We start from the raw sequence: 144,179 nt of genomic DNA, 5'->3' as shown, positions 1-144,179 counted from the left end.
AGAGGTGGAAAAAACCGGAGCCTCACTAAGGGCACACCGACAACCCCAACTCACCACAGACACAGATTTCCAATCCAAAACTGGATTATGAATTTGCAACCAGGGAAACCCCAGAACAATGGTATCATGCAAATTATGCAACACCAAAAATCTACAATTTTCTTGATGGTCTGGGGCGACCCGCATTACCACCTGGGTCCAAAACTGAGGTTTATTTTTCGCCAAAGGAGTAGCATCAATCCCCCTCAACGGGATAGGCATCCGCAGAGGTGTCATCGGAAATCCACAACGTTTAGCAAAATCCAAGTCCATTAGGTTCAGGGCTGCTCCCGAATCCACAAAAGCCTTGGCGTAAAATGTGGACAGGGAGCACATCAGAGTAATTGCCAGAAGAAACTTAGGTTGAACACCACCCACTGAAAATGTTTGTGCAAAACGTTTCTCTCGTTTAGGACAGACAGAAATAATATGCAAGGCTTCTCCACAAAAAACACAGCTTATTACGCCTTCTGAACTCCTGACGTTGCTCCCTGGACAAAACTCTATCACATTGCATAGGTTCAGACACTTGTTCAACAGGTGGCAACACCTCTTGTGCAGTCCTGCGTTCACGTAAATGCCGATCAACCTGAATGGCTAATGACATAGAATCGTCAAGACCAGAGGGAACAGGAAATCCCATCATAGTATCTTTTACAGCTTCTGACAAACCCTTCCAAAAGAGAGCTGCCAAGGCATCATCATTCCAGGTAGTAAGGACCGCCCACTTTCGGAATTTTTGACAGTACAATTCTGCAGAATCTCGACCCTGGCTCCATGCCAACAGGGTCTTTTCAGCCTGATCAATAGCATTAGGTTCGTCATACAACGACCCCAAGGCTTGAAAAAATGCGTTCACATTAGTCAGAATAGGATCATCTGGTTTCAAAGAAAACGCCCAATCCTGGGGATCGCCACGCAGCAAGGAGATGACAATTTTAACCTGCTGCGCAGAGCTCCCTGATGAGTTAGGCTTCAAGGCAAAAAATAATTTACAATTATTTTTGAAATTCAAAAATTTAGACAGATCCCCAAAAAACACATCAGGAGTAGGGATCTTTGGTTCAGCAGCATGTGAATGAGCAAGGTAGGCAGAAATTCCCCGCACTTCCGCAGCGAGCTGCTCCACACGATCAGACAATTGCTTTATCTCCATTGAGAGAAAAAAAAATTCCCCCTACGGCCTCAGAGATATAGAGGAAAGAATATACACACATTTTTTTTTACAATTCTTTCCTGCTATTGAGTACCCTAGGATCTGCGGTATGGCTGGTGATTCTGTTATGAATGAGTCACCGTAGGAGGCAAAAACAGAAATACTAGCTAAGTCCAGAAAACCAGAGAAGTTGGCAGCTATCGGATTGTAGACCCCTGAACCTATCAACAACTAGCAGTAGCCGTGGGGGGTTCCTATGGTGCCCTAGACCCCTCAATCACAGCTGGAGAACTAAATAGCCTAAAGACAGAAAGGGAAATCTAAACTGCCCCAGAGCAGACCCCAAAGCAATAGGCAGCCCCCAACATATAATGACGGTGAAGCAAGATGAAAAAAACACTCACACAGATAGAAAGATAGGCTGAGGAAATGATGGGGCCCAAGCTAACTAAATAGGAAAGGACAGAAAAGCTGAAGAGGGAGTTCATCAGACCTCAATGGTGAAGGGAAAATGAACTCACAACAACCCTCCCTCAATAAGGGGCCTCTGGACCATCAAGACCGCTCCTCATCAGGGAACCACCTACAGCGGGGACGCCCCGATCCAGAGTTCACACCTGCAACTCCCTGCACTTTAGGTTTATGACAAACGAGCACCACTGGTATTGGCAATGTATGTTCTGGAGGCAACACACATTCGTTTGTCAAAATAGGGTGTGCTTTTTCTGGAACTGACAACAGAGGCGTTCCCCTGTGTCACCACACTCACACCCCCGCAATTCACCAAGGGAAACACCACCCTCCAACCCCTCCTACTATGAGGTCTGCGCCTCTCAGGATTGGCTAATGGTGAGGGTTGAGCCTTGCCCCTACTCTACCGCAGCACCTCTGCTGCCCCCACTGGAGAGGCAGGGGATGGTTGTAGAGAGACGGCAGAGACAGTAGCCCCTAGGCAGCAGCCCTCACATGACTGCTCCCAGCTGACTACTTCCCTAGTCCGCCAATCTAAAACCAGGTTGTGTTTTTTAGACCAAGGGGGGCCCACAACGATAGGTGCTGGATTTCCCTCCAAGACGTAGTATGACTGGGACTCGTCATGATGTTCACTATACAGCACAATGTCTTCTACGACTTGGTTTAACCCCCCTGCCTCAGTGGGACAGAGTCAATGGCCTGGATGCTTATGGGTCTCTACGGCGTCTCACACCTCAGACCATGAGTCTGGACAAACTGAGCATCCACCAGGCTGACTTCAGCTCCACTGTTCACAAGCACCGGTAAACCCTCAGGTACCTCGCCAACCATCACCGCTGCTGACATAGTACCTTCTGAGGGCGCGGAGGAAATATACACTCCCAGGTCGTCTTCCTCCACATGACCAGGGGGACATGGCTTCTCTGATATAACCGAAGTTTCGGCGTGAGTGCCAAGGACTAAATCATTAGTCTGCTCACTACAGGGATGTACCCCTTCACCTTCGGGGGGGAACACCAGGCAGCACCATTGGGACACCAACTCCACCCACCTGCCTGGGTACGTCCGCCTGTATAAGCAAGTCCTGCTCCCCAGCAGGGACGCCATGGCACATCATGGCCAAAGTCATTTATGGACCCTATAGTTGAGGCAGAGGGTAGGCCTCATACCCATAATTCCGCTGCAGGTGCTGCTGAACCGCATCATTCAGCTCCTCACCAGTCTCAGTGAGGGCCAGCAACAACTGCTCTCTGGTCTGAACTTGGCCCATGGCTCACCAGAGAAAAATGTAGGGTTGGTGATAATGTAATGGTCAACGTGTGACTGGACACACCGCCTCCAGTAGGGCGATAAATGACACACTCGACCCTGGATACACCGCCTCCAGTAGGGCGAATTTAAATAATAAGACATGCAGCCGGATACACCGCCTCCAGCAGACGAATTTCAGAAATACACGTGAAACTGGATACACCGCCTCCAGCAGGGTGAATTTAAATAATAAGGGGAAACACCAGGGAAGCAATTACAATGGTGGGCCCTGCGATAGGGAACGGTGACGTGGAGACCTCCTACACTCCCCTGAGTCAGTGTCTACACTCCTACCGATCCCTAGGCCGGTTCCGCACCGGGCGCCACTCAGGATACCTTAAAACCCTAACTCGCCCTGCACCTACCCCTTTCTAGTGAAATGGCCGGTGCAGAGACTAATCCCACCACTGCACTGAACACACATAAAGGAAAAGCACAAACAGGGAAACACCACTTAGCTTTACTCTGTTGCTCTTGCGCCCAGCAACAGAGTCCACCACCAGAATGCAGATTTCCTCCTGAATAGCTGCCACCAAGCTCTGTCAGAGCTGCAAAGAAATCCCCCCTGACTCCTTCCACAACAGGGCTCTGACTGAGCTGCCAGGACCTCTCTCTAGATCCTTCCTCCACCAAGGATGGTTGAAATGAACACTATCACCAACACCAGTGAGAGCACATGACACACCTTTATAGTTAAGCCAGAGGAATCACACCTGTTAGTGATTCCCGTGTAATAACACTAATCACCACCGGGGGCAAACTCGACAAAAGACACCACTGTGTAATAATCCTAATGGCCACCGGGGCAAAACCAAACTTAAGCACACAGCTTTAGGAAAAAAAAAGGTTACATGTGCTTTTAAGTGTCATCATCCAACCTGGTTCATGACAACACCATTTTTTACCACCATTTCAAATTATACTAATTACCACAGTTTTCAGAACATAATATTTATATTGGCACAAACACATTAGTATTTGGTCCCCTTTTCCCCAAACAATTTTTTTTCATTGTTTTAATGAACAATTTTATTAAGATTAATAAGGGATAATTTTGTGCTCATTCATTATTTTCTTTCACTATTAATATTTTAATATAGTGGAGACAGATATATATATATAGTATATATACAGTATCACTCTTAATACAGTATATAGCTCATTATTTAACTTATATTATACTGTTTCATGTCACTGCACCTTATTCCCTTTCCTTTTTATTTGTACATGATTTCTTTCAAAAAATAAATATTAATACATATATACACTGATCAAAAAAATAAAGGGAACACAAACAGCCTGTTATTTGATTTTCTACTTTTATTTTGAATATCATTCCAAATCCAGACCTCCATGGGATATTAATTTTGATTTACATTGATCATTTTTATGTTTTATTGTTCTCAACGCATTCCACTATGTAATGAATAGAAATTTGCAACTGGAATAGTGTTCCCTTCATTTTTTGAGCAGTGTATATATATATATATATATATATATATATATTCTAAGGTAGCACTTGTTATTCAGGTAGGGGATACTCGCTAGGCAACCAAATAACCAGGTCCGGCACGGGTTTCTCATATAACTCCAACAGTCCATGCGGTTTATTAAGCATCATAAACCATGAGCAGCAACAGAAAGTTCATATCAACAGCATAGCATCCATGACAGAGCTCCACTCTGTTAACCCTGTAGTCACACAGATTATGCAATGTCCAATACGCAAGCTCCCTAGCCTCACCCCGTGGCTGGTTACCTCATGGTTGCTTCACCACACTGCTGACATCCATTCCCTCCCCTGGGAACTCTCAGGCACTTGCAGCTATTAAAGACAGTGTCCACACATGCTGTTAGGAAGGCAGCCACATCTTCCTCATTCGGTCTCACGTCAGCCCAGAGGAGACCTTTCATGCGGACCAACCGGGTCCAAGCATTCACTCATGTGACCTACCCTGGCCACCTTATATGGTCCGTAGCCACGCCCACTGGATCACATGGCTATGACCTCATCACAGGTCCTTCAATCATTCACACACATAAACGTTACTGTTGTGAATTGATTTTCTGGTTTACCTCTGGTTTCTGGTGAGGGTGGTGGAGCTGGCTGTGTTGACAGAGGAGTCGTGAGTTCTCCATCCGGGCTCCCTCTTGTGGTGATAGTAGGTAATGAAGCTGATCTAAATAGCAGAGACCTGCCATCTGAGGAGGAGGACTGTGAGTGAACATCAGGAGTCTCTGACTGGATTTAAGTCAGCCGACTCCCTAATTTTGTGCTGGTGATTTTTCCTGCCGTGAGGTTCTGGTTTCCAGTTCTGTTCCTGCCTTCTCAAGCTAAGTGTGCTCTGCTCTTTTTTAACAAGAGATTTGGTCTGGTTTACTCAGTTTTTGTGGTCAGCCAGCCCCTGCTGGGGCTGTGCTGAATTTCCATTCTTATGTCTCTGTTTATGCCAGTTTGCTTTTTGTCCCTGATCAGATTGGTCTCTTTTTGCTGTCTTCAGAATATACCAGAGTGCTGATATAGGGAATTGAAGTCTAGCGACTTCAGGGTTTTTGTTATCAGAAAGTGTTGGACATTTTTTGCCAGGGTTTTGTGCGTGATTGCAGACAACATCTTTCCTTTCCTGTCCTTTCTAGTTAGTGTGGGCCCCATCGTTTGCTCAGCCTATTTTTCTATCTGTGTTTGTGTTTTTATCTTGTCTCACCGACAATACATGTTTGGGGGCTGTCTATTGCTTTGGGGTCTGCTCTGGGGCAGTTTAGATTTCCCCTTTTCTTGCTTTAGGCTTATTTAGTTCTCCGGCTGTGACGAGGCATCTAGGATCATCATAGACACGCTCCACGGCTACTGCTAGTTGTGTGGCTAGGATCAGGGGTCTGCAATCCGCTTAGTTACCAACCTCTCTGGTTTTCTGTGGCTTAGCTTGTTTTTGTTTTTTCTCTTCGGTGACTCATTCATAACAGAATCACCAGCCATACCGCAGATTCTAGGGTACTCAAAAGCAGGGAAAAAAAATTGTAAAAAAAAAAAAAGTGTCAGAATTTTTTTTTATATGTATTTTTTCTTCTTTTTCTCTGGGGCCGTAGAAGGATTTTTTCCTCAATGGAGATTAAGCAATTGTCTGATCGTGTGGAGCAGCTCACTGCTGAAGTGCGGGGAATTTCCGCTCAATCACATGCTGTTGAGCCAAAAATCCCTACTCCTGATGTGTTTTCTGAGGATCGGTCTAAAGTTTTGAATTTTAAGAATAATTGTAAATTATTTCTTGCCTTGAAGCCTAACCCATTAAGGAGCTCTGCGCAGCAGGTTAAAATTGTCATCTCCTTGCTGTGCGGCGATCCCCAGGATTGGGCGTTTTCTTTGACACCTGAAAATCCTATTCTGACTAATGTGGATGCATTTTATCAAGCCTTGGGGTTGTTGTATGATGAACCTAATGCTATTGATCAAGCTGAGAAAGCCCTATTGGCATTGAACCAGGGTCAGGATTCTGCAGAGTTATACTATCAAAAATTCCGAAAGTGGGCGGTCCTTACTACATGGAATGATGGTGCCTTGGCAGCTCTCTTTCACAAGGGTTTATCAGAAACCATAAAAGATATTATGGTGGGATTTCCTGTTCCCTCTGGTCTTGACGATTCTATGTCATTAGCCATTCAAGTTGATCAGCATTTACGTGAATGTAAAACAACAGGAGAGGTGTTGCCACCTTTTGAACAAATGTCTGAACCTATGCAGTGTGATAGAATTTTGTCTAGGGTGCAACGTCAGGAGTATAGAAGGCGTAATAAGCTGTGTTTTTTCTGTGGAGATGCCTCTCATATTATTTCTGTCTGCCCTAAATGAGAGAAACGTTTTGCACACACATTTGCTGTGGGTGGCATACAACCTAAGTTTCTTTTGGCAATTACTCTGATCTGCTCCTTATCCACATTTTCCGCCAAGGCTTTTGTGGATTCAGGAGCGGCTTTGAATCTGATGGATTTCGATTTTGCTAAACATTGTGGTTTTCCTATGATACCTCTGCGGACGCCTATTCCTTTGAGGGGTATTGATGCTACTCCTTTGGCGGAGAATAAACCTCAGTTTTGGACCCAGGTGATAATGCGGGTCTCCCCAGACCACCAAGAAAATTGTAGATTTTTGGTACTGCATAATTTGCATGATACTATTGTTCTGGGTTTTCCCTGGTTGCAAATCCATAATCCAGTTTTGGATTGGAAATCTGTGTCTGTGGTGAGTTGGGGCTGTCGGTGTGCTCTTGGTGACACTCCTGTTTTCTCTACCTCTCCCCAGTCTCATGATGTTCCTGACTATTTGGCTGATTTTTATGATGCATTTAGTAAGAGTAAGTCTGCGTCCCTGCCTCCTCATAGAAGTTATGACTGTGCAATTGAGTTGAGGCCTGGGTGTAAATTTCCCAAGGGTCGGCTTTTCAACTTATCTGTACCTGAACACGAGGCTATACGATCTTATATTAAGGAGTCATTGGAGAAGGGTCATATTAGACCATCCTCTTCAACTTAGGTGCTGTTTTTTTTTCGTGGCTAAGAAAGATGGTTCATTATGGCCTTGTATTGACTATCGTTCCCTTAACAAGATTACGGTTAAATATCAGTATCCGTTACCCCTGATTTCTGATTTATTCTCCAGAGTTAAGAGTGCCTGCTGGTTTACTAAGCTTGACCTCAGGGGGCGTATAATCTTATTCGCACCAAGCATGGGGATGAATGGAAGACGGCGTTTAATACTCCGGAGGGACATTTTGAGTACCTGGTGATGCCTTTTGGGCTCACTAATGCCCCTTCTGTCTCCCAATCCTTCATGCATGATATTTTCCGGGACTTTGTGGATAAGTTTTTGATCATCAATTTGGATGATATTCTGATTTTTTCCAGTGATTGGGATTCTCATGTGGAACATGTTCGGACTGTGTTCCGGATTTTGAGGGAGAATTCCCTGTATGTTAAGGGATCAAAATGCCTTTTTGGTATAAAGAGGATTTCAGTTTTGGGATTTATATAGTCTCTGTCAACTATTGAAATGGACCCGGGCCAAGGTACAGGCCATTTATGCTTGGGTTCAGCCCACTTCTTTGAAGGCTCTCCAGACGTTTTTGGGTTTTGCTAATTTTTATCGTAAATTTATAGCTAATTTTTCTGGTATTGCCAAACCACTGACTGATCTGACCAAGAAGGGCACTGATGTGCTGAATTGATCTCCAGAGGCTGTTCTGGCATTTCAGGAGCTGAAGCGGAGGTTCACTTCTGCTCTGGTTTTACGGCAACCTGATGTCTCACTTCCATTTCAGGTAGAGGTAGATGCTTCGGAGATTGTTGCAGGAGCTTTTTTGTCCCAAAAATATCCTGTGACTTCTAAAACGAATCCCTGTGCCTTCTTTTCCCGAAAGTTCTCCCCATCTGAATGCAACTATGATGTGGGGAATCGGGAATTGTTGGCCATGAAGTGGGCATTCGAGGAGTGGAGACATTGGTTGGAGGGAGCTAGACATCAAGTTGTGGTCCTCACTGACCACAAGAATTTGATTTACCTTGAGTCAGCCAAACGCTTGAATCCTAGACAGGCTAGGTGGGCCTTGTTTTTCACGCGTTTTGATTTTGTGGTCTCCTTTCTTCCGGGCACTAAGAATGTTAAGGCAGACGCCCTTTCTAGGAGTTTCTTTGCTGATTTTCCTATTGTGACCAAACCTACTACCATCCCAAGTGAGGGGGTGGTTCTTTCTGCCATCTCGCCCAATTTGAGACATGCCCTGGAAGAATTTCAGGAGGACAAACCTGAGCGTTGTCCTATGGGAAAATTGTATGCTCCTGACCACTGGAGGAAGAGAGTGATGTCTGAAGTTCATTGCTCCGCGTTGGCTGGTCATCCTGCCATATTTTTGGTACCAGAGATTTGGTGAGTCGGTCTTTTTGGTGGCCCACCTTATCTCGTGATGTCAGGAATTTTGTGCAGTCTTGTGGGACTTGTTCCCAGTCTAAACCCTGTTCTCGTTCTAGTGGGTTGTTTTTGCCCTTGCCGGTGCCCAAGAGGCCATGGACCCATATCTCAATGGATTTTATTTCTGATCTTCCTGTCTCTCAGAGAATGACTGTTATCTGGGTGATTTGTGATAGATTTTCTAAGATGGTCCATCTTGTACCACACCCAAAGCTGCCATCTTCCTCAGAGTTGGTGCCCTTGTTTTTACAACAGGTGGTTCGGTTGCATGGGATTCCTGAGAACATTGTGTCGGACAGAGGAGTCCAGTTTGTCTCCAGATTTTGGAAAGCTTTTTGTTCCAAGCTGGGAATTCAGTTATCCTTCTCCTCTGCGTTTCACCCACAGACCAATGGGTAGACTGAGAGAACAAACCAGACTTTGGAGTCCCATTTGAAATGTTTTATATCTGCTGATCAGGATGATTGGGTCTCATTTTTGCCCTTGGCCGAATTCGCCCTAAATAATAGAGCTAGTTCTGCCACATTGATGTCTCCCTTTTTCTGTAACTTTGGGCTTCATCCTCGATTTTCTTCAGGGCAAGTGGAATCTTCAGCCTGCCCAGGTGTTGACACTGTGGTAGAGAGAATGCAGCAGATTTGGGACCAAGTGGTGGATAAGTTGTCCCTCTCTCAAGAAAAGGCCCAACGGTTTTCCAACCGGCATAGGACCTTTGGTCCCCGGTTTAAAGTGGGTGATATGGTTTGGTTGTCATCAAAAAATATCTATGAAGGTTGCGTCTCCAAAGTTCAAGCCAAGATTTATTGGACCTTATAGGATTTTGGAGATTCATAACCCGGTTTCTTTTCGATTGGCTCTTCCAGTTACGTTTAAGATCCATAACGTGTTTCATAAGTCTCTGTTGAAGAGGTTTGCTGAGCCAGTGGTTCCTATGGCAGCACCTCCTGACCCTGTGTTGGTTGAAGGTAATGTGGAATATGAGGTAGACAAAATACTAGATTCTCGTCTGGCTAGATGGAGACTCCAGTATTTGGTCAAGTGGAAGGGTTATGGACAGGAGGACAATTCTTGGGTCTCTGCCTCTGACATTCATGCCGATAGATTGGTTCGTGCTTTTCACCGGGTCCATCCTGATCAGCCTGGTGGCATGGATGAGGGTTCGGTGACCCCTCCTCAAGGGGGAGTACTGTTGTGAACTCATTTTCTGGTTTACCTCTGGCTTCTGGTGAGGGTGGTGGAGCTGGCTGTGTTGACAGAGGAGTCGTGAGTTCTCCATCCGGTCTCCCTCTAGTGGTGACAGTAGGTAATGAAGCTGATCTAAATGGCAGCGACCTGCCACCTGAGGAGGAGGACTGTGAGTGAACATCAGGAGTCTCTGACTGGATTTAAGTCAGCCGACTCCCTAATTTTGTGCTGGTGATTTTTCCTGCCGTGAGGTTCTGGTTTCCAGTTCTGTTCCTGCCTTCTCAAGCTAAGTGTGCTCTGCTCTTTTTTAACAAGAGATTTGGTCTGGTTTACTCAGTTTTTGTGGTCAGCCAGCCCCTGCTGGGGCTGTGCTGAATTTCCATTCTTATGTCTCTGTTTATGCCAGTTTGCTTTTTGTCCCTGATCAGATTGGTCTCTTTTTGCTGTCTTCAGAATATACCAGAGTGCTGATATAGGGAATTGAAGTCTAGCGACTTCAGGGTTTTTGTTATCAGAAAGTGTTGGACATTTTTTGGCAGGGTTTTGTGCGTGATTGCAGACAGCATCTTTCCTTTCCTGTCCTTTCTAGTTAGTGTGGTCCCCATCGTTTGCTCAGCCGATTTTTCTATCTGTGTTTGTGTTTTTATCTTGTCTCACCGACAATACATGTTTGGGGGCTGTCTATTGCTTTGGGGTCTGCTCTGGGGCAGTTTAGATTTCCCCTTTTCTTGCTTTAGGCTTATTTAGTTCTCCGACTGTGACGAGGCATCTAGGATAATCGTAGGCACGCTCCACGGCTACTGGTAGTTGTGTGGATAGGATCAGGGGTCTGCAATCCGCTTAGTTACCAACCTCTCTGGTTTTCTGTGGCTAAGGCTACTTTCACACATCAGGTTTTCGGCGTCAGGCGCGATCCGGCGTCGTGCCGGAACGCCGGATCCGGCAAATGTTTAGTAAAACCGTTTAGTAAAATCCGTTTTTCGACGGATTACGCCGGATCCGGTTTTTAAAATTGACCCTTGTGGCCTTCCGAACGGGATTGGCTACTGGAAAACTATATATAGCATGTTCCTACAGCCCTTCTTTGACAGGTTGTAGAGGAGAAAGTGCAGGTTGGAGAGAAGAGCAAGTTACTGGCGAAGATGGATGTTGTCATTGGAAATATTTTGAAGAATTTGGCGGATTTTACAGCGGAGGCAAATCGTTTGAGGGTGATTGTTCTGGAGAAGGAGAGAGCGAGACAGCAGCGCATCAGGCATCGTAGACGACGTTTGTGGATCCACCCCATCACAGCCAAGAGAATGACGCGTGGGGTCTATTCTACACTATGCATGGACCTTCGACGAAACCCGGATACATTTTTTGGATATGTTAGGATGAAAATGGAGAATTTTGATTACTTGGTGGAGCGCATTGCACACCTCATAAGAAAAGCGGACACCTATTGCCGCTTCTCTGTTTCACCCGCAGAGCGTCTGATGGTGACTTTAAGGTAAGCCACATTTATTGGATATGATCGCATCAGAGCACACTTTCACTGCAATCTTGTTGGTGGTAATTTGTATCTCCAAGTGTTAGGTCAGTTTTGGTATGTAATGCTGTGATTTAAAACTAATTTATTGTTTTTTAATTCCCCACAGATTTCTTGCAACTGGAGAATCCCTTTCGTCACTGCATTTCCAGTACAGACTCGGGATTTCCACCATATCTGGAATTGTGAAGTACACATGCCGTGCACTGTGGGACTCCTTAGCTGAAGAGTTTTTACCAGAGCCCACAACAGAGAGGTGGATTGAAATTGCTGACAAGTTTCAACAGATATGTCAGTTTCCAAACTGCTTGGGCGCTGTGGACGGGAAACATATCCGCATTGTAAAGCCAGCTGGATCGGGATCGGAATATTTCAATTACAAGAAATATTTTTCAATTGTCCTCATGGCCATCGCTGACGCGGGATACAAATTTATTGCGGTTGATATTGGGGCCTATGGCCGCTCCAATGACTCTCAAGTTTTCAAACTGTCTGCCATGGGGCGTAAACTGTATGGAAACACCTTCCAGTTCCCACCACCTAGACCGCTGCCGCAAACATCTGGTCCACCTATGCCATTTGTCTGTGTAGGGGATGAAGCCTTCCAGCTGTCAGAACACCTTTTGAAACCGTACTCTAGCAGAGGATTGACAAGACCAAAACGCATTTTTAATTACCGCCTCACAAGAGCAAGAAGAATGGTTGAATGTACCTTTGGTATTCTGACAGCCAAATGGCGGGTCCTATTGACTGCGATCAACCTCAAGACAGAAACTGTGGACGAGGTGATCAAAGCGTGCGTGGTACTCCACAATTTTGTTATCTGCAAGGAACCCATTTCCATTGAGGACATCTCTGAAGAAACCACCTTGCAAGATTACCATGACATTACCACTAGAAGTTCTGTGACGGTTTCAGTAATGAGGGACAATTTTGCACTATACTTTATGTCACCTTAAGGCAGAGTACACTGGCAGGATGACAGAGTGTGAAAGATTTGTGCCCTAACCAAACTTGTGTACCTTCTGTACCAACAGTATATACCTTTGCCAACCAAAGTTGGCTATCTTGTCATGGTCTCTATTTTTAGCTTTAGGCCACAGGTGTGTACCTGGTTGTGTTTTATGCAAAGTATTTCACCTTTTAACAAAAGTTGTGTACATTGTTAGGAAATCACCAACAATAAACACAACTTTTTAGGTGAAATACTTTGCTTCAAACACAACCAGGAACACAACTGTGGCAAAAAGCTAAAATTTACCCACAGTTATATACCTAGTTTTGAATACCATTTCACCTTTTAAATACCCTGTATTTAACCTTTTTCGCCGCAGAAAGAAATGACAGACAACCAGTGTAAAATAATTTAACTTTTATTGAAAAATGTTTTTTTTAGTAAACTTTTTTAAAATTTTAATAAACTTGTTTAATAAAACTTTGAAACTATAAAACTGAAACCATAAAACTGGTCATTTTTATTTAAATACACACATTATAATTCTGTGTAGTGTGTGGTGGAAATACTGCTGTAGGGGCTGCGGGACACTTCGACAATGGGAGTGTGGAGAGAGGACTGGGATCGTGGTGGGGAAGGAACAGTTAGAGGTGAAGGTGTGGAAAAAACTACAGAATGGGTGGACATGTGGGAAGCAGAAGAGGTGGTGGGTGGTGGAGTGGAGGGTTGGGCAGGGACTGTAGGAGCAGATGATGTTGATGGCAAGTTGTATGGGGAAGGAGTTTGGTACGGGGCAGGTTGCTGGAAGTGGGGAGATGTCTGGTACGGGGCAGGTTGCTGGAAGTGGGGAGATGTCTGGTACGGGGCAGGTTGCTGGAAGTGGGGAGATGTCTGGTACTGGGGAGGTTGCTGGTACTGGGGAGTTTGCAGGTACTGTGGAGGTTGCTGGTACTGGTGAGGTTGCTGGTGCTGGGGAGGTTGCTGGTGCTGGGGAGGTTGCTGGTGTTGGGGAGGTGGATGGTGCTGGGGAGGTGGATGGTGCTGGGGAGGTGGATGGTGCTGGGGAGGTGGATGGTATGTAATAGGAGGGGGAGGATGGAAAGTGGCTGGAGGTGGATGGTATGTAATAGGAGGGGGAGGATGGAAAGTGGCTGGAGGGGGTGTAGATGTAATAGGAGGGGGAGGATGGAAAGTGGCTGGAGGGGGTGTAGATGTAATAGGAGGGGGAGGATGGAAAGTGGCTGGAGGGGGTGTAGATGTAATAGGAGGGGGAGGATGGAAAGTGGCTGGAGGGGGTGCAGGTGGAGGAACTACTGTGGTGGGAGGAGGAGGAGGTTGGGAGGTAACTTGCTGGAGAGCAGCGTGGCATGAATGCATTACATGCATCTGCTGGGCAGGAGAGAGCGTTTCCATGCGCTCCACAACAGACCTGAAAAAGTTGTGGTTTGGCGAAGATCTTGCTTCTGAATGCATGGTTTGCAGAAGTGTCTTCACCTCCAGAATGCTGGAGTTGATCTGCTGATAGCCTGCGGAGATTTGCTCTGACAAGACTTTTAGACAGTTCTGGAAAGATGCATTCAGATGCAAGAACTCTGGCGCATAAGTCTTTTCCTGACCCCTCTGCCGCTGCCGCCCAGTACCCGCAGGTGTACTAGAGGTGGCAGGGGCAGAAGGGTGGGGTAAAGGGAAAGCGATCTCCTCACCAGCAGCTTCATGTAATGTAGGCGGCCACGATGCTCCTGTGCTGGTGGATGGGACAGATGGGTCGAATGTGTTGGAAGGCTGGGAAGGTGCAGATGTACCGGGGCGGTCGAAGTGTCCCTCGGTGCCGGTCTCCTCAGGGATCGCCTCAGAAGGGTCCAATCGTGCCGGCTCCCGAGTGCTGCTCACCGTGCTGTGGAATAAAGAGAAAAAAAAACAATTAAAATACTGACATGGTATGGCCCTGGCTGAAAAAAAAATTTACATCTAACATTTTTTTTCACATGTGGTGTGTAATATTTACCTTCTGGTGACCATTGTTTCCCGGAGGAACGACAGGGCTTCTGCGTACTTGTACTTGCTCCTGCGTCCTCCAGATCCACTCGGGGCCCGCATCTCTTTATTGAACTCCTTCTTGAAACTATCTCTCACAGACCGCCACCGATTCACAATTCTGTTCCCTGAAACGAGAAAGGAGTGGTTAGTATACAACATCAGTGTTTCCCAAACTCCAGTCCTCATGGTCCCCAGGGGTCATGTTTTCAGGATTTCCATAGTAAATAGAAATCCTGAACACATGATCCGTGGGGACCACGAGGACTGGAGTTCGGGAAACACTGGTTTAAATCAAGCAACCGGTACTGTATATACTTACGCTCTGTAATCTGGGCCCGAACATCGAGGTCCTCCCAGCGGCCCACAAGGAGCGAACAGATTTCCTCCCAGAGTCGTCGGGTAACGATCAGGTCAGCGTGGCGGCGGTCAGCCATATTCCAGAGCGGCTCCCTTTCTCTGACGAGATCGATGAGGCGGTCCACATCAATCCCTCCATCCTCACCGTCAGAGTCGGGAGCACGCTGTGAAGGCTGTTAAAGAAAAAGACAAAAATAACATAATTAGCCTCCACAAAAGAAATGAAATAAAAAGTGCAAAAAAACAAAGCAAAAATATTTATACTTACACGCTGGTGACCGCCGCGTTGCTGTCGCCGACGACCCTGGGAGGCACTGAGAGGACCTCTTGGCCAAGCACCAGATTGGGAAGACTAGAGAAGAAAACAAAAAAAGTTATGTCTTTGGATGTAGGCATTTGTTTGCTGTGTGTGGTCTGAAGAACATTGTTTTCTATGTGTTGTGTGTAGTGTGATGTTGTGTTTCTGGGTTGGATGCAAAAAACTTACCAATTGTGAGCCCACTCCAGGTGTCTGTCCACCCCTTCCTTCTTCTTCTGGGAGCTCCTCTTCATCTTGTGATTCCTGTTTTGAAATAAAAGGCAATGAATAGACATATATTACAGAGAAGATGGATTTTGGAAATAAAAACTTACCGTCAAACGCTGACGATGCGAGGGAGGGCTCCCAGAAGATGATGTGCTGTCTTCCTGGTGGCCACACTCCATGCCTGTGGATGGTGTTCCAGCTGCTGCCATTGCTGCTGCTGCTGCTGCTGCATCTATTGGGCGGCTGTTGAATAAAGAGAAACAAAGGGCCAATGAATATCTTGATATTCAATAGCCCTAGTTTGGAGGAATGGGTGATTTGATAATTACCGTCTCTCATCTGCTGCTGGACTCCCCTCCCGTTGTTCAGCATGCTGCTCCAATTGGGGTGGTGCTGATGGTGCTGCTGCAGATGTCTCCTGCCTTCTCCTGCGCCTGGTTGCTGTCTTGGGTGGCATGTTGGGTGTGGCTGTGGGTCCCACTGTCTTGCTTTTATATATGTCTTGTGGGCAGAGCTACTGAGCATGCTCAGACCAAAAAACCGGATCCGGCGCATTGCGGCGCTCATAGGCTTTCATTGTGTGAAAAAGCCGGACGCGCCGGATCCGGCGTGTCCGGCTTTTTCGCCGGAGACAAAAAACGTTACAGTAGACGTTTTTTCCAGACGCCGGATCGCGACATATTGCGACACATTGCCGGATCCGGCGAAAACCAGATGAAACGCATGGCCATCCGGCGCGATCCGGCGCAAATGCAAGTCAATGGGGGGGAAACCGGATCCGGCATTGCATTTCGCCGGATCCGGTTTCTGTCAAAAGCGCTGGATCACGCCTGACGGCGAAAACCTGATGTGTGAAAGAGGCCTTAGCTTGTTTTTGTTTTCCTCCTCGGTGACTCATTCATAACATGTTACTATGGCATTCTAGATACCGGCCCCTAGGTGGGTTTGTAGGTAGCTGGTCACGCTCGTCTCACCAGCTACCTGGAAAGCGCTTCCTGACACAGTGTAACAAAAGCTCAGCAGTACCTCTGCTGATCAACACACATATTCAAGCTTCCATTCCAAGGCCACCTACCTTGGGATACATAACGATCATTCAGCATCCTGCCACTCATCCTCTCTCCTGGGACACCCACACAGCACCCCCTAGTGGACACAGTGGTCACTACACCACTATAATATATATATATATATATATATATATATATATATATATATATATATATATATCCACACTGTATATATACAGTATATATAACTTTCATATAAAGTTCAATAAACTTATATTGTATAGTTTTATGTCACTGCACTTTATTCCCTTTCCTTTTATTTGTATATAACTTCTTTCAAAACACTAAATATTCATACACATTAATTTATACCTATTCACTTATGTAAGTTTACGTGTATTTCTACTTCCCTTAACAATATTGTGATACACATTGTCAGGGTTATTAATTTGTCAGGACTTTCTTGATCCCACAAATCCCTGATATCACAGGCCGGGAAGGTCACGAATACCACCTGCTGTGATCTTTGAAGTGAATAGCTCTCTGCTGCCCCCTATCGTCCAGACAATTACACGATTGGCCAATGATCAACGGAGAAGGCCGCAGCCTGTTCGCACCACTAGGCCGGCTATCAGAAAATTAACGGTGAAAGTATGGAGTATACACCTCCGAATTCCAACACATGGAATATGTGTATGTAAGAAGGACCGAACCGGGGGTACCTCTCTTGCGCCGGGTCCAAAACTGTTGGGGCTGTCACCCAACAGTTCTGGGGAAAGCTTAGAAACCTGGACCGCCCTTTGCACTTGACATCAGGGGGCATGGCCAAGATAAAAAAGCCTGAGCGCGCAAAAGACCTGGGAGATTTGGCGGGAACACGCAGCGCGCAGCAGGGGAAGTTTCGTGCTCTGTCCTCTGAGCACTGTGACAGTAAAGGCCTGCGCTATAGAGTCCCTGGGACCACGTACAAAGACTGTGACCAGAGACGTGCTGTGTGCCCGTTGGCCCCACGATTGAAAGTGCCAAATGCTCAGGGCCAGTAAATACCGAACGCGTGCCGCTTACAAAGGACTCGTGAACTGTGCCCTTTCTCACCCTCATACATCTGTCGAGCCACGTTAAGCTCCGACAGTGTTGGAGACTGTGCTCCACACCGCATGACGAATCCTGGACCCAGGACCCAGCACAAGACATCAAAGACTCACCGTCACCGCCTGCAACCGGATCATCAACACCTCCAGGACGACACAGGACTCATCGCGCGCTAAATGCGATGGCGCCATCGTTTGAACCTAGGACTCTGCAGTCAGGGAGCTGTCGGACTGATAAGTTATCTCTTAATAAACAGTAGCTTTACTTATTACAATTGTTACCTCACCCTGCACACCCTTTGTGCTCACATCATCTACTATACCCCTGTCTCTCCCTTCTCCTCCCAGCATGGAGTATCCCTGTTTAAGTAAAATTAACGTTAACCCTTGTTCTGCCTCTTGTCCGTTACTGCATCCAACAACCTGCTCACATGTACACGCCACGGTACGGTGACCGCTAACTCTCCGATGATCCCAGACTACTCGCCGACCCCACCACTATTCTGTCTCAGTCAATTAGACACCGTTTACGGTAGCTTATGCCTTCAAGGCGTAGTTTACAGAACAGAAGGAACAGAACTATTAAATCCAAAAGGAGGCAGTGTTTATGAAAAATATACAAGAGATTTTACAAGGGGAACAAAGCAATACAGAAAAACAGTTACATAAAATAAAAGGGATTAACAGGAGAACTTACTATACCCATCGCAGATACAATTCAGTTTAGCCAAAGCACAGCGCTTCGATTTTGCCGTCAATAAACAGGGTTCCTGCATACATGACATGTATTTCTCTGCCCTAACCCAGATCATAATTGAGCTTGATCATTTATCAGACCCCGATTACCACCCACACACATCCATTGTGATGACCACACAAGGGCCCGGTTGTGGGCTGGTCCCAGCCCTTCATGATTGTATGAAATCCCAACTTATGCAATAACTCCTCATAGTGTGATCACAGAAATTTGAGACCGATGTCATCTTTTGTATCGGGATTTTATCTATACTTAGAGACCAAACATGCCCTAGCTGCTGGCGGTTATATGGCTCCTATGGATTTGGTGCCTTTCAGTTGGGGTTATAATTATGAGAAAATATATGTATCTTTGCCTAGTTATCCCGGTGCTGAAAATGTATGTCTCATTAATATTGTATGGATAGCAATTCCAATATTCTCTATTTTCTCTCAGAGACATACTGTATGCACTCTCATTGTAACTGCAGTGACCATAGCTATTTGTAAAGGGTGTCAGATGTTTTTTGATCCGCTCAAAATCTAATGAGGCTTTTCCTGTCTCTGTCTTTGGGGACAATACACATCCTCTTCAGTCACTTGGGCATAAAGAGGAATCCATGCATTTTAATTAAGCTGCTTCACATCTCTGTGCATTGTCATTTTACATAAACGCAGGTGTAGTGCTAGCTCCTGTCTCCTCAGGACAAATGGTAAATGAAATAAAAAGGGAGGGGGGTTATGAGGGACCTCAAAGATTTTTTAAAATATTTTCTATGACACATAGTGTTGGCTTTCATAATACAGTGGGGAAAAAAAGTATTTAGTCAGTCAGCAATAGTGCAAGTTCCACCACTTAAAAAGATGAGAGGCGTCTGTAATTTACATCATAGGTAGACCTCAACTATGGGAGACAAACTGAGAAAAAAAAAATCCAGAAAATCACATTGTCTGTTTTTTTTTCATTTGATTTGCATATTATGGTGGAAAATAAGTATTTGGTCAGAAACAAGATTTCATCTCAATACTTTGTGATATATCCTTTGTTGGCAATGACAGAGGTCAAACGTTTTCTGTAAGTCTTCACAAGGTTGCCACACACTGTTGTTGGTATGTTGGCCCATTCCTCCATGCAGATCTCCTCTAGAGCAGTGATGTTTTTGGCTTTTCGCTTGGCAACACGGACTTTCAACTCCCTCCAAAGGTTTTCTATAGGGTTGAGATCTGGAGACTGGCTAGGCCACTCCAGGACCTTGAAATGCTTCTTACGAAGCCACTCCTTCGTTGCCCTGGCGGTGTGCTTTGGATCATTGTCATGTTGAAAGACCCAGCCACGTTTCATCTGCAATGCCCTTGCTGATGGAAGGAGGTTTGCATTCAAAATCTCACGATACATGGCCCCATTCATTCTTTCATGTACCCGGATCAGTCGTCCTGGCCCCTTTGCAGAGAAACAGCCCCAAAGCATGATGTTTCCACCACCATGCTTTACAGTAGGTATGGTGTTTGATGGATGCAACTCAGTATTCTTTTTCCTCCAAACACGACAAGTTGTGTTTCTACCAAACAGTTCCAGTTTGGTTTCATCAGACCATAGGACATTCTCCCAAAACTCCTCTGGATCATCCAAATGCTCTCTAGCAAACTTCAGACGGGCCCGGACATGTACAGGCTTAAGCAGTGGGACACGTCTGGCACTGCAGGATCTGAGTCCATGGTGGCGTAGTGTGTTACTTATGGTAGGCCTTGTTACATTGGTCCCAGCTCTCTGCAGTTCATTCACTAGGTCCCCCCGCGTGGTTCTGGGATTTTTGTTCACCGTTCTTGTGATCATTCTGACCCCACGGGGTGGGATTTTGCGTGGAGCACCAGATCGAGGGAGATTATCAGTGGTCTTGTATGTCTTCCATTTTCTAATTATTGCTCCCACAGTTGATTTCTTCACTCCAAGCTGGTTGGCTATTGCAGATTCAGTCTTCCCAGCCTGGTGCAGGGCTACAATTTTGTTTCTGGTGTCCTTTGACAGCTCTTTGGTCTTCACCATAGTGGAGTTTGGAGTCAGACTGTTTGAGGGTGTGCACAGGTGTCTTTTTATACTGATAACAAGTTTAAACAGGTGCCATTACTACAGGTAATGAGTGGAGGAAAGAGGAGACTCTTAAAGAAGAAGTTACAGGTCTGTGAGAGCCAGAAATCTTGTTTGCTTGTTTCTGACCAAATACTTATTTTCCACCATAATATGCAAATCAAATGAAAAAAAACAGACAATGTGATTTTCTGGATTTTTTTTTCTCAGTTTGTCTCCCATAGTTGAGGTCTACCTATGATGTAAATTACAGACGCCTCTCATCTTTTTAAGTGGTGGAACTTGCACTATTGCTGACTGACTAAATACTTTTTTTCCCCACTGTATATTTCCCCTTAAACATAGAAATACCGCACTTACCAATTTTTTTCCTTTGAGTCAAATGCACTGAGTCACTTTAACATTAATGCATGGTGGTGCGCATGCGTGGGCTGTCGGCGCATAGAGATTTCTAAGTCTCTGATCGTTTTGTGGTAGTCACATCTTTCCACTCCATTCGGGGAAAGGAGGGTTCTAGTCATTGCACACATGACCAGAGCTTGGAAGTCTCATTTTCAATATACGCTGAATTCAGCTTGCGCATGCACCGCTACACCTAGTAACTAATGACATCATTGACTCAGCGAATTTTCATTGGGATAGCTAGGTATTTAAACCCTCAGGCACCTTTGCCTAAGACACGCCCCCCAAAGAAGCAGGGTCAAACGTGCTCCTTGAGCCCAGAGGCAGAAGGTCCAGTACTCCTTTAGACATGGGCTTATCTATAGGTAGCGTGGTGTAGTGACCTCTGTGTCCGCTAGGGGGCGCTGTGTGGGTGTCCCAGGAGGAGCATACAGGTATATCCATTATCATAAAGGGAGTAGGATGATAAATGACCATTATGTATCTCAAGGTGGGTGGCCTTGGGATGGAGACTGGAGTGTTAATCAGCAGAGGTACTGCTAACGTTTCTGTTACAATGTGTCAGGAAAGCCTTCAGGTGGCTGGTGAGTCGGGTGGGACCAGCCACCTAGAAATCCACCCAGGGGCGTGTGTCTAAAAACGCCCATAATAATCTGTATGTGTGTAAACGGATGTGAATCTGATATAGGACCTGCCATGAGGTCATAGCCATGTGATCCGGTGGGCGTGGACCATATAAGGTGACCACGGTACGTCACATGAGGGAATGCCTGGATCTGGTTCGTCCATATGGAAGGCCTCGGCACGCTCACTGAAGTGCATGTGTGAAGGCTGTGTATAATGGCTGCATGTGTCTGACAGTTCCCAGGAGGGAATGAACGTCTGGAGTATGAAGCAAATAAGAGGTAACCCGGACACGGGGAGATTAACTGAGAGACTGTATAGCCTGATGGCTGGATAAAGCACAGCCTGTGTGACCACAGGGCTGTGGGAGCGGAGCTCCACTGTGAAGATTCATTGTTGTCTGCTGTAAAGACTGTTTTGTTTTCCTCATGCTGCTATGGCTTATGCTGCCTAATAAACCGTATGGACTTTGTTTATGTTGAAAAGCCTGTGCCGGACCTGGTTTTCTGCAGCGAAGCGAGTATCCCCAATCTGAATAACAAGCGCTACCTTACAGTAGATTAACTATTTGTCATCACATCTTTCTTTTGAGCATTTTTGCCAGAGACTTGTTTTTGCTGCAAATATACATAGGCATAAAATGTTATAAAATAATTCACATACTGTATATTAAGATGCCAAAATTATGTTGCCTTCAAGAGTTAAGTTTTTAAACATAAACTCAAATATTTTGATAATTTGTATGAATATCTTTAGTATGTTTTATAAAAGGACGAGCACTTTGTATCTTTGAGATATATCGCCATCTGGTGGCAAATTATAATGACATCTGTGGCTATGGAATGATTGTCTTATAGATATACAAATATTTGTTTATCTGTTGATAATAGTACAATTATCACATACCTTGCTGCTATTTATATATTGCTCAAAAATATAAAGGGAACACTATTCCATTTGCAACAGGCTGTTTGTGCTCCCTTTATTTCTTGGAGCAGTATATTATTTTTTTTTCCATATAGCGCTAACATATTCCGCAGCACTTTACAATTTGCACACATCAACACTGTCCTCGAAAGGGTTTGCAATCTAAATTCCCTATCAGTATGTCTTTGGAATGTGGGAGGAAACCCACGCAAACACGGGGAGAACATATAGACTCCTTGCAGATGTTGTCTTTGGTGGGATTCAAACCCAGGACTCCAGCACTGCAAGGCTGCAGGGCTATCCACTGAGCCACCATGCTATGTGAGTCTTCTTGCCTTCTAATTCCAGTACCTATTCCCGATTTGTGGTAAATTAACTTTTTTAACATATGTAAAATAATCATTATGTTTTAACTAATTTTTCACTGTCACTTCTAATTTTTGCTTCTGGATATTAATTTTGAGACATCCAAGGCAAATATCTGTGATCAAAAAGAAATATGGGTCAAAGCGAATATTTGGGCTTCCTTGGAGATTTGTGTGCTCAGATAACTTTGCCTATGGTTTCAGACAATATTAAAAAAGAAAAACTGAAATATCACATGGTCATATGTATTCAGACCCTCTGCTCAGTATTGAGTAGAAGCATCCTTTTGAGCTAGTACAACCATGAGTCTTCTTGGGAATGATGCAACAAGTTTTTCACACCTGGATTTGGGGATCCTCTGCCATTCTTCCTTGCAGATCCTCTCCAGTTCCGTCCGGTTGGATGGTGAACGTTGATGGACAGCCATTTTCAGGTCTCTCCAGAGGTGCTCAATTGGGTTTAGGTCAGGGCTCTGGCTGGGCCAGTCAAGAATGGTCACAGAGTTGTTCTGAAGCCACTCCTTTTAGCTGTGTGCTTAGGGTTATTGCCTTGTTGGAAGGTGAACCTTCGGCCAAGTCTGAGGTCCAGAGCACTCTGGAAGAGGTTTTCATCCAGGATATCTCTGTACTTGGCCACATTCAGGTTTCCTTCAATGGCAACCAGTCATCCTGTCCCTGCAACTTAAAAACACCCCCATAGCATGATGCTGCCACCATGTTTCACTGTTGGGATTGTATTGGGAAGGTGATGAGCAGTGCCTAGTTTTCTCGGCACATACCGCTTAGAATTATCACCAAAATGGTCTATCTTCATCTCATCAGACCAGAGAATTTTATTTCTCATAGTCTGGGAGTCTTTCATGTGTGTTTTAACAAACTCTATGCGGGCTTTCATATGTCTTGCACTGAGGAGAGGCTTCCGTCGGGCCACTCTGCTGTAAAGGCCCACCTGGTGGAGGGTTGCAGTGATAGTTGACTTTGTGGAACTTTCTCCCATCTCCCTACTGCATTTCTGGATCTCAGCCACAGTGATCTTGGGGTTCTTCTTTACCTCACTCATCAAAGCTCTTCTCCCTCGATTGCTCAGATTGGCTGGACGGCCAGGTCTAGGAAGACTTCTGGTTGTCCCAAATTTCTTCAATTTTAGGATTATGGAGGCCACTGTGCTCTTAGGAACCCTGAGTACTGCAGAAATTCTTTTGTAACTTTGACCAGATCTGTGCCTTACCACAATTCTGCCTCTGAGCTCTTTGGCCAGTTCCTTTGACCTCATGATTCTCATTTGGTCTGACATGCACTGTGAGCTATGAGGTTTTATATAGACAGGTGTGTGCCTTTCCAAATCAACTACTATCAGTTTCATTAAGCACAGCTGGACTCCAATGAAGTAGAACCATCTCAAAGAGGATCACAAGGAAATGGACAGCATGTGACTTAAATATGAGTGTCAGAGTGTACATTAATGAGAAAAAATGATCTTTTTTGAATTTATCAAATGGCTGCTATAAAACAAAGTGTAAAAAATTTAAAGGAGTCTGAATACTTTCCATACCCACTTTATATGGGGGTGCAGGCTATATTTGGAAGTACATATGAGGTGCAGGCTATATGTGGGGGGTACATATGGGAGTGCAGGCTATATGTGAGTGTACATATTGCGTGCAGGCTATATTTGGGGGTACATATGGAGTGCAAGCTATATGTGAGGGTACATATGGGGTGCAGGCTATATGTGAGGGTGCATATGGCAGTGGAGGCTATATGTGGGGGTACATATGGGGTGCAGGCTATATGTGAGGGTACATATGGGAGCACAGCCTATATGTGTGGATCCAGGTTATATGTGAGGGTACATATGGGGACGCAGGCTATATGTGAGGGTAAATATGGGGTGCAGGCTATATGTGAGGGTGCATATGGCAGTGGAGGCTATATGTGGGGGTACATATGGGGGTGCAGGCTATATGTGATGGTACATATGGGAGTCAAGTAGAAAAAATTCCAACTTCAAGCAACAATCCATAAAAATATGAAAATCCTTTAATAAAGACACTTTAAAATTCCAAAAATTCTACACGACATTGCAGGGGACAGGGAACAACATGGCAATGTGTTCCGAATGCAAATAGCGTTCTTCCTCAAGGCTTTAAGGGGGTGTAGGCAATATTTAAGGGTACACATGGGAGTGCAGGCTATATGAAAGGGTACATAAGGGGGTGCAGGCTATATGTGGGGGTACAAATGGGAGGGTGCAGGCCATATGTGAAGGTACATACACTACCGTTCAAAAGTTTGGAATCACCCAGACAATTTTGTGTTACCATGAAAACTCATACTTTTATTAACCAAATGAGTTGCCAAATGAATTTAAAATCTAGCTCAGACATTGACAAGGTTCGAAAAAAAAGATTTTTATTTGAAATAATAATTTTCTCCTTCGTCAAAGAATGCTCCCTTTGCAGCAATTACAGCATTGCAGACCTTTGGCATTCTAGCAGTTAATCTGCTGAGGTAACCTGGAGAAATTTCACCTCATGTTTCCAGAAGCCCCTCCCAAAAGTTGGTTTGGCTTGATGGGCACTTTTTGCGTACCATACAGTCAAGCTGCTCCCACAACAGCTCAATGGGGTTGAGATCTGGTGACTGCGCTGGCCACTCCATTACAGATAAAATACCCGCTGCCTGCTTCTTCCCTAAATAGGTCTTGCATAATTTGGAGGTGCACTTTGGGTCATTGTCCTGTTGTAGGATGAAATTGGCTCCAATCAAGCGCTGTCCATAGGGTATGGCATGGTGTTGCAAAATGGAGTGATAGCCTTCCTTATTCAAAATCCCTTTTACCTTGTACAAATCTCCCACTTTACCAGCACCAAAGCAACCCCAGACCATCACATTACCTCCACCATGCTTGACAGATGGCGAGGCATTCTTCCATCATCTTTTCTGTTGTTTTGCATCTCACAAATGTTCTTCTGTGTGATCCAAACACCTCAAACTTGGATTCGTCTGTCCATAACACTTTTTTCCAATCTTCCATATAATCTTTTCCCTTTATTAGCCAGTCTCAGATATGGCTTTTTCTTTTCCGTTCTGCCCTGAAGGCCAACATCCCGGAGTCGCCACTGGCGTTTTGCGTGTACTATTTAATGAAGCTGCCAGTTGATGACCTGTGAGGTGTCAATTTTTCAAACTGCAGACTCTAATATTCTTGTCTTGTTGCTCAGTTGTGCAGCGGGGCCTCCCACTTCTCTTTCTACTCTGGTTAGAGCCTGTTTATGCTCTCCTCTGAAGGGAGTAGTACACACCGTTGTAGGATATCTTCAGTTTCTTGGCAATTTCTCGCATGGAATATCCTTCATTTCTAAGAACAAGAATAGACTGTCGAGTTTCACATGAAAGTTCCTTTTTTCTGGCCATTTGGAGAGTTTAATGGAGCCAACAAATGTAATGCTTCAGATTCTCAACTACCTCAAAGGAAGGTCAGGTTTATAGCTTCTCTAATCAGCCAAACTGTTTTCAGCTGTGCTAACATACTTGCACAAGGGTTTTCAAGGGTATTCTAACCATCCATTAGCCATCTTACACAGTTAGCAAACACAAAGTACCATAAGAACACTGGAGTAATGGTTGTTGGAAATGGGCCTCTATACACCTATGAAGGTATTGCATTACAAACCAGACATTTGCAACTAGAATAGTCATTTACCACATTAAAAATGTATAGTGTGTATTTCTGAATCATTTAATGTTAGCTTCATTGGAAAAAACTGTGCTTCTCTTTCAAAAATAAGGAAATTTCTAAGTGACCTTAAACTTTTGAATGGTAGTGTATGTTGGTGCAGGCTGTATGTGTTGCTTTGCAATGCTGGAGCCCTGGGTTCAAATCCCACCAAGTACAATATCTGCAAGGAAGGAGTTTGTATGTTCTCCCCGTGTTTGCTTGGGTTTCCTCCGGGTTCTCCGGTTTCCTGCCACATTCCAAAGACATAGTGATAGTGAATTTAGATTGTGAGCCTCTTTAGGGATAGCGATGATAATGTCTGCAAATCACTGCAGAAAATTATGGTGCTGTAAAAGCAACGCATAATAAATAAATAAAATATATCTGGGGTGCAAGATATTTGTGGGGGTGCACACGGAGTTGAACACTGTATGTGGAGTTTGCAAGAGGGTGCTGGAAGTATGTGGGGAGTGCAAGCTGTATGTGCGTGGTATATGGGATGTTGCCTGTATGTAGGGGACATGGGATTGCAGACTGTGTAGAGCATGGAACTGAAACTCGGCTGGGTATATGGGCTGCACATAGAAAAAATAGGGGCCCACATTCTTTGTAGGATATAGCTACATTTTTAGTGACACCATTTTTTTCTTTACAACTTTTCATCATCTTTTGAAGAATTTTGTGGTGTTTACCGTATTTTATTTTTGTAATGGCATTCATCGTATGGGTTATGGTACAGTTTTATAGCTTGGGTCGTTACGGATGTGGCTATATCTATAGCACAAGTTGCCCTTTTTTCATTTAGTTTAGGTATATATAAAATCCAATCTGCAAATGTGCCAGCGGCCATTTTCCTTGATCCCACCGCCAGGTAATCAATGGAGTCTGCTCCCGTCTCAGACATTTTTTTGAAGCCAGGGCCAGCAGCCTCGCATCGTTGGGACACCCCCTCCTCCCAGTCCAGTGCCTGCAGCATCACTCCACTCCTGCTATCGCAGCAGCGACCCTGCCTCCTGTGACCCCACTCCACCACCGCCGCCCCCCCCCCGCAAATTTAAATGTAAATTCGGACCACCATTTTATTTAAATTTTTTCCTATTTTCCTCCCCAAAATTTGGGGGGGCATCTTATAGTCTTGTGCGTCTTATAGTCCATAAAAGTACTGGATAAGAATCACACCGTCAAGTTTATGGGTGCAAGAAAAAAATCTGATCCCACACGGAATATCTAAGTGGCTTCGAATTTTTATGGATACATTTCTATCAAACCTAGGAAACTGTAAGTGATCATTTACATGTTTTAAAGTAGTTGTATAAAAACAGTTCACACACGGACATAAAAAACAGATGCATGGATGGCACATGGATTAAAATCCAATGAAAATTAGAATAAAATTGTCCGAGTTTTCTGGATGAAACTCAGGTGATTCTCATACACTCGTCTGCAGGCGCCCTTTACTGTCAGCCGAACCTGGTTATACCAGTGAGTTTAACTGACATTACTCTGGTGTCACAAAACATTAAGAAAATCGTGAATAAACTTCTTTCTTTATTCACCAAAAGTGCTCAGGAGAGGGTAAAACAGCATCAGCGTTGGAAGTTACATGATTTGCAACATTGACGCGTTTCAGAGTCTGCCTATGGGGGGAATTATACTATATATAGTCTGCCTATGAGGAGTGCATTATACTATATAGAATCTGCCTATGGGGGTGGTGTTATACTATAGAGTCTGCCTATGACTAGTGAATTATACTATATAGAGTCTGCCTATGGAGGGTGCCTTATTGTAATGCTGCAACAGTGTAGTGTAGCGCAACCTTCACCAGGGGGTGCTGGGGAGGGAACAGAGGTTGCACTCACAGCATAGCACCACGAGAGAGTGGTCAGACGAGCCGGGTCAGTAACGGTCAGGAAACGCAGTACCAGATGAAAAAGCAATACACGTGGTCTGATACAAGCCAGAGAAGTCAGAGCCAGTCGGGAGTAGAGATATCAGAGAGGTGAGACAGTCAAACAGGTCAGAGGACAAGCTGGGTCAAATACCAAGAGGTCAAAGTACGGGGATCAAACACTGTTGTGAACTCTCTGGATCTAACTTCTGGGTTGGGGCTCCCTCTGGTGGTTACAGTGGGTAGTGGAGCTGATCGTATTGACAGAAGTCTATCACCTGAAGACGGTGATTGGGAGTCAGGGGTTACTGACTGGGAGGATTTAAGTGAGCAAGCTTCCTTCAGTTGCCGCTGGTGATTTGTTTGTCTTCCTGTGCATTGTGAAGTCTGCTGTTTCCCCTTCTTGGTCTTGCGTCATTCAGATAAGTTATTTGTTTGCTGAATCTTTTGCATTTTATATAGTTTTTGCCTTTCTCTGCTTTCTGCTTTGCTGTGTGGGTTCAGCATTATTCCCTGCTGGGATTTGTGCTGGACCCCGCACATAAGTCACAGCTTATGTCATTCTGTTCAGTCCCCTGTTATGTTAGTATCTTTTGCTTTTGCTTCTAGTTCACACCAGAATGCTGATCTAGTGGGGGAGAGGTCGTGTGGCCTCAGTGTTTTTGTATATCAGACGCGTTGGATTTTTTAGGGTTTTTGTGTGATTGCAGACAGTATCTTTTCTGTCCTGTCCTATCTAGACAGTTTGGGCCCCATTATTTGCTCACTCTATTTTCTGCCTGCGTTTGTGCCTCATCTTGTCTCACCAACAATATATGTTTGGGGGCTATCTATTCCTTTGGGGTTCTACTCTGGGGCAGTTTAACTTTCCTCTTTCTTGTTTTATGCTTAGTTAACTCTTTGGCTGTGCCGAGGCGTCTAGGGCATCGTAGGCACTTCCCACGGCTAATGCTAGTTGTGTTGTTAGGCTTAGGGGTCTGCAATCCGCTAAGTTGCCAACCTTTCTGGTTTCCTGGTTGCTTAGCTAATTCCCCTGTAATCCTCCTCGGTCACCGAATCATAACAGAATCACCAGCCCAAAACTGTAGACTCTAGGGTACTCTAAAGAAGGAAAAAATTGTAAAAAAAAAAAAAAAAGAAAGGTGTCAGAATTTTTTATATATTTTTTCTCTGGGGACCGTGGGAGGATTTTTGCTTTAAAAAACTAAGCAATTGTCCGATCGTGTTGAGTAGCTCGCTGCTGAATTTCAGGGAATTTCTGCCTATCTCGCTCAATCGTCTGCTATAGAACCAAAAATTGCTATTCCTTATGTATTTTCTGGGGATCGATCTAAATTTTTGAACTTTAAGAATAATTGTAAACTGTTTTTTGCCTTGAAACCTAACTCCTCGGGTAGCTCGGTGCAGCAGGTTAAAATTGTCATCTCCCTGTTGCGCGGCGATCCCCAGGACTGAGCTTTTTCTCTGACACCTGGGAATCCTATTTTGGCTGATGTGGATGCATTTTTCCAATTTTTTCAAGCTTTGGGGTTGTTGTATGATGATGAACCTAATGTTATTGATTAAGCTGAGAAAAACTTATTGGCATTGAACCAAGGTCAGGATGCGGCAGAGTTATATTGTCAAAATTTCCGAAAGTGGGCAGTCCTTACTAAATGGAATGATGATGCCTTAGCAGCTCTCTTTCGGAATGGTTTGGCAGAAACCGTAAAAGATGTTATGGTGGGATTTCCGGTCCCCTCTGGTCTTAATGACTCTTTCACTAGTCATTCAAATTGATCGATGTTTACGTGAACGTAAAATTTTGCGAGAGGCGGTGCTGCCTTTTGAACAAGCTTCTGAGCCCATGCAAAGTGATAGGGTTTTGTCTAGGGCGCAACGTCAAGAGTTTAAAAGGCGTAATAAGTTATGCTTCTTTTGTGGGGACACCTCTCATACTATTTCTGTTTGCCCTAAATGGGAAAAACGTTTTGCCCACTCATTTGCTATGGGCAGCGTACAGCCTAAATTCCTTTTGGCAGTTTCCTTGATCTGCTCCTTGTGTTCATTTTCTACTAAACTTTTGTTGATTCAGGAGCACCTCTGAATCTGGTGGATTTTGACTTTGCCAAACGTTGTGGGTTTCCCATGATACCCCTGTGGACCCCAATTCCTTTGAGGGGTATTGATGCTACCCCCTTGGCGGAGAATAAACCCCAGTTTTGGACCCAGGTGATAATGCGGGTCGCCCTGGACCACCAAGAGAATTGTACATTTTTGGTGTTGCATAATTTGCATTATATTATTGTGCTGGGTTTTCCTTGGTTGCAGACCCATAATCCTGTTTTGGATTAGAAATCTGTGTCTGTGGTGAGTTGGGGTTGTCAATGTGTTCTTAGTGACACTCCTGTTTTCTCCACCTCTCCCCAGTCTCATGATGCTCCGGAGTATTTTGGCTGATTTTTCTGATGTATTTAGTGAGAGTAAGTCCGCGTCTTTGCCTCCTCATAGGCGTTATGATTGCGCGATTGACTTAGTGCCCGGTTGTAAATTTCCCAAGGGTCAGCTTTTCAACTTCTGTACCTGAACATGATGCTATACGATCTTATATCAAGGAGTCATTGGAGAAGGGTCATATCAGACCATCCTCTTCACCTTTAGGTGCTGTTTTTTTTTGTGGCCAAGAAATATGGTTCATTAAGGCCATGTATTGATTATCGTTCTCTTAATAAAATCACGTTAAATATCAGTATCTGTTACCCCTGATTTCTGATTTATTTTCCAGAGTTAAAAGTGCTTGTTGGTTTACCAAACTTGACCTCAGGGGGCGGATAATCTTATTTGCATCAAGCACGGTGATGAATGGAAGACAGCGTTTAATACTCCTGAGGGACATTTTGAGTACCTAGTGATGCCTTTTGGGCTCACTAATGCCCCTTCTGTCTTCCAATCTTTCATGAACGATATTTTCCGGGACTTTGTGAATGAGTTTTTGGTTGTTTATTTGGACGATATTTTGATTTTTTTCCAGTGATTGGGATTCTCATGTGGAACATGTTCGGATTGTGTTCCGGATTGTGAGAGAGAACGCTCTGTATGTTAAGGTATCGAAATGTCTCCTTGGCGTACAAAAGATTTCGTTTTTGGGATTCATTTTGTCCCCGTCTGCTATTGAAGTGGACCCGGCCGAGGTCCATGCCATTTATGATTGGGTTCAGCCCACTTCCTTGAAGGCCCTCCAGAAGTTTTTGGGTTTTGCTAATTTCTACCGTAAATTCATAAGTAATTTTTCTGGTATTGTAAAACCAGACGGATTTGACCAAAAAGGGCGCTGATGTGGTGAATTGGTCTCCAGAGGCAGTCTCGGCGTTCCAGGAGCTTAAGCAGAGATTCACTGCTGCTCCGGTCTTACGGCAACCTGATGTTTCACTCCCATTTCAGGTGGAGATAGATGCTCTGAGATGGGTGCAGGAGCCGTTTTGTCTCAAAGAGATCCGGTAACCTCTAAAATGAATCCTTGTGCCTTCTTTTCTCGAAAATTTTCCCCATCTGAACGTAACTATGATGTGGGGAATCGGGAATTGTTGGCCATGAAGTGGGCTTTTGAAGAGTGGAGACATGGGTTGGAGGGAGCCAGACATCAAGTTGTGGTCCTTACCGACCACAAGAACCTGATCTATCTCAAATCAGCCAAGCGATTGAACCCTAGACAGGTTAGGTGGGCCTTGTTTTTCATGCGTTTTAATTTTGTGGTCTCCTTTCTTCCGGGCACTAAGAATGTTAAGGCGGACGCCTTCTCTAGGAGTTTCTTTGCTGATTCTCTTGATGTGACCAAACCTACTACCATTCTAAATGAGGGTGTGGTTCTTTCCGCCATTTCACCCGATTTGAGACTTGCCATGGAGGAATTTCAGGAGGACCAACCTGAACGATGCCCTATGGGGAAATTGTATGTCCCTGACCAGTGGAGGAGAAGAGTAATGTCTAAAATTCACTGCTCCGCGTTAGCTGGTCATCCTGGTACTTTTGGTACCAGAGACTTGGTGAGTCTGTCTTTTTGGTGGCCTGCTTTATCTCGTGATGTCAGGAATTTTGTGCTGTCCTGTGAGACTTGTTCTTGGTCCAAACCCTGTTCTCGTTCTAGTGGTTTGTTAATGCCCTTGCCGGTGCCCAGGAGGCCATGGACTCATATTTTAATGGATTTTATTTCTGATCTCCCTGTTTCTCAGAGAATGACGGTTATCTGGGTGATCTGTGAGATTTTCTAAGATGGTCCATCTCGTACCACTCCCAAAGTTGCCATCTTCTTCTGAGTTGGTGCCCTTGTTTTTACAACAGGTGGTTTGTTTGCATGGTATTCCTGAGAAAATTGTGTTGGACAGAGGAGTTCAGTTTGTTTCCAGATTTTGGAGAGCTTTTTGTTCTAAACTGGAAATTTAGATGTCCTTCTCCTCTGCATTTCATCCTCAGACCAATGGGCAAACTGAGAGAACAAACCAGACTTTGCAAATCTATTTGAGATGTTTCATATCTGCTGATCAATATGACAGCGTCTCATTTTTGCCCTTGGCCGAATTTGCTCTAAATAATAGGGCTAGTTCTGCCACTTTGATGTCTCCTTTTTTTTTTCAACTTTGGGTTTCATCCTCGTCTTTCTTCAGGGCAGGTGGAGGCTTCGGCCTGCCCAGGTGTGGATTCTGTGGTAGAAAGAATGCAGCAGATTTGGGATCAAGTAGAGGATAAGTTGTCTCATTCTCAGGAGGAGGCCCAACGATTTGCCAACCGGCATAGGACCACTGGTCCCCGGTTGAAAATGGGTGACATGGTTTGATTGTCCTCAAAATATATTTCTATGAAAGTTGCGTCTCCAAAATTCAAGCCAAGGTTCACTAGACCTTATAAGATTTTGGAAGTCCTTAATCCTGTATCTTACCATTTGGCTCTTCCAGGAACGTTTAAGATTCACAACGTTTTTCATAAATCTTTGTTGAAAAGGTTTGTGGAGCCAGTGGTTCCCATGGCTGTGCCCCCTGATCCTGTATTGGTTGAGGGTAATCTGGAGTATGAGATAGAGAAGATATTGGATTTTTGTATGGCTAGACGGAGACTCCAGTACTTGGTCAAGTGGAAAGGTTATGGCCAGGAGGATAATTCTTGGGTTTCTGCTTCTGACATTCATGATGAGAGATTGGTTCATGCTTTTCACCGGGCCCATCCTGATCGGCCTGGTGGTCGTGGATGAGGGTTCAGTGACCCCTCCTCAAGGGGGGGTACTGTTGTGAACTCTCTGGATCTGACTTCTGAGTCAGGGCTCCCTCAGGTGGTTACAGCGGGTAGTGGAGCTGATCGTATTGACAGAAGTCTATCAGCTGAAGACGATTATTGAAAGTCTGACTGGGAGGATTTAATTGAGCAAGCTTCCTTCAGTTGCTGCTGGTGATTTGTTTGTCTTCCTGTGCATTGTGAAGTCTGCTTTTTCCCCTTCTTGGTCTTGCATCATTCAGATAAGTTATTTGTTTGCTGAATCTTTTGCATTTGATATAGTTTTTGCCTTTCTCTGCTTTCTGCTTTGCTGTGTGGGTTCAGCATTAGTCCCTGCTGGGATTTGTGCTGGACCCTACTCATATGTCACAGTTTATGTCATTCTTTTCAGTCCCCTGTTATGTTAGTATCTTTTGCTTTGCTTCCAGTTCACACCAGAATGCTGATCTAGTGGGGGAGAGGTCGTGTGGCCTCAGTGTTTTTGTATATCAGACGTGTTGGATTTTTTAGGGTTTTTGCGTGATTGAAGACAGTATCTTTTCTGTCCTGTCCTAGCTAGACAGTTTGGGCCCCATCATTTGCTCACTCTATTTTCTGCCTGCGTTTGTGCCTCATCTTGTCTCACCGACAATATATGTTTGGGGGCTATGGGGCTATCTATTCCTTTGGAGTTCTACTCTGGGTCCATTTAGCTTTCCCCTTTCTTGCTTTAGGCTTAGTTCACTCTTTGGCTGTGCCGAGGTATCTAGGGCATCGTAGGCACATCCCACGGCTAATGCTAGTTGTGTTGTTAGGTTTAGGGGTCTGCAATCCGCTAAGTTGCCAACCTTTCTGGTTTCCTGGTTGCTTAGCTAATTCCCCGGTAATCCTCCTCGGTGACCGAATCATAACAAAACACTAAGACAAGCGGGGTAGCAGGAGTGGGAAGGCATGGGAACTAAGAAACAGGCAGAGAACAAATCAGTGTTATGGGGTCAGCTGCTCAAGCCTGGGGCAGGAACAATCACTGACGCTGCCTGCAAGCCACAGCGGACTGAAATAGCCAAACAGATCCCAAAATGAGGCAGAGAGATTTAACCCCCGTATGACCAGACCGGGGAGAGAATAGCAAGAAACAAACCCCAGCCTGGATCATGACAGTACCCCTCTCTCAATGGGGACAGGTTTCCCTGGATAGTGAGCGTGAAAGGCCCGGACCAACCAATCCGCATGGACCAAACGCGCCAGCACCCACGACCGATCCTCAGGACTGTAACCCTTCCAATGGACCAAATATTGAAGTGAATGGCGGAGCATATGAGAATCCACAACCCGTTCCACCTCATACTTGGTCTGGCCATCTACCACAACAGGCGCCGGGTGCAAGGGAGACTCACCTGAGGAAGACACCAATGGCTTCAGAAGAGCCTTATGGAACACATTGGGGATCCATAACGACAAAGGCATGCGCAAGCAAAAGGCAACAGTATTAACCACCTCTAAAATTTAATAAGGACCAATAAACTTGGGACCCAACTTAGCAGAAGGAATCCCCAACCTTATATTCTTGGTGGATAACCATACCTTATCCCCCACCTGGAATGCCGGCCCCACCGATTGCATACTTGCCTTGAGCCTCCCCAATGTTCCTCTGGACCTCCCTCCAGACCTCCCCCAACCGCTGAATTGCTAAATCAACCCCTGAACACCCTGAATCCAGCCAGGAAAACTCACCAAAGTGAGGGTGAAAACTATGGTTGCAAAAGAACGAGGAAGTACCAGTGGATTGATTGACACGATTATTAAAAGCGAATTCTGCCATGGGTAACGGAAAGCACCAATCATCCTGTCTTTAAATGTGTGACTATTAAAAATCTATATAAATACCGAGTAATGATGTAATAAATGTTATTCTAGTCTGATATTAAGGCTATGTGCACACAGTGCGGATCCTCCCGCGGATTTTTCATTGCAGATTTTACTAAATCCGCAGGTCAAATGACCTGCATTTTTCCTCCTTTTTTTCACGGTTTTAATGCGGTTTTTGTGCGGTTTTCCAGTGCGGTTTTCCACTTGCGGATTTGTAGAATGGAGCAGGAGGAAAACTGCAGCAAAACCGCACAAAAGAAGTCACATGCTGCTTTTTTTTTCCGCACAAAAAACGCGCGAAATAAAACGCAGCATGTGCACAGCAGTTTTTTTTTTCCAAAGGCTATAATGGTACTGTACATCACCTGCAGTTCTGCTGCAGATCCTCCGCTGCAGATCCGCAGCAGAATCTGCACCGTGTGCACAGGGCCTAAGAGTGTCAGTGTATTTCTCGCTCTTTGTACATGTACTTGGCTTTTACTATTTAATTTGGAGCAGACACAATGTCTCAGAACATGGCGACGATGGTGCACTTAAAAGATTGACTTCACCATGATGCACTGAGCACCTGCGCTTTCTTTGAACAGCTATTCTGTGCTGACAGAGTCCCTTTAAGAAGTGGTTGTCAGTTGTTACATAAAGTTGACACCATGCAAGAATGTTGGGTTCAGTGCAAGTGTGAGGGAGGGCCAGGGTCGTAGTTGTGGCTGAGCAGGGCCGTCTCCAGGTTTTTCAGGTTTTTGAGGGCCACGGGCGAAAGAGTCTCAGTAGGCCCCCTCTTTAACACATACCACGATTCATGCCATGTGGCATCCGTGGTGCCGGCCAAAAACGGACTTGTCTCCGTGTGGATCACACGGACACGCATGTGATCCACACGGGCACACGCGTGTGGCAAAACACATTCATTCGAAGGAGGCTATTGATTAGTAGGGTACGTATGAAAGAAAGATGAGAAAGAAAGAACAAAGAGGGAGAGAACAGAAAGAGAGAAAGAACAGAGAGAGACAGGAAGATTAGAGAGAGAAAGGGGAAAGAAAGAACAGAGAAAGAGGGGAAAGAAAGAAAGAAAAAGGAAAGAAAGAAAAGAGAAAGAAAGAGGGACAAAAGAACAGAGAGGGAGAGAAAGAAAGAGGGGAAAGAAATAAAAAAAGAACAGAGAATGAAAGAACAGAGAGCGTGGACAGAAAAAAAGAACAGAGAGAGAAAAAAAGAAAGAGGGGAAGGAACAGAGAGAGAAAGAGGGGAAAGAAAGAAAGAACAGAGAGAGAGGAAAGAAAGAACAGAGATAGACAAAGAACAGAGACAAAGAAAGAAAGGGGAAATAAACAGAACAGAGTGAGAGAAAGAAAAAAAGATTAGAGAGAAAGAACAGCGAGAGAAAGAAACAGAGAGAGAAAGAAATATTCTATAAAGATACCATAGCAGCACGGCTCCCATTGTAGTGCCCACCTGAGCCTCCCGATGTAGGACATGTCATGATCCGCTCTCATGGCCGGCATCTCCAATTTCAAGGCAATCCCGATTTTCGCGCTGTCGGAGAAGGACACGGTGATGGATCTGAAGCATTCCCTGAAGTGCCTCCATGGTTCCGTCAAAATCTCCTCCTGAATTTACCTCATTTCCGGTCAGCTTCCAGCACGTCACTTCCGGTAGAACGTCACATGCGAGTTTTAAAGTGCTCCTTGGGGCTCCGCCGTGTCCGCAGGAAAAGTTCGCTCCCGGCTGGGGTAGTTTCTCTCTCAAAATCAGGACTGTCCCGCTGGATCCGGGATGGTTGGGAGGTATGAATGCTCCCCACCATACACCTCGCACACGCACGGCTCCGCACACCTCATACACACACGGTTCTGGTTTGTATGCCTCGTACACACACGGCTCCGCTCCGTACACCTTGTACACACAGGGCTCTGCTCTGTACACACACGGCTCTACTCCATACACATGCCGCTTCACTCCGTAAACACATGGCTCAGCTCCGTACACTTTGTACACACAGGGCTCCATTCTGTACACCTCGTACACACACGGCTCCACTCCGTGCACCTCGTACACATCCGGCTCCGCTCCATACACCTCGTACAAGCTCCGCTCCGTACACCTCGTACACACGCGGCTACGCTCCGGTACACCTTGTACTCACATGGCTCCGCTCCATACACCTCGTACACACATGGCTCCGGGCTTCGCACCGTACACCTCGTACACACGCAGCTCCATTCCGCACACCTCATACACACATGGCTCCGCTCTGTACAACTCATACACACACACGGCTACTCTCCTCACACCTCGTACACACACAGCTACGCTCTGGTACGCCTCGTACACATGTGGCTCTGCTCACCTCGTACACACACAGCTCTTCTCCATACACACAGCTCTGCTCCGTACACACACAGCTCTAATACATCCCCCTTGTAAACCCCTCCTGACCCCACACATACACTTCCCTCATCCAGCACCATGACGACCACCAGCACAGCAGAGTCCTGCAGACACCGAGGCTTCTGATCATGTGACCCCTGACTCCTCCCCTCCTGTGACCTCATCACAGGTACTGTGCCAGAAGAGAACAGCCCAGCGATGACTCATTGCTGGCTGCGGTGGGTCTCTGGGAGGGCGAGGATGGGGTTGGTGCATGGGGTGCGTGACGGCGGGTATCCCAGACAGCGTGAGTGGGCCCCCCGTCTCGCCAGGGCCCTGGCACTTGCCCGGGTGCTGAAGCCGACCCCGTGGCTGAGAGTATATGCTTTAGTACGCCCTGGTCTCCTGTCACATGGAAACACTGTCCCTTCTGCAGCATACCTTCTGCTTCACCTTCGGCACCGTCAGGGTCCCATCGGGGTCTCTGAATTTCTGCTGTGATCATTGTTGTGCATAAAGAGACAGTCCAGTTCAAACTCAAAACATAAAAATTTACTTTCTTCATTTCGCAGCACATCCTTGTCAGTTACATTAACAGCAATGGGTTCCATACAGTCCACATACTCCACTTTCACTGCATCTCTTCCTACGGCCTCTAGTACAATACGAGGTTGTACCGCCTCCGGCGGTAATGCAGCGTGTTCCCTGTGCAAACTCACTGCACTTGGGGGTTTCCTCAGCCGTTTTGCCCTGGATCTGAGGGCATCAGTCCACGCAATAAATTGACACATTATGGAGCCGCCTGCATCCCTGTACTGATCTGGCCTCCATTGTAATCTCTCTTCCTTCACTGTAGTATCCACTGCTGTTAGCCTGTATTTCTGCCCAACTGAGTCCTGGATGTCTGGGTACTGCACTTTAATGTCTAATGTTTAATGTCTAAACTCTATTGAGGAAATCCTGCAGCTTAAACTACAGCAAGCCCCTCCTATGTTTATCTATTTCCTATGTTGAACTCCTATCTATTTCTAACAAATGCAATAATGCCCCCATCTAGTGGCCATAAATGGGTACTACGCTTTCCCTATTTACTAGATATACTGTATACAATAGCAAATATTTACATTATATTATGTACATAGCAGCAATAATAGTTAAACACACATAACATGAAATATTCACAGTAACCGGGACGTGTGTGTGTGGGGGGAATAGTAACTTCTTTTGTATCCCCTTACACATGCATCAATCGTGACAGTGTAACCTTGTGGACGTCAAGGTCTATAGCGACCGGCTCATCTAGATGGTTGACAAAAGTAGTGGGCTATCTCTTTATGTCCACTGCCCCTTTCCCTTGCGATGTGATCAAGGGAATCCGATGGTTTCCAAGACAACCCGAGGCCTTAAAACTACCTCTAGGTCTGACAGCTATAGGAGCCTATCCCTGTTAGCAGCAGGGTTTAGTAGGCTGAATGTGATAGGTAAAATGCACTGTAATAAAGAATTATTCCAGTTATGGATGAGTAAAAAAAAGTTAAATAAATCAATTTATCAGATAAAAATCGCCCTGTCTCACTTTTTAGGTTTCGCGACCCAACAGGAGATCGGTCAGTGGACGGCACAACACGCACTCAACGGGATGGAAATGGGGAGAGGAAGACCCTAACGATAGGGAATCATGGATGGCTCCAACCTGAGCCTGTCCCTGCACTCTCCTAATGCCCTAAGTGGGTCCTTCCCCCCCGTCCCACCGCTGTCACGAATCTCATCCCTCGCCATCACATCGCACTGCCCTGGCTAATGGACTGGCTGGCAATGCCGCTAGGCTCACCACTGCAGATGGTACAATACAGGGGGTGGTGACAAGCACGAGACAGACAAGGTAAAAACACAACACTTAGCTTCCGGGCTCCGCTGCCATGCTCCACAGCACAGAGGACAAGGCTGGTCTCCATAGAATAACTCTTTCACCAACAATCAGCTGATGCATCAGGTGACTATTTAAAGAATGGTGGGAGTGGTCACCACCCACATCATCTAACATAGCAACTGAGCAACTGCATCATGCTGCCAGCAACAAAAACTGACATTAATTGCTGGCCTGAAAGGAAAAAAGTTACATTTAAATTATAGTGAAGCAGAGCTGCCATGAATCCAAAAATAGATAGTGACAGTACCCCCTATCAACGAGGGGCCTCTGGACCCTTAACACTGAACCTCACCAGAAATGAGGTACGGTGTGGATGCCTCGATGCACTAGATTCACCTCCGCAGTCACCTAACCCTCAGGTTTATGGCAGATGCAGCCCAATGGAAATGGCAATAACGTAGGCTCCAGAGGCGCAACAAATCTTCAGAGAACCGACCTGTGGAATACGTTGTGTACGTGCATTACTTGGGTAATGCCAACTGGAAAGTCCCCGGGCTGAGAATGGCAGACACTCATTTCGATAAATACACTTCTTGAGGAATTCATCTAGGAGTGCAGTGAGCATTTTTAACCCTCATGTGAGTCACAAGATGTTATAACATTGGGCTGAGCCAATGGAAAATTACCAATTTTTCCACTAAAATGTTGCTTTGGCCCCAAGTTTTCAATTTTCAAAAGGGAAAATATACCAATTTGTTTTGCAATTTCTGAGTATGCCAATACCCCACATGGGGTCAAACACTACTTTTGAGGCACAGTGCAAAGCTCAGAAAGGAAGGAGTGCCATATTGGAGTTCAGATTTTGCTGGAATGGTTTGAGGATGCCATGTCACATTGGCAGAGTCCCTGAGGTGCCAGAACAGTAGAAACCAGAAACCTTTCATAAGTGACCTCATTTTACAAGCTACACACCCAATGAATTCATCTAGGGGTGCAGTGAGCATGTTGATACCACATGAGCCTCAGAGAATTTTATACCATTGGGCTGTGAATAAAGAATGTCATGTCCCACGACTTGGGAAATCATTTAATATTTGCATTGTTTGTGTTGCATCTCTGTTGCTAGGCAGAAGTTTGCCTTTCCCTGTATTTTGTTCCAACTCTCTCCCTGTAGTCCTGTGATGTATGTTTGTTCCCTCCTTCATTCTCCATTTTGTGATCGTCCCTCCATCTGTATGCATCCTGTTGCATGTCCTCTGAAGAATATTCCTTTTTACCTGCTGCTTTCATCATAATACAAGAATATCAGTTAAAGCATCCCTCTTTTCCTGGAGTCTTCTTACATGAGATCGTGGCTGAGTTAAGCTGTCTGATTAATCGGTATGAACGTGAGTACAGGTCGATACGGAAGGGGCCCAGAAAGAGAGGTCTATCCAGGCACCATACGTTCTACATATCCATGAGTCAGAATAAAGAATAACTACATTTTTACCACAAAAGTGTTGTTTGTCCCCAAGTCATTAATTTTTATAAGGGCTAATAGAAAAAGATGAACTGTACAGTTTGTTGCGCAATTTCTCCTGAGTGTGCGAACCCTACATGTAGTTAAAGAGAAAAAGTAGTATGCAAAAAATGTTGGGTCAATATATAAGGTGGACTCATCCTTATCTTATTTTTGCCTTATCTAAGAGACAACATTGTATTTGTCACGCCGCTCCCACCTGGGGGCGGCACCTCGGGTTCGTCGTCACCACCTCCGGTGCCGCGGCCGCTCCGAGGGTCCCATCGGCTGTGCACGCGCACCTCTTGCTCCTAGCTCCATGGTTGCGTTATGTTCCAGTGTGCACGCATGCTCTGCCCAGCTCTGTCTTTGGTCTTGTCCTTTCTATGATACTGGAGGACTTGACCTGGAAGTTCTAGGACTCAAGTGCTATATCAGGCTGCCTCTTCCTATGGGAGGTGCCTGACTATTGTTGTACTTCCTGGCTTGGTCTGCCGTGTCCCTGCCTGGCTGTGTGCTGTATTCGGGTCCTCTGCCTTGTACTCTATTGTGCCTCTTGGCACCTGCTCTGAACCTGCACTCTGCCTTGTACTCTTTTGTGCCTCCTGGCACTCGCTCTATCCTGTACTCCGTTCCAGTACTCTGTTGTGCCTCCTGGCACACCTGCTGTCTAGCTCTGTATTCTGGCGTGCTCCTTCGCACGCATTCTGCTTTGCACGTTCCTGCAGACACACTCGTGTCTCCTGTGAGCCGGCCGCCTGGTGCCAGCAGTCGTGGTACGTAACCCCCTGGGGCTTGCCCCTGACACTCCCTGCATAGGGGGTGGTCCTCACTAGGATAGCTGTTGTGAGCTCATTTTCGGGTTTGCCTCTGGCTTCTGGTGAGGGTTATGGAGCTGGCTGTGCTGACAGAGGAGTAGTGAGTTCTCCATCTGGATTCCCTCTGTTGGTGAAGGGAGGTAATGAAGCTGATCTAAATGGCAGAGACCGGCCACCTGAGGAAGAGGACTGCGATTGAACATCTTGAGTTTCTGATTGGATTTAAGGCAGCCGACTCCCTAGTTTCTTGCTGGTGAGTTTTCCTGACCTTGGCTCCTGGTTTCCAGTTTGGTTCCTGCCTTCCTAAAGCTAAGTTTTCTCTGCTATTGTTCATATGAGTTTTTGTCTGGTTTACTTAGTTTTTGTGTTCAGCCAGCCCTGGCTGGGACTGGGCTGAATCCCCATTTTGTCTCTGATCAGGGAGAAGTGGGCAGCAAATAACAGAATGGTTTTTAACAGGGAGAAATGCAAAGTACTACATCTGGGCAATAAAAATGAAAAAAGCATATACAGAATGGGAGGAATAGGGCTAAGTGACAGCACATGTGAAAAAGACTTGGGTATACTAATAGATCACAGACTGAATATGAGTCAACAGTGTGATGCAGCAGCAAAAAAGGCAAATGCAATTCTAGGATGTATTAACAGAAGCATACAGTCTAGATCACGTGAAGTCATTATTTCCCTCTACTCCTCTTTGGTCAGACCTCATCTGGACTATTGTGTCCAGTTTTGGGCACCACATTTTAAAAAAGACATCAACAAACTGGAGCAAGTTCAGAAAAGAGCGACCAGAATGGTGACCGGTCTGCAAACCCTGTCTTATGAGGAAAGGTTGCAGGATTTGGGAATGTTTAGTTTGCAAAAGAGAAGACTGAGAGGAGACTTAATAGCTGTCTACAAATATCTAAAGGGCTGTCACATTGTAGAAGGATCAACTTTATTCTCATTTGCACAAGGAAAGACTAGAAGCAATGGGATGAAACTGAATGGGAGGAGACACAGATTAGATATTAGAAAAAACTTTTTGACAGTCAGAGTGATCAATAAGTGGAACATGCTGCCACGAGAAGTGGTGAGTTCTCCTTCAATGGAAGTCTTCAAACAGAGGCTGGACAGACATCTGACTGGGATGATTTAGCGAATCCTGCTTTGAGCAGGGGGTTGGACCAGATGGCCCAGGAGGTCCCTTCCAACGCTACGATTCTATGATCTCTTTTGCTCTGTCTTCAGAATATACCTGAGTGCTGATATAGTGATTTGAAGTCTAGCGACTTCAGGGACTTTTTCTATCAGACGTGTTGGACATTTTTTTTGGCAGGGTTTTTTGCGTGATTGCAGACAGCAGCTTTTCTTTCCTGTCCTTTCTAGTTAGTGAGGGCCCCATCGTTTGCTCAGCCTATCTTTCTATCTGTGTCTGTGTTTTCATCTTGTTTCACCGTCAATACATGTTGGGGGCTGTCTATTGCTTTGGGGTCTGCTCTGGGGCAGTTTAGATTTTCCCTTTCTTTCTTTAGGCTTATTTAGTTCTCCGGCCGTGATGAAGCGTCTAGGACCACCGTAGGCACGCTCCACGGCTACTGCTAGTTGTTGTGGATAGGATCAGGGGTCTGCAATCCACTAGTTACCAACCTCTCCGGTTTTCTGGGCTTAGCTTGCTTTTTGTTTTTTCCTCCTCGGTGACTCATTCATAAGTTAGCTCGCCCTGGGTGGGTTGGTGGCATGACCCAGAGGGTCCACTCCAGGAGTTGTCACAGTATTCAATTCTTCTCTTACTATACTATTTGGCTGAAGCTATAATATTACGTATATAGAGGTGGTGACTTTAACAGATTTAACCTCTTCACGATCTTAGATGAATTCATACGTCCAGGTTGGAAAGTGCTTACCGGCCTTGGAAGTATGGATAAGTTCTGGTGATTTTGCGCGCACAGTGTGTACATAACAGCTGACACTCACTGTGTGCAGTGTGTACATGATAGCTGACACTCACTGCCAGAAGCGGTGCCCACACTGCCTCCGGCAATTTAACCCCTTAAATTAGCTCCCCTCCGATGCGACATTATCGGAAGAGGCTGATCGTTGCCATTGTGACACATCGTCATGATGACATCTGGGTCACCAGGGCTAGCAAGTGTGTTAGACTGTAAGGAGGAGGACCGGCCGCCGGTACCTGTTCTGTGCTGGGTCCTGAACTGTTGGGGCTGTCTCCTCTGTTGTCTGGGGGAAAGCAGAAGAGACTGGACAAACCTTTGCACCCGGAATAAGGGGGTGTGGCTAAGCTGCAGCAGCCACAGTGTGTGCGGAAGCAGTCAGTCTTGGCGGGAACAGGTAGCGAGCAGCAGGGAGAGAAGACTGCTCCGTCCCTTGAACACTGGTCCGCATCCGTGCATCACCGCCGCCACTAGTGGGGCCAGAGAGAGACGTGCAGGGTGGTTAACAAGGTATCATACTCTCCGTGCCCATGAGTAAAGCTCCCGTGCCGCCAAAGACAGACCGGGTGAAGGACAGACATTTGTGCCCTGATTTGCCAGTGTACATTTGCCGAGCTACATTGGACCCAGGCAGTGCTATGGCCTGTAGAATCTCGGTTGCATCAGTTTATGGACTAGGGGCTCAGCGGAAGGTGCCGGAGACCGACCACTGCCACCAAAAGACGGATCATCATTACCCACAGAACCTCATTAGACAAGCACCGCACCTGCTGTTGGTGCAATCGTCTGCTCAGCAACATCGACGGCCTGAGAAACGACTGACAATCCTTTGCAAAACTTACCAGGGTGCCTTGCAACCTTCCCAGAATACATTGTGAACGGAGGGAAAGATCCAGGAAGTACAACACACAATAACACTGCGGTTATGACTCTGGTCACTAAATGGAGCCAGAAACAATGAAAACATTAAAATCTATGGAATAAACTGAACATTCTGGATATTCACTAGTAATATTATCAGATAGACAATCAAAGATTATGAATTAAGTGTCGGAGACAGAACATATATAGTATCCATAAATATTTTTATGGAAAAAAGTGCACATATTTGATATGGCCACATCCAGAATGACCCAACCTATTGCTGAAAAGAACAACTTGTCAAGCAGCCATACAGCTCTATCAGTGGAAAATTAAAAAGTTATAGCTTTCAGAATAAAGCAATGCAAAATAATTATTTTTTCTTTAAAATAGTTTTTATCATATAAAAGATCCAAAACATAAAAAATAATATAAATGTGGTATCGTTGTAATCGTACTGACGCGAAGAATAGAGCTGCATATCAGTTTTATCACATGTGGAATGGCATAAGAAAAAAAAACACTTCCTGAATTGCTGGTTTTTGTTCATTCTGCCTCCCAAAAATCGGAATAGAAAGTGATCAAAAAAATATTACATGCCCGAAAATAGTACCAATAAAAGCATCAACAAAAAACGTTCTGCAAAAAACAAGCACTCACGTGACTGTGTCGGCAGAAATGTAGAAAAGCATAGCTCTCAAAATATGGAGATAAAAAACTTGTTTTTGTAATAAAAAGGGTGCCTTTTTTAGTGTGTGACAGCAGCCAAACATAAAAAACCTATATAAATATGGTATCAATGCAATTTCACCAACCAAAAGTATAAAGTCATCTAATCACTTGTACCGCACGAAGAACGGCGTAAAAAATAATTAAAACTAATTCTTCACTTTCTGTTGAGTTGTTCATTTTGCCTTTCAAAGATTGCAGTGTGGCTCGATTCACATTTATTCAGTACTTACACTGGGGTTTCCGTGTAAATCTCTGAAATATGTGATTCAGACGGAACCCCCGGCAAAAGATTCCTTATAATGAGGCAGATGGAAGCACTGTGGACGCCGTCTGGCATATGATCCGGCAGCGTCCGTCCTTTTAGGTGTGCATAAAAGTACCATCGGCCACAGTTTTGTGCACGTCTGAAAAGGACACCACTGAACAGAGGCCAGACAGAGTTCAGAGTAACTCTGCTGCCTCATTATAATGAATGGATCCCTCGGGGGTTTCATCTGAATCACGTCACTCGGAGATTTAGATGGAAACCCCGATATAACAGCTCAGCGTAAAGTGCTGGATAACTGTGATCCCAAACATTATGTAAAATGTTCCAAATAAAAGCTTCAATTCAATCCACAAAAAATCCCCACTCAGGTCCGTCATCTGTTAATGGAAATATAAGGGGCTTCCGCATTACTGGTAGCACAAAGGCTCTGAAAAAGCGCTGTGCCTTCTCGCCTCCCAAAAGAAATCCATCAAATTCTGCACTCCCAAACCCAAATGCCCCTCTCCATTCTGAGTCCCACAGTGTGCCTAAACTACATTTATCTCCACATGTTTGGCATTTCTGTAGTGATGAGAGCCCACTTAATTTACGGGTGCGTGTCTCCAGAAGCACAAGCTGGGCATAGCATACTGGGCACCACAATGCACTGTAGACAACAATGTAAAGGTACTACAATAGCAGATTTGCAAGCAATTTTCACTTTGTAACATCCACTGCTGCTTGTTTCTTAAAAACACCTATAGAGTCAAAATCATCAGTACACTTGTGATTTTGTGTTTTGTTTTATTTCCATGGCTCTATGTTATAAACTTTTGTGATGCACTCTGGGGTTTAAGGTACTCACTGTTGTGAGTTCATTTTCCCCTTCACCGTCGATGTCTGATGAACTCCCTCTTCTGGTGAAGGAAGGTAGTGAGGCTGATTACCAAACACCTGATCTTGTAGATGATGACTGGGTAACAGGAACTTCTGACTGGATATAAGGCAGCCGACGCCCTTCTGAGTCGCTGGTGATTTCTCTGCTGGATTCTTGGAGACCAGTCTAATTCCTGCTTCCCAAAGATAAGTTTTTGCTCTGCTATTGAACTTATTAGTTTTGTTTTGTTTACCTTGTTTTTTGGAGTTCAGCCATCCCCGGTCGGGGATGTGCTGAGTTCCATTTTTGTCTCTGATCAGTTTGTCTCTTTGCTCTGTCTTCAGAATTTACCTGAGTGCTGATATAGTCTTTGAAGTCCTAGCGACTTCAGGGCCTGTTTTTCCTATCAGGCGGTTGGGACATTCTTTGGTAGGGTTTTTTGCGGATTGCAGACAGCAGCTTTTCTATCCTGTCCTTTTTAGTTAGCTTGGGCCCCATCGTTTGCTCAACCTATCTTTCTGTCTGTGTTGGTGTTTTCATCTTACTTCACCGTCATTATATGTTGGGGGCTGCCTATTGCTTTGGGGTCCGCTCTGGGGCAGTTTATTTTTACTCTCTTTCTTTAGGTCTATTTAGTTCTCCGGCTGTAATCGAGGGGTCTAGGGCATCGTAGGAACCCCCCACGGCTACGGTTAGTTGTTGTGGATAGGTTCAGGGGTCTGCAATCCGATAGCTACCAACCTCTCCGGTTTTCTGGACTTAGCTTGTATTTTTGTTTTTTCCTCCTTCGGTGACTCATTCATAACAACTCACCATAAATTTAGATATATTCCTTGAGGGGGTCAAGTTTCCAAAATGGCGGCACTTGTGGGGATTTTCCACTGTTTGAGCACATTAGGAGCTGTCCAATCGCAACATTGTTTCCACTAATGATTAAAGCCAATTTTGCATTCAAAAAAGTCAAACGGTGCTCCTTCCCTTCCGAGCCCTACAGTGCTCCCAAACAGTAGTTTTCCCCCACATATGGGGTATCGGCTTACTGAGGAGAAATTGCACAACAATTTTTGGGGTCCATTTTTCCAGTTAACCTTGTGAAAATAAAAAATTTAAGGCTAAAAGAACATTTTTGTGGAAAAATTGTTGTTTTATTTCATGACTAAACGTTATAAATTTCTATGAAGCACCTTGGGGTTCAAGGTTCTCACCACACATTTAGATAAGTTCCTTGAGGGGTCTAGTTTCCAAAATAGGTCACTTGTCAAGGGTTTCCACTGTCTAGGCACATCAGGTGCTCCACAAATGAGACATGGTGTTAGCTTTCGATCCAGGCAATTTTAAGTTCAAAAACTCAAAAGGTGCTCCTTCCCTTCCGAGCCCTTCCATGCGCCCAAAAAGTTTTCCCCCACTTATGCGGTATGAGCATGATAAGGAGAAATTGCACATTAATTTTTGGGATCCATTTTTTCCTGTTACCCTTGTGAAAATAAAGACAAGTACAAATTTTGTGAAAAAAAAGTCAAAAGTTTATTTTTTTTCCACATTTCATTAATTTCTGGGAAGCACCTGAAGGGTTAATAAACTTCTTGAATGTGGATTTGAGCACCTTGAGGGGTGCAGTTTTTAGAAGCCTGACAATTATGAGCATTTTCTGTCGTATAGGCCCCTCAAAATCACTTCGAATGTGATGTGGTCCCTAAATAAAATAGTTTTGTAATTTTTGTTGTAAAAAGGAGACATCACTGGAAAACTTTTAACCCTTCTAATTTAGTAACAAAGAAAATGTTTAAAAAATTGTGCTGATTTAAAGTAGACACGCCTGAAATGTTATTTATTAGCTATTTTCTGTGACATAACATTATGGCTTAAGGGCATAAAAATTGAAAGTTTGAAAATTGCAAAATTTAGATTTTTTTTTACAAATAAACACAAGTCATATCGAACAAATTTTATCACTATCATGAAGTACAATATGTCACGAAAAAACAGCTTCAGAATCAGTGGGATCCTTTGAAGTATTCCATAGTTAGTACCACATAAAGTAACACTGGTCAGAATTGTAAAATTTGGCCTGGTCACGAAGGTAAAAACCTGGGGGGCCAAGACGTAGCTAGGATTTTGATTTGGGGGGGTGAAACTTCTAAGTGGGTCCCTAACCAGGTAACCTTGATTACAACTGGGTGATGCACCCTAATAGTGGGGGAGAACCTCAGCAGATAACCGCGCTGTTGCTGAAAATAATCTCTATATAAAGACCAACATTGATATTACTGCCATATGGTCAGTGGTAGATACCAGTCCTACGGAACATATAAGAGATCACAGTACAGTTATAGATGGGGACTTGCAGCTGACATTCTTTCTGATGAAATCATTGACTTTTCAGGTCTTTTCCATCTGACCAAGACCGACATGACAACTTCTCCAGCCAGGACTTGGCTGCAGAGATTACAACAAAGATACATTTCACGCCTCATATTTTCAGCACTGTCCCCAATGGGACTATTCCCAACCTGCACAAACTCCTCATTCTGCTGATACCCCAATGCTGAGTCGCTGCTGCCGTATGTGTCTTCATTACTGCACCTACTGTGTGGTTCTGTGTGCCCTCTAAATTCTAAAGCAACCCTCTCCTCTAGAATATAGTAATGCCGGGTGCAAGTGCCCTAGAAAACAGTGCCCACATTTTGACCCTAGAAAGTAATATTGCCCTGTGTGTACCCCTTTGACAGTCACAGTAAACTGAGTTCCCCTATAACAATAAGTGCCCACTTTACATTTAATAATGTCCCGAGTCTCCCCCTGAACAGCTCCCCTATACACAGTATGATGCCCCCCACTGTATATATACTGACACCTTAGTATCCCCTAAACTGTTTGATGGCTCCAACATTGTATGATGGCCCCCTCACTGTAATCTCCTCACTGTATGATGGCCCCCTAGATAGCCTCCACATAGTATAATGCACTAAATTCTCCTCAATATAGTATAATGCACTCCCCATAGGCCTCCATAAAGTATAATGCACTCCCCATAGGCAGACTCTATATAGTATAATGCACTCCCCATAGGCAGACTCTATATAGTATAATGCACTCCCCATAGGCAGACACTATATTGTATAATGCATCCCGCGCTTAGGCAAACCAGGGACTGTACATGTGGATGGTAATGCAGGAGAACAAAGACCTAACAACACATGTACTGCTACACAGCAGAGTAGGGAACTGAGCAGGCTCCATACAGGTAACAGCCAACAGTATCCCAGCTCAATTAGGGGGAAAGGAGCAAGGGTTAAAGCAAAAACATGCATTGTCACACTAACAAGCAGATACAGACAAAACGGCGTGACATTCTGTCCTTCCTGTCCTCTGATTCCCATGGTGCCGGGAAACGCCTAAGTCTGGTTAACTATCAAGGAGGTTGCCCAGACTCTCAGGTACCTTTTTCCTCATTGCTTAAGTTACGTATCTGTGCCATCCTTCATTCTGAAGGGTATTCTGGAGACCTGAAGGATTTTGAGGATGTGTTCTCCGAAAAAGAGGCTGAGGTTCTACCACTACATCGCCCATTCGATTGTTCTGTTTATCTCATTCCTGGTGCCAAATTGCCCAAGGCCCGTTTGTACAATCTCTCCGGCCCTGAGCGTGCTGCTGTGAAGGAGTATATCTCTGATAGCATTCGTAAAGGGCACATTCGCCCTTCTGTTTCTCCCGTGGTGGCGGGGTTCTTTTTTGTTAAGAAAAAGGATGGTGGTTTACGCCCATGCCTCAATTTTAGAGAGTTAAACAAAATCACTGTAAGGAACACTTACCCCCTCCCACTTATACCTGATTTGAACAAACGTCTGGGGCCAGGTCGTTATCTAAGTTGGATCTCAGGGGAGCATATAATCTCATCTGTATGCGGGAGGGGGATGAATGGAAAACTGCATTTCTCACTTCTGAGGGTTTGTTTGAGAACTTGGTTATGCCCTTTGGCATGACTAACGCGCCAGCAGTATTTCAGAATTTTTTGTCATTCTGCGTATGGTAAAATTAATAATACAGCTTTATTTTTCAGGTCAGTATGACTACAGTGATACCACATTTATATAGTTTATTTGTTTTGGCGCTTTTACACAATATAAAAGGAGCTGTATGGCTATGATGGTTTCAGCAATATATTTATTTACATTTGTCTTTTTGATCTCATTTAACCCCTTCATGACATGCACCATACATGTGACGTCAGCGCTGGCGTGGTGGGAAATTTTCCCACAGCGCTTGTGCTGACGTCAGAAAGGTGAAGTGAGTTCATTGGCCATGAACTTGCAGGACCTGTTAGACAGCACTGCGAGCAGGAGAACTTTCTCACACTTGCAGTGCCCTCAGACAGGGAATAGCATTTCACAGGAAGACACTGAGCACACTGGATGACAGGCTGCATGGTCGCATCATGCATCCATGCAGCCTGCCATCTAGTTGTAGCAGAGGTAGACCCATCGTGGGACAAATGGATTAAAAGCATCTCTTCAGAAAGGTGAGGAATATTGCTGTTTGTTTTTATATCTCTTTTACAGATGATGAGGGCATCGGGGGAATGGGCGAGGAGTCTTTTAATTAAAGGACTTTTTTCTGGGTGTCTGTGATGTCTTACAATGTGAGTATGGGGTTAGTAATGGAGGCGTCTTATTGACGCCTCTCAATTACTAACCTCGGGGCTTGATGTCACCTGACAATACAAAGGTGACATCAACCCCCCCCGAACTAACACCCCACTAGCCACCGCTACAGGGCAAGTGGGAAGAGTGAAGCTAAGTGCCAGACTTGGTGCATCTTAGAGATGCGCCTTTTCTGGTGCGGCTGAGAGCTAATGTTTTTAGCCTGGGGGGGCCAGTATCCATGGCCCCTTCCTAGACTATTAAAATCAGCCCACAGTTGTCTGCATTGCCTTTGCTGGTTATTAATTATAGTGGGACCCCACTTGATTTTTTTGGGGGGGGTCCCCCATTTTAATAGCCAGTAAAGTCTAATTATACAGCTGTAAGCCGATATTAATAGTCTGGGAAGCTCCATGGGTATTACCCCCTTCCAAACATCGGCCCCCAGACATTGGCTTTTCCTCTGCTGGTTACAAAAATTGCGCAGAAGCCCTCGCCATTTTTTTCCGAAAAATAATCTTTTATTAATTAAATACATGTACAGTAAGTTGCACACACTGTACTAATTGTATTTGTCACTTGCATCTATATATCTACCTATTCTACTTATATTTACTGTGTGTAATCCATCTCTTCTATCCTGTTGGCTCCTGCGGTGATTTTACAGTACACGGCAGATGAATTGTCGGCTTTTCTTGCATCTTCCTATCTATACAATATAAATGCATATATATATATTGTGGGAATAGATAGCTCAGCTGGGATCTTTGCTTTGGCACAAGCGTGTGGCTATGGAGTCACTTCAGCAGACTAGCAAGTTCCACATGGATATGGACACGGCATATTTATTGTGCACACTTGTTATTCAATGTTACACATGCCAAACATGAAATAAAACATCTAAGGTCGTCTGGCCACTAACTAACAATTGCAGGCTAACTACAAAATAAACCTATATAACAGCAAAGAAGTCCATTTAATCTTACTGTGTCAGCTCCCAGCTCAGAAGATGAGATAGATTGAGAGATCCCAGCTCCTCCTGATTATATCAGCTGGACCAGTCAGGAAACCAAAACCTGGATTGAATTAGTGGAGGGGGAACTACCAGTCCTTTCCATGCTGATCACTAAGGAAACCAGGACTGGATTACAGTGAAATAAACTGGCTTCATCATCAGTACAGGGAGACATATGAAATGAAACGTGGAGAAATATACCTGTTTTCTAGTACCTCTCCCCTTGGCACCTCACACACCCCCCTCCTCTGTTCGAGCCCGTGGGGTCAGACACGACGAGTCACCAAGCAGTGCGTTCTAGACAACACATCTGCCTTTCTGTGCGCTGTGCCCGCCCTGTGCTCAACGGAAAATTTAAACCCTTGTAATGCTAAGAACCAGTGTGTCACCCGCGCATTGCCTTCTTTTGCCCGGGACATCCACGTTAGGGGCGAATGGTCCGTCACTAGCCTAAACTGGTGACCTAGTAAATAATAGCGCAAGGTGCACAGGGCCCATTTCACAGCCAGGGCTTCCCGCTCAACTACACTGTAGTTCTTTTCTGCTCTCGTAAGCTTTCTGCTTAGATAGGCCACTGGGTGCTCCTCGCCATTTACTTCTTGAGACAAAACCGCGCCGAGGCCCACCCCAGAGGCGTCCGTTTGGACAATAAACTCCCGTTTAAAGTCTGGTGCAACCAACACTGGTTGGTCACAGAGGACTGTTTTCAATCGCTGAAAGGCCTCCTCTGCTTCTGTGTTCCACTTTATTGTGACAGATTTCAACCCCTTAGTAAGATCTGTGAGAGGAGCTGCGATGGTCGCAAAATGTTTGATGAACCGCCTATAATAACCAACGATCCCTAAAAAAGCTCCAACCTGTTTTTTGGTTACCGGTCGTGGCCAATTTTGAATAGCGTCCACTTTATTGGCTTGAGGCTTCACAACGCCTCTCCCTATGCTATATCCCAGATAGCGAGCCTCTTCCAATCCCAACGTACATTTCTTGGGATTGGCAGTCAACCCAGCTGTTTTTAGGGAGTCTAAGACGGCTTGTACTTTTGACAAATGCGTGTCCCAGTCATCGCTAAAGATAATGATGTCGTCCAAGTATGTGGATGCATACTGGCCATGGGGTTTTAGGACAATATCCATTAGACGTTGGAAGGTGGCTGCGGCACCATGCAGCCCAAATGGCATATCTCGGTACTGGAATAATCCCTGGGGAGTAACAAAGGCAGTTTTCTCTTTGGCTGATTCCATGAGGGGAATCTGCCAATAACCTTTCGTTAAGTCAATAGTGGATATGTACCTGGCCGAACCCAGTCTCTCTATCAGTTCATCGACTCTTGGCATCAGGTAGGCATCGAATTTCGATACTTCATTTACTCTCCGAAAATCGTTACAAAATCGGATAGTCCCATCGGGTTTGGGCACCAGTATGATAGGGCTAGCCCAATCACTCCGGGACTCCTCAATGACCCCGAGCTCTAACATCTTCTTCACTTCCTGGGCAATGGCTTGTCTCCGAGCCTCCGGAATTCGATATGGTTTTAGCCGTACCCGCGCCTGTGGATCAGTAACAATGTCATGTTTAATTAGGTGAGTCCGGCCAGGAAGTTCCGAGAAAACATCTGCGTTCCTCTGTATGAACTCCCTGGTCTCTCGTTTTTGGCTTTCGGATAGCGTGTCTGCAATACCCACTTCTGGCGGAGCTACCTGGGGGTCCTTTACCTTAGAAGGTGGTGCCCCTCGAGGCCCATCCTCAAGGGCAGCTCCTGCCACCAGACTCTTCCTGTCCCGCCAGGCCTTAAGCAAGTTTATGTGGTATATTTGTTCGGGCTTTCTCTTGTCTGGTTGGTGTATCTTATAATTTACTTCACCTATTCGTTCCAGCACTTCGTATGGTCCCTGCCATTTCGCAAGAAATTTATTTTCTACGGTAGGTACCAATACCAACACCCTGTCTCCGGGTTGAAAGACTCGTGTTTTAGCCGCTCAGTTGTATACCGTGCTTTGGGCATGTTGTGCGCGCTCTAAACACTATTGGCATAACTGCTGCAATTCGGTCCTGCATAAGTGTTATGTGTTCAATTACACTGCGATAAGGAGTCACCTCTTGTTCCCAAGTCTCCTTGGCAATATCTAACAGGCCTCTAGGACACGGCCCATAAACCAACTCAAAAGGTGAAAAGCCTGTGGAGGATTGGGGTACCTCATGTATAGCGAACAGGAGGCATGGTAGTAGGGCATCCCAATCTCTCCCGTCCTTATCCACCACCCTTTTCAACATTCCCTTTAGGGTTTTGTTAAAGCGCTCCACCAAACCGTCAGTCTGAGGGTGATATACTGAAGTATGCAAATGGGAGATTTTTTAGTAGTTTACATAAATCCTTAAGTATACGAGACATAAAGGGGGTCCCTTGATCCGTAAGTATCTCTTTCGGAATGCCGATGCAGGAAAACATATTAACCAGCTCCTTTGAAATTGATTTCGCATTGGCATTCTGCAAGGGCACTGCTTCAGGATAACGCGTGGCATAATCCAATACTACCAAAATGTACTGATGACCCCTGGCAGATTTAACTAACGGACCGACTATATCCATTGCTATCCTCTCAAAGGGCACCTCTATTATTGGTAAAAGCACTAAGGGGCTTCTAAAATGTGACATAGGTGTGGTCAATTGACACGTAGGACATGACCGACAGTACTGGGTCACGTCTCCCAGTAGACCCGGCCAAAAGAAACGTTGCAGAATACGGTGTTTTGTCTTTTCTACTGCCAGGTGTCCTCCCAAGGGATGTTTATGTGGCAACTCCAAAACTACCTGGCGAAAGGACTTAGGTACCACTAGTTGTTCTACCACCACTCCTCGCACCTTGTCTATGTGATACAGCATATCCTGCTGCACCGCCATGTGTGGGAACTCGTTTTGAGCCCCTGGGTACAATGGTCTTCCCTCGGAGACCTTTACGTTTTCCCATGCCCTTGCTAGAGTAGGATCCTGGTGCTGAGCGGTCCCGAACTTACCACGGGCCACCTCAAGATCAGGCATTTCTAAAACATCCTCTAGCTGGTCTGCCTCGCCTGCATACACAGCCAGAGGAGAGTCCACAGATTCTAGTACTTTCTCTGAGATTGGTTCTCCGTCGTCTTGCTGCAATGGTTCAGGGGCTAGCTCCGGAGTACCGTCTTCAACTAGAGGGTTCATGCCACTTTTGAAGTTCCACAAGTCCCAAATAAGGGAAAGTCTCTCCCCAGGATTACACTGTGTCCCATACACTTTATGACTGCCGCCTGATGACTTTTGGTCCCTACTGGCGTGGCAAGAGTAACCCAGGCAGTGGGGTAGTTCTTAGTATCCCCGTGGATGCAGCTAATGCCCACGGTTAAGTTCGTTAGGGCGCTAGAGTCCACCAAACTGGCATGTACCAAAGTTACTTGACTGCCGGAATCGACGGCATTCACACTATAACTGTCAATCTCGACGTGGCACACGTGTTGTTCATTTCCCGTGAGGGTCTCCGCCACACAGACTGACTGCACATATAACGAAAGACGCCTCATAGCGTTACAGTCCATTGGCTCTGTAGTCATTGGGCAGTTAGCTGCTACATGGCCAAGCCCGCGACATCGCCAACATTGTATAGGCCCTTGCCTCCTCGAAGGAGATCCCAGATGAGGTCTGCTGGCTTGATGTGAGCCCCTTACCACCTCCATAGTCCTTTGTAGGTCTGCAACCCTTCATTGTGATGTTCTCTTCTTTTGAAGATGAAGTAGGTTTCGCAGGACTCTCCAGCGATTTCTTGGGGAGCCAGTGGGGAGCTAACTTCCCTTGGAGTAGGCTTTCAGAAGCATTGTAGCGTTCGACCATATTCACCAACTGGTCAGCGGTAGTTGGGTCACCCTGTCCAACCCACCTCTGGATCTTAGCGGGTAAGGACCGCAGGTACTTGTCTAGAACAACACGCTCCACCATCTGTGCGGACGTCAATGCCTCTGGTTGCAGCCATTTTTTTTACTAGATGGATGAGATCATGCATTTGTGAGCGGGCTGGCTGATGCTCCACAAAAGTCCATAAATGCACCCTCTGTGCGCGTACATACGTGTTTACTCCCAGCCTTGCCAGGATTTCGCCTTTGAGTTTGATATAGTCCATAGCATCCGCTCCACTCAGATCGTAATAGGCCTTTTGTGGATCTCCGCTCAGAAATAGAGAAACTACCTCAGCCCATCTGTCCAGCGGTAAGTGCTCACGTTCTGCAATACGTTCGAACACGGTGAGGTATGCTTCCACATCATCGTCTGCGGTCATTTTAAGCAAAGTCTTCTGTACGGCTTTCTGCGCACTAGCAGCGCTTTGTGCACGGTCTCCCTCATCTCGGGGTTGCCGAACCAAGGCCTGTTTTATTGCCTCCAACAGCTCTTGATGCATCTGGTGTTGCTGCTCCAGAGCACTCTGGAAGCAAGTATTAGTCTATGTTGTTGCACATTTGCTTGCAATAACTGCTTCACTAGTTCCTCCATATTACTGGACTCTTGGCTCTTCAAAAGCGCAGAAGCTTTCAGCCAGGACATACACAGCGTTTTCTCTGCAGTCACAGTCCAGCAGCCACAGTTTCCCGCATTCTCCACCATTTGTGGGAATGGATAACTCAGCTGGGATCTTTGCTTTGGCACAAGCGTGTGGCTATGGAGTCACTTCAGCAGACTAGCAAGTTCCACATGGATATGGACACAGCATATTTATTGTGCACACTTGTGTCACGTCTGCCATGTCTGTTTGTCTCAAGAACTCCTGGAGCGATGTGCATGCGCATGCTTTGTCTGCTGTCCTGCATGTCCCCTAGAGCAGTGTGCACACTCACCTCATGTCTGAGCTACAGGATGCCTGCGTTTCTGCTCTGCCTTCTGTGATCTTCTCGTCATGTCTGGAGTCCTTGATCATGTGACATTTCTTAAGATCCTGCACTGTCTGGTTCTGCAATCATCTCGTCATGTCTAGAATCCCGGATCATGTGTTCTTCCTAGGATCCTGCACTGGTTGGTTCGGTGATCATCTCGTCATGTCTGAAACCCTGATCATGTGATGTTTCCTAAGATCCTGCACTGTCTGGTTCTGCCATCATCTCGTCATGTCTAGAATCCCGGAAGTGCTCCCCTGGTCCTGACCTGGAGGAGGAGGTGCTATGCCCTATATCAGGCCACCTCTTCCTATGCTCAGGGCCTGATTATTGTGTTGCTTCCCTGCAAGGCTCTGGATCTGTGGGGTTGCTCCCTATATTCTGTGCCCTTGCACTTTGCTCTGTAGTGCATCTCTGCACACGCTCCGTGCTCGTATTCCGCCTCTTGTCTTGTGCCATGTCTTGTGTTGTCTCTCGTGCCATGTTTATCTTTGCCTTGCTTTGCCTTGTAGTCCTTCTGCTGTTCTTTGTCTTAGTCTGTTTTGCTATGTCTCGCCTTAGCTATGCTTTGACTTGTAGTCCTTCCTTTGTTCTCTGCCTTGCCTGTTTTGCCATGTCTTGCTTTTGCTATGCTTTGACTTGTAGTCCTCTGTGACGTCTGCCTGCGGTCTGGGCTGCAGCCGGACAACACCCCGAGAAACACTGATACCCTTTACCCCTATACAGGGATCTGGATTTATAGCAGAGCCCAGGAGGTGCTGTCTGAATAGGAGCAAAGACCAGAGCAGGACGGTCGCCAGAAAGGTGTTCCAACACAGGACACAGAGGCAATGATATCCGAGACTAAACCAGTCAGGCAGAAATGGTATAAGCACGGTAGACAGAAGCAAAGACAGATACCAGGTCGAAGCCAGAGTCATAAACCAGGAGAGTCGCAGAGGTACCGAATCGTTAGACAGAAGCAGAGTCAGAATCCAGGCCGAAGTCAGTGTCATAAACCAGGAGAGTTGCAGAGGTACAGAATCGTTAGGCAGAAGCAGAGTCAGAATCCAGGCCGAAGTCAGTGTCATAAACCAGGAGAGTCGCAGAGGTACAGAATCGTTAGGCAGAAGCAGGGTCAGAAGTCCAGGCAAAAGTCAGAGTCAGTCAACAGTAATTCACACAGTAACACGCAGGGGAACCAAGAATATATCCGGCGGCCTGCAAGAGCAGTCCCAAGGTATTTGAGGGATCAGGTCATCCCTTACAGGCCCGTGGCCTGATGATGTCATCCGGACCGCCCCAGGACCAGGCTGGATGGTAATGCACCAGCCCCTTCATGACTGACCGAGGAGCGAAGCCTGCGTCCAGCGGACGCCTGCTCAGGAGCCTCATGACTATCGCCGCCACCACTCGGGGTTGAAGCACAACGCCTCCCAGAGACCAAGGCCGAGACTGCAGGCCACGGGTCAGACGGTGATAGGACAGTCCGGCGCCTCCTAGTGGTCGAGGCCGGAACAGCAGGCCCTGAGTCTGACGGTGATGTGATAGTCCGGCGCCTCCTACTGGCCGAGGCCGGGACAGCAGGCCCTGAGTCTGGCGGTGCCGTGACAGTACCCCCCCCTCTAAGAGGGGCCTCCGGACCCTCAAAACCCGGTTTGTCAGGGTGGAGGAGGTGAAACCTGCTAATCAACCGCTTTGCACGAATGTCACTAGCGGGGACCCAGGACCTCTCCTCTGGGCCGTAGCCCTTCCAATGCACCAAATATTGTACCGAGTTTCTCACTAGACGGGAATCAAATATGCCCTGGACCTCGTACTCCAAGGCGCCCTTGACCAAAACTGGAGGAGGAGGGGACCGGATGGGATGAATTGGGGAGCGGTATACCTTGAGGAGGGACTTATGAAAAACGTTAGGAATTTTAAAAGACTGCGGGAGCTTTAACCGAAACGCTACTGGGTTAATTACCTCTAATATTTCATATGGTCCGATGAACCTGGGACCCAGTTTGGCTGACGGTACCTTAAGTTTGATGTTCCTTGTAGAGAGCCAAACCTTGTCACCAACTCCCAGGTGCGGCCCCTGGGATCGTCTTCTATTGGCTGCCGAAGTCTGTCTAATTTGAGCCCCTTTTAAATTAGAGTTTACTTCGGACCAAATAGTCTTTAGACGATGTATATTTTGCTCAACCCCTGGGATTTCCGACATCTTGGCCGAAAATGATCCAAAGCGCGGATGTAGTCCGAGGTTACAGAAGAAGGGGGTGGTTTTGATGGAGTCTTGGTATCTATTATTGAGAGCGAACTCTGCCAATGGCAAATGTTCCACCCAATCTGACTGATGTGCTGAGACATAGCAGCGGAGGTATTGCTCCAGCGTTTGGTTGGCACGCTCAGTTTGACCATTCGTCTCGGGATGGTATGCCGAGGAAAAAGACAACTCAACACCAATACGTCTACAGAACGCCCTCCAGAACTTCGAGACGAACTGGGTACCCCTGTCGGATACGATATTTGCCGGAACGCTGTGCAAACGTACAACGTGAAGAACAAACAACTTACTTAAGGTTTCAGAGTTGGGTAAGCCGGACAGGGGAACAGAGTGAGACTGTTTACTGAACCTGTCCACCACCACCCAAATACAAGTTTTCCCCTCGGAGGGTGGCAGGTCTGTAATGAAGTCCATGGAGATGTGGGTCCATGGACTTTCAGGGGTGGGCAAGGGCTGAAGCCAGCCGGCAGGACGGTTATGGGGGGACTTGGCGCGGGCACAGACTTCACACGCTGAGACGTACTCCTTACAGTCCTTGGCCACCGATGGCCACCAAAAGTTCCTGGTTACCAGCCTAGTGGTATTATTGAGACCAGGGTGGCCTGCCAGGACGGAGTCATGAGATTCTTTTAACACTCGTAAGCGAAAAGTAGCTGGGACGAATAATTTTTTGGGGGGCGTAGTGTCAGGAACTTGTTCTGATGACCTACGGATCTCCTCCAGAAGGTCCAGAGATACTGCCGACACAACAATGCCATTAGCCAATATGGGAGCTGGTTCATAGTCCTCGGTGTGTGTGTGACAAAAGCTGCGGGAGAGGGCATCTGCCCTCACATTTTTGGTTCCGGGGCGAAAGGTGATTAAAAAATCGAACCTGGAGAAAAACAAGGCCCACCTGGCCTGCCTAGGGTTTAGTCTTTTAGCCGACTCTAGGTAGGTTAGGTTTTTGTGATCGGTAATAACAGTAATTTTGTGTTTGGCGCCTTCGAGGAAGTGGCGCCATTCCTCGAAGGCCCACTTAATTGCCAATAATTCTCGGTTGCCGATGTCATAGTTTCTCTCCGTGGCAGAGAATTTGCGGGAGAAAAAGGCACATGGACGAAGCTGAGTGAGGGATGCAGAGCCTTGTGAGAGCACTGCTCCCACTCCGACTTCGGAGGCATCTACTTCCACAATAAACGGGTGGTCCAAGTTTGGTTGAATCAACACCGGGTTGGCCACGAAGCACCCTTTTAGTGTGGAAAAAGCCCTGGTTGCCTCAGGATTCCAATTAGTCACGTCCGCCCCTTTCCGGGTAAGGTCCGTGAGTGGCTTGGCAATCTCTGAGAATCCCCTGATGAATTTGCGATAATAATTCGCAAATCCCAAAAATCGCTGGAGTGCTTTCAGCGATTTGGGTTGTACCCAATCCTTAATGGGTTGAATCTTGGCGGGATCCATGCGGAACCCCTTGCCTGAGACCATGTATCCTAAGAACTGCACCTCTTCGGCAAAAAAACCACATTTTTCAAATTTCGCGAACAAAGAGTTTTCGCGCAGTCTTTGCAGTACTGAACGGACGTGTTGAGCATGAGTCACAGGGTCAGCAGAATAAATCAAAATGTCGTCCAGATATACGACGACATACACCCCACAAATATCTCTAAAAATATCATTGACGAAGTGCTGGAATACTGCAGGAGCGTTACTGAGTCCGAAGGGCATTACCAGGTACTCAAAATGGCCAAGGGGTGTATTAAAGGCCGTTTTCCATTCGTCCCCATCTCTTATGCGGACCAGGTTATATGTCCCCCGGAGGTCAAGCTTAGTAAACCAGCGAGCTCCCAGTAACTGATTAAACAGATCAGGAATGAGTGGCAGCGGGTATTGATTTTTTACGGTTATGGCGTTCAGCTCACGGTAGTCAATGCATGGTCTGAGTCCACCATCTTTTTTCTCTACAAAGAAAAACCCAGCTCCTACAGGTGAGGTGGAAGGTCTAATGAAGCCTTTTCGAAGGCTGTCTGCTATGTATTCCTTCATGGCTACACGCTCAGGACCAGAGAAGTTGAATATTCTCCCCTTAGGGAGACGGGCACCAGGGACCAATTCAATAGGACAATCGTATTCTCTGTGAGGAGGTAGTTTCTCCGACTCCACTATAGAGAAAACATCTTCATAATCCCTAAACGCATAGGGAATGGAAGGTGTTTTAATTTTAATCTGGTTTACTGAAAAAGACATACAGTTACTCTGACACCATGGACTCCAGCGCACAACGTCACCTATGCGCCAGTCAATAACCGGATTATGTTGGTGCAACCATGGCATGCCTAACACCACTGGATCTGATAAATTGTATATAACAAAAAATGACATTTGTTCGTTATGTAATGTCCCCACTGACATAGAAATTTCGGCAGTAACGAATTCCACGCCTCCTTGGAATATAGATGTACCATTAATCGCAGTAGTCTGAATAGGCGCTTTAAGCCTTGACAGAGGTACACCAAGGCTCTTAGCACATAAAAAATCCATAAGGTTGACGGCAGCACCACAATCCACATAAGCCTTCACACACAGACGTTTCTTAGCAAAAGAAAGGGAAACTGGTAACAACAGTTTGGCCGCATTTGCGGGCAATACCTGACCCCCAAAGCTGTCCAGGGGTGATGGTCCAGGAATGTGAATTTCCAACAGCCAGCATTTTCCTTGAAGCTTCCAGGCTGCAGCATGCTTGAGCCTGAGAGTGACTTCCCAGGCTGTGCAATGTAACAGGTGTTTGGGCCAAGAATCAGCTCAGTCAGGAGGAAGGAAAAAAAAAGGTGAGGAAAACTGCTTTTATCTGTGTTAAGTATAGACACAAAAAGCCGTTTTATTTTTTGGGCCGGATATAATGTGACGTCTGCCTGCGGTCTGGGCTGCAGCCGGACAACACCCCGAGAAACACTGATACCCTTTACCCCTATACAGGGATCTGGATTTATAGCAGAGCCCAGGAGGTGCTGTCTGAATAGGAGCAAAGACCAGAGCAGGACGGTCGCCAGAAAGGTGTTCCAACACAGGACACAGAGGCAATGATATCCGAGACTAAACCAGTCAGGCAGAAATGGTATAAGCACGGTAGACAGAAGCAAAGACAGATACCAGGTCGAAGCCAGAGTCATAAACCAGGAGAGTCGCAGAGGTACCGAATCGTTAGACAGAAGCAGAGTCAGAATCCAGGCCGAAGTCAGTGTCATAAACCAGGAGAGTTGCAGAGGTACAGAATCGTTAGGCAGAAGCAGAGTCAGAATCCAGGCCGAAGTCAGTGTCATAAACCAGGAGAGTCGCAGAGGTACAGAATCGTTAGGCAGAAGCAGGGTCAGAAGTCCAGGCAAAAGTCAGAGTCAGTCAACAGTAATTCACACAGTAACACGCAGGGGAACCAAGAATATATCCGGCGGCCTGCAAGAGCAGTCCCAAGGTATTTGAGGGATCAGGTCATCCCTTACAGGCCCGTGGCCTGATGATGTCATCCGGACCGCCCCCAGGACCAGGCTGGATGGTAATGCACCAGCCCCTTCATGACTGACCGAGGAGCGAAGCCTGCGTCCAGCGGACGCCTGCTCAGGAGCCTCATGACTATCGCCGCCACCACTCGGGGTTGAAGCACAACGCCTCCCAGAGACCAAGGCCGAGACTGCAGGCCACGGGTCAGACGGTGATAGGACAGTCCGACGCCTCCTAGTGGTCGAGGCCGGAACAGCAGGCCCTGAGTCTGACGGTGATGTGATAGTCCGGCGCCTCCTACTGGCCGAGGCCGGGACAGCAGGCCCTGAGTCTGGTGGTGCCGTGACATCCTCCCTGTGTTCTCTGCCCTGCTATTCCTTGCTTTGTGTTCCTCCCTATGGTCTCAGTCTTTGCTTGCTCTGCCTCGCTCTCTCCTATGGTGCTCTGTAGTGCTCCCTGGCACACGCACCATTTCTCCTCTCCTTAGTGCTCGTTTCTTTGTCTAGTCCCAAGGTCTTCCCTTGGCCCAGCTCTGGGCTTCTGCCTACGCTCCGCTGCTAGACTCTGTCCTCGCTCTGACCTGGCTCTGTTTCTGCTTGTGTTCCCTGCCTTGTCCTTGCATTGAACCCCGGCGTGGGTTCCCCTTGGCCGTCTCCTGTGCCGTGGTAAGTGCCACGTGTTTGTGTGCACTGGCCAGTGTGGTGTGCCCCCTGCGTGGCTCCTAGCACGCAGCCCTTCCTTGTGCCCTGGCGTGGCTCCTAGCACGCACCCTGCCTTGAACCCTGGCGTGGCTCCTAGCACGCACCCTGCCCTGAACCTGGCGTGGCTCCTAGCACGAAGGTTCCTTTGCCCCCTCCTGTGCCTTAGTCGTGCCTCGTGCTGGCGTTACAGCCGTGTGCATTGGCCAGTGAGGTGTGCGTCCCTGCGTAGCTCCTAGCACGCAGCCCTGCTTCTGAACCCTGGCGTGTCTCTACACGCACCCTGTCTTGCGCCTTGGCGTGTCTCTACACGCACTCTGTCTTGTACCTTGTACCTTGGCGTGTCTCTACACGCACTCTGTCTTGTACTTTGTGCCTTGGCGTGTCTCTACACGCACTCTGTCTTATCCTATGCTTTGGCGTGGCTCTACACACGCACCCTGTCTCGTTTGGGAACCTTGGCGTGTCCCCTACACACGCACCTCGCTTTGAACCCTGGCGTGTCCCCTACACACGCACCTTGCCTTGCACCTAGCCTTGAACCCTGGCGTGTCCCCTACACACGCACCTAGCCTTGGACCCTGGCGTGTCCCCTACACACGCACCTAGCCTTGGACCTTGGCGTGTTCCCTAAACACGCACCCTGCTTGGATATCTGTCGTGCCTCCTTGCCTGAACCCTGGTTTGCCTGCCGGATGCCCAGAACCTGCCGACCGTTGCCAGAGGTCCGGAACCAGATGACTACGGCCTGATGTCCGGAGCTGACGTCCGCAGCCTGATCCCTGGACCCTGTCGGTTTGCCAGCAGTCCGGAGTCCGATGCCATCATGCCATTACCTGTGCCTCGGCGTGCCATCTGGCACGTACCATGTTATGGACCTTGGCGTGCCCACGCGCGCACCTTGCACGTTTTGCTTGTTTACTCTGTATGTGATCCTGTGTTATTCTAATGAAGATACCTTGCACCTACGTCTAGTCTCGTCTTGCTTCCTGCTCGTCCTTGTCGTCAGACACTCGTCTAGTGTCCCCTGAGCCGGCCGTCTGGTCCCAGCAGTCGTGGTGGCTCACCCCCTTGGTCTTGCCCCTGACACTCCCTGTATAGGGGGTGGATTCTCACAAGGTCAGCTCGCCCTCGGTGGGTGGGTGCCACGACCCAGAGGGTCCACTCAAAAAATGGGCTCAGCAGGAGCTGAGTCCGTCACAACTTGTTATTCAATGTTACACATGCCAAACATGAAATAAAACATCTAAGGCCGTCTGGCCACTAACTAACAATAGCAGGCTAACTACAAAATAAACCTATATAACAGCAAAGAAGTCCATGTAATCTTACTGTGTCAGCTCCCAGCTCAGCAGAAGATAGACTGAGAGATCCCAGCTCCTCCTGATTATATCAGCTGGACCAGTCAGGAAACCAAAACCTGGATTGAATTAGTGGAGGGGGAACTACCAGTCCTTTCCATGCTGATCACTAAGGAAACCAGGACTGGATTACAGTGAAATAAACTGGCTTCATCATCAGTACAGGGAGACATATGAAATGAAACGGGGAGAAATATACCTGTTTTCTAGTACCTCTCCCCTTGGCACCTCACACAATATATATATAAATATATATATATATGTGTGTGTGTGTCACTGACATCTGTATACCTACCTATTCTATGTGTATTTACTGTATGTTATCCATCTCTTCTATCCTGTCGGTTCCTACTTTGATTTTACACTACGTTGCTGCTGAATTGCTGTCTTTTCTTCTATCTATCTATGTAATTAATATATATATGTATAAATGTGTGTGTGTGCCACTGACATCCAGATATCTATGTATTCTATATGTATATATCTATTTGATTTATTCTAATCTAACCTGTCAGTGTGACTATACTGTAGGCGGCACATGAATTGCCGGCTTTTCAAAGGACACCGGTGCGTAAAAACTGGACAGCACTCTCATGGTCCGAGTGCTATGCGATTATTTTTTATTTATTCATATTTTTCTCACACCCACAGGCTTGCAATGGCGAGTCTCGGTGACAATTGCAGTATGCTGTGATTTTACTCGCACGCTTAATACGTCTGAGAAAATAAACATTGACGTGAGCTGCCCCATAGATTAACACTGGGCCGAGTGCTATGCGATTTTTTTCTCGCATAGCACTCGGACGTATTCTACGGTAGTGTGATGCCGGCCTATGGAGTGTTTTCCTAGCAGGAAAACACTTGGAGAATTACCTCGTCACTTCTTTTAAATGCAGGGTGGATTAGAAGGCCTGAAGTGTTTAAAAGCTGCACAAAAGCCTGAAAAATATGAACAAGCTGTTTTTGCATAGGAACGAATACACTTTTTCCAGAGTTTGCAAGAGCAATTTGCTCAAGAAATGCTGTAAAGAGACAGTGTGAACATACTGTTCAATCAGACTTCATTTCTGGGCCAGGCCTGTCCCAAATAATCTACGGTATGTCCTCTTCTGTACAAAACTTCCTTTGTTATTATACAGATTCCTTAGCTGCCCTATCGGGTAACGCAGAATAGCTGAGACGGGAAGTAACACGGCATATGCCTATAAATATCCGTGATGCCGTCTCTGCTGAGGTGAGCTCTTTAATATAAAAATAAACCATCATATGACGTCGATTCCCTTGCTCATTGGTGGAAAAGATGTAGTCCCTGATGGGTTAATGAATGACCTCAGCCCAGACTCCCTTTCGCTGTTTGCGTATACAGAAAGTTACCCTGACAACTATGCAAATGAAGGAATCTCAGAACATCATAGTGAACCAATCTCCGTACAAAAAAGTGTCATCATGTGTGGGGAAAGGCATATAAGAGAAAGAAGGCAGTGGCATTGCTCAGTATGGCATGAGAATGCAGAAGACGAAGTGCTTCAAGAATTAGCACCGCAACCCGATCAGTGAGTAGTAACAGCAGAAGGCCCAACAGAAGATGGCAAGGACATCCAACTAGATTCCAAGAACCTGAAGTTTGAAGGATATGGACTGCCGAGAAGATTTCCCATATGGACCTAGGTATAGCGTGTGAGCAGAACCTGAAACCACGAGCATTGCTAGACTTCTTAATGCTTTCTAACAAGGGAATACTGATGCCAACTTGTGTCACATTGCACCAGTGGATATGGAAATGCCTTTTTACCATGAGGATTTATTGAATGTGTATCGGGATTCCTTCCCTCATTCTCCTATTGCAAGCAAGATGATGAAAAAGGATATGAATCTCAGCAATAGTGATGAAATGCTGTCATATGAAAAGCCTCACCATCTTGAGGGAAATGAACTTATAAACCTTATCGACATGGGCCTTATGAACCTACCCTCACTTGATCTCGAGAGACGTATCCAGCCCAATGGGGTGGGTGCTGCACATTCCACTAGTAGCCATTGTTTGTATCCAAAGATGCCTGACATGGAGCAGGGATTCTCTGATGGATTTGTGCTGCCACTTGGGGAGCCACATAAACAAACCCAACTGAACAATAGTATGAAAATGAGCTCTGTGTCTACTGGTGATCCGGTTCATCCTCCTGAACCCTCACACACCTCCGTTTATGTCAATTTTAACAATTATGGTAATGAAGCTGTGAGCACTACCACAAGCTATAATACAGATCATGTCTTTTACCCAAATCTGCCAACTACCATGGAAGAACTGTCCGCCTATCCTACACAAAGACTTCATGCAGTGAAAGATGAACTTCAAATAGTCCCAGAGATGACCAGTTTTGGAGACAGCCCTCCGTTATCACCCATAAACATGGACAACCAGGAGAGAATCAAAGCAGAAAGAAAGAAGCTCAGAAACAGAATAGCAGCTACCAAATGCAGAAAAAGAAAACTAGAGCGGATCTCAAGGTTAGAAGACAAAGTTAAGAATCTTAAAATGCAAAACACGGATCTGGCGTCCACTGCTAGTATCCTAAAGGAGCAGGTGGCAGACCTTAAACAGAAGGTGATGAGCCATGTCAACAGTGGCTGCCAGCTTGTGCCTTACCATGCCCAAGCATACTGAGGCCTACAAGGTGAGGATAAAATGGGCTTCATCTTGGCTGTATTACCCGAACAATAGATGAATATGTTTTATTATCACACGGATACTGTCAGATTTGTAGCAACATTGTATTATATTTGCTATAACTATTGTTTCGTATTCTGTACAGCATGGGTCAGGCTGTTCACACTTCCCTTAGGACTCTTTGCACTTTCCAATTGTTTTATCTTTCAGCATCAGTTATGCCATATGCCCTCCAAAAAGCAAACATTCTAAAAATGTTATAGCTTAAATGTAACATTTTCATACAAGTATAGCATGCTATTGCAAAGATTGTCAGGAGCAGGCTACTTTTCTTACCACTGGGCATGAAGATGCTGCTGCTACAGGTAGCCACAGGTAGCCAGACTCCGCAGATAGCCATTGGGCTAAACATCAACAAATTGGGGAGAGGGAACTAGGCTGCGGATTAAAAGGGATGCAAGAGAGGGCTACTTCCTTAAGATATGTGCAAATCCCAGAAGTGGGAGCTGCACCTTTCAGACATATATGGCATATCCGGTGGCAATGCCAGAAGGTTCTGAGATGGGAATGCTCCTACTCTGACCAAACGATCAGTTGTATTATGGCACCCAAACAAGTCTGCAGGGCTCTACTATATATCTATATGCTGTTGATGACACACAGTGTTTAATATGAAACACAGTAAAATGGAGGTATTGTCCCCCTCGCTTCTAGGGAGAATAACTCTGTAAGGTAGAGCTGTACAGGGATAACATAATGCGTCCCACAGAGACAAAGCATAGGCGAAGACTCAGGGTTGGACTGGCCCACCAGAGAACTGGAGAATCCTCTGGTGGGCCCTGGCTTCTCCTTCAGGAGAGTTCATAGTGCAAACCTTGCAGTTGCAATGGGGCTCTTGAGTGGGGGCGAAAAGTGGGCCCTCAGAATCAAATCCTCCAGAGGGCCCAATGTTCGTCAGTCTGACACTGGGCCAAGTCCACAGCACATTTGGGCCATGTGCTTTACAGATACATTTAGAAATAAAGTAAACTGTTAAATAGTATGTTTATGTATGCAACCAACTTCAACTATAGAAAAAAAGTTTAGTATTTTTTTGTTGCTGCTGTAGCACCATACACTTTTCAGTAGTCAACAATTGTGTTCAGATAAGACACTATGGTCCCAAGTAGCAGAAACGCTGCGTTTTCTCTGCTGTGTTTAACTGCACAGAAAATGGGCTGTATTTAAAAATTCAAGCAAAGTGAATGTGATTCCATGAAAACTGATGCTCATTGTGTGTTTAAAGACCATGTTAAACTATTTGCTGCATTTTCCCCTTAAGGCTTCTATGCATAAAAAAATGCATTTAAAAGCGCAATAGCATTTGTAAGTGCAGAATCCCAGACAATATTTTTATAACTAAAAAACACAATGGGGAAAAACCCCTAGAGTGGAGAAAAGAAGTATTTGACACACTGCCGATTTTGCAAGTTTTCGACCTACAAAGAATGGAGAGGTCTGTAATTTTTACCGTAGGTACACTTCAACTGTGAGAGACAGAATCTAAAAATAAAAACATAGAATAATCACATTGTATGATTTATACATAATTAAATTGCATTTTATTGCATGAAATAAGTATTTGATACAATAGAAAAGCAGAACTTAATATTTGATACAGAAACCTTTGTTTGCAATTACAGAAGACAGACGTTTCCTGTAGTTCTTGACCAAGTTTGCACATACTGCAGCAGGGATTTTAGCCCTCTCCTCCATACATATCTCCTCCAGATCTTTCAGAGTATGTGCACACGGTCAGTAAACACTGCGGGTTGGATGCTGTGTACTTGGCAACCCGCAGTGTCCAGATGTTAAAGCATAGTTGATGGGATTTCAAGAAATCCCATGTCCACTATGCGTTCAGAGATGTCAGTGGCTCACCCGCGGAAATGGACATGCAATGCGTCTTTCCAGACCGCCGCATGTCTATTTATCTCACAGAGACGCGAGTCTCCGCAAGATAAATTTCACCCGTACAATGTATTGAACATGGTGATTCCACTCGGTTCAATGAGCACTTGCAGAATCACCTGCGTTCGATAGCCGACAGCACTTTGGATGGAGCGGACATGTGCTGCATCCAAAGTGCTGTCAATTACTGAACGTCTGCACATACCCTCAGGTTTCGGGGCTGTTGCTGGGAAACATTGAGTTTCAGCTTCTACCAATGATTTCCTATTGGGTTCAGGTCTGGAGACTGGCTAGGCCACTCCAGGACCTTGAAATGCTTCTTACGGAGACACTCCTTAGATGCCCTGGCTGTGTGTTTTGGATCATTGTAATCCTGGAAGACCCAGCCACAGCTCATTTTCAATACAGTGCAGTCATCCTGTCCCCTTTGCAGAATACCCCCAAAGTATCACGTTTCCCCCACCATGCGTCACAGTTGGGACGGTGTTCTTGGGGATGTACTAATTCTTCTTCCTCCAAACATGGCAAGTGGAGTTGATACCAAAAAGTTCTATTTTGGTCTCATCTGACTCACATGACATTCTCCTGTGCCTCCTCTGGATCATCCAGATGGTCATTAACAAACTTCAAATGGGTCTGGACATGTGATGACATGAGCATGGGCACCTTGCATGCCCTGCAAGATTTTAATCCATGATGGCATAGTGTGTTACTAATGACAATGTTTGAAACTGTAGTCCCAGCTCTCTTCAGGTCATTGGCTAGCTTCTCCAGCGTAGTTCTGGACTAATTTCTGACCTTTCCCAGCAAAAAGGAAGAAATAAAAGTCTGAAAAGGAGTACTTCTGAGGATGGAGGAGGGGAAGGAAAACCAACAAAACAATTACATTAGATAGATATCTTGAATGTGGACAACTTTGTTAGGCTAGGTTCACATTAGCGTTTTTTATGTGCATCATCTTACGCGTTTGTAAGCGTTTGCGTTGTTTATGCGCATGCGTTAGATATGACACCAGACAAAAATGGGCGTGTCTCATGGGATTTCTATTTACATTTTGAAGAACGCATGTGTACGCATGTCCTTGCATACCAATGTGTTCCCATAAACAGCAATGTGATTTTTGACACACTCATCCACATACGCATGCAAAAAATGCAACACGTTGCGTTTGCCGCACACCGCCGCACACCGCCAAACGACGCATGCGTACGCAAAGGCAACGCAAACGCATGTCCCTACATACACCATGTTAAATATATGTACGCATGACGCATGAGGATCTAACACACACAGACGCAAATGTGAAACCAGCCTTAAAGCTCAATCAGCCTACTGCTACCTGGTCCTAACATCCTAATCAGGTGCTGTATTGTAAGACAGCTGAAAAAACAAAAAAAAGAGCGCCAGCCGAAGAGCAAGGTAGGTTCACACAGGGTGTTGAAGCACTGAAGCTCCACTTAATTCACAGGGGGAGGAAGATTCCTATCCCTCTTTCTTCCAGGTCAGCCTCTCCTGCTTGCACACTGAACAATGCAGTAGAAGTTATGCCAATATACGGGAGTGATGCCAATTCAGCAAGAGGCTCGCAGAATTAATTTTATAGATAAAAAGACTTTTTCAGGTTTCCCCTACATCAGCATATCCAAATAACTTTCTAACTGCTTTACATACTACAGCACATGGGTTAAAGAGACGTCCCTCACAGGAAATGACATATCTTCATTATGTTTCAACAATACTTCTGTCTTTTAAAACATCTATATATATATATATATTATACATAATAAAAAATAATAACAATAAAAAAATTCTAATAATTTTTTAGATTTTTTTCACATTATTATTTAATTTTTTATTTTATATCACATATATAGAAATTTTAAAAGACAAGAGTATTGTTGAAACATAATGAAGATATGTCATTTCCTGTGAGGGACGTCTCTTTAACCCATGTGCTGTAGTATGTAAAGCAGTTAGAAAGTTATTTGTTCATTCTGATGAAGGGGAAAAATGAAACCTGTAGATTTGGCTCAGTTTGTTTTTTTGTTCTTGGGTTATAAAGGTATTTTTATTTATTAAATTAATTCCGTGAGTCTCTTTCTGGATTGGCATCACTCCCATAGATGGTTAAGCTTCCACGGCATTGTTCAGTGTGCAAGCAGGAGAGGCTGACCTGGAAGAAAGAGGGATAGGAATCTTTGTCCCCACTAGTGGAGCTTCAATCCTTCAACTCCCTGTGTGGCCCTACCGTGCTCTTCGGCTGGCATGCCTTTTTTTGTTTGATTTTTCAGCTGTCTTACAATATGGCACCTGATTAGGATGTCCGGACCAGGTAGCAGCAGGCTGATTGAGCTTTAACAAAGTTGTCCACGAGGAAGTTTGACAGTTGTCTTGGGTTTCTTCCATTTTCTAATAATTGTGCCAACAGTTGTTGCCTTCTCACCAAGCTGCTTGCCTATTGTCCTGTAGGCCATCCCAGCCTTGTGCAGGTCTACAATTTTGTCCCTGGTGTCCTTAGACAACATTTGGTCGTGGCTATGGTGGAGAGGTTGTAGTGTGATTAATTGTGTGGACAGGTGTCTTTTATACAGGTAACCAAGTTCAAACAGGTGCAATTAATACAATTAAGGAGTGCATAGTAGGAGGGCTTCTTAAAGAAAAAATAACAGGTCTATGAAGCCCCCGTCACACTAAGCAAGATCGCTGCTGCTGAGTCACAAGTTTTGTGACGCAACAGCGACCTCAGCAGCTATCTCGCTGTGTGTGACACCTATCAGCGACCGACCCTCCCGCCGGGTATCGCTGACCGTGCAGGAGTGTCCTGGGCCTTTTTGCGTGTGGCAGTAGGAGACCATCGATCAGCAGATGCTGGGAGCTGGTATCCAGGATAAACAGCGGGTAACTAGTTTGTTTACTGTAAGTGATTAGTTAATTTGCTTACTGTAAGTGATATCTGTAATTTGTATGTAACCCACTTCTCATGTACAGCACCATGGAATCAATGGCGCTATATAAATAAATAATAATAACTAAGCGCGTTCGTCGCTTAGTTACCCGCTGTGTACCCTGGATACCAGCGTTCTCGCGCTGGGAGCTGGTATCCAAGGTGCTTAGTTACCCGCTGTTTACCTTGGATACCAGTTCCCAGCATGAGCACGCTGGTATCCAGGGTACATAGCGGGTAACTAAGTGCCTTGGACACCAGCTCCCAGCGCGAGAACGCTGGTATCCAGGGTACACAGCGGGTAACTAAGCGATGCGCGTGCTTAGTTACCCGCGTCCTCGCTGGTCCTGAGCGCTGGTGAAGCTGCCTGTTTGGCAGCTCACCAGCGATCATGTAGCGACACACCAGCGATCCTGACCAGGTCATATCGTTGTCGGGATCGCTGGTGCTTCGCTATGTGTAACGGGACCCTGAGAGCCAGAATTCTTGATGATAGGTAGGTGATAAATATATTTATTTCTTGCAATAAAATGCTATTTAATTATGTAAAAATCACACAATGTAATTTTCTGGTTTTTATTTTTAGATTCTGTCTCTCATAGTTGTGTACCTAAGATACAAATTACAGACCTCTCCATTCTTTGTAGGTGGTAAAACTTGCAAAATCGGCAGCGTACCAAATACTTATTTTCCCCACTGTAGCTATCTGCTCTGGTTATTGCCACATTTCTATTTCATATTTTGGTACAGGAACCTGCAGAAAAATGCAGTTAAACAAAGCTGTGTTTTTCACTTGTGGGAATATGATCACTATTCTACATACGTCTATGGGTACTGCATTTTACATGTCTGTAAATCATGTTTTTTGGTACACTAATGTATTTGCATAGTATGAACCTACCCTAACTAGTCACCATTCATAGAGGGCAGTAGAACCTATTCACAATAGTCCAGTAAAAGTCTGACAAAGCTAAATCTTATCTTTGCTGTAGATTAAACTGGATATATATTTAGCCGGACATATGTTTACAAGACATTATTTTTCTCAGTTATCCATTTTTTGATGGCAGAGCTTAGTTGTATGGATACACTTAAAACATGAAGCATAGGCTTAGCTCTACATGTTTTGTAAAATGCTCAAGTTTATTTGGTTGTGTTAGTATAACTGCAAACTGTCTGTATATTTTTATGCATTTTTATTAAGTACATTCCAGTGACTTATTTACCTTAGCTCTATGTAATAAAGCTTGGTAGCTAAACAATCTGTGAGTCATATGCGTTCTTAATTCATTATTCTGAAATTAAAGAAACATCGTTCCAACTCAAAGGGTTTGCAGCAAGTGTGAAAGTTATCCCCTACCAAAAGTATAGGGAACGTCCTAATTGTGGGTAGTCCAAACCCTGAAACCACCTCCGAACCGCAACTGATTAAGAAACTGCAAATTTCTACATGTGCTGTTTAGCAGCTTCCAATTGAAGTTTTTGGATTACTCTACCATTGATAATCTGATCTTGCCATGAGTAGTTCAAAAACATATACCAGTATATGGTGCATAAAGCCTCCTTCAAATACTCTATTTAGTCTGTTTCAACCATTTTTAAGGTGTCTTTACATGCATTTTTTTTATTTTGTAACATAATCTACAGGCATTTTCTTGATGTTTTTAAAGTTCTAGAGTAGAGCCTCTGGAGAAAAACACCAGAAGGATGTACAATTTTGAACATTGAACCCAACAAGTTACAAATGGACTAAACGCCAAACACTTTTTCAACATGTCACAAGCTCTTAAGCCCCCGTTACACATAGCGATATCGCTAGCAATATCGCTATAACGTCACCGATTTAGTGACGTAGCAGCGATATTGCTAGCAATATCGCTATGTGTGATACTTACCTGCAACCGCTCCCCCGCTGCTCATCGCTGGTCGTGCGAGAACGTCCTGGACCATTTCTCATCGTCTGCTTCCTGCTGGGCTTCCTGTGGCGCCGACAAGCGACGCGTGGACGCGGGTGGGAGGACGTCAGGATCGCCTCGTCTGACAGGTAAGTAGCGACTCCCGACCCCTGCGATGTCGCTGGTGAGATCTGCCAGTGTGGCAGCTCACTAGCGACCATTTAGCGATGCACCAGCGATCCATATCGTTGTCGGGATCGCTGGTGCATCGCTAAGTGTAACGGTACCCTTAGCACTGTAACAATCCAGGGTGTACTCGTATATCCTATTAGACAAAGTCTTACTGCAAACTGCTTACTAATACAGCAGTCGTGTGGGGCAGGAGCTAAACCTGTACTTGAAGGAAAATGTGTTAGCTGTTACATACATCATCATTGGAGTTGTCGCTGGCATCAATCCCAACCAGTCAGCCCTCTTAGGCTGTGTGCACACGGTGCGGATCCTCCCGCGGATTTTTCCGCGCGGAATTTACTAAATCCGCAGTTCAAATGACCTGCATTTTTCCTGCGGATTTAGTGCATTTTTCCTGCGGATTTCTTCCTTTTTTTTGCGGTTTTACTGCCATTTTTGTGCAGTTTTCCACCTGCGGATTTGTAGAATGGAGCAGGTGGAAAACTGCAGCAAAACCGCACAAAAGAAGTGACTTGCTGCTTCTTTTATTCCGCACGAAATCCGCGTGGAAAAATCCGCAGCATGTGCACAGCGGTTTTTTTTTTTACATAGGCTATAATGGTACTGTACATCACCTGCAGTTCTGCTGCGGATCCGCAGGGCCAAATCTGAATCCACACCGTGTGCACATAGCATTAAAGGGAAGTTGTCAACAGATTTTTGCTTCCTCATGACAGCAGCATGATATAGGCAAAGAGACCCTGAATCCAACAATATATCACTTTATTTTGCTGGAATTTACAGTTTTGACACAATCAAAGTTTTTAGATTTAGCAATGCAGCAGAGCTGAGAAAGCAAACCCCACCCACACCAGGCTCTCTGTGTCCATAGTCTATAGACAGTGAGCTGCTTATCACTGAAGAGGCGGAGTCGGACGAAAGCCAGCTAGTCACAGCAATGATATTTACCAGGTGATAAAACATTCATTCTAAGTAAACAGCACACAACCTGGCATGTGTCACTTGTTGAATTCAGTGTTTTAAACCTTATCTCATGCTGTCTTCAAGATTACATAGAAAAAACCTGGTGACAGATTCCCTTTAATGCCACAGTTAATAGCAACCGCAGCATCTATATGGGTGACAGAGGGTGGGGACTCCTTCTGTTTAGCACTCCCCCTGCAATGGCCACTGGCCTGCCCCCACCAGGAGCCTGTTACGCCCTGCCAGAAGTAAGGCCTAATAGGCTACTTGTCACATTAGCGACTTTTCTGATATGATAAAATTGGTCAAAGTTCCATCAGTGTTTTTGATAATAGTGTCATTAATATATCTTGGATGAAAAAAATGACTGACAGAGGTTTGTCAACCTAATATACGTCACGTTTCCTTGCTTTTGTGCAGATCACTTGGTCTGAGGAAAAAAAATCAGACTTAAATTAGCCCATACGTTTTAATGCTATGCGTGAAAAACACGAACAGCACTCAGACAAGAGGAAGTAAGCCCTAAGGCTAGTTTCACACTTGCTTTTTTTTGCAGCGCGTTTTTCCCGCAAAAAAACGCATTGAAAAAACGCATACATAAGCATACAACTGCTGCGTTTTTTTCAAGCATTTTTATGAGCATGCATGAAAAAAACGCAGCGTTTTTATGCGTTTGTATGCGTTTTTAGCGCGTTTTTACCGCGTTTGCGTTTTTTTCCAACATTTTTAGGTGGCCCCTCACACTACCCAAACCATGACTTTACTAACCCTAACCCTGACCATAACCCTAACCCTAACCCTGACCCTAACCCTAACCCTGACCCTAACCCTTAACCAAATCATACTTAACCCTAACCCAAACCCTAAACCCTAACTAACCCTAACCCTAACCCTAACCCTGACCCTAACCCTAACCCTGACCCTAACCCTAACCCTGACCCTAACCCTAACCCTAACCCTGACCCTAACCCTAACCCTAACCCTAACCCTGACCCTAACCCTAACCCTAACCCTGACCCTAACCCTTAACAAAACCATACTTAACCCTAATCCTGACCCTAACCCTGACCCTAACCCTAACCCTAACCCTGACCCTAACCCTAACCCTAACCCTAACCCTGACCCTAACCCTTAACAAAACCATACTTAACCCTAATCCTGACCCTAACCCTGACCCTAATCCTTAACAAAACCATACTTAACCCTAATCCTGACCCTAACCCTGACCCTAACCCTAACCCTGACCCTAACCCTAACCCTAACCCTAACCCTGACCCTAACCCTTAACAAAACCATACTTAACCCTAATCCTGACCCTAACCATGACCCTAATCCTTAACAAAACCATACTTAACCCTAATCCTGACCCTAACCCTGACCCTAACCCTAACCCTGACCCTAACCCTAACCCTAACCCTGACCCTAACCCTTAACAAAACCATACTTAACCCTAATCCTGACCCTAACCCTGACCCTAATCCTTAACAAAACCATACTTAACCCTAATCCTGACCGTAACCCTGACCCTAACCCTGACCCTAACCCTAACCCTAACCCTGACCCTAACCCTTAACAAAACCATACTTAACCCTAATCCTGACCCTAACCATGACCCTAATCCTTAACAAAACCATACTTAACCCTAACCCTGACCCTAACCCTAACCCTGACCCTGACCATAACCCTAACCCTAAACCCCCTTAACTAACCCTAACTCTAACCCAAACCCCTAAATTCCATGGTTTAAAAAAAAAAACGCATATGCAAAAAAACGCATACATGAGCATGCCAGTGCGCACATATGCGCATCCATAGGCTATAATGGCCATTTTTAGCGCAAAACGTGCGCATATGTGCGCATGCGCTTTTTTGCAGGGCCAAAAAATGCAACATGCTGCGTCTGGAAAATCCCAACGCACACCCCAAAAAAACGCAGAGCATGAAAATCGCATACATGCGCTGACCAGTGCGCAGGTATGCGCACCCATGTTAAATATAGGGGAAAAAACGCATGCGCAGGTGTGCGTTTTTTTCCAGCGCTAAAAAACGCAAATGTGAAACCAGCCTAACACTAGTGAACTGCAATAAGTATTTGCGTTGTATTATACCACCAATCAAAGGGTAAATTGTTCAAGTGCAATAGTGGGACAACTTAAAAATTTACATAAAATAGGAAAACAAGGATTTTGAAAAATAAAATAAAAATCATGTCAAATAACGAAGTGGCCCTTTCTCTCTTTTTAAGTCTTTTATTATTGGAAAAAATGAACAAAATTGCAAAAAAACTATACATATGTAGTATCACTTGGTCTACGATGAACTGAACAATAAAACTAGCAAGTCTGTAAAACAAATATAAAGCATGAAGTTGCGTTTTTAAGTACAAAGTCTAAGCGTTTCTGCACTAAAAAGCGCATTGAAAAACACTGCTTCAAATCAACACCAAAAACACTTAAAAATGGCTAAGATTAAAAGAAAAAACCCACAATAATAAATCTGCAATAATCTGAATAGACTGAAGTTGCGTTTACTGTGGGGGGCATTATACTGTGTTGGGAGTCACTATGGGGGCCTCTTAGGGTATGTGTACACGCTGCGGATTGTGATGCAGATTTGGCCGCGCGGATTTTGTAAAATCCACAGGTAAATCTGCAGGTCAAAGGACCTGCGGTTTTACCTGCGGATTGCTCTGTGGTTTTGCCCTGCGGTTTTTCATCTCCACAATGGAGGACATGGCAAACCGCAGCAGAATCCGCACAAAGAATTGACATGTCAATTCTTTCTGCAGTTTCAAAACCACAGGAAAACCGTGCGGAAAAATCTGCACCGTTTGCACAGCGTTTTTTTATTCCCATAGGTTGTAATGGTACTGTACACCGCAGCAAAAACTGCAGCAGAATCCGCAGCGTGTGCACACACCCTTAGTGTTTGTATGGAAAGAGTAGAGACATCATAATGTGCTGGGGCCACTGTGGAGGCAGTATTAGGGTGTGTGCACACGCTGCGGATTCTGCTGCAGTTCTGCAGCGGATTTGGCCGCTGCGGGTCCGCAGCAGTTTTTGCTGCGGTGTACAGTACCATGATTCCCTATGGGAATTAAAAACCGCAGTGCAGACGGTGCGGATTTTTCCGCGCGGTTTTCCTGCGGTTTTCAAACAGCAGAAAGAATTGACATGTCATTTCTTTCTGCAGATTCCCCTGCGGTTTGCCATCTCCTCCATTGTGGAGATGAAAAATCGCAGAGCAATCCGCAGGTCTTTTGACCTGCAGATTTACCTGCGGATTTTACAAAATCCGCGCGGCCAAATCCACAGTGTGTGCACATACCCTTATACTTCGTTGAGGACACTCTGGGGTAGCATATTCTAGGGGGTCACAAAATGGGTAATGTAATAGGTGGGAACACAAAGTGACTTCAGTTGGGGCACAATATTATAATAATCTTTATTTTTATATGGCGCTACCATATTCTGCAGCACTTTACAGTTTTGCACACATTATCATCGCTGTCCCCGATGGGGCTCACAATCTAGATTCCCTATCAGGATGTTTTTGGTGGGATTTGAACCTAGGACCCCAGCGTTGCAAGGCTATCCATTGAGCCACCGTGCTGCCCATATATATCTGTGTATGTGCTGCAATACATGTTTCTCTACTTGCCTTTACCCCTTCCTGACGTATGACACAAGTTTACCGGAACTGATCTTGCATCATTGTCGGCAGACAGTACCTGTGTTATGATGTCGGCCTCTGCCTCTAATAGTCCACTGCTGTTAAACTCTGAAATGCAACTGTGAATGTCTGACAGCGGCATATGATGTGACAGCAGGGTGCGGCAGGATCACTACAGACGCTGGGGGACCCCACTGCCTGCCATTACGATATTTCTGTGAAGATCAGCTTCATAGGAGATTTTTACTATACACTGCAATATTGTAACATGCAGTATAAAGTACAAGTGATCGGACAATCGCAGATCAAGCCCCCTAAGGAAATTAACATATAAAGTAAAAACAAAACCCTCAAAATAATTGCAGGAATGTGTTTTTTTTCCACAATTGGATTTTTTTCCCCTGATTTCCAGTACATTGCATGGCACATTTGATTATGCCATTTAAAATTACTACTCGTCCTGCAAAAAAATAGTCCACATACAGCTGTGAGGATGGAAAAATAAAGAAGTTGTGGATCTTGGAAGGAGGGAAAGAAAACACTAAAGCGCAAAAATGGATAATCACTTTGTTGAAAAGGGGTTAAAAATTGGGAGTGATGGTTTTCTGTGACTTTGCCTATGCAACATGACGCCGCGTACACTGCCCAAAAGATTTTTGGGGTTTGGGTGTGAGCATGTCGGGAGGTAAAAGTGGTCCAATTAGGACACTAATTTACAGAACACATATCTATTATAGTTTTTGTTTTCATTTACTTAGATAACCGCGTTTTTTTCCAGTACAAGTGTTCACAAAAAAATATACAGACATGTCTGTTTTCAATCCAGTTTTTTATCAAACTAAACCATTTTAATCAATGAGTCTGTAAATAAAATGGACAGCACACGGACACGATCCGTGTGTCACCCAAGTGCGGTTTGTTGCTTACTGCTTAAAGGGAATCTGTGAGCAGATTTTTCTACGTAATCTGAGAGCAGCCTGATGTAGGGGCTGAGAGCCTGAAATACAGTGGTGAGACACTGTTTTCATCAGTGTTTTCTCATCAGGTGTTTATCACTACAAGACTAGGTGTTGTAAGATGGCTGACGGACACATCATTGAAGGGATGTGTGTATCACAGAGGTGGTTATCCCCAGTGATGTAAGCCTGAGAACAAGTTCCAGCAAGTATGGTGCTGAGAGAGTTTAATAGAGCATGTCCAGGGTCGGGTTTATGAGCTGTCAGAGAGATGGGTGGGATGGCTGCTCACATATCCCCAGCACAGGGGTGTGGTGTGGTTGATAAAAAGGAGACCAGTTTTTTCATTTAATGTGTGTGGAGGTGTGCAGACTTCCTGTGGTGCTTATGTGGTGGGGGCCCGGATTGGGGGGTGACCACTGCTTACCACGACCAGACGTTGCAAAGACGAGACGGAGGCAGATTCCAATTGTAACAGGTCCGAGTTTATTGGCCGTTCTCCTGACGACCGTAGCCATACACCGCAGCACGTTTACAGCTCTCTGTTTCCAGGCCCGGGTACCTTCAGCTTTCCTTCAGTCATGATGACGTCCCTCGCGGATCTTTCGCTGGGGCTGTCCTAGACCAATGTACCGCCAGCGCTTCACCTGCCCGAGGTCGTCGTCCAATCGGTACTCCCGGGGCCTCGTCTGTTCTGCGGTCCGCTGTGTCAGGGCCACCCCCCTCCTGACTGTCTTCTCTTGTCATTCCCCTGGTCGAGCTCTTCACCGTTCTCCGTCTTCTGTCCTGAGTCCTCCTCTGTTGAGCTCTTCCCTGGACTAGCCTAGCCTCTGGAACCCCAACCAGTCCTATTTATCCCCTCTCTCACTGGGAATTTCCCTCCTGGGTTCCTATCTCCCGCCCCCCATGACTAAGCAGTTTCTATAGGTAAGCTGATGTTAAGTCCTGAACTACACTCCCCCCTGCCATCTTGTGGTCAAATTTCGGTACTGCACTCCCTTTTCTGTCTCTCCCTGCTGTTACCTTTCTGTCATTGCCAATCTTCGTCTGTAGTGCACAAATCGTCCCCTCCTACTTCCAGTCAAGTCTGTCTGTCCCCACACTCATCTTTGATAACAAACGGAAGACGGAAGAGCTGGACACTTACCCAAGTAAGTGATTTCACTTTGTGTCGGAAAAGGCTATTTTTGTTGTGTTATGTGGAAGTCTTAATAAACCAGCCTAGACCTTTACTGAAAACGCTTCCCGTGCCTACCTCAAACTGCAACCGAGAAGAAACTCTAAAGTGTCTTATGCCTCAAAGTCAACTGCTCTGTGTAACGTGGACCCACCACTGATTCACAGCTTTCTGTAAATGTACCGTCTACACAGAAATCTACCATTCAGTGATGTGGGCGTAATTATACACAGGGAAGTATTTGAACACTGCTAGACCTTCAGCAGAGAAAACAGTGATTGTATCAAAATGACATCAGAGACCAGCAAGTGACATTGCTAAAATCAGGGTCTCATAGAAAAATGGGATTTTTTTTTAACTTGCATGACAGAAAAATGGATGAAACAGTGCTGTTAAAAAATGGAGACACAGACCAAACACTGATGAAAATCAGATCCAATAAACTAAGGAAATCGGTCTATATTTTTCAGATATGAGGAAAAAAAGTCTAAATGAGGCCTTAGAGTGTGAAGAGACACATCCATTTGACAAAGAGAATAATAACACTCAATTGTCAGTATATTTATACATTTCTAGTTGGACTAACAGAGGAATAGTACATGGAGTAAAAAATAGAGAAGAAAATAAAGGGGTGTGTAGTGCATGGGTAGCACACTTATGCAGTGATAAGGCAGTGACCCAGCAAAGTTCAAAGCAAAACTTCTCTTTAATGTTCAACTTGGCAAACCACAGCAGACAATATCCTCCATATCACAGCCAGGAAACATATCCTCTGGATTACAGTCACTAAACATGCCAGTCCTCCTCTTGAGACCAGTTGCCGTGGGCGACTGCACCACAGTGTTAATGTTCTACTCACAGCATTACACAGCACACGATATCCTACGGATCGCAGCCAGGAACCATATCCTCCAGTTTACTGTCACTAAACACACCAGTCCTCCTTTGGGCACAGGACAGTCTACCACCGGTTCACCGCCGGGCACAAGACAGTCCACCTCCGAGACCTGATGCTGTGGGCAACTGCACCACTGTGTTAACACTAAGGGTGCCAGGCCCCTGAGCTTCGTTAGCTGCTTTGGCTCCGCTTGACTGTGCTCCCTCACACAGATGTAGAACTAAGAGTAATAGCCGGCAAAGAAGGATGCACCGTGGTTAAAGAGATAGAGGCAACATTCATAATAAACTGATCATTATGGTGCTAATATTATAGGACAGAATACAGGACCAATTGCAAAATAAATGAACAAAGGAAAAAGAAAAGAGAAGGCTATCAAACAGATCCAATGTAATATAAAATTAAAAAACTTTATTTTAATCTTACATCAAGAAAACAGGTACATGGGGGAGAAAAGTGCATATGCGCATCAGAACATCCAAAGGATGCAATGAGCCTGCAGGAGGTCTATATGGATACAATCATAACTGTATGACACCACAGAATAATAAAGACACAGACCGAATGTCCATAAAAGATAATAATGTTTAACAGGCCTGGGTAACAGAATATAAACAAAATGATTCCTTGCAATAATTAACCTAATAGTACCAGCAGACCCATAAAGTCATACATAATTTGTCTTACACAAGCAAGTGAATCAGGGACCCCGCAGCACCTGCATCCACCCCAGGGACACACAGCTGTTTCCTATCTATTTAAAGGACTACAGAGTGTTCCAAGTGTTTGACCTTTATTGTTTTTATTCTGTGTCCTAATTATATTATGTTGATTATACGCTTGTTATTACTGTAAAAGACATGTCCTCTTCCTTATTGTGTACTTTTTCTGACCACTGTTAGACCCTTGTATTACAGAGACCACCTTGACTTAACAGGACTTGATTTACTTTGTCTCCACAGGGATAACTGTCTTTGTCCACAGTTAGGGTGTCACTATCCAATTTTGGATGTGTGGCTGCACTTGTTCCTCTAGAATTTAAATGTAGCTTTTTTTCCTTTCAGGCCAGCAGGGGTTAATGTCAGTTTCCCTTGCTGGCAGCCTGCTTTAGCTGCTGAATTGCTAGGTCAGCTGATGTGGGTGGTGACCACTCCCACCATCCTTTAACTGATGGATGCATCAGCTGACTGTTGGTGATAGAGTTATTCTATGGAGACCAGCCTTGCTGCGCTGTATCACCTACTTCTGGAGTTCGGAGGCCTGTTTCTGTGTCCTCTGCAGTGTGGAGCTTGGCAGTGGAGTATGGAAGCTAAGTTTTTTGTTTTTACCTTGTCTGTCTCGTTCTTGTCACCACCTCCTGTGTTGTACCATCTGCAGTGGTGAGGCTAGCGCCCTTGACGGCCACTAGCCAGAGCAGTGCGAGGTGACAGCGAGAGACGAGGTTCGTGACAGCAGCGTGGGGAAGGACCCGCTTAGGGCGTTAGGGGAGTGCAGGGACAGGCTCTGGTTGGAGTTCAGGAGGTGTCCCATCCCTCATTATCTAAGGGTCGGGCCTTCCTCTCTCAATTTCCATCCAGTTGTGTGTGCTGTCCTCTGTCTGACCCCCTGTTGGGACGTTACATTACGTGACATAATGACTCCCTTACTGCAGGGGTAGTCACTTCTACTATTTATATCTTTTAACAAACTGGAAGGAAAATCCTTCGGATTTTGACTAGATTATTCGGCATTTATGTATGTTGTGTCTTTCTTTTATCTGGTGGCACTAATTTTATGTTTAATACTATTAAAAGTCATGTTTTATGTCTCACAAATTGCTGTATCTAACTTAAACTAGTGAGAATTCTGTGCTGTTAGAGGGCAGTTAATCCCACCTTTTGCTATAATATTGGAACATTACAACATAGGGCATTTTAACATAATGGGGGCATTATACCAGGATGTGAACATTATGACATTATACCAGGATGGAGACATTATACCAGGATGGAAACATTATAAGAGAACGGGGGAATTATAGCAAAATAGAGGACAATATACCAGGATGGGGACATTATACCAGAATGGGGACATTACATGAGGACATTACACCAAAATGAGGGAAATTATACCAGAACGGGGCATTGTTCTAGGATGGGGGTATTGTACCGCCATGGGGACATTATATCAGAATGGGGGGATATTATACAAGGATGGGGTATTATACCAAAATGGGTGAGATTATACCAGACTGAGGGACATTACACCAGGTTAGGGCATTATAGCAGAATGGGTAACATTATATTAGGATGTGGGCATAATATCAGAATGGGGGCATTATACCAGGATGGGGTAATTATACCAGAATGGGGACATTGTTCTAAGATGGGAGCACTGTACCATGATGGGTACATTATACCAGAATGGGGAACATTATAGCAAAATGGGAACATTTTACTAGTATGGGGGCATTATCCTAGAATGGGAACATTACACCAGGATGGAGGAAATTATAACAGACTGAGGGCATTGTTCTAGGATGGGGGTATTGTACCACAATGGGGGCATTATATCAGAATGGGGGACATTATACCTGGATGGAGACATAATACCAAAATGGGTATATTATACCAGAATGGGGGCATTATATTAGGATGTGGACATTATGCTAGAATGGGTGACATACCAGGATGGGGACATTATAGCAGAATGGGGGAAATTATTCCTGAATGGGGGCATTGTTCTAGGATTGGGGCATTTTTCCACAATGGGGATATTATGCAAGAATGGGGAACATTATAGCAGAATGAGGGTATTTTACCAGAATGGGGGCATTATACCAGGATGTGGACATTATATCAGGTTGGAGATTATACCAGGATGGAGGACATTATAAGAGAATGGGGAAATTATACCAGAATAGAGGACAATATACCAGGATGGGGGCATTATCACAAAATGGGGGCATTATACCAGAATGGGGACATTACACAAGAATGAGGACATTACACCAGAATGAAAGAAATTATACCAGAATAGGGGCATTGTTCTAGGATTGGGACATTGTACCACCATGGGGACATTATATTAGAATTAGGGAGATTATACCAGGATGGGATACTATACCAAAATGGGGGAAATTATACCAGAATGAGGGCATTGTACTACAATGGGGGCATTAAACCAGAATGGGGGACATTATACTAATATGTGGACATTATACCAGAATGGGTGACATTATACTAGGATGGAGAACATTACACCAGGATGGGGACATTATACCAGAATGGGGGCATTGTTCTAGGATTGGGGCATTGTACCATGATGGGGACATTATGCAAGAATGGAGAACATTATAGCACAATGAGGGCATTTTACCAGAATGGGGGCATTATACCAGTATGTGGACATTATACCACAGGGGAGTATTATATTGTATATAGGACCATGGGGGTGCATTATATTGTATGGAGGACCATACATATACTATATGGCGGTGTCAGGAGACAGACAGTGTGTGTGGTGCATACACACTAACGAGAGGGAGGACAGTACAGAAGAAGACTTTACCAAGCACACGCTCCAGAGGGGGAGGGATATAGAAAGTAGCAGGCAGAAACGATGGTGTGCAGAGATACAGACAAGGGCCTAGCGGTTCACGTGACCAGAGCAGGAATGTCCTAAAGGCTAGAACTAGTACTCGTGCGAACTGCAGAGCACAAGGTAGAAAGTAAGAATCAGCAACGCTGGGAGCGGGTTTCGGACTAGCCAAGGTTAGTAACAGGAGGATTGGTGGACACAGACAGAAAAGGTCCTTCTCAGATACCACACAATCAACAGAGCGAGGGAAGTGTGAACAATCCCAAGACCTTTATTATAGGAAAAACTAAAAGGTCCATAAAGAATTCACCACACTGAGGATACAATAGTCCAGAACACGAATGCAGTTCAGTAACAGGATGAATGTCCAAGGAGATGAGAGTCCAATAATCCAGCAGACAGAGGATAAAAATGGGTCCAAATGCTTCCCCTTCTCTCTGATGTGCCATCTTCACACGATCACCACACAGGGACTGACTTGTCCAGCCCCTGTCCCCCCCAGCCCCCTCCTTAGGGCATTAACCCTGTACAAACCATGACAGGAGGGTTATGGAGGGGCACATTTTACTATATGGAGGACTACATAGGGCCCATTAGGCTAAATGGAAGGAAATGTAGGGCCATTATAATATTTGAAGGGCTATGTGGAGATTATACTGTATGCAAGCAATTATACAGTACGAAGGTTTGTGTGGAGTCCATCATACAGTGTGGAGGGCTGTGTGAGGGCCATTATACTGTTTGGAGAGCTAGTGCGAGGAACATCATACAGTGTGGAGGGCTGTGTGAGGGCCATTATACTGTTTGGAGAGCTAGTGCGAGAAACATCATACAGTGTGGAGGGCTGTGTGAGGACCATTATACTGTTTGGAGAGCTAGTGTGAGGCACATCATACAGTGTGGAGGGCTGTGTGAGATCCATTATACTGTTTGGAGGGCTAGCGCAGGGAACATCATACAGTGTGGAGGGCTGTTATACAGTATGAAGGTTTGTGTGGAGTCCATCATACTGTGTGGAGGGCTGTGTGAGGGCCACTATACTGTTTGGAGAGCTAGTGCGAGGAACATCATACAGTGTAGAGGGCTGTGTGAGTGCCATTATACTGTTTGGAGAGCTAGTGTGAGGCACATCATACAGTGTGGAGGGCTGTGTGAGAGCCATTATACTGTTTGGAAGGCTAGCGTGGGGAACATCATACAGTGTGGAGGGCTGTGTGAGGGCAATTATACAGTATGAAGGTTTGTGTGGAGTCCATCATACTGTGTGGAGGGCTGTGTGAGGGCCACTATACTGTTTGGAGAGCTAGTGCGAGGAACATCATACAGTGTAGAGGGCTGTGTGAGTGCCATTATACTGTTTGGAGAGCTAGTGTGAGGCACATCATACAGTGTGGAGGGCTGCGTGAGAGCCATTATACTGTTTGGAAGGCTAGCGTGGGGAACATCATACAGTGTGGAGGGCTGTGTGAGGGCAATTATACAGTATGAAGGTTTGTGTGGAGTCCATCATACTGTGTGGAGGGCTGTGTGAGGGCCATTATACTGTTTGGAGAGCTAGTGCGAGAAACATCATACAGTGTGGAGGGCTGTGTGAGGGCCATTATACTGTTTGGAGAGCTAGTGTGAGGAACATCATACAGTGTGGAGGGCTGTGTGAGGGCCATTATACTGTTTGGAGAGCTAGTGCGAGGAACATCATACAGTGTGGAGGGGGCCATTATACTGTTTGGAGAGCTAGTGTGAGGCACATCATACAGTGTGGAGGGCTGTGTGAGAGCCATTATACTGTTTGGAGGGCTAGCGCGGGGAACATCATACAGTGTGGAGGGCTGTGTGAGGGCCATTATACTGTTTGGAGGGCTATTGGGGTCATTATACAGTGTGGTGAGGTGTGGGGCTATTATACTATGTAGGCCCATTATACCATTTGGAGGGCTAGTGCGGGCCATTATACAGTGTGGGGCTTTTATACTTTGTAGGTCCATTGCACTGGATGGAAGGCCGTGTGCGGGTCACAGTTGGGGATCATACTGTGTTGGGTTCACCATACTTTGCCGGGGGAGTTGAGGTGGGGTACAGTAGGGTCAGTATGTAGAGGCTAATGTGGAGGAATTCACCATGGGGGTATCACACAGTGTTTGGGGGTTACTTCTGTTGGCATCATACTTTATGGGGGCAATGAAAGTTGAATGCAGAGCGGCGATGGGCACCGGAGAGCGGCGGTAGGGCAGTATAATAACAGCCACAGATTTGACGAGCACTCACAGAGGGTTCCATCTGTCTTGCCCCACCACAAGGCACTGAGCACCGGTGCTTGGTTTGATCAGTCATTCCGTGCTGTCAGACACCCACTTTTTGAATACTATCTAAACCCAGCAGAAGATAGAAGAGGTGCATTTTTTAAGCAACTGGAGCTTGTGTAGACCCTCCTTTCTATGTCCATTTGTAGATGACTAGGCGCCGAGAATGGATTCTACAGAAATCGCATGCCCTAAAAAGGCGGCTTGTATCTGACAGACCCCCAGCATGACGTCACACGGAGATAAACCAACCCCCGCAGATTGGCCGCACTATCCCGTACTGCGCATGTTCTCATCATGGCTACCTGCCCCGTCACATGGCACAACGTGGGTGACCGAGTGTCGACGTCACGTGATTTTTGCTTGTGACGTATGACCGTTGGGAGGGGCCGATACAGGAAGTGGCGACGTCTGGTGCCGGGGTGTTCAGTCACTACTACGGCGGCCGGCCAGGTGGTGAGTATCGGTGATGGCGCCTATGGGAGACGCACGCCTGCACTGCCGGCACGGGGCTTCACAGTGAGCACTGCACGGCGTGTGTGGCCCAGGCTCCCAGCATTATACAGGAGCCTTTGTGCGTTCATCATAGGCAGCTAGGAATTGGGACTGATTTCCCTGCCATAGGCTTGTGCTGTGTGACAATGCCAGGCTGGCACTTCCCCCCCATACTATAGTGCGTGTGACCGCTGCAGCCGATCACTGGGCTGATAAGTGATGGCGACCTAAGGGCTCGTCCCAACAGGCGTATGCTATCCGGGGCATGCACCGACCAATGGATATCAGAAGGCTGTTGGGGCCACAGCAGGTGTCATGTGGGGCTAGGAATGGGATCCACTATGGGGGTCCGCCATTAGTCACCTAGGAAATGGCGCCATCCGTGTACCTGGGTGAGTGTTGTCCTCTGGTTTCTGGCTGAATCTTGGACCATTTTTTATACTGATCTGACTCCGGCCTAATAGGAGCGAGGCAGTGAGCCTGGTGATTGGCTGCAGGTGCCGGCGAGCTACTGTGCAGAAGTGGGCTGGAGACACTGCCCATAGAAGGGCGGATAAAGGTCACATAACTGTGCAGGGCACAGGCGCGGGATTACGGCGCCACAGCTGCACGTCAGTGTGACTCTGATGAGAGGGGCTGTCATTATAATGAAGTCAGGAGGCACCGCACGCCCCGGAACCTGGAAGAAATCATTACCATAAAACATAACATGAAGTACAATATGTCACGGGAAAAATCTCCGAATCACCGGGATCCATGGAAGCGTTCCAGAGTTATTACCTCATAAAGGGACGGGGGTCAGAATTGTAAAACTTGGCCTGGTCAGGAAGGTCAAAATTGGTGTGGTCACTAAGGGGTTAAGAAGGGTAAGTGTTCCTGTCTGTGTATGAGAACAAAAACCACTGATCCATGCTAGATACCAAATCAGTACAATAGAGGACAAATCCTACCCAGGCACACAGAGTAATGTCCAAGAAAATGAACTCATAAAAGTGATAAAGTTTATTTAAAACTTAATATTACACACAAATCACAAGACAAACATGATAAAAACAGCTTATCAAAGACAAGGCACATAGAGAGCTTCTGTGTAAAGGACACAAGAACATTTACTCTGAAAAAAACAGGCTGGGCAGACAGACAGAGAGGTCTAAGACCTGTTTCTCAATGAGCCTCAATGCAGTGTCAGAAATAGTCCATATAAAGTGCAAACCGCATTGCCCAAAAGGTAGTGGACTTACTGTGGGAAAATATGCATCACTCTAAATGGATCCCTTAGCCGCATGTCACTACCGAAGGGACAAAGAAAAGCACTCAAAGTCCTGTTTACCCATATCGCCTGCCAGCATGTATCCGAAGCAGCCCCGACGTGCGTTTCACATGGGCTTCCTCAGGGTGGCTGTGGCTCTGTGTGTCACCTGAGTCCTTATAAATATGCATCCCAGATGTTCGGCATAAACAGCACCATTAGCGGCGCATGCGTACTGAGTCCTGGGCCTTGTATGGATGCCTATCCCCCAGCCTCCCATGTCACAGGGAAATCCCTCATGACGTCAATGTCCGGCCGCGTCACTACCTGGAAGCGGAAGAGGCGCATCCTGGACTTGGTCACAGTAGGCATGCGCACTTGCTGTAGTGGGCATGATGGAAAAGGGCAGACGGAGATAAGTATACATAACCAAAATAAATGACATGAAGCAAACCCATAATATTCATCCATCAATTTATGAATGAATATATAAAATAGGAATAAATGGGGACTGAATAATAGTTACCGATTAACCCCTAAAGGACCCTATATAGTATTATGGTGTGCCAAGTATTCACACCCCACATATGGGGGTAAATAACCACACATATAGGTATCAGTTTAGTGGTCTCCATAGTATTCACCATATATATATATATATATATATATAGATTAAAAAAATACAGCAAAATATAGAAAGGAAAAATTAAAAATAAATAAAATAATATTGAGGCAGACCAAGGCATGCACTCAATCGCAGATGGTGACAAGATTACATCACAGGTCCATAAGTCCCATTCAATAAGATGATTAATCAACCGTCCAGTTGGTGCTTCTCCAGGTTAAAACATCAATTGTCCGACCTTTCACAGACCAGGGGGTAGAGTAATAGATGGTATCAGATGATAAGATGAAAATAAACTAGATCAATAAAAAAGACACACAAATTAAAATCCAAGCATAGGTGAAATAACAGAGCAGCCTATAAAAAGGAGGAAAAGCTCAATTGTTCCTTCAGCCCCACTGGGTTCATGGTATCCATCACAGTTAACCATCGGCACTCCGATTGTGCCAAAGTGCGCTTCGTGTCGCCACCCCTAATGCCACGTACGGTTACATTTGTGGTGTGACTTTAAGTGGCGAGGAATAGTTTTTAATAAAGCAATGTCATTCACCTGACGTGTTAGCGTGTATGTACACAAAGCTCACATGAGGTAAGGCCAAGATAAAATGAGTGGCACGTACACCTTGCCATATAAATGACGTGCGTGCTACTGCATGAAATATATTTAGCAATCTTAAACTCCCATCGGCAGAGGTGAATGACGTTGCCGGCACCTGATTACGGCATGCTAAACAATCGCCGCATGGATTAATTCCCCATTTCCTTTTACCAGCACCAAATATTTGGTTCTTTTGCCACGTAGCGGCTTCTTACCAATATATCCCTCAAGTGTTTTCCTCCTCTTGAAGTCATGAGGGGTGATTAAGGGAGATGCCTTGCAAGAGTGGGTTCAGTTTTGAGAATTGGCCGGTGTCTACTCATAATCTTTCGTATGGTTTCCCATTGATGGTTAAAGGTAGTAATAAACCTACTTTTTGAATCCTCCGGTGGTTTTGGCTTTTTTGCTGTGAGCAAATCCCATCTCCCAGAGTTCCTGGCATGGGTATAGCCTTGTTTGATGCTTCTGTTGCTATAACCTCGTGCCAGCAACCTCTCCCCCAGGTCCACAGACTGCCTCTCAAAGGATTCTTCTGAGGTACAGATCCACATACGTAAAAATTGCCCAATCGGGATCGCTCCGATTGTGGAGCTGGTATGAGAGGAGGAAGCATGGAGGAGTGCATTCACCAACGTTTTCTTATGAAATAGGTCAAAAAGAAGGTTATACATAAACTTTGTACTGCTGAAAAGCCACCATCATCAGCAAAAAATAAGTTATAGGTATGTATTTGAAAGAAAGCATGTCACTTAATCAAAATGGCGGCTCCTGGGAATTTTCTCTTATCGGTTAGTGCCTAGTAACCTCCTGTGTTTCAAAGAAAAAAAGATCACAATAATTATGGTGCCATCGGGTGCGCCTGCGCATTAGCATCTATCGTGTTTTCCAATAGATGCCACTGCAATCACTTTTTCATACGGGACCCTGTGGGTTTGGATTTCTTTTTTCCTTAATAATAAAGACCTTTATTTAAAAACTGCATTTTGTGTTATCTTTGCCTAATATTTAAATTTGTTTGGTGATCTGAAACCTTTAAGGAATCTTGTGTAATATGGAATCATGAAGGGGGCAAAGACTTTTTCACCCCACTGTAACTGAGCCACCCTTGATTGTACCCCAGTACTCTAGCCATATCACCAGTGCATTAGGGGTCTGTGGCATCTGATACAGACCAATTAGTATCTAGGAGCCCTTAAAGTGGCCTGGTTTCAGTGCTGGGAGTGCTTTTATTTATGCAGGGCAGCACTGATCACTGTAGACTTTAGGAGCGTCTACATAGTGAACCACTTTCTACTGAAGTACTAATGTTTAACTTGTTCTGTATTGTAAAGTGTTAGCAACCTTTTGTAATGTTAACTTTTTTTTTTTTTTTTTTTTTTTTTTATAGTAGGTAGCGAAGAGAACTTTGAAGAACCACCATAGGAAAAGTCATCCGAATTATGGAGGTTAGTACGCTAAATCTTTGCATGTTTTGCTAATTCTAATAGCAGAATACAGCTGCCACATTCTCCCTTCATTCACTGAACACAAGCTCCATAAACTGACTTATTATTTAGTTGAGTCAGGTAGGGCAGCTGTCTGGAGAATGATTTCCTTTGTCTAATCCCCATTAGTAAAAGAAGTTGTATATAATATTATTATTATTTATTTATATAGCGCCATTAATTCCATGGTGCTGTACTTGGGAAGGGGGGTTACATACAAAGTTATAGATATCGTTAACAGTAAACAAATTTACAATGACCGACTGGTACAGAGGGGGGGACCCTGTGCTTGCGGACTTACATTCTATGGGATAGTGGGGGAAGAGACAGAAGGTCGGGGGTGTATCGGCTCTGGTGGTGATGAGGCGGCAGCTCAGGTGGTGGTGAGGTGGCAGAATGGTCATTGCAGTCTGTAAGCTTTCCTGAAAAGATGGGTTTTCAGGTTCCGTTTGAAGGATCCGAGGGTGGTGGATAATTGGACGTTTTGAGGCATGGAATTCCAGAGGATAGGGGATATTCGGGAGAAATCTTGGAGGCGGTTGTGTGAGGAACGAATAAGTGTGGAGGAGAGTAGGAGATCTTGGGAGGATCGAAGATTACGTGAGGGAAGATATTGGGAGATTAGTTCAGAGATATAGGGAGGAGAAAGGTTGTGGATGGCTTTGTAGTTCAGTGTTAGTAGTTTGAACTGGATTCGTTGGGGAATTGGGAGCCAATGGAGGGATTTGCAGAGGGGGGAGACGGGAGTAGCGAGGAGAGAGATGGATTAGTCGGGCAGCAGAATTGAGGACAGACTGGAGTGGTGCCAGAGAGTTTCCAGGGAGGTCACAGAGGAGAGTGTTGCAGTAGTCAAGGCTGGAGATGATGAGGGCATGTACAAGAGTTTTAGTAGATTGAGGAAGGGACGGATTCTGGAAATATTTTTGAGTTGGAGGTGACAGGAGGTGGCAAGAGATTTGGACGTGTGGTTTGAAGGACAGGGCAGAGTTGAGAGTTACTCCGAGGCAGTGGATTTCAGGTGCGGGAGAAAGCGTGATGCCGTTTACCATAATAGATAGATCGGGTAGGGAAGATACGTGAGATGGAGGAAAGATGATGAGTTCAGTTTTGTCTACGTTGAGTTTTAGGCTATGTGCACACGATGCAGATTTGCTGCGGATCCGCAGCGGATTTTTTTGCGCAGAAATGCAGCAGATCCGCACTGTGTACAATGTAAATCAATGGAAAAAAAAAAAAGCTGTGCAGATGTTGCAAAAAATTCAGTGCGGAATTGCTGCGGATTTAAAAGAAGTGTATGTCACTTCTTTTGTGCGGATCTGCAGTGGTTCTGGACCCCTCCATGATAGAAATCCGCAGTGGCAAAAACTGCTGAAAATCCGCATCAATTCCGCGGCAAATCCACATAAAAACAGCGGCAAATCCGCGGCTGCGGATTCTGCCAGGAGATGCGGATTTTGTGTAGAAAATTCTGCACCACTTTTCCTACGTGTGCACATAGCCTTAGGAAGCGAGAGGTGAAAAATGAGGCTATGGCTGATAGACACTCCGGGATTCTGGACAGCAGAAAGGTGACATCTGGGCCAGAGAGGTAGATCTGAGTGTCATCTGCATACAGGTGGTACTGGAAGCCATGGGACTTTGAGTTGTCCCAGGCCAAGAGTATAGATGGAAAAAAAGTAGGGGCCCCAGGACAGAGCCTTGGGGGACTCCCAACAGAGAGGGGGCGGGATGAGGAGGTAGTGTGGGAGTGGGAAACGCTGAATGTGCGGTCAGAAAGGTATGAGGAAATCCAGGACAGGGCAAGGTCTTTGATGCCAAGGGAAGAAAGAATCTGTAGGCAGTTGTCAACTGTGTCAAAGGCAGAGGACAGGTCAAGAAGGAGGAGGATGGAGAACTGTCTATTAGCTTTGGCTGTGAGTAAGTCATTAGTAATTTTGATCAGGGCAGTTTCAGTGGAGTGGTGGGGGCGGAAGCCAGATTGCAGGATGTCAAGGAGGGAGTTAGATGAGAGGTGGGAGGAAAGTTGAGCATGGACATGCTGTTCAAGGAGTTTGGCAGCAAACGGGAGCAGTGATATGGGGCGATAGCTGGGCATAGCAGTTGGGTCAAGGTTTGATTTTTTTGAGGATGGGTGTTATGGTGGCATGTTTGAAGGCAGAGGGGGAGGTACCAGAAGTTAGGGATAGGTTGAAGAGATGGGTTAGGGCTGGAATGATCATGTTAGTGAGGTTGGGGAGCAGGTGGGAAGGGATGGGGTCAAGTGCACAGGTGGTGAGGTGTGATTTGGAAAGGAGATGAGTAAGCTCACCTTCAGTGTTGGAGAGGGAGGTTATTAGGGAAGGGCAGAGGTCTGGTATGTGGAATGGTTGGGGTGGTGGAACTGTAAAGGTTTGCCTTGTTTGGTCGATCTTGTTTTTGAAGTAGGTGGCAAAGTCCTCAGCAGAGATGAAGTGGAGTTGGAGGTGGCAGTGGTGGACGGAGGAGAGAGTTGAATGTGCTGAACAGTTGTTTTGGGTTGTGGGATAATGAAGATACAAGGTTTGTGAAATATGTCTGTTTATCAGAGGTGAGGGCTGATTTAAAGGCAAGTGTAGCTTGTTTGAAAGCGGTGAAGTCATCTGGCAGGCGTGTTTTCTTCCAATGCCGCTCCGCGACCCTGAATGCTTGTTGAAGTTTTTTGGTGAGGTTGTTGTGCCAGGGTTGCCTATTGGTTTGTCGCACTTTGCCATGCATGAGAGGAGCGACTGAGTCTATGGCTGATGTGAGGGTGGCGTTGTAGAAAGCGGTGGCACTGTCCGTGTTGTGGAGTGAAGATATGGAGGACAGAGGTAGAAGAGAGTCTGAGTGTCTGTGGATGTCTAGGTGTGCGAGGTTTCTGCGAGGATGTGCTAGTGGCTGGACATGGGGGGCAGGTGAGAAGGACAAGGATGTGGTGAGTAGATGGTGGTCAGATAGGGGAAATGGAGAGGTTGTGAGATTAGATAGGGAACAGAGGCGGGTGACGATGAGGTCTAATGTATGTGCATCTGTGTGGGTGGCTGTGGAGGACCACTGAGTAAGTCCAAAGGATGAGGTAAGTGACAGGACTTTGGATATATGATAGTATGCTTAAGTTAATTGACCTTAATATACAGCGAAGTAACCTCAGAAGCACCTCCATGTCAGTCTCTGTGAGACTGACAGAAAAAATAGCATTATTACAAAGCGACTGACCTTATTAGAGCCTGGCAGAAATGATTAAAATTCAGTAATGTGACATAACTGTAGAAGAAGGCATGGATTGCACATCCAAATATAATTGACCTACTGCCGCTAAGAGAAAACTTGTGTAATGCATGTGACAGGATTGTGGGGTTTTTCTCTGCTTGGGGCACCTTATGACACTAAACTGGACTTCAAGATGCTCCATTTTGTTTCCAAAGGAGATACTGTTGCCAAAAAGATATACGGTAGCTTTAATATTTGTACCTGGAAGTGTATGTAAAATAGAATGTGACAGTCTAGAATTAAAAATCGCCATACAATCTCAAAAATAACCAAAGTAATGTGTATATATAATATTAAGATACTAAAACATAACAGTAAGTCGCTTACCATGCTTCAGATGTTCAATCTTGACAATTCAATTATTTGTCTTTTGAAGCTGTTCCTCATGTGGCCCTATAAAAAAGGGGTTGAAAGCACCTAGCACCCTGACAAAAGCTTCCAAACATTGTTTATCCTCGTATTATCTTCTTGTCATTGTTGAACCTAAATCATGCCTGTCGTCTCTTGAGCTTTCTCCTTATAAAGGTTGTCAGGTCCAAGTTGGTAAGTCTGCAGTCACTCTGATTGCAGACTTATGAATCCCCCCAGCGCAGGCACTGTGTTCTGCAGAGATTTACTGGTTTCTAACACGGGACTGGAGAGTATGTATGAGTCACACCCACTGGATGGCCACGTGTCTTGTCGGGGCCCGGCCTAGCTTAATACAAGTGTAAGGAGAGTGAGGTCACACCCACTAGATGGCCGAGTGTCTTGTCGGGGCGCGGCCTAGCTTAATACAAGTGTAAGGAGAGTGAGGTCACACCCACTAGATGGCCGAGTGTCTTGTCGGGGCGCGGCCTAGCTTAATACAAGTGTAAGGAGAGTGAGGTCACACCCACTAGATGGCCATGTGTCTTGTCGGGGCTTGGTCTTGCTTAATACAAGTGTAAGGAGAGTGAGGTCACACCCACTAGATGGCTGTGTGTCTTGTCGGGGCGCAGCCTCGCTTAATACAAGTGTATGGAGAGCGAGGTCACATCCATTGGACGGCCGCGTGTGTCGTCGGGGCGCGGCCTCGCTTAATGCAAGTGTATGGAGAGTGAGGTCCCACCCACTGTACAGCCGCGTGTCTCGTCGGGGCATGGCCTCGCTTAATACAAGTGTTTGGAGAGCGAGGTCACACCCACTGGACGGGTTGTGTGTCTCGCCAGGGCGTAGCCTTGCTTAATACAAGCGTATGGAGAGCGAGGTCACACCCACAGGACCGCTGCGTGTCTTGCTAGGGCGCAGTCTAGCTTAAAGGGAATCTGTCACCTGAATTTGGCGGGATATTTAAATGACTTAAGTCCGGTCCGATGGGCCGTGTTTCCTATCCATTCCTCCTACCCATCCGTGGCCGCCGTCCGCGTGGCAAGATTGCATTGTGCACGCACGGACTATAGCGGACACCTACTCCAATTCCAGAAAATATTGCGGACGGCGGCCACGGATGGGGAGGAGGAATGGATAGGAAACACCGCCCATCGGACTGGACTGAAGTCATTTAAATAGCCCGCCAAATTCAGGTGACAGATTCCCTTTAATAAAAGTGTATGGAGAGCGAGGTCACACCCACAGGACGGCCGCGTGTCTCGCCAGGGCGTAGTCTCGCTTAATACAAGTGTATGGAGAGCGAGGTCACACCCACAGGACGGCCACGTGTCTTGCGAGGGCGTAGTCTCGCTTAATACAAGTGTATGGAGAGCGAGGTCACACCCACTTGACGGTTGTCTGTCTCGCTTAATACAAGTGTATGGAGAGCGAGGTCACACCCACTTGACGGTTGTCTGTCTCGCTTAATACAAGTGTATGGAGAGCGAGGTCACACCCACAGGACGGCCGTGTGTCTCGCCAGGGCGTAGTCTCGCTTAACCCCTTCATGACCAAGCCTATTTTGACCTTAATGACCAGTCCATTTTTTGCAATTCTGACCAGTGTCCCTTTATGAGGTAATAACTCAGGAACGCTTCAACGGATCCTAGCGATTCTGAGATTGTTTTTTCGTGACATATTGGGCTTCATGGTAGTGGTAAATTTAGGTCGATAACTTTTGCGTCTATTTGTGAAAAAATCAGAAATTTGTGTGTCTTGTCGGGGCGCAGCCTCGCTTAATACAAGTATATGGAGAGCGAGGTCACATCCATTGGACGGCCGCGTGTCTCGTCGGGGCGCGGCCTCGCTTAATGCAAGTGTATGGAGAGCGAGGTCACACCCACTGGACGGCCGCGTGTCTCGTCGGGGCTTGGTCTTGCTTAATACAAGTGTATGGAGAGTGAGGTCACACCCACTGGACTGCTGTGAACCTCGTTGGGGCGTGGCCTCGCTTAATACAAGTGTATGGAGAGCGAGGTCACACCCACTGGACGGCCGTGTGTCTTGTCGGGGCACGGCCTTGCTTAATACAAGTGTATGGAGAGCGAGGTCACACCCACTGGACGGCCGCGTGTCTCGTTGGGGCGCAGCCTCGCTTAATACAAGTGTATGGAGAGTGAGGTCACACCCACTAGATGGCCGTGTGTCTTGTCGGGGAGCGGCCTCGCTTGATACAAGTGTATGGAGAGCGAGGTCACACCCACTGGACGGCCGCGTGTCTTGTTGGGGCGCGGCTTCGCTTAATACAAGTGTATGGAGAGCGAGGTCACACCCACTGGACGGCTGCGTGTCTTGTTGGGGCGCTGCCTTGCTTAATACAAGTGTATGGTGAGCGAGGTCACACCCACTGGACGGCTGCCTGTCTTGTTGGGCCACGGCCTCGCTTAATACAAGTGTATGGAGAGCGAGGTCACACCCACTGGACGGCCGCGTGTCTCGTCGGGGCGCAGCCTCGCTTAATACAAGTGTAAGGAGAGTGAGGTCACACCCACTAGATGGCCGTGTGTCTTGTCGGGGCGCAGCCTTGCTTAATACAAGTGTATGGTGAGCGAGGTCACACCCACTGGACGGCTGCCTGTCTTGTTGGGCCACGGCCTCGCTTAATACAAGTGTATGGAGAGCGAGGTCACATCCATTGGACGGCCGCGTGTCTCGTCGGGGCGCGGCCTTGCTTAATGCAAGTGTATGGAGAGCGAGGTCACACCCACTGGACGGCCGCGTGTCTCGTCGGGGCTTGGTCTTGCTTAATACAAGTGTATGGATGGAGAGTGAGGTCACACCCACTAGATGGCCGTGTACCTCATTGGAGCGTGGCCTCGCTTAATACAAGTGTATGGAGAGCGAGGTCACACCCACTGGACGGGCGCGTGTCGGGGCGTGGCCTCGCTTAATACAAGTGTATGGAGAGTGAGGTCCCACCCACTGGTCAGCCGCGTGTCTCGTCGGGGCGTGGCCTCGCTTAATACAAGTGTATGGAGAGCGAGGTCACACCCACTGGACGGGTTGTGTGTCTCGCCAGGGCGTAGTCTTGCTTAATACAAGCGTATGGAGAGCGAGGTCACACCCACAGGACCGCTGCGTGTCTTGCTAGGGCGCAGTCTCGCTTAAAGGGAATCTGTCACCTGAATTTGGCGGTCACGGATGGGGAGGAGGAATGGATAGGAAACACCGCCCATCGGACTGGACTGAAGTCATTTAAATAGCCCGCCAAATTCAGGTGACAGATTCCCTTTAACCCCTTTCTGCCATCCGACGTACTATCCCGTCCATGGGACCTGGGCCCTTATGCCCATGGACGGGATAGTACGTCGGCGCGATCAGCGGCGCCCACGTGGTGAGCGCCGCTGATTGCGGCCGGGTGTCAGCTGATTATCACAGCTGACACCCGACACGTTAACCCCTTGCACACCGCGATCAAACATGATCGCGGTGTACCGGGGGTTAAAGGGAAGCATCGGCAGGGAGGGGGCTCCCTCCGTGCTTCCCTGAGCCCCCCACGGCAGCGCAATGTGCAGCGCTGCTGCAGGGGGCTCCTTTCCTCCAGGCCCCCGAATCCAAGATGGCGACGGGGGCCTTCGGGGGCCTGAGGAAGCTGGCTTCCTCAGTGCCTGCAAAGCGCAGGCATGAGGAAGCCTTCTGCAGTGCCTGTGTCAGATCGCTGATCTGTCACAGTGATCTGTGATGTGACAGATCAGCGATCTGTCACAGGACAGTGATGTCCCACCTGGGACTATTTAATAAAGTAAAAAAAAAAATAAAAAAAAGTGTTAAAATAATTAAAAAAAAAATCGCCAAATAAATTAGTAAAAAAAAAAAAAATATTCCCCCAATAAATCCATTTTTTGGAAATAATAAAAAAAAACCCATTAAAAGTACACATATTAGGTATCGCCGCGTCCGTAATGACCCGCCCTATAAAACTGTCCCATTAGTTAACCCCTTTAGCGAACCCCTTAAAAAATAAAAATAAAAAACGAAGCAAAAAATGATTTATTATCATACCGCCAAACAAAAAGTGTAATAACGCGCGATCAAAAAGACGCATATAAATATCCATGGTACCGCTGAAAACGTCATCTTGTCCCGCAAAAAGCGAGCCGCCACACAGCATCATCAGCGAAAAAATAAAAAAGTTATAGCTCGCAGAATAAAGCGATGCAAAAATAATTATTTTTTATATAAAATAGTTTTCATTGCATAAAACCGACAAAAACATTAAAAAAACGACCTAAATGAGGTATCGCTGTAACCGTACTGACCCGAAGAATAAAACTGCTTTATCAATTTTACCGCACGCGGAACGGTGTAAACGCACCCCCCCAAAAGAAAATCATGAAACGCTGGTTTTTGTTCATTCTGCGTCCCAAAAATAGGAATAAAAAGCGATCAAAAAATGTCATGTGCCCGAAAATGGTACCAATAAAAACGTCAACTCGTCCCGCAAAAAATAAGACCTCACATGACTCGGTGGGTCAAAATACGGAAAAATTATAGCTCTCAATATGTGGTGATGCAAAAACTATTTTTACAATAAAAAGAGTCTTTTAGCGTGCGACAGCTGTCAAACATAAAAACCGCCATAAATAGTAAATCAAACCCCCGATATCACCCCCTTAGGTAGGGAAAAATAATAAAATTTAAAAAAAAAGTATTTATCTCCATTTTCCCATTAGGGTTAGGGTAAGGATGTGTGCACACGCTGCGGATTAGGTGCGGATTAGGTGCGGATTCATCCGCGCGGATTTTGTTAAATCCGCAGGTGAAACCGCAGGTCAAAAGACCTGCGGTTTTACCTGCGGATTGCTCTGCGGTTTTGTCCTGGGGTTTTTCATCTCCTCAATAGAGGAGATGGCAAACCGCAGGAGAATCCGCAGAAAGAATTGACATGTCAATTCTTTCTGCGGATTGAAAACCGAAGATAATCCGCGCGGAAAATTCCGCACCGTCTGCACTGTGGTTTTTGATCCCCATAGGGAATCATGGTACTGTACACCGCAGCAGGAACTGCTGCGGGTCCGCAGCGGCCAAAACCGCTGCGGAGCCGCAGCAAAATCCGCAGCGTGTGCACACAGCCTTAGGGTTAGGGCTCAGATTAGGGTTAGGGGTGTGTTGGGGTTAGGGTTGGAGTTATAATTGGGGGTTTCCACTGTTTGGGCACATCAGGGGCTCTCCAAATGCAACATGGCGTCTGATCTCAATTCCAGCCAATTCTGAGTTGAAAAAGTCAAATGGTGCTCCTTCCCTTCCAAGCTCTGCCATGCGCCCAAACAGTGTTTTACCCCCACATGTAGGGTATCAGCCTACTCAGGACAAATTGCAAAACAATTTTTGGGGTCCAATTTCTCCTGTTACCCTTAGGAAAATAAAAAATTGGGGGCAAAAATATCATTTTTGTGGAAAAAAATGATTTTTTTATTTTCATGTCCGAGTGTTATAAACTTCTGTGAAGCACTTGGGGGTTCAAAGTGCTCACCACACATCTAGATAAGTTCCGTGGGGGGTCTAGTGTCCAAAATGGGGTCACTTGTGGGGAGTTTCAATAGTTTAGGTACATCAGGGGCTCTCCAAACGCACATGACACCCGCAGACCATTCCATCAAAGTCTGCATTCCAAAACGTCACTGCTTCCCTTCCGAGCCCCGACGTGTGTCCATACAGTAGTTTTCTCCCACATATGGGGTGTCGGCGTACTCAGGCCAAATTGGACAACAACTTTTGGGGGTCCAATTTCTCCTGTTACCCTTGGGAAAATGAAAAAATTGGGGACTAATTGATCATGTTTCTGGAAAAAATACGATTTTTTTATTTTCATGCCCTGGCATTATAAACTTCTGTGAAGCCCTTGGGGGTTCAAAGTGCTCACCTCACATCTAGATAAGTTCCTTAGTGGGTCTAGTTTTCAAAATGGGGTCATTTGTGGGGGGTTTCCACTGTTTAGGTACATTAGGGGCTCTCCAAAGGCAACATGACACCCGCAGACCATTCCATCAAAGTCTGCATTCCAAAACGTCACTATTTCCCTTCCGAGCCCCGACGTGTGCCCATACAGTAGTTTTCTCCCACATATGGGGTATCAGCATACTCAGGACAAATTGGACAACAACTTTTGGGGTCCAATTTCTCCTGGTACCCTTGGGAAAATAAAAAAATGGTGACTAAAAGATCATGTTTGTGGAAAAAATACGAATTTTTTTATTTTCACGCCCGGGCATTATAAACTTCTGTGAAGCACTGGGGGGGTCAAAGTGCTCACCACACATCTAGATAAGTTCCTTAGGGGGTCTAGTTTCCAAAATGGTGTCATTTGTGGGGGGTTTCCACTGTTTTGGTACATCAGGAGTTTTCCAAACGCGACCTGGTGTCCGATCTCAATTCCAGCCAAAAACGTCAAATGGCGCTGCTTCCCTTCCGAGCTCTGCCATGCGCCCAAATAGTGGTTTACCCCCACATGTGGGGTATCAGCGTACTCAGGACAAATTGCACAATAACTTTTAGGGTCCTGTTACCCTTGGAAAAATAAGAATTGAGGGTGAAAAGATCATTTTTGTGGAAAAAATATGATTTTTGAATTGTATGGCTTTGTTATTAACTTCTGTGAAGCCCATGGGGGTTCAAAGTCCTCACCACACATCTAGATAAGTTCCTTAGGGGGTCTAGTTTCCAAAATGGTGTCATTTGTCGGGGGTTTCCACTGTTTTGGTACATCAGGGGTTTTCCAAACGCGACATGGTGTCTGATCTCAATTCCAGCCAAAAACGTCAAATGGCGCTGCTTCCCTTCCGAGCTCTGCCATGCGCCCAAATAGTGGTTTACCCCGACATGTGGGGTATCGGCGTACTCAGGACAAATTGCACAATAACTTTTAGGGTCCTGTTACCCTTGGGAAAATAAAAATTGGGGTGAAAAGATCATTTTTGTGGAAAAAATGATTTTTTAATTGTACCGCTGTACGTTATAAACTTCTGTAAAGCCCTTGTGAGTTCAAAGTTCTCACCACATATCTAGATAAGTTCCTTGGGGGGTCTAGTTTCCAAAATGGGGTCACTTGTAGGGGGTTTCCACTGTTTAGGTACATCAGGGACTCTCCAAACGTGACATGGCGTCCAATCTGAATTCCAGCCAATTTTGCATTGAAAAAGTCAAACGGCGCTCCTTCCATTCTGAGCTCTGCCATGCACCGAAACAGTGGTTCCCCCCCAGATATCAGGTATCTGCGTACTCAGGACAAATTGCACAATAACTTTTGCAGTCCAATTTCTCCTGTTACCCTTGGTAAAATAAAAAAAATTGAACCTGAAGTATTTTTTTTATGAAAAAAAGTTAGATGTTCATTTTTTTTTTAAATATTCAAAAAAATTCCTGTGACGCACCTAAAGGGATAATAAACTTCTTGAATGTGGTTTTGAGCACTTTAAGGGGTGCAGTTTTTAGAATGGTGTTACTTTTGGGTATTTTCTATCATATAGACCCCTCAAAGTGGCTTCAAATGTGATGTGGTCCTAAAAATAAAATGGTGTTGTAAAAATGAGAAATCGCTGGTCAACTTTTATCCCTTATAACTTCCTAACAAAAAAAAATTTTGGTTCCAAAATTGTGCTGCTGTAAAGTAAACATGTGGGAAATGTTAGATATCAAGTTTTTTGTGTGCCGTATCTCTGTGATTTAAGGGCATAAAAATTCAAAGTTGGAAAATTGCGAAATTTTCGCCAAATTTCCATTTTTCTCACAAATAAACGCAAGTTATTTGAATGAAATTTTACCACTAACATGAAGTACAATATGTCACGAGAAAACAATGTCAGAATCACCTGGATCCATGGAAGCGTTCCAGAGTTATGACCTCATAAAGGTACAGTGGTCAGAATTGTAAAAATTGGCCCGGTCATGAACGTGCAAACCACCCTTGGGGGTGAAGGGGTTAATAAAAGTGTATGGAGAGTGAGGTCACACCCACAGGATGGCCGCGTGTCTCGCCAGGGCGTAGTCTCGCTTAATACAAGTGTATGGAGAGTGAGGTCACACCCACTGGACGGTCGCGTGTCTCACCGGGGTGCAGCCTCGCTTAATACCAGTGTATGGAGAGCGAGGTCACACCCAAAGGACGGCCGCGTGTCTCACCGGGGTGCAGCCTCGCTTAATACAAGTGTATGGAGAGTGAGGTCACACCCACTGGACAGGCCCTGGCCTGGAGTATGTATAACACATACATGCCCTCTGGTCACGAACTGGTAAATCTCCCACAGTGCATAGTGTGTGCACTGGGGGGATTTCCAAGTCTGCAGTTACAACCCCTTAACCCCTTCCCAAGATGACATCATTATTTCATATGTCAGGTCCTTGACAACTCAGGTTAACACTCCAAATTTACACCTGGCATGAGAGGAACAATGACTTGTTGAGGCTATTGCGTTTGAGTCACGAGATCCATTATTGTCCGTACTAGGATTGCAAAAAAAGATATGTGAATCCGGCCTTAAGGTACTGTCACACTCAGCGATGCACCAGCGATCCCGACCAGCGATATGACGCTGTCAGGATCGCTGGTACATCGCTAAGTGGTCGCTAGTGAGCTGCCACACAGGCAGATCTCACCAGCGACATCGCAGGGATCAGGGGTCGCTACTTACCTGTCAGACGAGACGATCCTGACGTCCTCCCGCCCGGCTCCACGCTCGTCTCCACAGGAAGCCCAGCAGGAAGCAGACCGCGAGAAACGGTCCAGGACGTTCTCGCGCGATCAGCGATAACCAGCAGGGGAGCGGTCGGAGGTAAGTATCAGACAATCATAGGGATATCGCTATAACGTCACAAAAAACAGTGACGACATAGCGATATCACTTAGTGTGACGGGGCCTTAATGGTTGTCAGCAGCGTTATAGCATGTCAAAATGAAATGACTAGTCTGATAAGAAGGGCTAGTTAGTATTTTTGCTACTTCTATCTTCCTTTGCTCTTTCAGGTGTGGTGCATCTCATGTTTACTGATATTTATGGTGCCTGTGGTTTGGAGCGGTGGAGAAAATGATAACGATACAGTCTCCAGTTCAACAGTTTCCACAAATTCTTCAATCACAAAACCTACTCAAATCACAAAAGCTACCCAGTTATCCTTCTGGGGAAACATTGAAATGATGCAGCGTGCCTTCTATGTGCTGATAGGAATTAGTGTGTTGGCCGTGCTCTACTTTGTAATCCGGACTTGTAGGTAAGAATTCTCGTTGCTTATACACCATATGTCAGTTTTTACTTCACATTGTAGATGTTTAAAGGGGTTGTCTGGGCTGAACTGAAAATTCTGTATTGACTCAGAGAATGGTGAATTGTGAGGGCACACTGTCACAATTCCCCTCTTTTTCCCAGGCTGGTGGGTGGACGTGTAACTGCACGTATGTGATTTTCATAACTATGGTCACAACTAGACTAGCATAGCTTCTCTCAATAGAAGAGAATTGAGCAATGTGCAGGAGTCTAGTCGGAATGTGACCAGCTATCCGCCCCTCAGGAAATACAGTAGAATCATCACAATGTGTGCAACGCTGTCACAATTCAACAGTTACATGGAGCGACTGCAGACTTTTCGTCTCACATTTAAATAATCCCTTTAAATCCTATAATATATTCTGAAAAAGATTTACAGATGTCTTGTTGCACATTTCTCACTTTTTTCTAATCATAAGTGTAACATTAGGGAACCTTAGAAAGTGCGTAACGTGGCTCTTCTCTTATTACTGGATTTATAAGAAAGCTACACCTTTTGGGGCATTTATTTGCGTGTAGTTAAAACAATTTTTTTCTATTGGCTTTCATTTGATAATTTTGAACAGGTTGGTTTCTTCAGTCTTTTGTAAACTTCTCTGTGGTCATAAAGCAGTATAGAGGAGTTTGGGAGGAATGTAAGGGTTACAGAATGCCATCAGAACAAGCTGACTGATAAATACCGTATTTTTCGGACTATAAGACGCACCGGACCATAAGACGCACCCCAATTTTCAGAAGGAAAATAGGGAAAAAAATAATGTGTCAAATGGGGGTCCGTCTTACAGTCCGAATTCAGCTTACCTGGGAAGGGATCCGGCACAGGTGGAGGAGTAGTCACAGGGGTCATTCAGTGGTCCAGGCTCGTGCAGTGGCGGCTCTGTGCTGGGGCAGGTTGGTTGTGCTGGGGCAGCTGCGCTGGGGCTGGGGCAGCTGTGCTGGGGCAGGTGGGCTGTACTGAGCTGGGGCAGGTGGGCTTTGCGGGGTGAGGGTGGCGGCTGGCTGTGCTCCGGTGCAGGGGCGGTGGCTCCGCCGGCATTTCCTCGCAGTTCGGTGGCCCCCGCACATCCCTTGCTGGCCGCCGCCATGTTGCGGTGGCCTCCGGGAACATGGACGCTGGGAAGATGGCCACCGGTCCGGGGACGGCGCATGCGCAGGTTCAGATCTCGTCCCTAAATCTCGGGGGACGAGATCTCGTTGCCGAGATTTGAATCTCGTCCCCCGAGATTTAGGGACGAGATCTGAACCTGCGCATGCACCATCCCCTGACCAGTGGCCATCTTCCCAGCACCACAGAGCCCCGGAGGTTAGTATATTGCGACCATAAGACGCACCTCCCACTTTCCCCCAAAATTTTTGGGGAAAAAAGTGCATCTTATGCTCGGAAAAATACGGTACTTTTGTCATTCTGTGCAGTGCAACAACAGGGAATGTAAATACCAAACAGTGCAACATTTTTACTGACATCTAATTGCAATAATAATGTTTAGCCCAAAATAAGCTGGATTACTTACCGGTAATGCTCTTTTAATGAGTCCTCGACAGCACCCACTGGAGGTATCGGATCCGCCCCATTTGGAACAGGAAACCCTACAGGAAAGATAAAAGGGGCGGTCCGCCTTTCCTCCTCAATTTTGCATTTCGGAGTACCAGGAGGACCGCCAAGGATTAGGCAATGTTTTTGTATATCTAAATTTTACTTATCCATCTTTAGCAGATATACTTTATTATTGATATCTTTATCAGGGAGGGAAGTGAGCGGGTGCTGTCGTGGACTCATTAAAAGAGCATTACCGGTAAGTAATCCGGCTTTTTACCCTTCGCCACGACAGCACCCACTGGATAGATTCCAGAGACCATCACCTGGGTGGGACCACCGTGCCAAGGACCGTCCTGCCAAAGCTTAGGTCAGAAGTTGATGAAAGGTCAAGTCTATAGTGATTATAGAAGGTGGAAGGGGATGACCAAATTGCCGCCTTACATATGGTTTCAATTGGAACGTCTCCCCTCTCGGCCCAGGAGGTCGCCATTGCTCTAGTGGAATGCGCTCTGATGCCTTCCGGAGGATTTTCATTTTTTGCGGAGTAGGCTAAACGAATGGCATCCCTGATCCATCGGGAAATGGTGCTCTTCGTGACTCCGTTCCCTTTTTTATAGCCCTGAAAAGAAACGAACAGAGCCCTACACTGCCTCCAGCTTCTAGACCTCTCAATATACTTTAGGACAGTTCTTCTGACGTCCAAAGTGTGGAATTTCTGCTCCTCTGGAGTGGAGGGATCTTCAAAGAAGGTTGGGAGGAGTATCTCTTGAGATCTATGGTATTTTGTTGATACCTTAGGCAGGTACGAGGGGTCTGGCTTTAATATTAATCTATCTTGGTATTCTTGAAAAAAGGGTGGATCTATGGACAGGGCCTGGATATCACCCACACTCCTAGCAGATGTCAGCGCTACCAAGAGGGCAGTCTTGAGTGACAAGTATTTGAGGGATATCGTGTCTATCGGCTCAAAGGGTTCCTCCGTCAGGGCGTCTAAGACCAGATTTAAGTCCCATGCGGGGATTGTAGGTATGTGGACTGGAGTTGTTCGTTCGCAGGCTGTGATAAATCGTGATATCCACTTATTTCCTGCTATATTATGGCCGTACAGTGCCGCTAACGCGGACACCTGTACTTTCAATGTGTTTACTGCCAGGCCCAAGTCCTTCCCTCTCTGTAGAAATTCTAAGATAGGAACTATCGGGACTTCTGCTGTATGGGGTGCTATATGAAACTGTAGGAATTTTTTCCATATTCTTGTATAAATCTGGGTCGTGGACTCCTTCCTGCTCTGTAGGAGCGTAGCAATCAGTGTTTCAGAAAACCCTCTTGATCTTAGTAGCTGCCTTTCAAATTCCACGCCGTCAAGTGTAAGCTGTCCACTTGGGGGTGGATGAAAGGGCCTTGGGAGAGTAGGTTGGGAATCGAAGGGAGGACCCAAGGATCTGTCACTGACATAATTCGTAGCCACGAGAACCACGGCCTCTTGTGCCAGAATGGTGCTATCAGGATTACTCTCGCCCTGTCCTCCCTGATCTTCCGAATCACTTGTGGCAGGAGAATCAACGGAGGGAAGGCATATGCCAGCTTGAACTTCCATGAGGCTTGGAGGGCATCCACTATCTCTGGGTGATCTGATGGAGACAGGGAAGCAAACGTCTTTATCGGTCTGTTCTCCCTCGTGGCAAAGAGGTCCACCTGAGGTTGTCCCCATAAAGTTACTATATCCTTGAAGATTCGGCGGTTGAGGCACCACTCCCCTTGCCGAAGTGTGTGTCGGCTTAAGAAGTCCGCCTCTTGGTTGTTCTCTCCCCTGATATGAAGAGCCGAGAGGGACAACAAACAGCTTTCTGCTAAGCTTAAGATTCTTGCCGCAGAAGACATCAGAGTCTCTGATCGAGTACCTCCCTGTCTGTTTATGTAGGCCACTGTAGTGGTGGTGTCCGATAGGATCCTGACATGTTTCTGTTGGAGCTGTGGAAGGAAATGGTGTAGAGCATAGTATACCGCTGTCAGCTCTTTTAAATTAGACGAGTATTCCCCTTCCTCTCTATTCCACCTTCCTTGACAAAAGCTATTCCCCATATGGGCTCCCCAGCCATGGGGGCTAGCATCGGTGGTTAGGATGCAGGATGGTACTATGACCCATGGGACTCCTGAGGATAGATGGTCATCATCTAGCCACCACTTTAGAGAAGTCAAGACCTCCTGAGTTAAGGTTATCTTGCTCTCGAGGTGACCACCATGTCGCCTGTCCTCTTGGAGGATCTGATGCTGAAGTGTGCGGACATGATAATGGGCCCACCGGACTGCTGGGGCACAGGAATTTAGCGACCCCAATAGCGACATTGCCCCTCTCAGAGACATGCGTGGTCTATCTATGGCTGCCTCTACTTTCTCTTTTGTGAGTGCAATCTTTATCTGAGGAAGTAGACATCTCTGGGTTGTGGAGTCTAACTGGAACCCTAAAAACATCTGGAGGAATTGCGGAACGAGTCTGGACTTTTGTATATTGATGTTCCAACCTAGATCCTGCAAAGATGAGATTGCGTCAGCCACACGTTTGGTACATTGGGTGACCGAGTTCCCGATTATTAGGAAGTCGTCTAGGTAAGGTACGATTAGAGTGTCTTTTTGGCGAAGATAGGCCATCACCTCTGCCATCACCTTGGTGAAGATTCTTGGCGCTGTAGAGAGGCCGAAAGGCATGGCTGTATACTGAAAATGACGGATCTTGTCTTCGAACACCACTGCGACCCTTAGGTATTTTTGGTATCTATCATGGATAGGAAGATGATAGTAAGCATCTTTTAAGTCAATTCCTGCCATTACACAGTTTGGAAAGAGAAACTTTATGGTGGATCTGATTGATTCCATCTTAAACTTATAATTTCTTATAAACGTATTAAGCTTCCTTAAATTAATAATCGTTCTAAACGTACCGTCTGGTTTGGAAATTAAAAATAAAGGAGAGTAGAATCCTCTACCTTCCTGTCCCACTGGGACCTCCACTAAAACCCCCTTAGATAGGCTCCGAATTTCTTCTTCGAGGGCCTTTTGTTGAACTAAAGAGTTAAGGCGGGTTATGATAAAGAAATCATAAGGGGTTTGAAGGAATTCTATTTTCATTCCCTCTTTAATTATACCTAAGATCCATGGGCTCAAAGTTATTTTTTGCCATTTTGAAAAAAAAATTTTTAATCTACCCCCTACTGGTGGGTCTGATTTTTTAATTTTTATTTTCCCTCCGGAATGTTGAACCCCTAAACATGCTACCCTTTTGTTTTTCTTCCTTTGCGGGCCATCTATTTGATCTATTCGTTTGCCTCCTTCTTCCAAACGGTCGTCTTTTAAAGGTTCTCCTATAGAAAGGGATAGAAGAGTCAGGGAATGCCTTCTTCCTCTCCTTTGCTTTGGCGAGTATGTCGTCTAGTGCTTTCCCGAAGAGAAACTCACCCTCACACGGGGTTGCACAAATCTTAGATTTTGATTGTGCGTCCCCCTTCCAGCTCTTCATCCACAGTGCCCGCCTGGCGTTGTTCACAAGAGCTGCCGATCTTGCTGCCAGCCGCAGAGTGTCCGCCGAAGCATCAGCCATAAAGGCAGCTGCCCCTCTGATTAATGGAATAGCGGCCCGTAGCTTTTCTCTTGACACCTTCTGCTCGATTTGTTGATCCAATTGGTCCAACCACACAAGCATAGATCTGGCGGTGCACGTGCTGGCTACTGCTGGCTTAAAAATACCCGTGGCAGATCCCCAAGACCTTTTCAATGATGACTCTGCCTTACGGTCTAGCGGGTCTGCCAATAAGCCTGCGTCCTCTACCGGAATAGTAGATTGTTTTGAGGTAGAGGCTACAACGGCATCAACCTTTGGCACCTTGGTCCATTTTAACAGCTCGTCATCGCTAAAGGGATATTTCCTCTTTGAGGCCGATGGGAGAAAACTTCTTTGATCATGTTTTTCCCATTCTCTTTTTATTAGGGCCTTAACTGCCGGTATCACTTGGAACGCTCTCCTTTTCTTTTCCGCCAACCCCGCAAACATTATTTCTTGTGCGGTCTGGGCACCCCTTGGTTCCTCACACCCCATAGTGCTCCTCACAGATTTGACCAGGTTATCCACACTATCCAGGGGAAAACATGACCGTCCCTCCATGTCTGATGATGATGAGGATGTGAGTGAGGAGTCGGAGATTAACCCCTGTTCTTCCTCTGACTCTGAGCTGAGGGTCACCTGTTTTTTGCTTCTAGTCTCTGAGGGTGAGGGAGTACGGGCACAGTTGATAGCCTGTATTTCCTCCCTGATTATGGCTCGAATGTCTTTTGACGACACTGCGGACCCCTGCCTAGTCTGTCTGGTGCACTGCTTGCAGAGCTTTTTGGGGTAGGAGTCAGGGAGAGGTTCAGAGCATAATGCGCATTCCTTATGCTTAGATTTTTCTTTTTTCTTTGTCTGGAAAGTGGAGCCGAAAGGAGGGGGGGGTAGGAAGAGGTCAGCTTAATAGGTAGAGTATATACTTTGCACACTCACCCAGTGAAGCATTATATTACCGGATCCGGATGGCTGAGATCCCGTCCTAGGTCTTGACTCTCCTGTCTCGCTCCTGCGGCCGGTATCTGTCCTAGCGTTGCGGTTCCTGGTGGAGTTGCTCCCCGCAGAGTCTCCTGCTGGAGCGTGCGCTTCCGTTGGGGACGACATGGCTCACCACCGCACAGCTGCGGCGCTGTTTAAGTAGATTGCTCGTCTTTTTTTTTTTTTTTTCCTCTGCCCCCGGAAGTCGCTCCTCCTCCCCGGGATCACTGCGCATGCGCCGTCGCGCTCTCAGCCACCCTGCCCCGGAAGTTCAATCATTACTTCCGGGGGTCAGGAGCCTCTGCGCCGGCCGGCTACCGCGCCCCCGCTTCTGTATGCGGCCCGCGCTCTCCATGCCACCGCCAGTTTCTATTCGCGCCACTGGCGCACTTACCGCTCCTAGCAGCGGCGGTCTGCGCATCTTGGTGCCACCGACGCGCTCCTGGGTGAGACCGGGCGGCCCACCCCGGACCCGGCCATCACCCTCTATACACCAGACGAGGGGGGAGCCGTCTAACGGAGTCTCCCCCGACTCTGCCTCCGGACCGCAGCCCCTGCCGTTCGCATGGAGACCGCACAGGCGGCATGCATGGCCCAGGTATGCTTTCCTGAAGGAACGTGGCTCCGTTTGGAACAGGAAACCAAAACTGAGGAGGAAAGGCGGACCGCCCCTTTTATCTTTCCTGTAGGGTTTCCTGTTCCAAATGGGGCGGATCCGATACCTCCAGTGGGTGCTGTCGTGGCGAAGGGTAAAATATGTATTTAAGTTCAAAATGTGTCTTTCAGAGAACATTTGTTTGGCACCTATGTCACTCAGCTTTTTTTTTCTAAAAAAAAAAAAAAAATTTCCTTATGTGCCCATGCACTTTGGACATTTCAACAACCACTGTCATCTATATACTGTGTGTGTGTATATAATATAATGTGTGCCCGATGCTATCACATCGGGAGGGCAGTAACATCACTATGGGGGCAGCGTCCCACCCACTTCCGTGCAGTCACAGCCAGCAGGAAAGACGGTGTTTTTTGGCCTGTGCTGGAGATGGTGTGTGGCGTCACCAGAGGGTGGCCGCACCCAATCTCCAGCAGAGGCCTCAAGCCGCCGTTTTTCCTGCCGGATGTGACTGCACGGAGGTGGGTGGGCAGGCAGCGGCGGGATCCGATGCGTGTAGTCAGGCGATGGGTCCTGGCGGGGGTCTGGCGGCGGCATCCCTCTCATTACTCCCCCCTCATTACACCCTCTCGTTAGACCCCTCTCACAGCCAGCAGGAAAGACTGTGTTTTGCGGCCTGTGCTGGAAATGGTGTGCGGCACCACCAGAGGGTGGCCGCCAGGGCTGTGGAGTCGGTAAGCCAAACCTCCGACTCAATTTCCCTTACTCCGACTCCACGACTCCGACTCCCCCCACATATATTGCTTATATTTAAGTGAAAAATTTATTGTAGTACAATGTGAACATCAGACATTTAATCATTTCTATGATCCAATAATCAAGATATTTAGATAGATATTATGTTCTATTTATTGGAATACAACTTTAGAACACAAAAAACTAATAAATTGTAAATATGTAATACACTGTATACATGTACATGTATACGGTACAGACCAAAGTTTGGACACACCTTCTCATTCAAAGAGTTTTCTTTATTTTCATGACTATGAAAATTGTAGATTCACTCTGAAGGCATCAAAACAATGAATTAACACATGTGGAATTATATAATTAAAGTGTGAAACAACTGAAAATATGTCTTATATTCTAGATTCTTCAAAGTAGCCACCTTTTGCTTTGATTACTGCTTTGCACACTCTTGGCATTCTCTTGATGAGCTTCAAGTGGTATTCACCGGAAATGGTCTTCCAACAGTCTTGAAGGAGTTCCCAGAGATGCTTAGCACTTGTTGGCCCTTTTGCCTTCACTCTGCGGTCCAGCTCACCCCAAATCATCTCGATTGGGTTCAGGTCTGGTGACTGTGGAGGCCAGGTCATCTGGCGTGCACCCCATCACTCTCCTTCTTGGTCAAATAGCCCTTACACAGCCTGGAGGTGTGTTTGAGGCCATTGTCCTGTTGAAAAATAAATGATGGTCCAACTAAACACAAACCGGATGGAATAGCATGCCGCTGCAAGATGCTGTGGTAGCCATGCTGGTTCAGTATGCCTTCAATTTTGAATAAATCCCCAACAGTGTCACCAGCAAAGCACCCCCACACCATCACACCACCTCCTCCATGCTTCACGGTGGGAACCGGGCATGTAGAGTCCATCCGTTCACCTTTTCTGCGTTGCACAAAGACATGGTGGTTGGAACCAAAGATCTCAAATTTGGACTCATCAGACCAAAGCAAAGATTTACACTGCTCTAATGTCCATTCCTTGTGTTCTCTAGCCCAAACAAGTCTCTTCTGCTTGTTGCCTGTCCTTAGCAGTGGTTTCCTAGCAGCTATTTTACCATGAAGGCCTGCTGCACAAAGTCTCTTCTTAACAGTTGTTGTAGAGATGTCTGCTGCTAGAACTCTGTGTGGCATTGACCTGGTCTCTATTCTGAGCTGCTGTTAACCTGCAATTTCTGAGGCTGGTGACTAGGATGAACTTATCCTCCGCAGCAGAGGTGACTCTTGGTCCTTTCCTGGGGCGGTCCTCATGTGAGCCAGTTTCTTTGTAGCGCTTGATGGTTTTTGCCAATGCACTTGGGGACACTTTCAAAGTTTTCCCAATTTTTCAGACTGACCTTCATTTCTTAAAGTAATGATGGCCACTCGTTTTTCTTTACTCCGCTGCTTTTTTCTTGCCATAATACAAATTCTAACAGTCTATTCAGTAGGACTATCACCTGTGAATCCACCAGACTTCTGCACAACACAACTGATGGTCCCAACCTCATTTATAAGGCAAGAAATCCCACTTATTAAACCTGACAGCGCACACCTGTGAAGTGAAAACCATTTCCGGTGACTACCTCTTGAAGCTCATCAAGAGAATGCCAAGAGTGTGCAAAGCAGAAATCGAAGCAAAAGGTGGCTACTTTGAAGAACCTAGAATATAAGATATACAGTATTTTCAGTTGTTTCACACTTTTTCGTTAATTATATAATTCCACATGTGGTAATTCACAGTCTTGATGCCTTCAGAGTGAATCTACAATTTTCATAGTCATGAAAATAAAGAAAACGCTTTGATTGAGAAGGTATGTCCAAACTTTTGGTCTGTACTGTGTGTGTGTGTATGTGTGTGTATATGTATGTGTGTGTATATATGTGTGTGTGTATATATATATATATATATATATATATATATATATATATATATATATATATATATATATACTCACTCACTATGACTTATCTTGGCTGAGATAAAGCCTAGATCCTCAGGCTACATTCACACTATGGGCGTAGCCAGGATCAAACCTGGGGGGGGGCATAATCTCATACTGCACACCTCAGCTGCTGCAGAACCTCATACTTCTCACCCCTACACTTGAAAATAAAGCCTGCACCTTAAGAAGATGTGGTGATGAATGCAGTCTATTTATTCCAACTATCAGTTGATGTTGATGTTACTGAAGACGAGCAATGCCTGTCCTGGGCGTCCTTTTGGGCAGCTATGAGGTGTACCTGACTGGTGTGACTGGTGCTAAAAAAAAAAAAAATGAGTGTTAGTCTGTGTGCTATCCGGCTTTCATTCTATTTGGTACAGATATGATATGGATAGACAGATATGGATAAATGGATATATAGAGCAGATTTCTAATCTGCTTTTGCTATTGAAAACATTATCTATGAGCTCAAAAACCTTTCAGGTGATGCGGTTTGTTAAAAAGCTGATCTGCTTTTGCAACTGAAAAACATATCCTCAAAAAACGCAGGAAAAACGCTGTGTGTGAATGTAGCCTTAGATCAGGAATAGAAGTCATTTATAGGACATTTCATAACTTTCCCAAATTCCTATGAAAAAATATTCAGCATATTCTGCATTGAACTACTGTACCCAATTTATTATATATTTTAGGAGTCGGTCCATTTTATACCGACTCCGACTCTACCAAAATGAGCACCGACTCCACGACTCCGACTCCACAGCCCTGGTGGCCGTACCCAATCTCCAGCAGAGGCCTCAAGCCACCGTTTTTCCTGCCGGATGTGACTGCACAGAGGTGGGTGGGCAGGCAGCGGGATCCGATGCCTGTAGTCAGGCGGTGGGTCCTGGCGGGGGTCTGGCGGTGGCATCCCTCTCATTACTCCCCCCCTCGTTAGACCCCTGTCACAGCCAGCAGGAAAGACTGTGTTTTGCGGCCTGTGCTGGAGATGGTGTGCGGCACCACCAGAGGGTGGCAGCACCCAATCTCCAGCACAGGCCTCAAGCTGCGGTCTTTCCTGCCGGCTGTGACTGCACACAGGTGGGTGGGCAGGCAGCGTTGAGATCCGGTGCGTCTTGGCGGGGGTCCCCCGCAGCGTCCCTATCATTACTCACCTCTCATTACACCCTCTCATACCCCCTTCATTACACCCCTCGTTATACCCCCTCGTTACACCCCTTTCACAGCCCCGTGATCCCAGCGGTAGCTGGGATCCAAGCAGCGGCCGGTATCCCAGCGGTGGTCGGGATCGCAGCGGCAGCTGGGATCCCAGCGGCGGTTGGGATTGCAGAGGTGGCCTGGATCCGAGCGGCAGCTGGGATATGAGCGGCAGCTGAGATCCCAGCTGCGTTCTGGATACGAGAGGCATCACTTGAGTGTTCCAAAATGGCGGTCGGCGTACTTCCGGCGCGGCGGATTTGGGATTCGGGTATATATATAGTCCTCAAGATGAAAGCAGCACACCTTTTTTTTCCAGTCAAAGTGCTATTTATTAGCCCATCTGGCTAGTTGCCCATACAGCGACGTTTCGGTCCTGGGAGTTGTGGACCTTTCTCAAGCAGTGTCAGGCTATGTGCACACAGTGCGGATCCTCCTGTGGATTTTTTCGCGCGGATTTTACTAAATCCGCAGGTCAAATGACATGCATTTTTCCTGCGGATTTCTTCCTTTTTTTTTTCCAGTTTTACTGCCGTTTTTGTGCGGTTTTCCACCTGCGGATTTGTAGAATGGAGCAGGTGGAAAACTGCAGCAAAACCGCACAAAAGAAGTCACATGCTGCTTTTTTTCCACTGAAAAATCCGCAGCATGTGCACAGCGTGGTTTTTTTTTTTTTTTTTTTTATACATGGGCTATAATGGTACTGTACATCACCTGCAGTTCTGCTGCAGATCCGCAGCGGCAAATCTGCTGCGGATCCGCAGTAGAATCCGCACCACCGTGTGCACAGACCCTCACAATGCAAAGTGAGTGCTATTTAAAGCTCATCAATCATACAGGTATTTACAAACAATTAGATAATGTACATTGTGCAATACATAGTTTTACAAAACATGAATAACAATCAAAAAGTGCATTTATAGTGCAATGTGCAAAAGTGCCTCAACTAATGAAAATTATATTAATCTCTGCTTAAAAACCATTAATATCTAGCAGGGCTGTGGAGTCGGTAAGCCAAACCTTCGACTCCGACTCCTCAATTTCCCTTCCACCGACTCCACGACTCCAACATATATTGCTTATATTTAAGTAAAAAATGTATTGTAGTACAATGTGAACATCAGACATTTAATCATTTTTATGATACAATAATCAAGACATTTAGATAGAACATAATATATATTTATTGGAATACAACTTTAGAACACAAAACTGTAATAAATTGTAAATATGTAATATCGATTACATATATACAGTGCCTACAAGTAGTATTCAACCCCCTGCAGATTTAGCAGGTTTGATGAGATGCAAATAAGTTAGAGCCTTCAAACTTCACACAAGAGCAGGATTTATTAACAGATGCATAAATCTTACAAACCAAAAAGTTATGTTGCTCAGTTAAATTTTAATAAATTTTAAACATTCAAGTGTGGGTCAATTATTATTCAACCCCTAGGTTTAATATTTTGTGGAATAACCCTTGTTTGCAATTACAGCTAATAATCGTCTTTTATAAGACCTGATCAGGCCGGCACAGGTCTCTGGAGTTATCTTGGCCCACTCCTCCATGCAGATCTTCTCCAAGTTATCTAGGTTCTTTGGGTGTCTCATGTGGACTTTAATCTTGAGCTCCTTCCACAAGTTTTCAATTGGGTTAAGGTCAGGAGACTGACTAGGCCACTCCAACACCTTGATTTTTTGCCTCTTGAACCAGGCCTTGGATTTCTTGGCTGTGTGCTTTGGGTCGTTGTCTTGTTGGAAGATGAAATGACGACCCATCTTAAGATCCTTGATGGAGGAGCGGAGGTTCTTGGCCAAAATCTCCAGGTAGGCCGTGCTATCCATCTTCCCATGGATGCGAACCAGATGGCCAGGCCCCTTGGCTGAGAAACAGCCGCACAGCATGATGCTGCCACCACCATGCTTGACTGTAGGGATGGTATTCTTGGGGTCGTATGCAGTGCCATCCAGTCTCCAAACGTCACGTGTGTGGTTGGCACCAAAGATCTCGATCTTGGTCTCATCAGACCAGAGAACCTTGAACCAGTCTGTCTCAGAGTCCTCCAAGTGATCATGAGCAAACTGTAGACGAGCCTTGACATGACGCTTTGAAAGTAAAGGTACCTTACGGGCTCGTCTGGAACGGAGACCATTGCGGTGGAGTACGTTACTTATGGTATTGACTGAAACCAATGTCCCCACTGCCATGAGATCTTCCCGGAGCTCCTTCCTTGTTGTCCTTGGGTTAGCCTTGACTCTTCGGACAAGCCTGGCCTCGGCACGGGAGGAAACTTTCAAAGGCTGTCCAGGCCGTGGAAGGCTAACAGTAGTTACATAAGCCTTCCACTTCCGGATGATGCTCCCAACAGTGGAGACAGGTAGGCCCAACTCCTTGGAAAGGGTTTTGTACCCCTTGCCAGCCTTGTGACCCTCCACGATCTTGTCTCTGATGGCCTTGGAATGCTCCTTTGTCTTTCCCATGTTGACCATGTATGAGTGCTGTTCACAAGTTTGGGGAGGGTCTTAAATAGTCAGAAAAGGCTGGAAAAAGAGATAATTAATCCAAACATGTGAAGCTCATTGTTCTTTGTGCCTGAAATACTTCTTAATACTTTAGGGGAACCAAACAGAATTCTGGTGGTTTGAGGGGTTGAATAATAAATGACCCTCTGAATAAACTTTTCACAATTTAAAAAAAAATTAAACAAAGAAATAACATTCTTTTTTGCTGTAGTGCATTTCACACTTCCAGGCTGATCTACAGTCCAAATGTCACAATGCCAAGTTAATTCCGAATGTGTAAACCTGCTAAATCTGCAGGGGGTTGAATACTACTTGTAGGTACTGTATATATATCACTATGTAATAAACTATGTAAGTGGCGAAAAACAGTTGTCAACAAAAACATACTAAATAACATTTGTGCAGTCTATGAATTTGTTCTAAGAAATAGAATTGCCTCCATCAGATCCTCCTTCATAGATGACCTAAAATCTGACCTAATAATTTTAAGGAAAGAGAACAACCTCTCTACAGTAACTTGGGTTGGAGGCAAAGCCGTAACCACATGGGCAACATCTCTAACATTTTCCAAGTATAAAGGAATTGCCTCATGCACAGTCAGTTTTGATGAACGGTTGAGTTTTTCTTTGAGAGCAAGTGAAACATTTTGCTGAAATATGGTCAATCTGCTTGCTATAGGAGACGGAGTGAAATCTTTTTCCTTGCAGCAACGCTTTGCCTGCTCCATGTCATCCAAATACTTGTCAAAGTCAAACTCCTCATCTGATGAGGATGAAGATATGGCAGCAGTAGCACTGTCAGGACCTAAGTTCTCTTGCACCTGGCAGTCCTCCTGTAGGCCACTCATCCTAACTGCTACCTCAGTCAGAGCTTCTTTTCCTTTAGTAACCTGTTGATCATCAAGCAATATACGATGACTTGGGTCCACATAAACAGCTGCCAGAAAAATTTTATTTTCCAATAGCTGTGTCTCTCTCCGTTACATTGAAGCAGAAATACCATCTGCGATAAAATCTCCCCTTTGGGACAGGCAAAATAGCAAGTTCTTCCACTCCCTTGTGAAAATGCCAGGAGTTAAATCCTCAGCTTGTAATTTTTTAGTCACGGTAAATAGGTGATTACACAATTCCTTTAATTCAGCCACCTGTGTCCATTGACCTTCATTTAGGGTTACCCGAGGCTTCATCATATCTATAAGAAACAGTTTTAGCCAGGATTAAAACTAGGGGGGGGGGCAGAATCTCATACTGCACACCTCAGCTGCTGCAGAACCTTATACTGCACACCCCTACACTTGAAAATAAAGCCTGCACCTTAAGATGTGGTGAATGCAGTCTATTTATTCCAACTATCAATTGATGTTGATGTGTTACTGAAGACGCGCAATGCCTGGCCTGGGCGTCCTTTTGGGCAGCTATGAGGTGTACCTGACTGGTGCTAAAAAAAAAAAAAAAAAAAAAAAAAAGGAGTTAGTCTGTGTGCTACCCGGCTTTCATTCTTTTTGGTACAGATAAGGTATGGATAGAGCAGATTTCTAATCTGCTTTTGCTATTGAAAACATTATCTATGAGCTCAAAAACCTTTCAGGTGATGCGGTTTTTTAAAAAGCTGATCTGCTTTTGCAGCTGAAAAACGTATCCTCAAAAAACACAGGAAAAACTCTGTGTGAATGTAGCCTTAGATCAGGAATAGAACAGCCATTTATAGGACTTTTCATAACTTTCCCAAATTCCTATGAAAAAATATTCAGCACATTCTGCATTAAACTACTGTACCCAATTTATTATATATTTTAGGAGTCGGTCCATTTTATACCGACTCCAACTCCACCAAAATGAGCTACGACTCCGACTCCACAGCCCTGATATTATCTAGTAATGTCCTATAATTTCAAATCAGCGGCAGCTGTATTAACATATGAATGAGCATGACTCGCCCCATAGTAACCATTGTAATCGCGCCATGTATCGGCGTCTCACACTACGCAACGCGCAGGAGCGGGAGTCCGACATGTAAACATCACATTAATCCCACTTATGCGCACTAGCACACTATCAGTAGCTTGTAATCAACATTTAAACCAAAAGGTTTTAGTGTGTTTAATTTTTTAATCCATTGTAGCTCCCTAATCTTCAATCATTTAATTCTATCTCCCCCTCTTCTCAAAGGTGGGATATAGTCTATCACTCTAAACGTCAGATCCTTTTCCACATGTTTAAAATCTGAAAAATGTTTGGATACCGGTAGATCTTGTCTCTTTTTTTCTAATGCTATGTCTATATTGATTTAATTTCACTTTCAGTTTGCAAGTGGTTTCACCCACATAGTACAAATTACATGGACATTTTAAAAGATAAATGACAAATTCTGAAGAACACGTCAAAAAATGATTTATTTTAATTTCCTTATTAACATGCGGATGTTGGAAGGAATTGCCTTTTTCCATATATGTGCAATTCACACAATTGAGACAAGGGAATGAACGAACCCTAGCCCTACCAGTCAATGTGGTCTGAAAATTTTTATTTTTTGAACCAATATCTGAATGTACTACTATATCCTTTATATTTCTGGCCCGTTTATAAGAAATTAGCGGTGGAGACCCAAACTCCCTTACTTCTGGATGACATTTACCCAATGTAGACCAATGTTTCCTTATAATAGAGACAATACGGTCACTCTCTTCACAATACGTGGTAACAAATGGAATCTATATTTTATATCCCTAGTTCGCTTATTCTGAGACAGAAGATCATTACGTGCTATCTCTTTAACACTCATTTTAACATCCTCCATTAATTTCACAGGATATTTTCTCTGTCTAAATTTAATGATCATATTGTCTAAAGACTGATCCATAGCACCAGACTCGCTCACAATCCTCCTTACCCGGAGTAATTGACTAAATGGAAGGGATTCCACGATTTTTTTTGGGTGGTGACTATCATAACAAAGTTATTTTTATCGGTGGATTTCACATAAATCTCTGTCTCTAATCTGTCATCCTTCCTCTTGATCAAAATATCCAAAAACTGGATCTCTGTCTCTGAATAAACCATAGTAAATGTTATGTCATAATTGATGGAGTTCAAAAATCCATAAAAGGTCTCCAATTCTACCATTGTACTAGTCCAAAGTAGGAAGACATCTATGTATCTCCACCACCCGAGCACATGATAAAAGTGGTGGGACACATAGTTGAAGTCCTCCTCCATGGTCGCCATGACCAAATTTGCATAAGCGGGTGCCATATTGGCACCCATGGCGGTCCCTCTCAATTGGATGAAATAGTCATCTTCAAATAAAAAAATTATTCCACAATAGCAATTCCAATAAACTTAAGAAAAGATTTTTTTGTTCAAATGTAAACTTAGTGTTGTTCAAGTCCCTGTCTATTGATTTAAGGCCTAATTCATGACTGATTGACGTATACAATGAAACTACATCAAACGATACAAGGATCACATCTTTCTTCAACCGTATCTCACCTAATTTACACAAAATATCTTTTGTGTCCAATATGAAAGATTTAGTATGTTGGCCCAAGGGGCTTAATATTTTTTCCAAAAAATTCCCAATATGATTAAAAATTGAGCCCCTTTCCGACACTATAGGGCGTCCGGGCGGATTTATCAAAGATTTGTGGATTTTAGGTAATATATAATTGGTGTGATCGGATTATCCACCAATATATATTTATATAAATCCTTATCAATTAATTTGTCACAAAAAGCTTTATTTAGGATAATTTTAATCTTCCCCATAATCTGAAATTTGGGGTCACTGTCCAATTTCCTAGAGACTCCAACATCTGACAATTGTCTCCTAACTTCCATTGCATAGTAATTACTATTCATAACGACGACAGCACCACCCTTGTCTGCTGACTTAATGGTGATGCTGTCGTCCTGTGACAGCTGAATCAGAGCATTATATTCGGCACCACTCATATTGGGATGCTTAAATCTATCCATAGTATGACTTTCTTTAAATAGGTCCACATCTTTTTTTACTGCTGTAATAAATGCTTCAATAGCAGGTACATTATTTGCTGGAATAAAATCACTTTTGTTAGACAACATATATTTATGTAATTCAAATATGCCCGCATTGTTATTCACAGTCTCAATGCTACCCATAGTCACATCCTTGACCATGACCTCTTTTGAATTCTTAGGATCAGAAAACCAATGTTTTAGCTTAATCTGTCCAAAAAATCTAAACAATTCTTTTTCTATATTAAACCAGTCAATGTGACTACTTGGACTAAGGGTACCGTTACACCTAGCGATGCACCAGCGATCCCGACCAGCGATATGACGCGGTCAGGATCGCTGGTACATCGCTAAGTGGTCGCTAGTCAGCTGCCACACAGGCAGATCTCACCAGTGACATAGCAGCGGTCGGGGGTCGCTACTTACCTGTCAGACGAGGCGATCCTGCGTCCTCCCGCCCGCGTCCACGCGTCGCTCGTCGGCGCCACAGGAAGCCCAGCAGGAAGTGTATTTAAACGTGTAGCAACAGTCTCCTTAAATTTGTCAAACACCTCCATGCCCAAAATGTCTCTTATTTTATTTTCAGTATTAACAACATTAGCATTAAGAGACACAATTTCTTCTTGTAAAAATTCCATGTTTAACAGGAGTATATCCATAGCATATTTATTAGACAAAAAAAGTGAATTTCTCACAAAAACGTTCATTGCCAAAAAATAGATTAGGGCGAATATTTGAGCGTAATCCTCTAGGTATTCTCTTATGTTTGTAATATTCCCTCAAAGTAGTTAAATGTAGTTGGGAAGTAATAATGCGTTTCCTTTCGTACGCATATTTGCGCTTAAGATCTATTAAAGAGGGAACATGCAAAAATGCAGCATCTCCCTCTATCGCTCCTAAAATTCTCTCCTTGTCCTCTGGGGTGTAACTAAATACAACAGGCATGTCCAATTCACCACTAGCCATTATACTGGTGAAAAAAATAAAAAAAACAAAAATGAAAATAAAAAATTGTGCACGCTAATTCTGCTAATTAACATGTGAAAAAATGAACAGACAATACGGGTGCAAGCCTTCCAGGCATATACCAAACCTCAAAAATAGTCCTCAAGATGAAAGCAGCACATCTGCTGCTGCTTTCATCTTGAGGACTATTTTTGAGGTTTGGTATATGCCTGGAAGGCTTGCACCCGTATTGTCGTATTGTACAGGCATCCTGAAATATTTCAATATTAGCATATATAATGCATTATATATGCTAATATTGAAATATTTCAGGATGCCTGTATGCTGATAATATACGGTTTCAGCTATTTTTACACTATCTGTACTGTTTACTTTTGGATTAACCCCTTGTTTACCTGCATTGTGGGAAACTCTGTATATTATGTATATTTTTAATATATTTCAATAAAAATTGTTTCATATTTTTTCTCAAATACTCGTATCTTTTTGCTATAATTAGCTAGAAGAATTGTGTGTTATAGCATTGTATTTGGAGTTAAAGAGGTGATATCACTATATCCATAAATTTTGGGAATATTTGTGATAATAATGGGTGATACTGTGTGTCAATTTGGCACCTTGTTGATGAGCTATGAGACACATGAATTTGTTCAGAAAACGATCACCAAACATTAATTTGGCACGAATATGGCACATTTGGATTCGTGATCGGAAACCCAAGCATTTTTTTTTTTTTTTTTTTAAATTGGAAAGTCAGTAAAATTCGTCAAGTGTGGGAAAATAATTGCATTGCCACAAAAATATTTTAATTTAGGTAATCGATAAAAACCAGCAATTCAACAGCCCCGTACAGTAAAATCATAGCAGGACCCGACAGGATAGAATAGATGGCTTATATACAGTTGTGGCCAAAAGTATTGACACCCCTGTAATTCTGTCAGATAATACTCAGTTTCTTCCTGAAAATGATTGCAAACACAAATTCTTTGGTATTATTATCTTCATTTAATTTGTCTTAAATGAAAAAAACACAAAAGAGAATGAAGCAAAAAGCAAAACATTGATCATTTCACACAAAACTCCAAAAATGGGCCAGGCAAAGGTATTGGCACCCTCAGCCTAATACTTGGTTGCACAACCTTTAGCCAAAATAACTGCGACCAACCGCTTCCGGTAACTATCAATGAGTTTCTTACAATGCTCTGCTGGAATTTTAGACCATTCTTCTTTGGCAAACTGCTCCAGGGCCCTGATATTGGAAGGGTGCCTTCTCCAAACTGCCATTTTTAGATTTCTCCACAGGTGTTCTATGGGATTCAGGTCTGGACTCATTGCTGGCCACCTTAGAAGTCTCCAGTGCTTTCTCTCAAACCATTTTCTAGTGCTTTTTGAAGTGTTTTGGGTCATTGTCCTGCTGGAAGACCCATGACCTCTGAGGGAGACCCAGCTTTCTCACACTGGGCCCTACATTATGCTGTAAAATTTGTTGGTAGTCTTCTGACTTCATAATGCCATGCACACGGTCAAGCAGTCCAGTGCCAGAGGCAGCAAAGCAACCCCAAAATGTCAGGGAACCTCCGCAATGTTTGACTGTAGGGACCGTGTTTTTTTCTTTGAATGCCTCTTTTTTTCTCCTGTAAACTCTATGTTGATGCCTTTGCCCAAAAAGCTCTACTTTTGTCTCATCTGACCAGAGAACATTCTTCCAAAACATTTTAGGCTTTTTCAGGTAAGTTTTGGCAAACTCCAGCCTGGCTTTTTTATGTCTCAGGGTAAGAAGTGGGGTCTTCCTGGGTCTCCTACCATACAGTCCCTTTTCGTTCAGACACCGACGGATAGTACGGGTTTACACTGTTGTACCCTCGGACTGCAGGGCAGCTTGAACTTGTCTGGATGTTAGTCGAGGTTCTTTATCCAACATCCGCACAATTTTGCGCTGAAATCTCTTGTCAATTTTTCTTTTCCGTCCACATGTAGGGAGGTTAGCCACAGTGCCATGGGCTTTAAACTTCTTGATCACACTGCGCACGGTAGACACAGGAACATTCAGGTCTTTGGAGATGGACTTTTAGCCTTAAGATTGCTCATGCTTCCTCACAATTTGGTTTCTCAAGTCCTCAGACAGTTCTTTGGTCTTCTTTATTTTCTCCATGCTCAATGTGGTACACACAAGGACACAGGACAGAGGTTGAGTCAACTTTAATCCATGTCAACTGGCTGCAAGTGTGATTTTAGTTATTGCCAACACCTGTTAGGTGCCACAGGTAAGTTACAGGTGCTGTTAATTACACACATTAGAGAAGCATTACATGATTTTTTGAACAGTGCCAATACTTTTGTCCACCCTCTTTTTTATGTTTGGTGTGGAATTATATCCAATTTGGCTTTAGGCCAATTCTTTTTGTGTTTTTTTTCATTTAAGACAAATTAAATGAAGATGATAATACCAAAGAATTTGTGTTTGCAATCATTTTCAGGAAGAAACTGAGTATTATCTGACAGAATTGCAGGGGTGTCAATACTTTTGGCCACAACTGTACACATAGAATAGATATATACTGTATTTTTCGGACTATAAAAGAGACACTTTTTTTCCTCCAAAGATGTGGAGGAAAATGGGAGGTGCGTCTTATAGTCTGGATGTACCGGCTCTGGTGGGGAGGTGGGGGAGCGGCATCAGCGGGTCAAAGAAGGCCGGAGGCTGTGCCCGCTGCTAAAGAGAAATTAATATTCACAGCATTCCACGCCCATAGGCGTGGAGGGCAATGAATATTCATTTCTCTGTAATAGTATCTTGGTATGATTGGCCCCCAACCCCGGTCCTGGTATGCATGGCCCATCCTTATGATTGGCCCCTACCCCCATCCTGGTATGCCTGGCCCCATCAGAAAACATAAAAAAAAGAAATCACACTTGCCTTCCCGGCGCTCCCTCTCATTGTCTTGTTCCGATGCCAGAAGCTGCTTTATGTGTCATGCGCTGCTCACAAGCAGAGCACAGCTGCCGGAATACTCACTACTCTGCACAATGGGACCGTGTGCGCAGAGAGCGGTGAGTATTCATTGCTCTTCAGTAGCGCGCACAGTGTCAGCCACCACCTTTCTACTGCTACTAGCGGTCACGTGTGCAGCTATGTTGTGAACACTGTTGACCTGACTTCTGAGTTTGGGCTCCCTCTGGTGGTTGCTGCGGATAGTGGAGCTGGTCGGGTGGACAGAAGTCAATCACCTGAAGACGATGAGTGGAGGTCAGAGGTTACAGACTGGGAAGATTTAGGCTATGTGCCCACGTAAGTGTTTATTTCACGTTTAAGTGTTTTTACCAACAGAAACGCTTAAAAGAAGCATCCTATTCATTTTAATGCATTCTGCACTTTTTGTGCATATTGATGCATTTTTTTTCCACGAAAAAAACGCATCGTGGTAAATAACGCAGCATGTTCATTAATTTTGCGGAAAAGTCCGCGTTTTTAGCTATTTTCTATGTGACTGGGGACGAGCGTAAAAAACGCGCTTGTCCCCTGCTTGGTCCTGCATCGCTCAGATAAGTTGTTTGCTGGAATCTCTTTGTATTTGATCCACTTTTGCCTTTCTCTGCTTTCTGCTTTGCTGTGTGGGTTCAGCATTGTTCCCTGCTGGGACCGGTGCTGGACCCCGTTCCATATGCCACAACTTATGTCAGTCTGTTCAGTACTGCTAGTCCCCTGTTATATCAGTGTCTTTTGTGTTGCTTCCAGTTCACACCAGAATGCTGATCTAGTGGGGGAGAGGTCGTGTGGCCTCAGTATTTTTTGCATATCAGACGTGTTGGATTTTTTAGGTTTTGTGCGTGATTGCAGACAGTATCTCTTCTGTCCTGTTCTATCTAGACAGTCTGGGCCCCATCATTTGCTTACTCTATTTTCTGCCTTTGTTTGTGCCTCATCTTTTCTCCACGGCAATATATGTTTGGGGCCTATATTCCTTTGGGGTTCTGCTCCGTGGCAGTTTAGCATTACCCTTTCTTGCTTTAGGCTTAGTTAACTCTTTGGCTGTGCCGAGGCGTCTAGGGCATCGTAGGTACGTCCCACGGCTAATTCTAGTTGTGTTGTTAGGTTTAGGGGTCTGCAATCCGCTCAGTTACCAACTTTTCTGGTTGCCTAGCTTATTTCCCGGCTATCCTCCTCGGTGACCTAATTATAACACCGCTACTTAAGAGAAATGAATATTCACCTCTCTCCACGTCCAGAGAGGTGAATATTCATTTCTCAAGTAGCAGCGTACATGACAGCCGGTGGCTGACACTGCGCTACTGAAGAGAAATGAATGCTCACTGCTCTCTGCATGCACAGTCCCGGCATGCAGAGCAGTTAATATTCTGTGCTCTGCTTGTTAGCAGCGCATGACTCATAAAGCAGCTTCTGGCATCGGAACAACAGATGCCGGGAAGGTAAGTGTAAATTTTTATTTTATATAATTTTTTTTTTTTTTCTAGTTTTCTTATGGGGACATGCATGCCATGATGGGGATGCAGCCATGCATACCAGGACCCGGGATGGGGGCCAATCGTACCAGCAAGGGGATGGGGGCCCTGCATACCAGAATATGGATGGGGTCATGCTTACTAGGATGAGATGGGGGGGGGGGGCCCTGCATACCAGGATGAGATGGGGGGGGGGGGCCCTGCATACCAGGATGAGATGGGGGGGGGGGCCCTGCATACCAGGATGAGATGGGGGGGGGGGCCCTGCATACCAGGATGAGATGGGGGGGGGGGGGCCCTGCATACCAGGATGAGATGGGGGGGGGGGGGCCCTGCATACCAGGATGAGATGGGGGGGGGGGGGGCCCTGCATACCAGGATGGGGGGGGGGCCCTGCATACCAGGATGGGGGGGGGGCCCTGCATACCAGGATGGGGGGGGCCCCTGCATACCAGGATGAGATGGGGGGGGGGGGCCCTGCATACTAGGATGAGATGGGGGGCCTGCATTACTAGTATAGGAGTGGGACCATGCATACCAGGGTACGGATGGTGCCCTTGATACCCGGTCAAGATGGGGGGGGGCCTGCACACCAGAATATGTATGGGGCCATGCATACTAGTATAGGGAGGAGGGTGATCATTCCTGCCAGGATAGGGATGAGGGGGGGGTATGCACACCAGGATAGGGATGAGGGGGGGTATGCACACCAGGATAGGGATGGGGGGGGCCATGCACACCAGGATAGGGATGGGGGGGGGGCCATGCACACCAGGATAGGGATGGGGGGGGGCCATGCACACCAGGATAGGGATGGGGGGGGGCCATGCACACCAGGATAGGGATGGGGGGGGGCCATGCACACCAGGATAGGGATGGGGGGGGGCCATGCACACCAGGATAGGGATGGGGGGGGGCCATGCACACCAGGATAGGGATGGGGGGGGCCATGCACACCAGGATAGGGATGGGGGGGGCCATGCACACCAGGATAGGGATGGGGGGGGGCCATGCACACCAGGATAGGGATGGGGGGGGGCCATGCACACCAGGATAGGGATGGGGGGGGGCCATGCACACCAGGATAGGGATGGGGGGGGGCCATGCACACCAGGATAGGGATGGGGGGGGGCCATGCACACCAGGATAGGGATGGGGGGGGCCATGCACACCAGGATAGGGATGGGGGGGCATGCACACCAGGATAGGGATGAGGGGGGAGGCCATGCACACCAGGATAGGGATGAGGGGGGAGGCCATGCACACCAGGATAGGGATGGGGGGGCATGCACACCAGGACAGGGATGAGGGGGGAGGCCATGCACACCAGGATAGGGATGAGGGGGGAGGCCATGCACACCAGGATAGGGATGAGGGGGGGGCCCCTATATACCAGAATAGGGGATATTAAGTACAGAATTTTGATGACATTTTTTGCGTCAATTCCCCCCAATTTCCTCCTCTAAAACGTAGGTGCATTTTATGGTCTGGTGCGTCCTATAGTACGAAAAATACGGTAGATGTCAGAGACACAATTAGTACAGGGTGGGTACAGCTTACTGTGCAGGTATTTAATTATTAAAAGATTTTTCTGAAAAAAATGGCATGGGGTCCCTCGTAATTTTCTTAACGAGCAGAGGGAAAGTCAGCAGCTGGCGGCAGATGTTTTATAGCCTGGGAAGGGGGAAATACCCATTGAGCTTCCCAGGCTATTAATAACAGCTCACAGCTGTATACTTAGCCTTTACCTGCTATTAAAATGGGGACTCCCCCCAAAAAAGACATAGGGTCCCCCTATAATAACAAGTCTAGGCAGACAGCTGTGAGCGGATATTAACCCTTTCGCGCCTGAGCCTGTTTTTGCCTTCGTGACCAGGCCAATTTTTTCAATTCTGACCAGTGTCACTTTATGAGGCCATAACTCTAGAACGCTTCAACGGATCCTGCTGATTCTGACATTGTTTTCTCGTGACATATTGTACTTCAGGATAGTGGTAAAATTTCTTAGATATGAACTGCGCTTATATGTTAAAAAAATCGAAATTTGGCAAAAATTTTGAAAATTTTGCAATTTTCAAACTTTTAATTTTTATGCCCTTAAATCAGAGTGTGATATCGCACAAAATAGTTAATAAATAACATTTCCCACATGTCTACTTTACATCTGCACAATTTTGGAAACATAATTTTTTTTTTTTTTTTTTAGGAAGTTATAAGGGTTAAAAGTTGACCAGCGATTTCTCATTTTTACAACAAAATTTACAACACCATTTTTTTTAGGGACCACCTCACATTTGAAGTGAGTTTGGGGGGTCAATATGACAGAAAATACCCAAAAGTGACACCATTCTAAAAACTGCACCTCTCAATGTACTCAAAACCACATTCAAGAAGTTTATTAACCCTTCAGGTGCTTCACATGAATGAATGGAATGTGGAAGGAAAAAATAAACATTTAACTTTTTTTCACAAACATTTTACTTCAGAACCATTTTTTTTATTTTCACAAGTGTAAAAACAGAAAATGAACCACAAAATTTTTTGTGCAATTTCTCCCAAATACGCCAATACCCCGTATGTGGGGCTAAACCACTGTTTGAGCACACGGCAGAGCTCAGAAAGGAAGGAGTGCCGTTTGACTTTTTCAATGCAGAATTGGCTGGAATTGAGAGAGGACGCCATGTCGCATTTGGAGAGCCCCTAATGTGCCTAATCAGTGGAAACCCCCACAATTGACCCCATTTTGGAAATTAGACCCCTTAAAGAACTTATCTAGATGTGTCGTGAGCACTTTGATCCCCCAAGTGCTTCACAGAAGTTTATAACGTAGAGCCATGAAAATAAAAAATCATTTTTGTTCCACAAACATGATCTTTTAGCCCCCAATTTTTTATTTTCACAAGGGTAACAGGAGAAATTGGACCCCAAAAGTTGTTGTCCAATTTGTCCTGAGTACACTGGTACCCCATATGTGGAAGAAAACTACTGTTTGGGCACACGGTGGGGATCGGAAGGGAAGTAGTGACGTTTTGGAATGCAGACATTGATGGAATGGTCTGCGGGTGTCATGTCGCGTTTGCAGAGCCCCTGATGTGCCTAAACAGTGGAAATCCTCCACAAGTGACCCCTTTTTGGAAACTAGACCCCCCCAAGGAACTTATCTAGATGTGTGGTGAGCACTTTGAACCCCCAAGTGTTTCACTAAAGTGTATAATGTAGAGCCGTGAAAATAAAAAAATCATTTTTTTTCCACAAAAATGATCTTTTAGCTCCCAATTTTTATTTTCACAAGGGTAACAGGAGAAATTGGACCCTAAGAGTTATTGTCCAATTTGTCCTGAGTACGCTGGTACCCCACATGTGGGGGGGACCACTGTTTGGGCACACGGTGGGGCTCGGAAGGGAAGTAGTGACGTTCTGGAATGCAGACTTTGATGGAATGGTCTGCAGGCGTCATGTTGCATTTACAGAGCCCCTGATGTACCTAAACAGTGGAAACCCCCAATTCGAATTCCAACCCTAACCCCAACACACCCCTAACCCTAGCCTGCCTGCCTACCTGCTTTTTTTTTCTTTACTTTTTTTTTTATTTTTGTGTTTTTTATTTTTTGTATTTTTGACTCATAGTAACGCCACTTCTCCTCTGATCTCACACTGGCAGATGATCAGAGGAGAAGCAGCATTACTATATGACAAGATCGCTGCCCGGCACATAGTAACGCCACTTCTCCTCTGATCTCACACTGACAGATGATCAGAGGAGAAGCAGCGTTACTGTGTGACAAGATCGCTGCCTGACACAGCTGTGCCAGGCAGCGATCAGCTGTGCCAGGCAGCGATCTAGTCACACAGTAACGCTGCTTCACCTCTGCTCATCTGTCAGCATGAGCTCAGAGAAGTCGCGTTATAATGAGGGAGATCGCCGGGAAACAAGCAGCTTTCCCAGCGAGCTCTCTCATTGGCTGCTGTGACGCGACGTCATCAGGACCTGAACCAATCAGGTCTCGATGACGTCGGGGGTCCCAGCATGCATTGTGCACCGGGATCCCCGCGTTATAAGGTATGAGGGGGTCCCGGGGGGCACAAAACCGCCGACAGTAGATAAACGTCGGCGCTGCACAAAGCCCAGCAAGCGCCAACGTTTATCTACTGTGGGCGGTCGCGAAGAGGTTAATAGCCTGAGAAGCTCTATGGGTATTACACCCTTTCCAGGCTATAATAATCTGCCCCCAGACATTCTTTCCCTCTGCTGGTTAAGAAAATTGCATGGAGGCCACGCCGTTTTTTTTTTTGAGAAAAATACCGGTAATCATTTAATTAAATAAATATACAGTATGCTGCACATACTGTACTAATTGTATATGTCACTGACCTCTATATATCTACCTATTCTATGTGTATGTACTGCATGTAATCTGTTCTATCCTGTCGGGTCCTGCTGTGATATTACTGTACCAGGCTGCTGAATTGCCAGCTTTTCTTCTATCTATATATATCGATCTATGAATATTTCCTTTGAAAATGATATGTAAATGACAGTACATTTATATGTGCAGTTGAAACCAGAAGTTTACAAACACTATATAAATAGACACACATGCATGTTTTTCTCAATATCTTACATGAAATCAGAATAAACCTTTCCCGTTTTAGGTCAGTTAAGATTACCATTATTATTAGCCGAATGCCAGAATGAGAGGGAGAAGAGAATGTTTTAAGTCATCATTATTGCGTACTACAAAGGCAAAAGTTTACATACACTAAGATTACTATGCCTTTAAACTATTCTAGACTTCCGAAATTATGTCATGTGTTTGGAAGCTTCTGATGTTTTTTTGGCAACATCTGAGTCACACCTGAAACGCACTGCTTCTTTATGTAACATCGTGGGAAAGTCTAAAGAAATCATCCACGATGTCAGGAAGAGTATTGTGGACTTGCACAAGTCTGGCTCATCCTTGGGTACAATTTCTGAAGGTGCCTGGTTCATCTGTACAAACAATTATATGCAAGTACAAACAAGATGGGAATGTCCAGCCATCATAACGCTCAAAAGGGAGAACCATTACTCCAAAAACATAAAAAAGCCAGATTAATGTTTGCAAATGCACACAGGAACAATAACCTTAATTTTTGGAGACATGTCCTGTGGTCTGATGAAACTAAAATTGAACTTTTTGAGCATAATCACCATCGTTGCCTTTGGAGGAAAAAGGGAGAAGCTTGGAAGCCTAAGAACACCATCCCAACTGTGAAACACAGGGGGTGGCAGTATCATGTTGGGGGGGTTGTTTTGCTGCAGGAGGGACTGGGGAACTTCACAAAGTAGATGGCATCAAGAGAAACGAAGATTATGTGGCAATACTGAAGTAACATCTCAAGACATCAGCCAGGAAGTTAAAGCTCGGGAGGAAATGGGTCTTCCAAATGGACAATGACCCGAAGCATACTGCCAAAATGGTCCCCCCCCCCCAATATTCTTCACATGCAGGTTTTTGTATGTCCCCTTTTGAAATGTTTTATTGAATATTACTTTAAAGCTCACCACATTGTGGCAGCAGGTACCCAAGCTCTCTGGGACCTGTAGATCAGAAATTGTATTTGGTCTATGTTGGTCTATGTAACATGACTAGATCCATCTGGTTTCTTCAACTAACTGAGAGGAAATTGCCTTGAGTTGTGGATATTTACTGTGTGTTCTCCTATTGCTAATGCTGGGTTTAAATGGCGCTTTAGACCATGGCAAAGGATGTGCATCCAAAAGTTATTCTATGGTGGTGCTAAGTTATATAGCGGGAGAAAGCAACATAGAAGAGGATTCTTTACTGTTAGGGCAGTGAGGATCTGGAATTCCTTGCCTGAGGAGGTGGTGATGGCGAACTCAGTCAAAATTAAGTGCATTTAGCAAATTCAGATTTTTTTTTTTTTTTTAATTTTCTTTTAAATACAAAGTGTATTAAAAACTATATTATTTTAACTATAGGTTTTCCTCTTTGTATTTTCTGAGCTAAAGAAAGGTCTGACAGGCAAAGCAACATGGCAAACCAGTCTACAGGGTACGATTAGCCTGGCCTAGTGTAACAGATCAAGTCTTGGCATAGAAAATGCGGCATTCTAGAGTAGCCCTCCTAAACGTGGAGCCTGTTTGTGACCAAAACTGCCCCACACTCCTGAAATGTGAGCATAAATGCAACGATAAACGCAGTCCGACAGGTTCTACGCTCACCAAGCAATAACTGGCTGCTTAACCCCTTCACGATGCAGCCAATTTCCCACAGCCATAACTTTTTTTATTTTTCTGTCCATAAACATATGAGGGCTTGTGTTTTGCGGGACGAGTTGTACTTTTGAATGACTCCATTAATTTTACCAAATGGTGTATTGGAAAATGGGGAAAAAATTCCAGGTGGTGAGAAATTGTAAAAAAAAAAAAAAAAAAAAAAAATGCAGTTCTGACATTGTTTCTTGAGAATTGTTTGTACGATGTACATGTTGTGGAAAAATTGACTTTGCGATATGATTCTCCTAATCAGTACGATTACGGCGATGCCAAATAGGTCTCCTTTTTTTTTTATTTTAGTGGTGAAAAAAGTCTCTGAAGTTTGCAAAAAAAGTTGGTGTTTTTTAACGATCACAGGCGGCGCTCTGCTCCCCTCTACCCACAATTGTTAGAGGCAAGTCCTGTGACACACAGCCATCACCCGCTTCCGACCTGCGCCTGTCGTGAAGGAGGGGTTAAAGGGAATCTGTCAGTAGGTATTTGCAACCTAATCTAAGAGAAGCATGATGTAGGGGCAGAGATAGTGATTCCAGTGAAGCATCACTTACTGGGCTGATTATTGCAATTTTAATAAATTCTTTGTTTTATCATCTGAAAATTATCACAAGACGACCAGATGTATTGTGCCTTGTAGTCCTCCTGCTCTGTGTAACCATACCCCCACAGCTGTGGGTTGGGTTATACAGTGCTCAGCATTCATAGAACTGCTCGATCTACAAAAAAGTATATCAAAACTGTGTCAAGAAGCTCAGTAAGTGACAAATCACTGGAATCTGTGTCGGCCCCTACGTTATGCTGTTCTCATATTACATGGCAAACACCTGGTGACATTTCCTTTAAGATACTAGTGGATCTAGAATCAAAGATCATGTGTTGTGTTATATAGCAATTTCCTACCTGGAAAGTGGCCCTCTTTTATTAATTGTCTTGTAATAATTATTACATTATATTATTTAGATTATTATTATTAATAATATCTATTGTCTTTCAGCCTGAAAAAGAAGCCACAAAGGAAAAAGTATGGGCTTCTCTCAGACTATGACGACACCATGGAATTGGGATCAATGGACAGTGATGAAGAGAAAATATTTGAGTCAAGAAGTATAAGAAGGTAAGCACTTGTGGGAGGCACATGGGTCGGTGATATATACAATTTTTATTTATTTTATTTATTTATTTTTTTACAAAATATACATTTTTTTCATTGACAGGTAATGGATAAAGCTGCAAACTTGAATCCCTAACCACAAACCAGCCCTGTCCTTGTGATGACACAGCAAGACTGTCTCCTGTGTTTGGAGGGGATGTGCACCTCGCTGTCCAAATTAATTCCATCACTAACTGCTGCTGCTGGGAAGCCTGACTGGTTTGGACCATGGATTGTGTGCAGTGCCATACTAAAGACACCAGTGGATATGTGATTCTCTGGCCTTCCCCAAATGTACATTCCATCCTCAGTGTGGACTATGCTTCTAATGCTGATCGGAGCTAATGGTTGAATAACAAGTGCTTTCCTTTTTACTTTTTCCAGCAAAATGTATTTGCTGAATTATCCTGACAAGACCAGGTAATTGTAGGGTTCTCCTGCCAGGAAATTTGGCCAAGATGCAAGGTCTTACTTGCCCTATGCTACTAGTTTTGTATGTGGTTCGGCATATTTTCTAACAAACCTTTATTTTTCCACTGTTCCTTTTTTATACGAATAAAACATTGATTAATCTGGATGTGTTTGACGCCTTTTTCAGCCAAATCCTTGTGTGCTCACTGAGCAAGCCATTAGGAACAGTCCACGAAACCCTTTTCCCATCGATACATTTTCTGTTTTTGTGCTTTTATTTTCTCCCCTTATTTCAAGAACCATAACTTTTTTTTTTTTCCTTTTTCCGTTCACACACCTGTATGAGGACTTTTGTTTTTGCTCTGGTGTACTTTTGAATGACATCATTTATTTTACCATGCGATATACCGAAAACAGGAGCAAAATTCCAAGGGCCGTGTAATTTCACAAAAAGTTTTTCTTCAATTTGTTTTTCCAGTTTTGTTTTTACAGAAATACCAAACTTATGCATATGTATTTAAGTGGCTCATAGAAAAAGGACAAATTTAAAAAAAAATCACAGATAAAAAAGCAGCCTTAAGCCCCCGTTACACACTGCGATATCGCTAGCAATATCGCTGTAAAGTCACCGATTTTGTGACATTGCAGCGATATTGCTAGCGATATCGCTACATGTGATACCTCCGACCGGCTCCCCCGCTGGTTATCGCTGGTCGCGCGAGAAGCTCCTGGACCATTCCTCGTCGGCTACTTCCTGCTGTGACGACGAGCGACGCGTGGAGCCGGGCGGGAGGACGCAGGATCGCCGCGTCTGACAGGTAAGTAGCGACCCCCGACCCCAGCGATGTCGCTAGTGAGATCTGCCTGTGTGGCAGCTCACTAGCGACCACCTAGCGATGCACCAGCGATCCTGACCGCGTCATATCGCTGGTCGGGATCGCTGGTGAGTCGCTAGGTGTAACGGTATCCTTACCAACACCAAGTCAGATAACACATGCACTAACGGTGCAGCAGACCCCATACTGATGGAAGCAGCTACGCGCATATCTACCAATTCATGGAGGGGTGACTGAGCTTGCATAGGACGCCAGTCACACAGATACGTGCAATGCACAGTGTCTGGCTGACAGTTTATTAGTAACGCCCAGACACTGTGCACCACACGTATCTGTGTGACTGGCATCCCCAGCTGTGAGTTTTGCCTGGCTGGTTATCAAAAACAAGGGAATCCACGTCAGATTTTTTGTTTAATTTACTTATACCGCTAGCTGCGGGGGATGAATAATCCCATCAGCCACCGCCTGCTGTCGCTGTTATCAGTTGAACATAACTCTCATCATTCTCCCCTGCTCGCTCTGATTGCCGTCAGAGCAAGAGAGAATGATGCGAGCAGTCTTTAGCACCTGGTGTCGGGGAACACCCTAACTGTAAAGATGCTTACCTGCCAAGGCCACAGAACAAATGCACTAAACAAGGTGCAGCGGACCCATTGAGACGACACAGGTGCAAAAATACCTGATGAAGCAGCTAGCCTCCAATCAGGACATGGCCACTTGGTATGATAATGCACAAAAAATAGAATCTGTATGTGGCAGTGTTCACACAAAATGCAAAGCGTCCGGCTGAACCTATTAGTGACGCCCATACTATTAGATCAGGTGGGCCAGCCAGTGCTAAGATGCATACCATGTGAACAGAGGCCACAGTTTACAGAGGCATCTGGGCCCAGCTGCACCCTTTAAAAAAAAAAAAACATAAAAATGAAAAGTTTCAAATTGCATAATTTTCAACATTTTTGCCAATTTTTTTCACAAACGCAAGTCATATTGAACAAATTTTAACACCATCATGAAGTAAATATGTCCCGAAAAAATATTTTCAGAATCAGTGGGAAGCGTTATTACCACATAAAGTGACACTAGTCAGAATTGTAAAATTTCACCTGGGCATGAAGGTGAAATCAAGCTTTGGGGGGTAAAGTGATTACCGTAAGTTTTTTTTTTTTTTTTTTTTTTTTTTTTTTTTTTTAAATTGCTTGTTGCCAGTTCCCAAAGGTCTTGTTTTTTGCTCACTGAGCTCACGTTTTTTTGATTATCACTTTGGGTGAGATACATTTTGATCAGTCCTTCCTGCATTATTTTGCAGTGTTACTGTGACTAGAGCTGGGCAACACCTACTGAACGGGCGAGGACTTCACCAGGAAGTCTGTGTTACTGTTCGGCTTCGAAACAATGGGTGATTGTCGTGCTGTCATGTGCATGGCAGTGCGGCAAACACTGCTTCTGATCGGTGGTAAAATCATTACCACTGGGCAGATAGCCGCTGTTCCCATGCTGTCCAATGACAGCGTGGGCCTGCAGCTGTGATCGGAGGTAAAATGTTTAGCCTACACCTGCTGCCGCTAATAATAGTGAGAGCAGGCGCCGGCTGCGCTGTAAATAAATGTAAAAAGAGGTGTGGGTTACCCTGTATTTTTGATAACCAGCCAGACAAAACTGACAGCTGGGGGCTGCAACCCTCAGCTGTCAGCATTATCAAGGCTGGTTATCAAAAATAGATGAGTTCCCACACTGTTTTTTAAATTATTTAAATACATGCTTTAAAAAACTGTCGTGGGGTCCCCCCATTTTTGACAACCAGCCAAGCTAAAATAAACAACTGGGGGCTGGTATTCTCAGGTTGGTAAGGGGCTATGAATATTTCCCCCACCCAGCCTAAAAATAGCAGCCCTCAGTCGCCCAGAAAAGGTGCATCTATTAGATGCGCCACTTGTGGCGCTTTGACAGACTTCCCACTTGCTCTGTAGCGGTGGCAAATGTGGTTCATGTTTTTGGGGTTGATGTCAACTTTGTACTGTCCGATGACATCAAGCCGACTGGTTGGTAATGGAGAGGCGTCTATAAGACACTTATCCTTTACTAATCCTATACTTGTAAATAAAGACACAGTCAGTATAAAATATTTTATTTGAAATAAAAAAACACTTTTTTTTCATTTTTTTATTAATAAACACAGTTATACTCACCTAACACCCATTCCATTGAAGCACTAGTCACCTGTAATAAAACAAATTAAAAAAACAACAATATACCTCACCTGTCCAACGTTCTGTCCCACACTGTAATCCATGTCTGGGGATAAACCGTTTTCAACCTGGACAATGTCACGATAAGACTGTCCAGGCTGAGATCCACTAGGAGAATGAGCTGCATCAGTGACTACCGGTGATGTCATCGAAGTTACTGCCGGTCACTAAGGCTGCTTGGGATAGAGGTATGGCTGCATAGATGAGAAGGATGCAGGAGTGGCTGAGTGGAGGGATGGCTGGAATCCATAGTGTCCCATGCTGTAATTTATCTGTGCGAAGAAACTTGTGTGAAAAACTTGTTGCATCATTCTCAAGAAGACTCATGGCTGTAGCTCAAAAGGGTGCTTCTACTCAATACTGAGCAACGGGTCTGAATACTTATGGCCATGTGATATCAGTTTTTCTTCTTTAATAAATTTGCAAAAATTTCTACATTTCTGTTTTTTTCAGTCAAGATGGGGTGCAGAGTGTATATTAATGAGAAAAAAATGAACTTTTTTGAATTTACCAAATGGCTGCAATGAAACAAAGTGAAAAATTTAAAGGGGTCTGAATACTTTCTGTACCCACTGTATTTTCAAGAATATTTGCCTTGAAAATGATGTGTAAATGACTTGAATGAGAATTTCTCTATATAATGCAATTTTAACATGAGCTTTTACAGCCGGATCGCAATCACACTGCATGTGGATGTAACTATGATGCTAGGTGGGAAAAATGGAATTGTACTAGCATAAAAAACGCATGACACTCGCATTACACTTGTCCGGCTCTCCTGCATCAAAATCAGACCAATTTTAAAATCGCTAGTGTGATTCCAGCCTAACTATAGGATTAATAATTGATAGGTGTCTTATGGGTGGCAATACAAAGGTGACAACAACCCCACAAATATGAGCCTCATTTACCACTGCTACAGAGCAAGTGGGAAGAGACGGGCAAAATGTCAGAATTGGCGCATCTGATGGCTGCTCTTTTTGGCTGGTGAGGGGCCAATATCCATGGCCCCTTACCAGCCTGAGAATACCCACCCCCAGCTGTCTGCTTTAGCTTGGCTGGCTGTCAAAAATGTGGGGGACCTCACTTTGTGTTTTTTTTTTTTTTTTTTTTTTTTTTTTTTTAAATGTTTAAATAATTTAAAAAACTGCATAGGGACCCCACTATTCTTGATAACCAGCCTTGCTAACGCTGACAGTTGATGGTTGCAGCGCCCAACTGTCAATTTTGCCTAGCTCATTATCAAAAATACAGGGGAACCCATGCCGTTTTTTAAAAAAAATTATTTAGCGCACAGGCGCCGGCTGATGGTTACTTCCATCACCGCCACCTGCTCTATCTGCTCTTAGCAGCAGCAGGCATAGTCTGATAGGAGCAGTAGTCCCATCAGCCCGACACAGTGACCTTTTTACCTCTGATCACTGCTGCGACTGTCTGACCGGCGGTAATGATTTTACCGTTGATCAGAAGCAGTGTTTGCCAGTGGATGTTTGGGTCCCCATTTAAGAGAATGGGATTCGGGTGGGTCGATCTATCATCATGTATCTATCCCATATGTATCTACAGTATCTATCATCTATTGTCTATCTAACTATCCCATATCTAATCTATTTTATCTATCCGATATCTATTATCTATCCATCCCATATCTATCTATCTTTCTTTGCACATCTAACACCTAAACATTCTTATTTTATTTATTTTACTCGCTTTTATATAGCGCCATTAATTCCACAGCTCTTTACAGACCTTCTCATCACTGTCCCTGATGGGGCTCACAATCTAAATTCCCTATCAGCATGTCTTTGGAATGTGGGAGGAAACCGGAGTACCCGGAGGAAACCCACGCAAACACAGGGAGAACATACAAACTCCTTGCAGATGTTATCTGTCATTTCTATTCCGGTATGTGTCACACTCTGTCATTTGTGTGCAGGACATATTCATGTCTGTGCTCCTAGAAAAAACAAACGCGTGTGAGTCACACGGACGTGTGCGCACCCCATAGATTATAATTGGTGTGTGTCTCTCCAGTACATGTGAAAACTGTCACCACACGTACTTGAGACACTGACGTGTGAAGGGGGCCTAAGACTGATGTCATATATTGGGAAGGGGTTACATACAAAACCTGAAGTTCGTCTCATCACAAGAAGGCATTGCCCTATAATAATAATTTTTTATATAGCGCCAACATATTCCATAACGCTTTACATTTTAACAGTTAATACACAAGTCATAAGTAACAACGTTACAGTTAGTACAATAAGTAAAGTAAAATAAGACGACCCTGCTCATAAGAACTTACAATCTATAATGCGGTGGGGGTGACAAAGTACAGGGATTTATTTACAATGATGGACCAGCCATCTTGAGGGAGTGGGGGATAGATAGAGACTGCATGAGGTAGTCACCCGCCAGTATTTGTGGGGTTTTTGAGGGTGGTGGGGTTTGATGGAGAGTTATTCTCAGATAGTGAATGGGCTATATACACTCACTGGCCACTTTATTAGGTACACCATGCTAGTAAGGGGTTGGACCGCCTTTTGCCTTCAGAACTGCCTCAATTCTTCGTGGCAGAGATTCAACAAGGTGCTGGAAGCATTCCTCAGAGATTTTGGACCATATTGACATGATGGCATCACACAGTTGGCGCAGATTTGTCGGCTGCACATCCCTGATGCGAATCTCCCGTTCCACCACATCCCAAAGATGCTCTATTGGATTGAGATCTGGTGACTGAGGAGGCCATTTGAGTACAGTAAACTCATTGTCATGTTCAAGAAACCAATCTGAGATGATTCGAGCTTTATGACATGGCGCATTATCCTGCTGAAAGTAGCCATCAGATGTTGGGTACATTGTGGTCATAAAGGGATGGACATGGTCAGCAACAATACTCAGGTAGGCTGTGGCGTTGCAACGATGCTCAATTGGTACCAAGGGGCCCAAAGAGTGCCCAGAAAAAATTCCCCACACCATGACACCACCACCACCAGCCTGAACCGTTGATACAAGGCAGGATGGATCCATGCTTTCATGTTGTTTACGCCAAATTCTGACCCTACCATCCGAATGTTGCAGCAGAAATCGAGACTCATCAGACCAGGCAACGTTTTTCCAATCTTCTACTGTCCAATTTCGATGAGCTTGTGCAAATTGTAGCCTCAGTTTCCTGTTCTTAGCTGAGAGGAGTGGTACCCAGTGTGGTCTTCTGCTGCTGTAGCCCATCTGCCTCAAAGTTCGACGCACTGTGCGTTCAGAGATGCTCTTCTGCCTACCTTGGTTGTAACGGGTGGCAATTTGAGTCACTGTTGCCTTTCTATCAGCTCGAACCAGTCTGCCCATTCTCCTCTGACCTCTGGCATCAACATGGCATTTCCGGCCACAGAACTGCCGCTCACTGGATTTTTTTTCTTTTTCGGACCATTCTCTGTAAACCCTAGAGATGGTTGTGCGTGAAAATCCCAGTAGATCAGCAGTTTCTGAAATTCTCAGACCAGCCCTTCTGGCACCAACAATCATGCCACGTTCAAAGGCACTCAAATCACCTTTCTTCCCCATACTGATGCTCGGTTTGAACTGCAGGAGATTGTCTTGACCATGTCTACGTGCCTAAATGCACTGAGTTGCCGCCATGTGATTGGCTGATTAGAAATTAAGTCTTAACACACAGTTGGACAGGTGTACCTAATAAAGTGGCCAGTGAGTGTACATACTGTACATATATACATGCACACACATACATAGAAGGACTTCGATTAGGGAACGTGATAGGCCACTCTAAACAGATGTGTTTTGAGGTAGCACCTAAAAATGTGTAAGCTGTGGATAGTCCTACAAGAAAAGTTCTATTGCTTTCCATGTGACCTCCATTTATAATTCACTGGAAATCTGCTTTTTCCCCACAATACTTGTCAATGACTGTATGAATCTATCAGTCTGCCTCATGAACTCGGTGAAGCTATGTGCACGAACCCCCATGTTTGTCCATGTGATGGAAAAACATCCAATGATGGTTATAAGGGGGTCCTTATATAGAATCTTTGTATGCAAATGGAGCCATACGACATCCCAATAGAGTAGTATGGAAGCCGTACAACTTGCTTAACAGAGTATTTTTGAGGCAGTTAAACAAGTTTTCTCGTGGAAACCACTTTAGTAAACGTTCCATCTTCAAACTTTTTTGAGGGTTTTCTTTTCCATTTTTTGCAGCCTTTTGATTTGTTCATTGCCTAGTTTGGAGCATTTCCCACCAAGAGACACTCCAAAAAAAAGTGATATGCACTTCCTTTTTTACCACCAGGCAATTTTTCAAAACCTGGAGTGGGAAAAAACACTCAAACGGTCTGACCATATGACCAGAAAGCTGTTTTACACTATAGATGAGTAGAAAATAGTGATGAGCAAGCATGCTAGGATAAGGTGTTATCCGAGCTAGATTGGGTGCTATCTGCGTGTCTTCAGCGTGCTCGAATATTATTTTTGAGTGCCCGCGGCTGTTAGACAGCCACAACACATGCAGGGATTGCCTAACAGCTGCGAGACATGCAGACGCCCGCGGGGACTAAAACATATTATTCGAGCACGCCGGTGACCCTCGGATAGCATCTGAGGATGCTCGGTTTATACCATTTGCTCATCAGTAGTAGAAGAGTCTTTCAAGCTTTTTTTTTTTTCAGTGATTTTCAGGCTTCTTTTGGAGACGACGCACGCATTCCCTACACTGGAAAAGGCGCTCCCCAAGACCGTCAGGGAAAATGCTCATGGCTCCTTTTGAATGTGGGTTTACGAAGCCCACCACCATTGTGGCCTGGCTCTCATGACTCTTGGCAAGCATGTTATGGCTTAATACCACGTGATTGCATCAGGCCTCATACTTGAGTAATCACCTGAAGATGACTTTGTAGTGCTGCTATCACACTGATGATTTCTAGTACCGAATACGCCACAGATTAGGCAGAGCTGGGTGCCATCACACCGACAAACAGAAGATGGCAGCAGTGTGCTATTTACTTTCCTAAGAGCAGGTGATTGACAGAGAAAATTTAAAGCCAGATCATTTGTTAACCTAAATGTTGGCCCAATTTCTCTCACAGAAGACGTATTACGATAGGAATCA

The 144,179-nt window shown here is 45.3% G+C and overlaps 2 protein-coding genes across 3 annotated transcripts; both read left to right on the top strand.

Moving 5' to 3' along the window:
• The first annotated feature begins 66,392 nt into the window (after positions 1-66,392).
• LOC141050710 (transcription factor JunD-like) lies at positions 66,393-71,278 on the top strand. Its single transcript, XM_073547308.1, has one exon. The coding sequence runs from the start codon at positions 66,776-66,778 to the stop codon at positions 67,664-67,666; it is 891 nt and encodes a 296-aa protein (XP_073403409.1). The 5' UTR covers positions 66,393-66,775; the 3' UTR covers positions 67,667-71,278.
• Positions 71,279-83,520: 12,242 nt separating this feature from the next.
• Positions 83,521-136,136, top strand: FAM174C (family with sequence similarity 174 member C). 2 transcript variants are annotated; one of them, XM_073547329.1, is made up of 5 exons: positions 83,521-83,616; positions 92,550-92,607; positions 105,263-105,507; positions 135,406-135,525; positions 135,626-136,136. In XM_073547329.1, exons 2-5 carry the CDS (start codon positions 92,602-92,604, stop codon positions 135,627-135,629), a joined length of 375 nt encoding a protein of 124 aa, XP_073403430.1. In that variant the 5' UTR covers positions 83,521-83,616; positions 92,550-92,601; the 3' UTR covers positions 135,630-136,136. The 2 variants fall into 2 exon arrangements, with proteins under 2 accessions (XP_073403430.1, XP_073403423.1); XM_073547322.1 differs by lacking the exon at positions 83,521-83,616 and adding an exon at positions 88,502-88,651.
• Positions 136,137-144,179: the final 8,043 nt, after the last annotated feature.

The sequence above is a fragment of the Dendrobates tinctorius genome, unplaced genomic scaffold (assembly GCF_039654945.1).
Source record: "Dendrobates tinctorius isolate UK_male_01 unplaced genomic scaffold, ASM3965494v1 ptg000011l, whole genome shotgun sequence".
Classification (NCBI taxonomy): domain Eukaryota; kingdom Metazoa; phylum Chordata; class Amphibia; order Anura; family Dendrobatidae; genus Dendrobates; species Dendrobates tinctorius.
This window is presented reverse-complemented; position numbering and strand designations above follow the sequence as displayed.

What these genes read in the sequence shown, in the direction of transcription:
- LOC141050710 (XM_073547308.1), top strand. Translation starts at nt 66,776, where the DNA reads ATGGAAATGCCTTTTTACCATGAGGATTTATTGAATGTGTATCGGGAT.
- FAM174C (XM_073547329.1), top strand. An exon ending in TTTGTAATCCGGACTTGTAG is followed by an intron (nt 105,508 to 135,405) that starts GTAAGAATTCTC and finishes ATTGTCTTTCAG; the next exon opens with CCTGAAAAAGAAGCCACAAA.